Source organism: Panthera pardus, unplaced genomic scaffold, assembly GCF_024362965.1.
Source record: "Panthera pardus isolate Hobbes unplaced genomic scaffold, ASM2436296v1 HiC_scaffold_10, whole genome shotgun sequence".
NCBI lineage: Eukaryota > Metazoa > Chordata > Mammalia > Carnivora > Felidae > Panthera > Panthera pardus.
The window spans coordinates 95877495-96021673 of NW_026526655.1; the positions used below are offsets into that span (position 1 = coordinate 95877495).

The 144179-nt window shown below is 41.2% G+C and overlaps 4 long non-coding RNA genes across 4 annotated transcripts in view; 1 reads left to right on the forward strand and 3 right to left on the reverse strand.

The window, feature by feature from the left end:
- Positions 1 to 22783: 22783 nt before the first annotated feature.
- On the reverse strand, positions 22784 to 79816 carry LOC128778879 (uncharacterized). Its single transcript, XR_008424735.1, has 5 exons — positions 79718 to 79816; positions 72932 to 73105; positions 72282 to 72400; positions 65071 to 65230; positions 22784 to 24037 (listed from the first exon to the last, which is right to left on the reverse strand). It is a non-coding gene; the product is annotated as an uncharacterized LOC128778879 (long non-coding RNA).
- LOC109270072 (uncharacterized) lies at positions 40943 to 66266 on the forward strand. The gene is made up of 7 exons (XR_008424741.1): positions 40943 to 41059; positions 41511 to 41567; positions 42965 to 43059; positions 44255 to 44336; positions 45792 to 45944; positions 46534 to 46615; positions 65089 to 66266. It is a non-coding gene; the product is annotated as an uncharacterized LOC109270072 (long non-coding RNA).
- Positions 79817 to 96448: 16632 nt separating the features above from the next.
- LOC128777048 (uncharacterized) lies at positions 96449 to 99885 on the reverse strand. The gene is made up of 3 exons (XR_008422200.1): positions 99805 to 99885; positions 98138 to 98261; positions 96449 to 96561 (listed from the first exon to the last, which is right to left on the reverse strand). It is a non-coding gene; the product is annotated as an uncharacterized LOC128777048 (long non-coding RNA).
- Positions 99886 to 140419: 40534 nt separating this feature from the next.
- LOC109270045 (uncharacterized) overlaps positions 140420 to 144179 on the reverse strand; it is a 14107-nt gene continuing 10347 nt past the window's right edge. The window contains exon 10 of the long non-coding RNA XR_008424753.1: positions 140420 to 141559. This is a non-coding gene — a long non-coding RNA (uncharacterized LOC109270045). The remainder of the gene's footprint in view (positions 141560 to 144179) is intronic.

Sequence of the window (144179 nt, forward strand, 5' to 3'; positions counted from 1 at the left end):
CTTCATTTGTTGTTACAGTCTTTATTTTAAAGTCTAGATTGTCTGATATGAGTATGGCTACTCCGGCTTTCTTTTGGCGACCATTAGCATGATAGATGGTTTTCCATCCCCTTACTTTCAATCTGAAGGTGTCTTTCAGTCTAATGTGGGTCTCTTATAAACAGCATATAGATGGGTCTTGTTTTCTTTTCCATTCTATTACCTATGTCTTTTGATTGCAGCATTTAGTCCATTGATGTTTACAGTGAGTACTGAAAGATAGGAGTTTATTGCCATTATGTTTCTTTTAGAGTTGGAGTTTCTGGTGGTGTTTTCTGGTGCTTTCTAGTCTTTATTGCTTTTGGTCTTTTTTTTTCTTTTTTTCATCTTTTCTCCCCTCAGAGAGTCCCCCTGAAAATTTCTTGAGGGCTCGTTTAGTGGTCACGAACTCCTTTAAGTTTTGTTTGGGAAACTTTTAATCTCTCCTTCTATTTTGAATGACAGCCTTGGTGGATAAGGAATTCTTGGCTGCATATTTTTCTGATTCAGCACATTGCATGTATCTTGCCACTCCTTTCTGACCTGCCAAATTTCTTTGGATAGGTCTGCTGTGAACCTGTCCTGCCTTCCCTTGTAGGTTAAGGACTTTTTTCCCTTGTAGCTTTCATGATTCTTTCCTTGCCTGAGTATTTTGTGAATTTGACTATGATATTCCTTGTTGATGGTCGGTTTTTTGTTGAATCTTATGGGAGTCCTCTATGCTTCCTGGATTTTGATGTCTGTGTCTTTCCCCAGGTTAGGAAAGTTATCTGCAATGATTTGCTCACAGAACCCTACTACCCCTTTTCTCTTTCTTCATCTTCTGGGACCCCATAATTCTGATGTTGTTCCTTTTTAATGAGTCACTGATTTTTCTAATTCCTAAATTGTGCTCTTTTGCCTTACTCTCCCTCTTTTTTTCTGCTTCAGTATTCTCCATAAGTTTGTCCTCTCTATTGCTGATTTCCTGCTCTGCCTTATCCATGGCATCCATTCGAGATGCAGCTCAGTTATAGCATTTTTTATTTCATCCTGACTAGCTTTTTTCTTTTATCTCCACAGAGAGGGATTCTAACCTATTTTCAACACCAGCTAGTATTCTTATTATCGTGATTTTAAATTTTGGTTCAGACATCTTGCTTGTGTCTGTGTTGATTACATCCCTGACTGTTGTTTGTTCCTGCTGTTTCTTTTGGGGTGAATTCCTGTTTCATCATTTTTAAGGAAAAAAAGGTATTAATAAGGTAAAAAAAATTAAAATTAAAAAATTAAAAGCAACACACACACACAAATCAAATAAATGATTTTTAGATCCTGGTGTTTTGGTCTGGCTATTGAAAGGAGCTTGATAGATTAGATAAAAAAGGGGGGGAAAAGGAAAATGTTTGAAAATTTGAGAAAATGAATACAATGAAATAGAATAAAATGAAATAATGGAAGTAAAATAGAATTTGAAAACATTACAAAAAAGTAAAAAATGTAGAAGAAAAAATAAAGAAAAATATTTTTAATAAAAATTGACAGTAAAAATAGATTTTTCTCTTTCTGTATTCAAGAAAAAAAAAGAAATAAAAAAAAGAAAATTGAATACATGGACCAGCGAAGAGACTGAAATACGATTGAAATTACATTGCTTTCCCCTAGAAGTCAAACTATGAAGCACTTTGTAGTCTGTCAACTAAGCAGGCAGAGAGATTTGTGGTGTTCCTGAAGAGTGAGTTTGGCCCAGTCAGGTGGGGCTTAATGTAAGGGCTCTGTTCTCCACTAGATGGCGCTGCTTAGCTTACTAGGGTTGAATGTTGTGGCGCTTGTTGGTGTGTATGTGCATGCACGGGAATGGTGAAAATAGCATCACCCAGCCTCCCAGTCTCTGGTATAGGAACTCTGTGCTCTCCCGGATCAGCAATTGCACACCCATCCTTTGTCTCTGGTTTCTGTCCATTCCCCGCTTTAACACTGTCCATGACCAAGCCATCAAGTTGCCAGGCTCCACGTCCCTCCTGAGTTTTATCTCAGATGCGGCTGTGTTTCCCGACCCCTCACTTCTGAGGGACTGCAGCTTTGACCTGCTCAGATCCTCTGGGGTTGGGTCTCAATGAGCAGTGGCCGGGTGCCAGCCTCACCTAGGACCATGCTGCTGTTGATGCCCAGAGACTGCAGCTGCGTGCCACAGAAAAAGTTCACACAATCCTGTAGGAGCAGCATTTCAGGGATTATGGCAAATCACAACCCACATCTGGCACCAGACTTCACCTTCAATGACCCTATTCCAGCACCAGCGAATGTGGTTGTTCTCTGGGGTCTCCTGGGAACAGGTGGCCGTACAGCCTCTACCAAATGTCCTTCTAATAGTGAAACTGCTTCTCCCTGGGTGGCCCGAGGACCTTCCGGACCCCACTCTGCTCCTGGGGATTCGCCCTTCCCACCAGAGCACCACCAGGTATTGAGCATTGGAGTTTCAGACTCTGCACTCCCCCTGTTTATAGAGTCTTAATGGAATTTAAACCCTCTCCTTTCTCCCTTTTTAGTTCAGTCCCTGCGACTATTTCCACTATTCCACTTTCTTTCTGGCTGCTTTTGAGGGGGCTGCTTTTCCCATACTCTCCTCCCCGTCTCTGTCCTCTCTCTGCAAGCAAAAACAGCTCCCAGCCCTCTGCAGCTTCTGTCCCCTGTTTACCTCTTTGCGCTGTGTACCTGCTGAGTTCTGTGGTTCAGGTTATGCAGATTGTTGTGTTAATCTTCAAATAAGTTTTCTAGATGTACAGGATGGTTTAGTGTTGATCTCGCTGTATTTCATGGATGTGAGATGCAAAAACAACTTCCATGCTGTTCCACCATCTTGGCTCCCCCACCTACTGGGTTAGTTTTATAGAGCAAACTCTATTTTTTTTTTTTTTTTTTTTTGGTTATAAGAAGGAGTTTTAGATACCACAAAGACCATATCTCCACTAAAAACTTTTAGCCCATCATGTTCTTGCTGACCAGAATTTTCTCTCTGGCAAGCCCACTTAAATTATGCCATTGCCCTGCTTGACAAGCAGGATTAGCTTCCCTTTATCTTGTAGGTTGGAGTATAAAATCCTTAATAGGGTTTTTATACTGTTTACCAAACCCTCCAACTCTTCACTCTCACCTCTTCTGTATCTCCCTTTTCCAGCTGCTTGGTCTTATTGAAATTCCTAAGTGCTAATATTAAACGGGTGGTAGTGCCATCCTGCCATCCCACTGCGTTTCTCTGGTCCACTCACCTACCTGACTGCTCCATAACTTTCCTTCACTCCTCCAATCTCTAATACATGTCTTTTTTTTAAATTTTTTAAATGTTGATTTGTTATTTTTGAGAGAGAGAGAGAGCACAAGCAGGAGAGGGGCAGAGAGAGAGGAAGACACAGAATTTGAAGCAGGCTCCAGGCTCTGGGCTTGAACCCACAGACCATGAGCTCATGACTTAAGCCGAAGTCGGACGCTTAACCTACTGAGCCTCCCAGGCGCCCCTCTAATACATCAGTCTTGATCATTCATCGCAGCTGATTGCTTTGTTCTCTATTCCACTGAAAAAGCAGAATTAGTTAGGAGATATATCTTTCTGCTCCTAGAGAGGAATTGTCCATGCTCCTGCCTGAAGCCAGCCCCTCCAGCCTTACATTAGATCCAATTAGATTCACTACATTCAGTTCCTTTCCCCTTACTAGGATGTTGGCAACTCTCACCTCCTTGGCATGTCAATTTCCTCCTCTTGACTGCATCATCCCCCAAAGTATATAAACATGTTATTGCTTTCCCCTAAGAAAAATATTCCTCTCCTAATCCCATTGGTCAGTCTTAGATACCATTCTGTGTTTCTGTTCCCCTTTTGCTGCTGACACCAGAAATACATTAATTTTTTCCAGTTTCTCTCATCCATGACCTCTAGAAGCTGCTCAAATCAGGCTTCTTTATTTCAAGGTCACCAAAGACCTCCATACTGCTAAGTCCCTTGGGCAATACTAGACTTCTTTCTTTATTCTTAGTCTTCATATTACTTGACCTATCAATAATATTTAGATTAATGCAAATATTCACTGTTAGGGACTGAATGTTTATGTCCTACCCTAAATTTATATGTTAAAACTCTACTCCTCAATATGATGGTATTAGGAGGTGGGACATTCAAGAAGTAATTAGATTAGATGCAGTCATGAGGATGATGTCCTTAGGGAAGGGATTAGTGCCCTTGTAATGAGTCATGAGAGAGCCTGCCTCCTTTCTCTGCTTCTGCCACATGAGGATACAAAGAGAAATCTGCACCCCAGAAGAGAGCTCTCACCAGAACCTGACCATGATGCTCCTTGATCTTGGACTTCTAGACTCCAGAACTTTGAGAAATAAGTTTGTATTGTTTATAAGCCGCCCATGTGTGGTATTCTGTTATGTTAATCAGAACTAAGACACTCTCCTTGATATAGCTTCATCACTTGGCTTGCAATATACCACATTGCTCAAGTCTCTTCTTCCTCAGTGTTTGCTGGTTCCTGTTGTCTCCCCAAACCCTAAATATTGGAGGCTCCACATCTCAATCCTTACATCTCTTCCTTTCACTGTTATCACTCTCCTAAATACCCTGATGATCCTCAAATTTAAATCACCAGCCCAGACCTCCCACAAACTCCCATCTCCTATTTCTCCACTTGATGCCCTTGCTTGTATGTCTAACAAACGTCTCAAACACATTATATTCAAAACTAAAATTGTGACCCTCTTACAACCTTCTCATTCTACAGTCCGCTTCCCATAGTAAATATAAATTCTGGGGTACCTGAGTGGCTCACTTGGTTAGGCATCCGACTTCAGCTCAGGTCATGATCTCGTAGTCCGTGAGTTCAAGCCCCACATTGGGCTCTGTGCTGACAGCTCAGAGCCTGGAACCTGCTTTGGAGTCTGTGTCTCCATCTCTCTGCATCTCCCCCACTTGCACTCTGTCTCTCTTTCTGTCTCTCTCTCAAAAATAAATAAATATTAAATTTTTAAAAAATATATAATTTCTATTTTTCTAGGTGTTGGGTTTTAATTTCTTGGAGTTTTTTTTTGACTCCCCACTTTATTTTATACCCTACCCTCATATCCAGTCTGTCAGCAGGTACTGTTGGCCTTACCTTTAAATATATCTAAATCAGACTCCTTTTCATCCTCTCTGATATTACCACCCTGGTCCAAGCTACCATGATTCTTCATCTAGAACATTGTAGCCGCCTTCTCATTGGTATCCTGCTTTCTCCCTCTTTGACTCATAATTTTATTATTATTTTTTTAACACAGAAGCCAAAATGGTCCTTTAAAAACTGAAGTGTGACTATATGACTCTTCCACTCACAATTCTGCATTATCTTCCAGCTCTCTCAGAGTAAAACCCAGAGTCATTACCCTGTGGCTTACGAGATCTTATATTATCTGCCCCCATCCTTGCTAGTGTTTGACCTTATCTTCTACCAGTCTCTCCTCCCCTTACTCTGCTCCACCTATATTGACCTCTTTGCTGTTTTTCAAACACACCAAGCTTTTATCTCAGAAACTTTGCAAGAAACGTGGAAAGGATTTCCTCAACTATACACATGGATTGCAGTCTTCCCTCCTTCTGGCCCTAAAGCAAATGCTATCTTGTCAATAAAGCTTTCCCAACCACCCTAACTAAATTACACCATCTTTCCCAACTTTGAATTCTCATACCCATTTATTTTTTTCCATAATACTCATCCTGAGCTCATATATTATATCATTTTGCCTATGTTTTTGGTAAATTATCTGTTCCCCAACCCCCCCATTGAGTATTAGCTCCATGAGGACAGAGAGTGGGGTCTTTTTTGTGAATGCCTATATCACTGGTGCTTTGAACAGGGCTTCAATAAATACATGTTCAAAGATCAAATACCTTCATATCTTTATATGAACTCTTTCCTCTGAGATGTCCTGAATGCTGTTTATTTGGCAGTTTTTAAATCTTTTTGTAATACAGCATCCTCTCAGATTTTCCTCTCTCATGAAAACAGTTTCTAGTTGCAATTACTAAAATAATAATAATCACTAGTGTTTATATTATGCTGACTCTGATCTAAATGCTTTATCTATTTTATAGGTACCATAACAACCCCATGAAGTAGGAGCTATTGTAATGTCTATTTTACAAATGAGTTGACACAAGACATTTAAATTTACACAGGTAGTAAGTAGTGGAGCCAGGATATTTTAAACTCAAGGAATATGGCTCTAAAGGCTGTGCTTTCAACCATTGTGTTATGCTGCTTACAGATAGAAGTTGTTTTAAGGAGGCCTGCAGAAAAGGTGAATAGAGACTTTCATTTGACTTATGGAAGCCAGCTAGTTCCTCTTAGTGATGGCATCTGAGTGTTCTCGAAAAGGATTGGATAAATTTGCATAAAGGAGTCTGTTGATATTTTAGGAAGAAAGGTTGAGTTATGACTTCATTTCTGGTACGTTACAGTGTTAGAGAAGGTGACAACTCTTATCATGGTGAGACATGGGATCAGAAATAGTTCTGAGTTGTGGCAAGAAGCAAAGAGAGTACTCTGTTTCTATGATGTGGCAAACCCTGGAACTAGTCCTAACCCAGCCAGCTAGCTCTCCTGTAAGCAACTGGGCAGGTGAACTGAAAAACTGACTCAGGGAAGCCTTGAAAACTGGGCCCATTAGGGCAAGCCATCATCTCAACCAAACCCTATAGCTGTCCTCATAGGGCCTTTGGGAAAAGCTTCCTCTGCAGGAGCACAGCCCCCTACAGTCTTCTGCTCAGTTCTTGCCATTATTCCTAAAAAAAAGTTCGTCTCACAGCCTGAACTCCATAATCACTAACCCTTGAGGTGACAGGCACTCTGTAATCACCTGACTTGACCTCACCACTCTGGGGCTGCCTTATGCCTTGCAAATATGCGTAGGTGAGGGAATGACAGAGCATTGATCCTCAGAGTCCTGGCCCCTTCTCTGAGCATAATGCTGGGGAGTGTGTTCTTCCATCCTCAGAATCTTTATGGCTGTGAATAGATGCTGCCTTACTCCTTGAGATAACTTCTGAACCCCCAGTACCATGCTTCCAACACAGCTTGCTGATGCCAGGTTTTAAATCTCCACTTAGCAAACTGGGTTAGGGCAAAACTGAATCCCACTGCTGTTTTGATGTATGAAAGAGAAGAGAATTTGAGAGATTCCGAATGAGTGAACTTTCTGTTACAGTACGTGATGGTTGGTAACTCCGAGCATAGCAGAGTAGCATCCCATTAATTGCACTCAGACCTTAAAGAAAGATGACCAGGTGTACTTCCAAATCCATCCCAAATGGATTGACTTCCTTATTGACTTCCTTCAAGCTAAATGTTAAACTGCTGTTTCAGCATTTCCTTGCCTTAGTCATAATGCTATTAGTTATTAGTTGATATTTCTGTCTCTCCCCACTAGCCAGTAAATTCCTCAAGGGTAGGAACCATGTCTGGTTGATCTACTTACCCTTAGACTTAGTTGTGCCTGACATGGTAAGACTCTTACTATATCCTTGATAATTGACTGGACAAATGAATGAGTCATGGGTGGACAAAGAATTTCTCTTTTCAGATTGTTATTGTATACAGGGTATACATTTTGTTTTAACCAAAACTTTATCAAGAGACCATGTCATAGCGAAGGAGGGATTTGTGGCAGATATTTTGGGACAGCTGTGTTTTTACAAACATTATGCTTCAAAAGATGTTTCCTTTATACAAAGTTGGTATCTAATATACATATGTTAAATCACCTGAACTGAATTTATGGAACAGTAGAAAGAGCAGATCTGGTTATAGTCCCATTTTTGCCACTGACCTTGAACAAGGAGGTTGACTTCTTAAGTCCCTTCTGGCTCTTTTGTTCTACAGCTTTGTGAATTTATATGTGGAAGTAAACTATGCATTTGTTTCCTAGTAAAATTAGTGAAAAGGCAGATAAAAAACACCCAGCCCCTGTCAAAGCAGAGCCTACTTCTCTGATAAGAAAAGAATGTAAGGAATTCTCTCTGTTAGGCTCCATTAGGTATGGATTATTTTGCATTTGTGGCACTAATCTCAGAAAAAGCTATTGTTTGAACATTTGACTCATGATAGATACAAATATAAACCCATATACTTTCTGTTGTTCAAATGGATGTAATTCTAACACCTTCAGAAAACCTCATAGATTGTTGGAAAAGTTCCATGAGACCAACAATGAAATTATAACATAATCTGTTGTGTGATTTGGAGGGCTTTATAGCTCCATTGCTAAGAGAATAGAATAATGTCTTGGTAAACTGGCATCTATGAGGATCACTGATTGTTAATTAACCTCTACATTGTTATAAATTTACTGAAAATACCATAATAATATTGCTTTGATTGATCAGAAAAATTCTACCACATATGTTCAATAGGTACTGCATATAACTTACTACCACAAAATCTTATATTGATTCACTTACCGATATTAATGACCATATAATCACATATATGTATATTTTCTGCAGCTCTGCTGTTAGGTTTAAACAGATTCAAGCCCATAGACCTGTGCTCTGAAGCAAATTGGATACTGCTAGTGCAGAGGGAAGAGGACAGGTGTGATGTAATCAGAAGGGCTTAGAGTCTTAATCAAATAAACCAGTGAATGTTTGGGTTATCTCCACTTTGAAGTGATTTTCAAAGCAAAAATATGCTTTGCAATAATAAGATTTGGGGTTAAAAAGTCATGTATAATTGGGCCATTAGGTTTGCGTCAGAGAAAAAATCTCCAGTTCTAAGAACTGTCAGGAAAGAGGGGAAGATAGCCCCAGCCCCCAGGAGTAAAATCTGGGACTTTGACAATAAAGCGGGGGTAGAGAAGCCATGGTCAAACGTCAGGAAACATCTGGGAACCTTGCAAAAGTTGCACCTGCTTAGAGACTCAGATTTTAATTTTTTTTTTTTTCAACGTTTTTTATTTATTTTTGGGACAGAGAGAGACCGAGCATGAACGGGGGAGGGGCAGAGAGAGAGGGAGACACAGAATCGGAAACAGGCTCCAGGCTCCGAGCCATCAGCCCAGAGCCCGACGCGGGGCTCGAACTCACGGGCCGCGAGATCGTGACCTGGCTGAAGTCGGACGCTTAACCGACTGCGCCACCCAGGCGCCCCGAGACTCAGATTTAATAGGGCTTGTTTGGCATGGGCTTTAGGAATCTGAGTTTTTAACAAGCACCCTACCAAATAGAAAGTTCCTTACAAGTGAGGAGTATTCTCATGTAAAACATATCAGTCATTTGCGTAAAGAGTTATTTTTCCCAGAAGAATAAACGGATTTTTTTTTTATTGTGTTCATTGCCTCAGACTTTAGGGCATAATGTATGTAGGCATAGCGACCTCAGGATATGTTACAACCTCTTGTTTCCCTCTTGGTTTTTAAAAAAGTTATACCTTGTCAGCTCAAATAGAATTAAATTTTTTTTTTAATGTTTACTTATTTTTGAGACACAGAGCACAAGCAGGGGAGGGGCAGGGAGAGAGAGGGAGACACAGAATCTGAAGCAGGCTCCAGGCTCTGAGCTGTCAGCACAGAGCCCCACACAGGGCTCGGTCCAAGAACCGCGAGATCACCACGCAAGCCGAAGTTGGACGCCTAACCGACAGAGCCACCCAGGCGCCCCTCAAATAGAATTTTTAAAGCATGCTTGAGAAGTTTTTTTTTTTTTCTTTTTCCTTCCAGTGTCAGTTTTTTTTTTTAATATATGAAATTTATTGTCAAATTGGTTTCCATACAACACCCAGTGCTCATCCCAAAAGGTGCCCTCCTCAATACCCATCACCCACCCTCCCCTCCCTCCCACCCCCCATCAACCCTCAGTTTGTTCTCAGTTTTTAACAGTCTCTTATGCTTTGGCTCTCTCCCACTCTAACCTCTTTTTTTTTTTTTTTTCCTTCCCCTCCCCCATGGGTTTCTGTTAAGTTTCTCAGGATCCACATAAGAGTGAAACCATATGGCATCTGTCTTTCTCTGTATGGCTTATTTCACTTAGCATCACACTCTCCAGTTCCATCCACGTTGCTACAAAAGGCCATATTTCATTTTTTCTCATTGCCACGTAGTATTCCATTGTGTATATAAACCACAATTTCTTTATCCATTCATCAGTTGATGGACATTTAGGCTCTTTCCATAATTTGGCTATTATTGAGAGTGCTGCTGTAAACATTGGGGTACAAGTGCCCCTATGCATCAGTACTCCTGTATCCCTTGGATAAATTCCTAGCAGGGCTATTGCTGGGTCATAGGGTAGGTCTATTTTTAATTTTCTGAGGAACCTCCACACTGCTTTCCAGAGCGGCTGCACCAATTTGCATTCCCACCAACAGTGCAAGAGGGTTCTCGTTTCTCCACATCCTCTCTAGCATCTATAGTCTCCTGATTTGTTCATTTTGGCCACTCTGACTGGCGTGAGGTGATATCTGAGTGTGGTTTTGATTTGTATTTCCCTGATAAGGAGTGACGTTGAACATCTTTTCATGTGCCTGTTGGCCATCTGGATGTCTTCTTTAGAGAAGTGTCTATTCATGTTTTCTGCCCATTTCTTCACTGGGTTATTTGTTTTTCGGGTGTGGAGTTTGGTGAGCTCTTTATAGATTTTGGATACTAGCCCTTTGTCCGATATGTCATTTGCAAATATCTTTTCCCATTCTGTTGGTTGCCTTTTAGTTTTGTTGGTTGTTTCCTTTGCTGTGCAGAAGCTTTTTATCTTCATAAGGTCCGAGAAGTTTGAGCCAAATTTCCCACATCTGTTTTTTTCCAGTTTGAATTTTTATTGGAGAAGCAAAGTTTATTTATTAATTTCCCATTGATAATTTAATTTTTCCCATTTATAATCTAATTATGTCAAGCTATATTTTAGTCATGAAAGGTATAAAGATGAATAAAATTGTCCCTGTCCTCCAAGAGCTTATAATCTTTTAGTGGGTTATAGGCATATAGGTAAATTAAGTGTAATAAAATGTGATTAGTGTTATTATCAGAACATATTCCATAGTATGGTTGGAACAGAAGAACTGAGTCAACTCTCACTAGATGGGAAAAGGGTCCCAGAAAGGCTGTGTAAGGAAGTAGATGCTTGACCTGATTTTTTTTCTTGCTTTATTGAGATATAATTAACAAATAACATTATGTAAGTTCAAGATGTACAATGTGATGATTTGGTACACATGTATATTGTGAAATTATTACCACAGTAAGGTTGGTCAACACATCCAACACCTCACATTGTTACCTGTTTGTGTATGTGGGGTTGGGGGTGGCAAAAATACTTACTCTGTTAGCAACTCTCAAGTACACAATACATTAAGTATTGTTAACCATTGTCACCATGCTGCACAATCCCCAGAACTTATTTATCTTATACTTGAAGGTTTGTGTACTTTGACCAACATCTTTCCATCCCTAACCCTTGGCAATCACCAATTTGCTCTTGGTTTCTATGAGTGAATTTGACTTTCTTAGATTCATAAATAAGTGGTATTATGTAAGATTTGTCTTTCTCTTTCTGACTTATTTCACTTAGCATAATCCTCTCAAGGTCCATCCATGTTGTCACATATGGGAGGATTTCCTTTGTTATGGCTGAATAATATTTCATTATGTGTATTATATTCATATGATGTATCATATATCCATCTATATCTATATATATAAATCACATCTTCTTTATCCATTTATTTGTCAGTGGATACTTTGGTTGTTTCCATGTCTTGGCTATTTTGAATAATGCTGCAATGAACATGTAGGGGCAGATATCTCTTTGAGGTAGTAATTTGGTTTCCTTTGGTTGTATATCCAGAGTGGGTTTGCTGGATCATATGGTAGTTCTATTTTTTTTAAGTTTGTTTGTTTGTTTGTTTGTTTGTTTGTTACACCCAGTGTGGGACTCAAACTCATGACCCTGAGATCAAGAGTTGGATGCTCCACTGGCCTAGTCAGCCAAGTGCCCTGGTAGTTCTATTTTCAATATTTTGAGGATCATCCATACTGTTTGCCATAGTAGGCATACTAATTTATATTCTTACCAGCAGTGCACAAAGATTCCCTTTTCTGTACATTCTCACCAACACTTGTTATCACTTGTCTTTTTTATAATAAGAATTCTAACAGGTGTGAGACAGTTATCTCATTATGATTTTGATTTGCACTTCCCTGGTGTTAGTGATACTAAGCACCTTTCGTGTACCTGTAGGCCATTGTGTGTCTTTGGAAAAATCTTTGGGAAAATGTCTATTTAAGTTCTTTGCCCATTTTTAAATTGGATTCTTTGTGGGTTCTGCTATTGAGTGATATGAGTTCTTTAAATATTTTGGATATTAACCCCATATCGGATATATGATTTGCAAATATTTTCTCTCGTTCTGTAGGTTCACATTTGATTTTATTGACAATTTCCTTTGCTGTGAGATGCTTCTTAGTTTCATGTAGTTCCACTTGTTTATTTAATTTTTATTGCTTGTGCTTTTAGTATCACATCCAAAAAATGTTGTCAAGACCAATATTAAGGGGCTTTTCCTGTTGGTTTTCTTCTGGGAGTTTTACAGTTTCATGTACAACATTTAAGTATGTTGAGTTAATTTGTGTGACTAGTATAAAATATGATTTCAATTTCATTCTTCTGCATGTAGCTACTCAGTTTTTCCAGCACCATTTATGGAAGAGACTGTCCTTTACCCATTGTATATTCTTGCCTTCTTGGTTATAAATTAATTGACCACATATGTATGGGTTTATTTTTGGGATCTTTATTCTATTGGCCTATGTGTCTTTTTTTATGCCAGTACCATAATGTTTTGATTGTTGTAACCTTGTGATGCAGTTTCAGTCAGGAAGTATGATGCCTCTAGCTTTATATACTTCCTCAGATTGCTTTGGCTATTTGAAATCTTTTGTGGTTCCATACAAATTTTAGGGTTGTTTTTTTTTCCACTTCTGTGAAAATGCCATTGGAATCTTGATAGAGATTGCATTGACCTATAGATGGTTTTAGGTAATACGGACATTTCAATGGTATTAATTCTTGTAATCCATGAACATAGGATATCTTTTCATTTGTTTCTGTTTTAATTTTTCATATAAGCTTTATAATTTTCCATGTACAGCCCACTGTCTCCAGAAATGTAGGTGCTATTGGGTCCTATAGAATATGTAGATTCTTCAAATGCCCCCACTCTTATTCGTGTTGTGGCCTCTGTGGCCTATAGAGGAAATGGAAGAAATTCCCTCTGATGCCTAATATACAGACAGGTCTACTTGGGGAAACCCACACAGAGGAACTCAAGTTGCTATTCAACCCAATACTGACACCATCTGGGTGGAAACAGAAACAAGCTAACTGGTGAGCACTCATGAGCTATAGCCATTAACCCTTTGCACTGACAGGTGGGCTATTCTAAAGAGATAAGCCTAGAATTTAGACACTGGGAAGCCAAAGGGCAAATTATCATAACTAAGCCCTATGGTATCAGGACATTTGGCTCACCTGCAAGAGCCTGAGGTGATCCTCACTGTTTTCCATGTCCTGGCTCATAAAGCACTGGTTGGTAGAAAGGAAAAATGGAATATTAAAGCAGCAGATTGAATTATTAACAGGGAAAACCACCTTGGCCGAGTGACTAATGTGCTGTCACAGGCTTTAATGCATTTGAACGATCAAACAGTAGGGTCTGTGGCCCCATATGCCAGACTGGGGACCCCTGCTGAGGCACCCAACACTATAAAGGTATAGAAGTCTAGGGAGACAGTTACGGCCCCAACTCTCACTGTGGATTCATATGCTATGCTGCTGAGAACACCAAAAGGTGTTGTCTACTGGAATTTGCATTGGGATGTCCTATAGGTTAGGTGAGTTACTCTGTACCCCTGGGTGAGAGGATCTACTCAATCTCCATTGGGATTCTGTTGTTCTGCTGAAAGTATACCTGTGGAAATGCACTATACCTGGAATGGAGCACACCCCATCGAAAGAGGAGAGAACATGGGGGTCCTGGTATGGCATTCTGCCCCAATCTATCTCCTCATGCCTGACAGTGCTGCCTCCCCCTGCCAACATGCATGGCGTGCACAATCAGGTTAAGTTACTAAAGCTGCTGGTCTCCTTCTCCTTCAAGGCCATAAGGCACTGACACACCCCTGGCAATCAGGCTGATCCCTAGCCTGAGTATAAGCCCTAGCAACTGACTTTGCAGTACATACAGCAGATTAAGTACAGTTACTGTAGAGCCTTGGAATGGATGGAATGACATATTGCCAGGATTTGCCCTTAAAATACAGTGACTTGGTAAAGGTAGTGACAACATGTACTATGTTCGTTTGTTTGCTTCTTTCTTTCTTTCTTTTTTGGTGGAGGTTTTGGGTTTTCTCTATATAATAAGATCATGTTATTTGCAAATGGGTGATTTTACAACTTCCTTCCTGATTTGGAAGCTTTTTCTTTCTTTCTTTTTCTTGCCTGATTGCTGTGGTAGGACTTCCAATACTACGTTGAATAGAAGTTGAGAGAGTGGACACCCTTGTCTTGCTCTGGATATTATAGCGAAAACTTTCAACTTTGACTACTGAATGTGATATTCACTGTGGGCTTGTCATATATGGCCTTTATTATGTTGAAGTAAATTCCTTTTATACCAAATTTATTGAGAGTTTTGAATTTTAAGTTCTTTTCCATCTAAGTCCTCCAAATCCCTGCGTAAGTGCTCAAATGTGGCCTGGGCAAGGAAACACTGACAGCAGCAGCTAAGGTGACCTCGTGTTGTGCTTTTATTCTGTGAATGAACTGGAATTAAATGCTGTCCCTGCATAATTCTCCCCAAGTCCCATAAGAGAAGTTTCCAGGGCTAGATTCTCCCTCCTGGTTCCAGGGGCCCTGGGTGACTCCTTATGCCCGTTCAACAACTAGGACACAGAGGTCAGGGGGACACTCCTGTGGCCTCAGGTGTCCGTCTCTGCCTGGCTTGCCCATGCCCTGCTGGAGGTGATGCCAGGGCCAGAGCTAGTGAGGTGTCTGGGGAAGGGAGAAGGGGCCGAGGGCAGCCCAGCGTGGTGACTCCACTTGCTTGTAAAACCATGGCTCACTGCTCCATCCACCATCCCATGGATCTGCTGCCTCTGCTGCCTCTGAATGCTGCTGCTGCTTCCCAGCCCCAGCCTGTGCCAGCACAGGTGAGTGAGGGATCTGCCCCTTGGGGACTCATGAGTCCTGCAGGACTCCTCCAGCTCTTTCCCGGGGTGCCCAATCCTGCATTCCTTCCGTGGGTCCCAGGAGCTCTGTTTCCCCAGCCCTCCCTTGGGGCCTCCATTCACTCACCCTTCCCAGGGTCCAGGAATAGTATTCTCAGCCTCACCAGGGGCCCAGAGCCCCCACCCCACCACACTTTATCACCTCCTCCTGCCATCTGCAGCTCTCCCAGCTGCTGGCCTGTGATCCTGAGCTGATCCTTCACTCTGTCCATCCTTGGGGACTAAGATGGCACCACAAGGGTGGGGGGTGAGGGGAACACCAGAGGATGAGAGAAAAACGGGCAGAGGGAGCTGAGCCTGAGGGTGGGGAAAGCACATATTGTCTCTTGCTCATCCACCCCAGGAGTCACCCTTGAAGGGCCCCCTCTGCAGCTGCTTACTTCCGAGCTGCACAGACACACATGAGCAGAGGAAGAAACAGACACCACAAACACAGAGACACACAGGCATGGAACCACCCACAGCCTCATCTGGGGACTCAGGTATGGGGCTCATGGACAGGCTCACACACAGACCCACACAGCAGATTTAGACACCCTGAGGGGAACACACACACAGACTCTCTCTCTCTCTCTCTCTCTCTCTCTCTCTCTCTCTCTCTCTCTCTCTCTCTCACACACACACACACACACACACACACACACACACACACACACACACCAGACATAGCCAATGACATCCTGAGGGGAATACACACACATACACACACACACACTCAGGGCTACATGAATCAGCCCCATAAAGCAAACTCTACACATACTAGACATACACACAGAAAACACACACACATACCCACAGATATGTTCAAGAACACTCAAAGGGGCCTCAAATTCACACATACGACCAGTACACACACAGACATGAAAGAGATACACACAGATACTCCCACAGGGACACACATACCCGAGAGATACAGATAATACAGTCACGGACACAGAGATTTGCACAGTGGATATATGCTCATTCACAGACAGACACAGATACACATGCACACAGATAAACATGAGTAAAACATGAAAACAACCAAAAAGAGGAAACTCATGTCCATAGTCAATATACTCACAGAAACAGAACTCAGGTTCACAGGTGCATACTGTAGATTTACACACACACACACACACACACACACACACACACACCACATTCCACATAACTCTGGCACTCCACTGAAGGCCAGCACGAGCAGATGGAATGCACAGACCCTGGCATGACCTGTTCTATCTAAGTTGTCATGGAAGAAGGCATTTTCCTGGTTCCAACCCTGTGCTGGGCATCTGTCCCATGCCAGTGGCTTATGGAGGGTTTTGCCCAGACCTGGATTCCAGAAAGGGTAGAATGGCCATGAGGACAGGAGTACAGGGTAGGGACAGGGTACACTTAGAGCGGGGGTGTTTCACAGGGCCAGGTCAAGTGCGGGAGACAGGCGAGCCTCCCCAGGATTCCTCCTCCTGTTTCTCTACCACCTGGGGTGCGGCCTCCATATTAGGCTCACATACCATCCTCGGTGCCTCTGGCAGCACTGGCTTCTTCTATCCTCGTCGTCAAGGAGCAAAGAATACCCCCTTGGACTTACACCACTTACTTCAGATTTGCAGCTGTGGCCCCAGGTAAAAATTGACCATGGGGAACAAACTGATTGACTTTTTAGTGGCCCCAGGTGGAATATATATGGTATTTAAGCTACGTTTGTTGGTTTAATGAAGATGGACGTGTCTTTGGAGTTGTCAGCATTACATATAAAACTTTTATTCTACCAAGGTGTGCAGAAAGTCAAATAAGCTTGTGTTATTTCTGTTGCAGTTTGTTAGCAAAAAGATGACTTAAAATGATTCTTAATTTTGTCTGTCTCAGAGTTTTCTTGGATAATTAAGATAGCTTTCAAAGTCTTTAACTTGAAAGTTTCGCTTGAATGATGAATAGAATTGAATTCATTGGCCATCTATGCCTTTTCCAAATAGGACTGAGTGCTGTAGCATTGATTACTGAACATAGATTTGTGCTTTTGGCTTCTTACTGCAGAGAAGCTGAGGGTATTTGGGTCTGTTGGTAAATATGTGTTGTGATTTATTAAAAGATTGTACTATGGAAAAATATGTTTTTTTTAATTATAAGATGTAATTATAAATTTTAGATCTAGAAAACTTCTGGTATAACAGACAGTTCACAATTGATTACTACTTAGTTTTCACTGGAGACGTAGGTTTCTAAGAGTTAAAATTTTTCTGCTAAATGTAATTAGGACTGACGGAAATAAGGAAAGTAACTGCATGTAAAAAAGGAAGAGATGTGTAAGAAAGATGTGAGGAATAAGAATACATTCTGTTGAGGTAGAAGAAAGTAATTTTCTCCTAAAATGAGATTGGTTGTTTGGAAAGAAAGGGCTTGGGAGAAAATCTGAATGCTAAAGAAAGTTGTAGAAGGTTTGTGAAGGAAAGACTTTGGACAGCAATTTTATATGTGGTCAAGACAGAATAAGATTGAAATGAATGGATTTTATTTATTTTGTATTTGAGTGTGTGTGTGTGTGTGTGTGTGTGTGTGTGTGTGTGTGTGTTTACATGTGGGGAGGGGCAGAGAGAGAGAATCTCAAGCAGGCTCCACGCCCAGTGCATAGCCTGACTTAGGGTTTGATTCCATGACCTGAGCCAAAATCAAGAGTGGGACGCTCAACCAAGTGAGCTACCCAGGCACCCCCAAGTGAATGGATTTTAAAAGTTCACTGTTAGAAGATTGAAATTCTGCTCTCTCTCTTCTAAAAAAAGACAAAGTTTTCTTGGATTGCTAGTTTGCACTTGATAAGAAAATGTAAACAAAGTTTTTTTCTCTTTTCTTTTCCTTGCCCAGAAAAATCAGTTTCTGTGTTTTGTCTTTATCAGGTCTTTGGTTTGTTAAGAAAGTTAAAACTTCTCAATGTTAAAGGAGCTAAGTTTTACTAGCAAGTATATTACCCTATCTATTCACCTTTGTAACGTTGGTTAAATAAATAATTAAATTTCAAGTTTTATAATGATCCATAATCCTTTTTAGGCATGAACTTTAAAATTTTACCACGATTTGAATTGTAAATGAAGTCTTTTTGACCAACCAGGCTTGTTTATTTGGTATGTTAAGTTACATGGAAAGTACAAACAAATAATGATAAACCTTAGGTTGTATTGCTTGGGTAAATGCTAGAACTGTTCATATAAGGAGAAAGATAGATATAGATATGGATATAGATAGATATGAAATTCCTGACATTTTAATATCATTTGATATTCTGATTATTGAAGTGTTCTGTGTCACAGAAATAACTGAATTTTCTTATCAATTGGATTATGTGGTCTTTTGTCATTTACAAAATGAGTTTCATCTTAAACCGGATTCATAAAAAGGACTTTTTTTTTTTTTTTAACAAATGCAGGTTTTTGATATCTTTAAAATCATAAAACTGGGGTGTCTAGGTGACTCAGTCAATTAAGCATCTGATTCTTGGTTTGACTCAGGTCGCGATCTGATGCTTCATGAGATTGAACCCTGTGTGGGGCTCTGCACTGACAGTGTGGAGTCTGCTTGGGATTCTTCCTTTCCCTCTCTCTGCCCCTTCCCCACTCGTGCTTTCTCTATCTCTCTCAAACAAATAAACTTAAAAAAAACATAAAGCTGAAATGGGGAAGAATTTCCAGAACTAACGAAAGGCTACATTCAAACTGAACAAGAATTAGTAACATGGAACTAAATGAACTGAAGAAGATGATTATAGTTTTTGTGACTCTTATTTGAAACACTGCTTGTTCTCTGATATTTGCTTTTCCAGATTAAGAAACTTTCTCTTAAGATGACTCTCTCTGACTTACAGAAACATGGTAAAATATTCATTTGTGAACAAATTGAAGCATCTAACTTTCCTCCCTAGCTGAACCCTTTGAAATTCAAAAGCTCTCAGTGAATATCCTTTCTTTCAAGGCAGTTACAGTTGTTTGCATAAGTTCAATAAGAATCTGTTCTCAGGGGTGCCTGGGTGGCTCAGTCAGTTGAGCATCCGACTTCAGCCCAGGTCATGGTCTCACGGTTCGTGGGTTCGAGCCCCGTGTCGGGCTCTGTGCTGACAGCTCAGAGTCTGGAGCCTGCTTCTGATTCTGTGTCTCCTCCTCTCTCTGCTCCTCCCCTGCTCACGCTCTATTTCTCTCTCTCCTTCAAAAATAAATAAAAACATTTTAAAAAATTAAAAAAAAGAATCTGTTCTCCTTGTAACAGGACACCATTGGAAATATTGGTTATTTTACCAAAGCTTTGACTGGAATGTCATATTTCAGAGAGACATACATAGATGTCAGATATGACCATACAGCTTTAAGGAACCAAGGTTGCTTTTATGAAACAAAAAGCCAATGGACCCCCGGGTGGCTCAGTCAGTTAAGCATCCAACTTCAGCTCAGGTCATGATCTCACAGTTTGTGAGTTCGAGCCCCACATCAGACTCTGCACTGTCAGTACAGAGCCTTCAAGGATCTTCCTTCTCCCTCTCTCTCTGACCCTCTCCTACTCATCCCCCACCTTTCTCTCAAAAATAAACATTTTAAAAAATGAAACTTAAGCCAGCAAAGCCCCTTTGAACTGTTGGCCTGATACCTTGCTTACAGATTTCCCAGCAGCCTTACCAGGTGAGTAAAGAATATCACTTCCTGGCTGGTGTAGGAACCTCAGGATATTTGGGGAACCTTAAGAAGAGGAATTCACCCACATCTACAGGTACTGCAGGCATGTCTGATGGCAAGTATTTGGCTTGGACTTTGGCTTAGAGCAGCTACTAAAAGTTCAATCAACATTCTTTATAAAAAGTTCCGGCAAAGCAAATTTGTCTAGCAAAGATCTGTATGACCAGTCACTATTCTTGCTAAGCCTATGTAAATAATTTGGCCAAGTTTGTTAAAACTAAACTTGTTTTTCAAATGAATTAGTTTTGATTTGGCTACCTCTGGAAATAGGGTGATTTTGGAGAGAAAATTATGTTTCAGTAACATATCTTTGCAGGTGTTAAACTCTAGTTCTGATTGTCTTTGAATGTCTGTTGTTTGCCTAAGCTAGACAACTTGAGGTAAACTTCAGAGAAATTGCCATAGTAGCTCATGTATAGAGAATCTTCTTGCTTGTTATTATCTGGGCATAATAATAGGACTCCATGGGCATATGATTATTTGAACAGCTGGAAAATGGGATGGATTCCCGCAGTGGTAAACTCAGCTATCACCTTGACCAATTCTGTGTGGCTGGGATGACAAAACCAGAGTGTGTCCCAGTCCTTGGGGTCAACCATGCTTGTGGATATAATGGATGGCCCCACTTCCTTATACCTGGATTGGATGATACACTTGGGGATGCCCTTATCTCCTGGGGCAAGTTTTCTCCCACTTGCCAGTGATTCCTCATAATTAGGATATTGTTAAATTTAGACATCAAACAAAGAGGACTTCTTGGTGGTTTTATCCCTTAGCCATATTCACCCCAGGGGCCACCTCTTTTGATGTAAAATTGCAAATAGAGGCTTTAGCCAAGCATACAGTAGCCATCTTAAAAGACCCAGCTCAGTTTAAAAACTGGCCCTCCAGAACTGAATGGCCCTTGATATCCTGACTGCAACCCAAGGAGGCACCTATGCTTCATTAAAGCAAAGTGGTAGGTTTGTACTCCACAAAAATAAGACAGGATTACCACCTGACACTTATGCTCAAATAAAGGGTCTAGAAAATTCTTCCCTCTCTTTCAAGGACTGGTTAAGTTCCTGGTTCACAGGAGGACTATGGTCAACTATTATGGGTCTCTTTGTTGGACTTCTCACTCTTATAGCCATACTAATCCTCATATGTTGCCTTTTCCAAAGTTTCTCTGCTTAGTGCCAAGACTCCATCACTACAATAACTTCAGGTTGACAGATGGTCCTTACCACCCACAGAGATACTTCTTTGATGTCCACATTGGACTTGTCTGCCTCCACTTTTCCTAATTCCCCTATACGTTCCTGACTAATCAATGTTGACCCATTAGGTAGGGACATCTCTAGGTCTCTATTCAGCAGGAAGATGCTACAGAAGATGAGGCCTTCCACCTGCCTTCAACAGTCTTAAAGATTTAAGGGTCAGAATTGTCCAGAGGACAGGGGGGCACCTTGGTGGCTCAGTCAGTTAAGGCTCTGATTCTTGATTTCAGCTTGGGCCATGATCTCATGGTGTGAGTTCAACCCTGCATTGGGCTCAGCAATATGAGAGCGGATGCTGCTTGGGATTCTCTCTCTCCCGCTCTCTCTGCCCGTCTCCTGCTCACTCTCTGTGTCTTTCTCTCAAAATAAAGAAACTTAAAAAATTGTTCGGGGTGGGGGAATGAGGAGAACAAAGAGAATAATAATCAAAATTATATTTTCTCACAACTTGCAGCCCACTGATAAATCCCTGAGACATGCAGAGTGTGACCCTGCTCAAGGTGCTCATGTCTGCCTTAATGGTGATGTTTTGCTAGAGACTGAAAGCAATCCTGTCTTCACAACAGCCAGAAGTCCAGGATCCCATGACTCTTCTTTAACATGCACAAATCGCTTTAGAGACTTAGATTATCTTTACCCTCCACACACCCCCAAACTTAAAAGTATACAATCATTCCTCACCTTTCAAGTACAACTCTTTCTGCCAATGGGTCCTGTCCCTGTGGTATAATTAAAACACCTTTTTGCACGATACAATATCTCAATTCATTCATGACCATTGGGCTTGATGATCCTGCATCACATGGAGATGGTGATGCTAATGTGCACAGGTGCTCAAGATGTGGTTTCCTCCTGTCCACAGCACAGTTATAGACACAGGCATGGACACGGAAGGACACCATTTTACTGAAAGAAACCAGCCCAGGGTCACACAGCTGGTAAGCAGCACAGCTGGATCTCAAACTCTAGGCTCCTGGCCCTGTCCCCAGGGGCCACAAAGGGCTCTCCAGATGGGAAGCTGATACTGGCTTTGGGGACACTACTTTACCTCCATGAATGATCTCACCTGTTTGAGGCCCCCAGTCTCTGTTCACTGCTGCTTCTTTCCCTGATCCCTGCTCCAGTTATAATTGGGGTGACCCTGGCCACCTGCTAGGCCCTCCCTGCCTAGCACACCTAGTGCTGCCAACAATATGGGTGTTGTCCCAGGGCTCCCAGGAGATAAGCTGATGAAGTATTTCTCTTAAAATGCTCTCATTCCTGCAGATCCCAGGAGATCCCATGAGAGTCAGCTTGGATTATTCCTCCTCTGGGATTCATAATGTAAAGTCCATCCTAATGGGTAGGAGGGTCATATAGACAAGTGACAGATCGACCACTATTTAGGGTATTAAAAGGTCTAGGTCAATTAGAGATGATTTGGGGACTAGACAATCTTCTCACATCAATATTTCAGGATATTCCAGGTCTGGAGACATATTTGATTATAATTTTATCATGCTCATACCATTCAGTCAAATATAGCTCTTTTTCTTTGGGATTTCTTTATTCATATTTATGAAGGTACTTCTCAATTACTAAACATACGGGAATTTCTAGTTAGGTTTTTAGCAGCTATTTCTAGCACATTAAATTACCAAAAGATATTCTGTGTGTTTCATTCCTCTGGAATATATTGAAATTTCACGGATGGCCAAAATAGTGTGAATTTTTGTATCTGCATCCTATGTGCTTAAAGTTAATGTGTCCTCAACAGTGTTATATGTAGATGTGGACACATAAATGGATATTGCTGTAGGATTCAGATGGTTGCTATCAAGATCTGTATCTTATGTATGTTCTATCTTCTTTGGGTTATTTAGAGAGGGTTGAAAATGCTCACTCTGCTTATGTATTTCATTGGAGTTCTGAAAGGAAGGAGAGAGCTCCAAGAAGAGGGGAAAGGGACCTGGGTTGGGAGGGACCAGAAACCAGAAGGTCTGCCAGTGTTCCAGAGAGCAACAGTCATTGGGATGGCACATGGTGATGTGGCAGGTGAGAAGTGGCTTTTTAAAAAATTAAGTCACGCTGGGTGTCTGTGTTGATCTACCAGGGTTGAAGGCAGCTGATTGGTCGAGAGAGAGAGAGAGAGAGAGAGAGAGAGAGAGAGAGAATAAATGTTACAGGCTGTTAAAGCAATGCTCAGAGAGTTGAAGGCTTGAAGATAGATGGATCCTCCTCTGCTCCAGCTGCTACTTGTGTCCTGCTCACCTAGTGATTTGTTGACCTGCTGACCAACTAACCTGTCTGAACCCCCCTTCCTCCACTCAAGAACTTGATCTGATCTTGGTACTGTCCCTCACCCTCTTCTTCTCCTGACACCCACCCTCCCCAATCCCACCCTTACTGAAACACCACCTCCAGCCCCAATTATCACCCCACTCCATTCCCACCCCCACCTCCTCCCTGGTGCCCCGGTGCCCCCTGATAACAACCAGGACACGAAGGTGCAGAGGGTGTTTTTCTGTCTACTCATGCTATGGTGTCCCAGTTACTCAAACCCAAATGTGAGTAAACATGGGACATAGGTGGATTCTTCCTTCCTATTGGGTTCATTCATACTGTGGTTAAACAACAGCTTTTTCATGGGGTTCTTGATGGGAACTTCAGAAGAACTTCAGTTCTTCCTGAAGACTGAAGACCACAGGCCAGGTTTCTCCACAGCTGTCCACATCCAGTTCTGGGTTCAGTTTGTGCTGCTTGGTCCAAAAAGATCAGCATTGACAGGATGGAAACCTAAAAACAGTATATTTATAGTGTCAACAAGGAAGGATTTATGAAGATACTAAAAGCCACTGAGATCTTAGTCTTCAATAGTGGCTTATATGATATGTGAATTATATCTCATTAAAATTGTTTTCAAAAATGTAAGAAACTCTTATTTAATAGCATCTATGGATATTAGATTGACTCCTGGAAGCCCTGTCAAGATCCTGATTCAAGCCTTGTAAGTTTAGGGTCCATCTTAGATGTGATTTGTTTTCCTATCAGCACACTGTTCATATTTGTGAAGTTTGCTAGCCCTGGGAACAGTGGTATCTGAAGCATTGGTGTTCACACTAGAGGGTTAAAAAGTGAAATGTCCTTTGTGCTCTTTGCTTCCTTGTTTTTTGACTTTTAAGAACTTCTGATCAGCCCATTCTTTGTGGTTTTGGAGGCTGCCCCTAGGGACTCTGTCCCATAACATTGATGGGAGTTCTGAGCAGCCCAGCAGAAACTAGCTGCATCCTGCTGGGACATGTACAATAGGAAAATCACTAGGAGCCACATGAGCAGGAAGTGAAGGAGTTTGTCCTTTCTTTAACCATGTATGTGCAGAGTGTTGATTTACCCAAAGCAAAAAGTTCCCAAATGTCTTTAGGATTATTCGAATATAAAGATATACCTAGATCCCGATGTGAATGTTTCACTTACTCATGAAAAGGCAAACCTATAGGGTACCTGGGTGGCTCAATCAGTTAAGTGTGTGACTCTTGATTTTGGCTCATGTCATGATCTCACGATTTGTGAGATTGAGCCCCATGTTGGGCTTTTCACTGACAGAGCCTGCTTGGGACTCTTTATGTCCCTTTCTCTCTGCTCCTCCCCCACTTGCATGTTCCCTCTTTCTCAAAAAATACATAAACATTTTTAAACATCAAAATCTGTACCCCCAGGGGAGAGAGACAGGGAATACCCATAGAAATAAGTAGATTTCTTTAGATTGGCAGGCACCAGATTCATAGAGCTGGATCTGGAAAGCCCCAGTAGTCTGGAACAACCCTTGTATTGAGGCAGAATCATCCCCCATGAATAACTCTAGTCAAAATAGAATCTATTCTGTTTCTTTTGAGACTACAAAGGAGGAAATTTCTTGGTCGTCTATATTAGAATTTTCCTCCTCTACCTGGGTTGCATCTCATAGATCAGTTCAGCTCTCTCTCCTACCTCATCTCTGAGTTTTGCATAAACTAACTTTTGTTGTATTTCCCACCTGCCCCTGTTAATGGTCATTGTCTGTGAGAACGTAGTGAAGAGACTGTACAGCAACATGCAGAAGAATGAAACTGGACCACTTTCTTACACCATACACAAAAATAACCTCAAAATGAATGAAATACCTAAATGTGAGACAGGAAACCATCAAAACCGTAGAGGAGAAAACAGGCAACAACCTCTTTGACCTCAGCCACAGCAACTTCTTGCTCCACACATCTCTGAAGGCAAGGGAAATAGGAGCAAAAATGAACAATTGGGAACTCATGAAGATAAAAAGCTTCTGCACTGCAAAGGAAACAATCAACAAAACTAAAAGGCAACTGACACAATGGGAGAAGATATTTGCAAATGACAGATAAAGGGTTAGTATCCAAAATCTATAAAAGACTTACCAAACTCAACACCCAAAAAGAAATAATCTATTGAAGAAATGGGCAGAAGACATGAATAGACACTTTTCCAAAGAAGACATCTGGATGGCTGACAGACACTGCTCAACATCACTCATCATCAGGGAAATACAAATCAAAACCACACTGAGATACCACCCACCAGTCAGTGGCTAAAACTAACAACTCAGGAAACAGATGTTGGCGAGAATGTGGAGAAACAGGAACCCTCTTGCATTGTCAGTGGGAATGCAAACTGATGAAGCCACTCTGGAAGACAGTGTGGAGGTTCCTCAAAAAATTAAAAATAGAACCACCCTATGACCCAGCAATAGCGCTACTAGGAATTTATCCAAATGATACAGGAGAGCTGATTCATAGGGGCACATATACCCTTTATACCATTTATAGCAATGCTTTCAACAATAGCCAAATTATGGAAAGAGCCCAAATGTCCATCAACTGATGAATGCATAAAGATGTGGATTATACATACAAGAGAAAACTACTTGGCAATGAGAAAGAATGAAATCCTGCCATTTGCAACAACATGGATGGAATTGGAGGGTACAGTCAGAGACAGATTATCATGTTTTCAATCACATGTGGAACTTGAGAAACTTAATGGAAGACCATGGGGTAAGAGAAGAGGAAAAAATAGTTTCAGAGAGGGAGGCAAACCATAAGAGATTCTTGAATATGAAAAACAAACTGAGGGTTGATGGGGGGGGGGGGGATGGGAGAGGGAGGAAATGGATGATGGGCATTGAAGAGGGCACTTGTTGGGATGAGCACTGGGTATTGTATATATGCTATGAATCACGGAATCTACCCCCAAAACCAAGAGCACACTGTATATACTGTATGTTAGCTAACTTGACAATAATTTTTTTTTTAAAAAAAGGAGTCAATTACTAATATTAGCAGCTAGACAGCTGCCAGGTGTTTCAAGAGTACCCAAGACTGAGGATGGTTTACATTCATATCAATATGGCCCATTTTTGGTGCATTTGGTCCCCATGATAATTGTGCTGACAGCCCCTGCTCTCTTTCAGACAGTGGCCACTCAAAGACGGTGTACATTTCCAACCAGCACACATTTTAGTGACCTCAGTTCTGAGAGCTGAAGAAACAAATGGTACACATTGTGGAGGCTACTTTCTAGAAAGGTTCAGTTGCACAAAATTACAGCTTCGTATGTGAATTCGTGTGAATTGTATTGTGTGTGTGTTTGCTCCTAAAATACTGGTAAGTCTAGTTTTTGTAAAATGATATGTGTTCTTTTGTTTTGATGACCATATCCAGGACTTTTGTATTCTTTTAGAAATTAATTTTCATAGTTGTTATTGATTGATTTAGGTACAATACTGTGAAATAGGAATGTGAATTCCTTTCATTGGCTATTTGATGGGTGTATTCAGAGGAACTTAAAATCTCATAGATATCATCAGAATATACAAGATCATCTGATTATGCAAATCTTTATTTACTTCAGAAATCTGACATTTTGGGCTATGATTTGGTATCAAACATTAAAAGAAAATGTCAATGTGTTTAGGAAGTGAAAAAGAAGTATAATTTGCTTGGAATAATAATCTCATATTTATAGTAGCAACTACCCATCTCACTCAGTTATATCCCTATCTGTAAACATCTATCTATCTAACATTCTCATTTGTATCTCTAGTACATTTTTTATTGTTACTTTCTCCCATTCTTCCAAAAATTTGGGGCATATTTTTGGAGATATTTCAAAGGAGTTTATTTAGGTACTTTAAGAATGTACAATAGAAGTCATTGACTTATCTACCATATGTTTGCATTACATATTTTTCTATTTTAAGTTTGTTTATAAATTCTTAAGTTAACTATTTAGAAAGTATTTGGAATGTGTTTGTCAGCAAAATAAAATCCCTAAGTGTTGCCTGTTATAGTTTTCCTATAGCTTCAGTGTGGTGTAATTTATGTATAGTAACACCTTTTTAAAGGAAATGATTTGTTGATATTTGACATATGTAAGGAGTAATGAAGCTATCACCACAGTAAGAGAGTAAACACACTCCATCACTCCCAAAAGTTTGCTCCTGCTGCTTTCTAAGCCGTCTGTCCTCCTCCTTTGAGGAGGCATTTGAAAGTCTCCTGGAGATTGGTTGAGAGTTTGTAAAGATGATTCTTTGTGACAGATATATTGTAAATGTCTTTGATGGATTCCTTGTTGTCTCCAATATTATTTCAGCTTCTCCATATTTTAGCATACCATTTCTCTCTCGGCTCTGATGTGTTTGGAATTCTGTGGAATCATAACATTATTACTGCCTCCCTGGGAATTTGTGCATTTCTAATTTACCTCTTCAGAACTGTACTTGCTGTGAGTATACTAAAGTACCTTATATTTTTTAAATCATAAATAAGCAGAAAAATTTTATACTCACTGTGCCTTTATATGCACTCAGTATTACAAATTTCCCTCTAATCTGTTCAATTGTCACTATCATTTAGATTGAACTATTTAAAAATTTCTGTAGAAATGTCTTCTTTTACACATATATATTTTTTTAAGTTCAAGTATAATATACATACAATGTAATATTAGATTCAGGTGTACATTATGATTCTTCAATTCTTTACATTTCTCAGTGCTCATTACCATAAATGTACTCTTGATCCCCTTGACTCTTTTGCCCATCCCCCCACAAACCTCCCCTCTAACAGACCATGTGTTCTTTTAGAAGCTTATTTAATCTACAATGTTTTTGTCCTTTTCCAGATATCTTTCTGTTCGTGAGGTCTAATTTCACTCATTTGTGGTCTGAGAACATACTTCCTATGATTTCTGTTATTGTGGCTGTTCAGATGTATCTTATGGCCGCAAATATGGCCTATCTCAGTGAATGTTCTGTGAGCTTGACAGGAATATATAATTTTCTGTTGGATGAAGTGTTCTACAGATGGTAATGGATCCAGTTGATTGGTGATACTGTTCAGGTCATCTGTGATCTTACTGAATATCTGTATGCTGGATCTGTCAGTGACTGATAGAGGGTATTGAATTCTCCAGCTGTAGTAGTGGATTCAGCTCTTTCTACCAGCAGTTCTGTCAATGTTGGCCTTATGTATCTTGACACATCTCTTGTTAATGCATGCACATTAGAAACTGTTGTGCCTTTTTGGAGAACTGACTTCTTTACCATTGAAGTAATGCCAGTCATTATCCCTGACAATTTTCCTTACTCTGTAGTGTGTTTGAAGGATAATTTCACTGGTTAGATAGTTTGATGTTTCTTTTAACACTTGAAATATTCCATTCTTCTTGATTGCATGGTTTATGAAAAGAAATCTCAGGTATTTCTTATCCTTGTTCCTCTTGGGTAAGGTGTTCTTACCCCTCTCTCCTCACACCCCCAACCCCTGCTCCAGATTTCCAAGGCTGTTTTAATTATCCATAGTTGAATATATTAAGCATAGTTGGTGGGTTTTTTGTTCTTGTTATTAGTCATTTGTATGTTTTTCTTGGGTATTTGTCCTGCTTTTGATTTTTTGAGCATCCTGGATCTGTGATTTGGTGACTATTTATTTGGGAAAATCCTCAGTCATTATTGCTTCAAATAACTCTCTTCTCCATTGTCCTGGTATTCCTAACATGTGTATTACACATTTTGCAATTGTCCCACTGGTCTTGGGTTTTCTGTGCCATATTTTTAATTTTTTTTCTTTGTGTTTCCTTTTTGGAAGGTGCTACTGGCATTTCTTTAGGCTCAATGATTCTTTCCTCAGCTATGTTGAGTCTGTTAACCCATCAAAGGCATTTTTTATTTCTGTTATGGTGCTCTTGATATCTCGAATCACTTTAAAATCTTAGGGGTTCATGGTTACTAAGATTATTATGGTAATTAGGAATATAAGGAGATATTTAAAAAATCGGTTAATGTATGGATCTGCGTGTATGTATCATATTGAAAATTCTACAATTGATCATGTAACGAAGAGTGCTACAGGTACAAAAATAATTGAGAAAGAGTCTAGTTTAAAGCTTAGTGATAGTTTAAGAGTTTGGATCGATAGTCAATGTCAGTTTGAGATGATTGTTTCTTGTCTGGAGGAAATAAATATTATGGTTGGGACCATGCTAATAGCAAAGGCATAGGAAATTGTGGTTTTTACATAGTGTGGATATAGATTATTTTTGTATAGCTGAGTATTAGATATGATAATGGGTAGTAGTATGATGAATATTGCAGTTAGTATAGATGAGGCAAATAAGTTTATTACTTTTATTTGGAGTTGCACCAATTTTTTGGTTCCTAAGACCAATGGTTATTTCTATCCTATAAAAGTTGAAAAAGCCACGTTTTTATATGCAGAGGCATGAATTAGCAGTTCTTGTATACTTTTTCAGTAAATAGGAAGGTTTACACTTCTATTATTAGATTCACAATCTAATGTTTTTGTTAAACTATATATACAGTAAATAGGACCCAGTACGATTTTAGGATTAAGCGATAGGAGAAAGAGTGGGAGTAGGTGGAAAGTTATTAGAGCATTTTCTCGTGTAAATGATGGGTTGTTTTTAATATGGTGTGTATACTTACCTCGTTGGGTTGTAATAAGTATGTAAGGAGAGTATAGGGCTGTGATGATAATATTTGTACCTATGAGAATAATGGTAATGTTAGATCATGAGAAGGAGGCTATTACTACAAATAGCTCTCCGATTAAGTTAATTGTAGGGGGCAGGGCTAGGTTTGCAAGACTAGCTAGTAGTCATCAGACAGCTATTAGGGGAAGAATAGTTTGTAAGCCTCATGCTAGGATTATTGTTCGGCTATATACTCGTTCATAGTTTGAGTTTGCGAGGCAGAATAGTATTGATGAAGTTAGTCTGTGGGCGATTATGAGAGCTGTTGCTCCTATATAGCTTCATGGTGTTTGGATTAGTACTGCTACAATTACTAGAGCTATGTGACTTACAGATGAGTATGCAATTAGAGATTTTAGGTCTGTTTGGCATAGGCAGATAGAGCTTGTTATAACTATTCCTCATAGGGATAGTATTATGAAGGGGTATGCTATTTGGTTTGTTACAGGGTTAAGTAAGACTGTAATATGTATCATTCCATATCTGCCTAGTTTCAATAATATGGCGGCAAGAACTATTGATCCGGCAATAGGAGCTTCAACGTGTGCTTTTGGTAGTCAGAGATGGAGTCCGTACAGAGGTATTTTTACTATAAATGCTATTATGCATGCTAATCAGAGAAAAATATTGGATCAAGTGGTTGAAATTGGCTTGGCTCAGTATTGAATAATTAGGAAAATTAATGATCCTGTTGTATTTTGGATATATAATAGTGCGACCAGTAGAGGTAGTGAGCCTATTAGGGTGTAGAATAAGAAATATAGGCCGGCATTTAATCGTTCTGTTTGGTTACTCCATCGGGTAATGATGATTAGCGTAGGGATTAATGTGGCTTCAAATAGAATGTAGAATATAATTAATTCTGTGGCAGTAAATGTTATAATTAAGAGAAGCTGCAGGAGAATGAGTATTGTAATATATAGTTTTTTTCGGGTTAGGGTTTTTTTTGATAGGTGTGATTGGCTGGCTATAAGTATTAATTGTAGGAGTCATGTTGTTAGTACCAATAGGGGTGCAGAGAGTGAGTCTGAGAAAAATAATAGTGAGAAGTTAAGACTGTTCTTGCCTAGTTGGTTGAGGTAAGTAAGGCTAATGAGGCTAACTAACAGGCTGTAGGCTGTTGAGTTGATTCAGATTATGTTGGGTTTTGATAGTCATGTTAGTGGTATGAGTATTGCGGTAGGGATAATAATTTTTAGCATTGTAGGAGGTTTGAGTTTTGTACGTAGTCAGTACCGTATGTGTTTGATACTATTACTAGTAAGGATAGGCCCAATGCTGCTTCGCAGGCTGCGAATACTAGTAAGATAATAGGGGTTATGCTAGCTAGTGTGAAATGGCTATTTAGGATTGCTATGGTTATTATAATGAATAGAGATAGCATTATACCTTCTAGGCATAAGAGGGAGGATATTAGATGGGACTGATATATTAGTCGTATAAATAACATAATGAAAGCTAGAAAGATATTAATATAGACTATAGACATTTGATAATTATAAGGCAAACTACAATCTAATGAGTCAAAATCATTTGTTTTAATTTAAACTTATTCACGCTAGTCCTTTTTGGGTTCATTCATAGGCTAGGCTTGCGGCTAATAGTGAGATTAGTAGAAGAGCCATGGTGAGCATAGTTGATAGGTTATTTGTTTGTGAGGCTCAAGGGAGGGGTAGTAACAATGCAATTTCTAGGTCGAACAACAGAAATGTGATGGCTACTAAGAAAAATTTCATGGAGGAGGGTAAACGAGCAGACCCTATAGGGTCAGATCCACACTCATATGGGCTTGCTTTTTCTGCTTAGATATTTAGTTGAGGTCATCAGAATGCGATCAATACAAGTAGTGTGGATAGGAGTGTGTTGGTGAGTAGAGTAAGTATTACGTTTATTATTCCTTTTCGGACTATACCAAAACTGGTTGATTGGAAGTCAACTGTACTTGTTAATACTAAAGGAATAGGATCCTCATCAATAAACAGAAATGTATAGGAATAGTCAGACCATGTCTACGAAATGTCAGTATCAAGCAGTGGCTTCAAATCTGAAGTGATGATTTGATGTGAAATGATATTTCAGTTGATGCAAGAAGCATACAATTAGGAAAGTAGAGCCAATGATTACATGTAGTCCGTAGAATCCTGTGGCTATAAAGAAAGTGGATCCATAAACTCCATCTGAGATTGTGAATGATGTTTCATAGTATTCTGAGGCTTGAAGGAGTGTGAAGCACACTCCCAGGGAAATTGTAATAAATAGGGCCTGGAGTATGTGTTTTCGATTACCTTCTATTAGGCTATGGTTAGCTCAAGTAATTGATACTCTGGAGGCTAGAAGTACTGAGGTATTAAGTAATGGGACCTCTAGGGGGTTAAGAGGGGTAATACCTGTAGGTGGTCAGCAGCCTCCTAATTCGGGAGTTGGGGCTAGGCTTGAGTGGTAGAAAGCTCAGAAGAAGCCTGCAAAAAAGAACACTTCTGAGACAATGAAGAGAATTATTCTGTATCGCAGACCTTTTTGAACAATAGGTGTGTGGTGACCTTGGAATGTATTCTCGGATAATGTCTCGCCATCATTGGTATATGGTTAATATGTTGGTAGTTATTCCTAAAGTTAGTAGTAATGTTGAGTTATAGTGAAATCATATGGCTAGACCTTTAAGTTATTAGGAGGGCTGAAAGGGCTCCTGTAAGTGGTCATGGGCTAGGGTTGACTATGTGATATGCACGTGTTTGGTGGGTTATTAGGTATTTTCATGTAGGTATAGGCTTACTAGTAGGGTAAAAACATAAGCTTGAATTAGGGCTAGGGCAAATTCAAGGATTGTTAGTAAAATAAGAATAATAAAGGTAACTAGAGCAACAGAGGTGCTAATGTTTGTTAGCTTACATTCACCATCTCTTTTTGCATGTTGTTCACTTTTTTCATTGTCTGCATTATCATAGGAACGGAAGTGGTTTTAAGTTCCCAGACTGATAATCCCTACATCTCTGCCATAGGAAGTGTGATTCTAATGCTTCCTGTCTGTGTTCAAACTGTGTGGTTTTTACTTTACTATGCCTTGTAAGTTGTGTTGAAAGGTAAATGTTATGTGCTGGTAAAGAAACTGAGGTAAATAGGACATGAGTGTGAGGTTTTTATATTTATCTGGCTAGGAGTTAGGCTGAATTTACTACCAGGTGAGACAGGAAGGAGAGAGCCCTGGAGTTGAGTATTTTCCCTCACCTGTATTGCTTACTCTTTGGGAAATCCCCAGTTAGGCTCTTAGTTCCTTTTGAGGGCAGATCTTTTCTGGAAGAACAGAATACTTTGGAATTTATTTCTAAATGAGTATTTCCCCCTCTCCCTGCCACTGTAGAAAACTTGCCTTCACAAAGAAACACACATATTAAGTATTTGATGTGTTCATATTCCTTTTCATTTCCCCTGCCCATGGGGCTGGGTGACACAGGGAAGCTCTGAGTTTCCTAAGTGGCTTTTTGATAGCATGATATTCCAACATCCTGGCAGGAGTTTAGGGCTGGCCTCAGCCTTTCATCATCCTTTAAAACTTTAGAATGGGGAAATATGTTAATGGTGTCAAAACTGGGTCATGCCTAGATTTGATTGAGCTAGAATTTGTCAGGGGTGACTGACGTCTGAGAGCACTTTTTGCTATTTTTTTAAACATCAGCTATCAGGAAGAGAGAGATCGTGGAAGATGGTGGTGTAGGAGGACACTGGGCTCACTGTGTCCTGCTGATTGCTTAGATTCCACCCACATCTGCCTAAATAACCCAGAAAAATGCCAGGAGACTAGCAGAACAGATTCTCCAGACCCAAGTGTAGACAAGAGGCCCACAGAAGAGGGTAGGAAGGGCAGAGAGGTCGTGCGTGCTACACAGACTGGCGGGAGGGAGCCGGGGCGGTGGAGGGGCAGGCTGCCTGGCAAGGCAGAGCCCCCGAGTCTGGCTTGCAAAAGTGGAGGGGCCAGACTGCATGAGTTCTGACAGCCAGCGGGACTTAACATCTGGAATGTTGTAAGTCAGCAGCTCTGCTCGAAGAGCAGAAGGGCTAACGGACAATGGAAGGGAGAGTTGTTGAGCCCCAGAGGCCAGAGCTCAGCTTGGTGGGGAACAAAGGCGCTAGCCAGCGCCATCTCCCTCGCCCATCCCCTAGCCAAAATCCCAAAGGGAACCAGTTCCCATCATGGAACTTACTTGCACTGCGCAAACACCCAACACTGTGCTTCTTGTGGATCCATCCCTCCGATGGGTCTCCCTCCCTCCTGGTGCCACAGGGCCCCTCCAGAAGCAGACCACCAAAGGCAAAGCGAGCTGAGTCTGCCCCTCCCGGCCCTGTGCACCTTGTGGATCCACCCCGGCTAAAATGCCAGATCCCATCGAAGCAGCACCACAAGCCTGGCAGTGTGCAAGTAGCCCAGACAGGGGCCACACCACTCCACAGTGAGTCCTGCCCCTGGGAGAGGGGAAGATAAGGTACACACCAGTCTGACTGTGGCCCCAGTGGTGAGCTGGGGGCAGACATCAGGTCTGACTGCGGTTCCGCCCATCAACACAAGCTACTCCGGACAACACAGGGGAAGTGCCCTGCAGTTTGGAGCCATCGCAGGGACTATTCAAAATGACGAAACAGAAGAATTCTCAAAAGAAACTCCAGGAAGTAGCAACAGCTAATGAATTTATCAAAAACGATTTAAGCAATATAACAGAACAAGAATTTAGAATAATAGTCATAAAATTAATCGCTGGGCTTGGAAAAAGCATAGGGGACAGCAGAGAAAGACCCTGAATAGCCAAAGTAATGTTGAAAAAGAAAAACAAAGCTGGAGACATCACAATTCTGGACTTCATGGTATATTACAAAGCTGCAATCATCAAGACAGTGTGGTATGGGCACAAAAACAGACACATGGATCAGTGGAACAGAATAGGGAACCCAGAAGCGGACCCTCAAACATATGGTGGACTAATCTTTGACAAAGCAAGAAAGAATATCCAATGGAAAAAAAAGTCTCTTCAGCAAGTGGTACTGGGAAAACTGGTCAGTGAGAAGAATGAACGTGGACCATGTTCTGAAACACACACACACACACACACACACACACACACTCAAAATGGATGAAAGATCTAATGTAAGACAGGAAACCATCAAAATCCTAGAGGAGAAAACAGGCAACCTACCTCTTTGATCCTGGCTGCAGCAACTTCTTGCTGTAAATTATTTATGCAAAATAAAATTATTGTAATTTCATTGGATTACTTACTATTTTACTATTTATCAGGAACTATAAGTTTTTACTAATAATATGTTTTGACAACAAATTTAATTTTGTTTTTTCCCCTCTTAGAGCCTCAAGAATATCACGGTAAGAATTTAAGCTTTAGTTTTCTTTGCAATATTTTCTCAGAACTGGTGTTTGATGGGTTTTTTTTTTTTTTAATGTTTGAGTGAGAGAGACAGAGTGTGAGTGGGGGAGGGAGACACAGAGTCCAAAGTGGGCTCCAGGCTCCTATTTATCACCACAGAGGCCAATGGGATGGTAGAACCCATGAACCGTGAGATCATGACCTGAGCCAAGGTCAGACATGCAACCAACTGAGCCACCCAGGTGCCCCTTGATGTGTGTTTTAATTCACCTAAGGATAAATATGGTGACTTCTGATGTCTAATTGACTTGTTAACTCTTGAAATTCATCTTTCTCTTCCCTGTTTGGAGCCTATGTGATAATGTGGAGGGAGTTGCCATCTCTTAAGACATCAGGAGGAGGAACATGTCACCAGAGTAGAGGGAACGAAATGAGTGTAATCTTACATAGAAATGGTTAGGAAACAAGTGATGATATGAGCCTGAGGTTTGGAGTGAGTACTTTGCTATGACCTGGTTCTTGGTGAAATGTGAGAATGAGAAAACACTCTATCTACAAGCCTATCAAGAAGCCTAAGCTTAGAGACGAAGCCAGATATTGCCAGGCAGGGTGTGTGTCACAAGAGAGGTTTAAACTATGGTTTTGAGTCTGAGGTGGAGGGAGCCATTCATGCCAGGGGAGAATGAGTGGAAATGAATTTGTTGCAAATGGGGGTAATGTATTCTGCATGGGCTTAATAGACTGTGGTGATTCTGTGGTGCTGTCTGTTGACAGCCAGGGTGGATGCCTGACACTTAGCAAGCCCTCAAAGGCTGGTGTTCATCCCTTTGAATGCAGCAGTGGTGGCAGGGAAGAGTGATCTCAGAGCATGAGAGCTCTCACACTGAGCCAACAGAAGAGAAGTTTGCACTTTATGGTCAGATGACAGAAATAATCCCTGTTAGAGGAGTCTGTTCTAGAGCTTACATGTGTTGCCTGTAATTGGGTCCTTATTAAAGAATAATATTCCTGTAAGGTTGGAGCGTAACGTTCTCACGTTGGGATGAAAAAAGTTTGTCTTCTAGGAATTGCCATTAATCCAGATCCTCCAGCCACTAAGTGTAAAGCTGAGATGGTACCCGTATGTTTGATTCCAAAGACCTTGTCCTCCAGGGCCCCCAGCCTCGGGTTCATGAATGGCAATCTGTGAGCAGCAGGAAGTCATCCAAGGCCTTTGAGTAGTCGATCAGTCAGCGGTTTGAGCTTTCCTTGTGTGGAATTCCAAATAGCACCTGGGGGTGTAAGTGGCTCAAATCAAGACTAAATGATGGTTTTTTGTTTTTGTTTGTTCCTTTATTTGCAGGGACCTATCTATGTACCTTAATACTTGGAAGAGAGAAATGTAAGTTGATAGGATTTGATTTTTTTGTTTCATCTCTGGTGGTGACATAAGTATTTGAAGTGATTGAATTTTCCAAGAAGGATGCTTCCAGATGGGAGAGAAATTAGAAGATATTTTATTGTGTTTCTCCATTTTGGACAATATTTTAAATAGGAATCTCATTGAAATAAGGTTTTCTTAGGTTTAGAATGTGCTAAAACTTGATTTCTTCAGGCACAACAGGAAAGCTAAAATGTTAGTTACACCCACCCGTCAGATCATGTATCTATGCTGCTAATACACTGGGATTATTCGATGTCACTGGTTTGGTAACAACCTTAAAAAATGTGTTATCTCCTTTTAGTTAGTTTACAGAGAATAACTGAGAAGGTCAATACTTTTAAGAAAGAAAACAGAGAACTTCACTTGCTGAAAAAATATCCATTTGGGAACAGCAGGTAGCATTGCCCTTTCAAATATTTTTTTGTGATTTCATTGTGGTTACTTCCACTCTGGTAGATCATCCTACTGACCTATTTCATGTGTTCTATACACAGTACCAGTTCAAGACAAGCTTCACAAATGTAAAGAGCTACCTCTTTATTTGTGAAAGGAGTCACACATTAGAAGATAGGTTTATCTAGCATTATGCTTTTTTTTTTTTTAATTCTGATTCCTTTTTCGTGTTTTACACAACAATGAATTAAGGAAGTGTCTTCAGGAAACTAAGAGAGAAAGTAAATTTCTCTCTGATGAAGCTCTTAAATTGATGGTAAGAATCCCTTCTTTGCCTGGATTGCATTCTAAAAACACAAGTAAAAGTAACGAACTATTATTACTCATTCAACGTGTTTTGTTGAAGGAGAACATCAAAATAGTGGAGCACTTTAATGAAATTTTTAAAAAATAGTGTTTATTAATTTTTTGAGAGATAGAGACAGAGCACAAGCAGGGGAGGGTGTAGAGAGAGAGGGAAACACAGAATCCAAAACAGGCTCCAGGCTCTGAATTGTCAGCACAGAGTCTGACACAGGGCTCAAACTCCCAAACCATGAGATGACAACCTGAGCTGAAGTCAGATGCTTAACTGACTGAGCCACCCAGGGACCCACCTTAATGAAAATTTAAATGATACCCTTCAAAGTGCACTTGCTACCTTGCAAACTCAGAGAGAGAGAGGAATGTGAAGAATCAGGAAGTGGTAAGAGTTGGCTGCTGAGTTTTACTGTAATTTTGCTTTGGAGGCTTTTTGTTCATTGGGTGAAGTGAGCACAGCATATTTGCTTGCCGTTTACCACAGTAGAGAGTGGGCCTCTGGGAGCCAAACCTCTTTCTGAACAATGAGCTGGAATTTCACTAGGACCACCAAGATGAGTTTTGCTATTTCAAGGAATAGGTGTTATCTTTTATTTTCACAACTAGGTAATTATCACATCATTCAATTCTGCCCTCCAAGATATGTAGAAAATACCCAAATATAGTTGGGAGAGAAAGGGTGATAGCCACAGTGTATAATCCTTTCCTTTAAAAAAATATTTTTAAATAATTCTTTATGAATTTTTTTTTAAATTTTAGTGAAAGAGGGCATGTGAGTTGGGGAGAGAGGCAGAGGGAAAGAGAGAATCTTAAGCAGGATCCACACTCAGTGTGTGTGCAGCCCAACACAGGTCTGGATTGCATGATCCTAGAATCATGACCTGACCCAAAATCGAGTCTTATGCTCAGCTGACTGAGCCACCCAGGTGCTCCATAGTCTCTTTCTCTCTTAATGTTGAACAGTGAATTTTCAACATGAATGGGGGAGGGGGATACACACACGTGTGTGTGTGTGTGTGTGTGTGTGTGTGTGTGTGTATACACACACACACATTTGTATACCACTAAGAAAGCCATTTATGAGTTTTTAGACATGAACTATTTTCCACCATCTTTGTCTTCTAGTTATATTTATGCCTCAAGGTCTTTGTTTATTGTAATGCACAATCCTGCTGTGTGAGGTACACTCAAATTGTGCAGTTTTCCATGAAAGTCTTTTCTCATATCTGTCTTAACTACAAGATGCAAATGTTGAATTCGAGGATGTAGAGCTAAGAGCCTTGAGGTCCAATAACTGTCAACTGGAAGGTATATTTTCTGTTGGGGAGAAATCCCCATATGGTGGCAATGACTTTGCATTGGAAAGGGAAAGAATACCTTCATACCTTCATGGTTCTTGCCCTTTTTCTGTCTCACCAAAATCAAGACTCAGGTCATGTGCACATTTATAAAGAAAACACCTTTTTGTTTGTTTGTTTGTTTGTTTACAGAAAATAAAAAGACCCTGGAAGACAAGTGTAATGCATTGAGGTCTGTGAAAGCCACAAAGGAAGCAAAAGTCAAACAGCTGAAGGAAAAAGCACATAACCTGGAAGAATTCTATGAACAAAGAAAAGTGGCTACAGAAAAGTAAGATGTTCATGTGAGAACTGTCACAAGGACTGCATTGTATGAAAGAATGTGGCAGCCAGTAGAGATAATTCTATTTCTTTTGGAACTGGGTCCAGAGTATTTTTGCCAAATGCACTCAGTAGAATTGGGCCTGCCCTTCCTACCTTGCTTTCTGTAACATAACCTGCATTTTCCTTTCTGTCCTAAGTGCCTGTCACACATTGTGTCATGTATTTGGGGGTGGAAGAGGGAAGGTACCATCATTAATTACGTTGATACCTGGATCCACTCTGGATTGTCCTATAGGTTTCAATCCCATCACACTGTTTTGTCATCCAGAAATTAGGTCATTTTTGTTCAGGACCAGACATGGGTCAAATATGTGTGGGGAAAAAACTGAATTATCTTGCTGCAGAAACAGTAGATGTTGCTTTCTGGAAAGTGGGTAGGGATGCCAGCAATACTGGATCCCTGCATCCATTCTGCCAGTGAGATTATTCACTGTAGGCCCAATCCCTAAGAAAGTGAAGTTGTTTCCTGTCCCCTGAGTTTTTAAGTGTAACTCTTCTGAGTCTTGATCAAAGTCTGCAGCTTCACCAGGGCTCATCTTTGCTGGCCGCCCCTGAACTACACTTGTTAACTTCTAAGTCTGTGCCCATAAAGTTGTTCAGCTTCTTTGCCGTTCAGATGTATGCCCCCCCCCACCCCCCAAATCAATGATGAGTCCTAGGGAGATTGGATCCAACTGCCAGGCTGGCTTTGTCCTGGGCTTCCTTCTTCTCCTTCTTGGTCTTGTGTGTGTTTGTGGAGTTGTTAGATATTTGGTGCATTCACTCACATGCTTCCTCCTTTGTACAGATTTCCTTTTGTTCTCAAGAGGAGATCAGGGACTTTAGAGTCCCTCATTCATGTTGGAAAGTGAAGTCTTCCTTCTCTTCCCTGGAGACTCAGCTTTATGTTAGTCCTTCCCACACCTGGGGTTAGGGCCTGCTCTGTGTCGCATCTTGTTTTTGTTAATTCATAAGCTCTTTCTGTGAGTGGGTGCAGCACCCTGACCACCTCTCTCTCTCCAGCCCCTTACAACAGAGCCACTACATGACAACCACTCCAGAAAACATTTGCTAAAGGACTCCCTGAGAGGCCAGAAGTAAATGCATGTGCCTTTCTCTGTCTAGTGCTTTTGTGTCCGTTTCTAAGAGATTTTCAATTTTGCATGTGATTCTTGAGTACATCAAGTGTCAAGTTGAAACCAGATCAACACCACAAACAAAATAGTCTGAGGGCAACACAGCAAACCAGCCTTGCCAAGCATTGCCTGTTGCTGTTTTCACTATCAATGGAATCAGTCTTTTTAAAGTAGATTTGGTTCTATGAAGTTGAGAGTTTTCCATCTGAAATCTGTTTCCAGGAAGTAAACCCACACTGTGTGACCATTCATATCAGGTTGTACTTCAGGAGATGTTACTGCTCTAAGATTGGCCTTTTTCTCCACCAGGATAGGTGAAGGTGGAGGCAGGGATTGTAGTCCTGAACTCTAGTGATGTCTGGGAGTGAGCTGCAATGTTGGTGAAGCCATATCCTGGAAGGTCATCTTTCAGGGTGATTGTGTCACGGTACAACTTTTGGACTGAGAATCAGGTCTCCCCATGGAGATGTAAGACTAGTGATGATCCCCTGCTTCATCCTAATCGGTACAGTTGGTCAGACATGGTTTTTCACATTGATGAAATGAGTCTTCACCATCTCAAACAAAAGACCAACTCTGAGAAGGCACAAAGTGCAATGTTATTTGATGACTTTATGATAAAGGAGAGGAAACAGAACTAGAAAGACAGTTCTGATAGCAGAGTCGTGGCAGCAGACAGGAGTTGAATTTTCTTTAACTTAAATGGGGTGTTCACTTCATTTCTCTGATTGTGTTGTCAGTCTGTGCATTTATGGGAGATGTGGGGGAAGGGATATTTGCATAGGCCTTCAAGAGTGCTGGGAGGTACAAAGGGAGAATTTCTGGACGTTGGTCCTGACTGTGTATATATCTTTCCCATCTTAGGAAGCTGAAAATGACACTGTGAACTGGTGGCAAAGAAGAATCAGCTGGCAGCTGCAGGTAAAATTTGAAAATAGCTACAGAAGGGGTGCCTGGGTGGCTCAGTCGTTTAAGTGTCCAACTTTAGCTCAGGTCATAATTTCACAGTCCATGAGTTCGAGCCCTGTGTCAGGCTCTGTGCTGACAGCTCAGAGCCTGGAGCCTGCTTTTGATTCTGTTACCTCTCTCTCTGTCCCTCCCCCGCTCATGGACGCGCTCACTCTCTCACTCTCTCTGTCTCAAAAATAAACAAACATTAAAAAAAAGAAAATAGCTACAGAAGAAATAAACAAGTACAAGTGAGTTCAGCTACTGATTACCAGCAGCTCATGAAACCTCTGTTCATTTTTTTGTTTTTAACCTTTTTACAGTGTTTAGACTCAACATAGTAATATAAGCAAAAATTCAGAGGACATGTGCATAGAGTATTAACAGATAAAAAAAAGGTAAGTTTTAGAACAAAACAATTAAGTTTCTAAACATTTGCGGATCTCAAGCAATGGCCAGACTGTGTGGAAACTTCGTCCATGCCAACATTCCTTGGGGGTGGTGTCAATTGTCCTAATCTATAGGAGAGCAGTGTGTCATATGATGAATCATACCCATCAACATGGTAGTGCCATTTCATGGCCCTTGTTTTTGCAACCCTGGGAAACATGGTGAGGATATAAGTTAAAGGAGAATAGAGCTTTATGATGAAAGACACTTGTCACATGATGAATTAGGTCAAGATTGAAAATGGGAAGGAATTCTATGAACTCTGAACCCTACAAGCATGGAATAATAAGGAAAGGATGTAATAGCTTTGATCCTACAGTACATTTATAATCATGTAAGAATAAATTGTATCGGGGACAGATACGAGGTTGATGGGAATGTGGGCAGATTATTTAAAATCATACCCAGTATTGGGCCTTATCTGACAAAAGCAATTGTGACTCACAGGCAACAAACTGAACAAACACAAGAACAGCTACAGCAGGCAGAGCTCACCTTCAGACACCAGGTAATCTGAGTTCCTGCCTGACATACTGAACCCTAAGCACCTCATGCAGGTGAGTGTAGTGGCCCTTGGAATCCCTAAACATGGGCTTTTCATTATTGGCTTTTTCAGATTGCAGTTCATGAGAAGAATGCTCAGCACAACTTGGTGCTTTCTTGTTTCCTCCTCTTTCTTTGGTGCACCATCTGGCAAGACTGAAGGTGGATGTGTTTTTTCTCCCCCAGATCAAGACTCAGATCTGGGACAGGGAGATGGCAGAGCAGAGCAGGGAGGTCGCCTACTTGAAATACGGGTGTGGCCATTTGACTGGCATTTTTATGGATGTTTCGAGGGATGACACCTGCACTGTTTGTTGTCTAGTAGAGGACGTGGTATTGCAACTCTTACAGAAGTCCATTCTTTTTCTGTATCCAAGACTGGATTGGATGGAAGGAAAGAGGCTGCCTGAGGGATACATGAGGCAGAAACCAATGCCTGGAAGACCAGAGATGCAGAACCCACCAAGGAGAGGTAAGAAGCACGTTGTGACATGCAGTGGCCTAATTTCTGCTGTGCAGCCTGTTCCTGTGGGTGATGATCGTGTGGTCTGGAAAGAATCACGGGCACTAAGGACAGCAGGTGGTCTGAAGGGGTGATAGGAGGGTGTTCTCCTCTGGTGCCGCAGGCAGTGGGGCACTTGTCCCTGTGACTGGTGGACACATGCCCCTCCTCTGACTGTGACCCTCCCACCTCCTCTAGCATCCCCCTGCCTGAAGAGCCTGGAAAGGATGACAGGACATGGGCCTCATCCTTCTTCCCACCTGGACTCAATGTGAAGACTTTAGTTTATTTGAGGAGAAGGTCATTTATTTACTATTTTTAATGTTCTTTATTTTTGTTTGGTTTTGTGAACTGTAGCCCTACATGCCTAAATTCAAGTTCCATATAGCTTAGTCCTCTGATGTTATCAGTTCAACTCTGCAGTTTAACTGCTAAATTCTCATAGTTTTCATTTTCTCAATACTGTAAAATTAGTCTTATATAATAACTTCTCACATGTGGAAGGCAGCTTATAGATAAGCTGAAAGATTGAACAATTCACCTTAAGTCTGAAGAAACGCACCCTTCTTGAGGATTCATCGAGGATATACACCAAACCAGTATTCTCAATTTTATTCTTTTTTTAAAGTTTATTTTGAGAGAGACAGAGTATGTCTGGGAGGCATAGAGTGAGAGGCAGAGACAGAATCCCCATCAGGCTCCACACTGTCATTGAGGACCCAATGCTGGGCTCGAATTCACAAGCTGTGAGATCATGACCTGAGCCAAAATCAAGAGTCAGATGCTTAACCCAAGTGTTAGCATTGAGCCACCCAAGCGTCCTCATATTTATTCTTAATCTGTAATGAAATGGTGATTTCCCATGATGTATACTGAGAAACCTCTGTTTTATTGATGAATTCTAAATTGCTAGTTGAGCCTGACCTGTCCACAGTTATTTAATTATGAAACAACATGAACTAGGGCACCATGAGGTCTTTATCAAGGTGAGGGGATGGTTCTCCCCCTTATCCTTGGGGGTCACCTGAGGCATGTGGGATACCCTCTGCCTCTGGTCAGGGACCTGAGTGTAGGGAAAAGTTTAAGATACTTGAGCAATCAGAAGAGGGATTGTTTTCATTCCGCACAGTCCTCTAAAAGCAGAATAAACCTCTGTCCCTTCTAGGGTCTTTAGTAGATCCAGAAACTCCGAAACCTCTGTGAGTTACAGCAGCTCTGACTGTACCAAGAATGCAGACAATGACAAGGTAAATGCTGGGGCCATTCTCAGTTATAAGTCTTTCGGGAAAACCTCCTCTTTCTGTACAGCACACTCTCCTGGTCTTGTCTCATTTTGCATGTTGTGTGGTATGTCTGTTTAATTCTTTGTTTTCCAAACGCACACTCATTACCCAGGAGCCCACAGGCTTGTCAGTTTTTAGTGTGTCAGCTTTCTGTGGTAAGTTTAGAAGCCAAAAGTGCTTAGAGACTGAGTACCTTAAGGTCTTTCCATGTGTTTCAGGAAATAACGAGAGGAGGATGACCCCACACTCCAAACATAAGTCTCCTGGCCTGGGTGACCCCTTCCAACCTCACCTCTGTGGGAACAGTGTGGCTGCTCTGTCTTCCTTTCTTGATTCTGGCTAGGAGATTAACCTGTTAGAAAGTCTGCAATATTGTTTAAAATTCAAAAGTGCAAAAAGACATCATGACTCCAACTTTATATGTTGTGCCCTGTGCTATTTAGAGTGGTCTTTGATAAAGTCAATGTCATCACTCATCACCTTCCCGTCTTTGTTGGTAAATGAGTTGTCTGGAATCCTTCCAGCTATACCTGAGGTATAAATAGTTTGAATACCATGTCCTTCAGTTAGGTTTACATGAGCAGTTTCTGGTTGTGTCCCCAGTCACTGTTAGAGCTGATACAGTCTCATGACACATACCAGGAGTTTTATACCAAAACACTTGCATTAAATCTGTTATGTGAATTTCTACCTCTTTTTTCTGTTGGACATAATTACTGTGTCCTGTAATATGCTTAAAGTCAGAATTCCCTATGAATTAAGATGAACACATCTGAGCTTTGTAGGCTTTTACAAGTAACTTGTTCTTCACAGAAGACTCTCATTCCCCTGCAAGATTCCAGGCATCCTCCACTCTCCAGAGGTCTCAGAGGCCTTTGACAACACTTCAAGAGGGAAGACTCCTTTGTAAGGGAGAGGAGCAGAGGAGGCAAAGTGAGGGTCCGGCTGCAGAACTTTTCGCCAGGAGTAACTGTGATTCCATGAGCAGAATATGAGCTGTTTATTCCCATTTTTTTTGTGTGTGTTCTTAACATACCAAAAACAGAACATCTGGAGTCGGTGTAGAGGAGAGATGCAGGGTGAACCTGGACATCGATGTCTGCCTGTCTGGGGAATGCTACTTCATTAGTCTGTAATTACTTCTGTTAACCCTGTAGGACAGTACCCTTGTCATTTTACTTCTGCAGACATGGGCAGTGATGTGTGATGACAGTAGTTTAACCTCTGACATCTACTACCCCAAGCTGTAGGTGGTATCCAGTGGCAGGGACAGAGTTTTCAGGTACTGATGCTACTCTCTTGGATCCTGGTGGCAGAGAAGGTGGCAGGTGCTGACATGTTCTTCTCTGAGTTACAGCTGCTTTTGGTATTGGTTCTCTTGTCTGGCATATGAATGTAGCTGTCACTTCTGTTCTGCAGGGCAGTCTGGATTCTGGGGACCTCCTCCATTAATGGACGATTCTGCATGCCCTACCCTAGAGGCACCCCGCCCCCATGGACTATTAGACACATCCACCTCCTGAATCTTGGTGGCCCTGGGGCCACCCCGAACCCCTCCACCTGCAACACTTGGTAAGATGATGTGAGCACTAGAAGTTGACTTGTAAAACACACTCATCTTATTTTTGTTGCTGTTAGGTCTTTGGCCAAGGTGCAGAGGCAGTACCACAGACCATTGTGATGCAAGGGGAATGTGTCTGCTGCCATTACCACATTCCTCAAGTTTCTCATGATCTCATCTTTGTCATTTCCCCCACCATGTGTTGGTACAGGTGTCTCTTGTGGAAAAGGAATGGGGCTGTGTGCAGAAAAGCAGACATCGCGCTTCAGCAGAAATGCCCTGTACATATTCCACATGCTGGGATCTGTGAGGCATGAGGCACAGCCTAATGTATGTCCATCTAGTCGGGCCCCAGCCATCCATAGTTGTTCGATGAGCGATAAATAGATCTGAATCAGGGCTTTTAGGAGTCTTCATCAAGTTATAAGGGATGGTTCTTCAAGTTCTTCTCGGGGATCACCTGGGGCATGTGGGATACCCTCTGCACGTGATTTGGGATCTGAGTGGGCAAATAGTTGTTGGAAGAATGAGGGGAGGGTGTTTTTGTTTTTGATCTCCAAACAGTCTACTCAAATCAGAATAAACCTCCATCCCTTCTAGGGCTCTTTGCAGATCCAGAAGCAGGTGTCACTCCCAAGAGTGACATCAACCTGGCTCTGCCAAAACTGCCAAGAAGCACAAGGTAAATGCTGTGGCCATTTTCAGTTCTAAGTCTTTATGGACAGCCGCATCTTTCTGTACAGCACACTCTCCTGCCATCATCTCTGGTTTGTGTGTCTTATGGTATGCCTGCTGTTCTTGTTTGTTTGTTTGTTTTTTTCCAAATGCAAAACCTTTACCCCCGAGTCTACAGGCTTCCCTGTTTTCCACCTGGCATCTCTTTGTGGTAACTTTAGAAGCTAAGCGTGCTTAAGGGTGAGGACCATAGGGCTTTTCCAATGTGTTCCTGGAGTAAATCAAGGAGGATGACACCACACTCCACTTGGAAGTCTCCTACCTTGCCTCATTCTTCCTGGATCTCCTCAGTGTGTAATCGTTGCTCTTGCTGTTTCTTCCTCTCCTATTTCTTTCTATCAAGGGTTTTAATGTGTTCAGAAAAATCTGTGGGTATCCTTACAATTTGAAAATGCAAAATGCCTTCACTCCAACTTCTATTTTTGTATGTGTCATTTAGAATGGTCTTAGACAAAGTAAATTTCATACCCATCAGCATTTTGGTAAACTTGCTGTCCGGAATCCCTTTAGATGTGCCCTGGGTGTAAATACTCTGAACTAGAAGAGGTGACATATTTGTCATAGAAAACATGCACTGAAATTTAAGTTGTGAAGAGAAAAAAATCCAAGATTACCTGTGTGGCAAGTCCCCACCGTGTCCTTCACTTGTGTTCACATGAGCACGTTCTCTTGCATCCTGTGTCACAGGTACAGCTAAAACATGGAAACTTACACCAGAAATCAAAGTGCATTTGTGTTAATTTTGTCTGTTAGAATTTCAGCTCATTTTTCCAGAGGACACAATTACCTTGCAAATTGTACTGTACTTAAACTGAGAAGTACCTCTGAATTAAAATAAATTAGCTGAACCCAACTAACATGTATAGGTTACCTGTTTTTCTAAGAGCATGCTTTTCCAGGTCCTCTGCAGGACCTCAGGATCCCCATCTCCCCATTGTCGGGAGAGAAGTAGATTGGGCACAGGCAGGGGCTTAGAGGCAGAGCTTTGAGCCACGAGGGCTATGATTCCATGTGTGGACACTGGCATTGTCATTCCTTCTCATTCTATAGTTCTTCACATACACATAAGCAGCCTCTGTGGTGGAGGGGGATGAAGGATGGAGGTTGATTCTGGACATAGATACCTTCCTATCTGAAATATGCTACTTTGCTAATTTGGTATTCAGTCTATAAATCTTCTAGGAAAAGAGCCCTTGCTGTTTCTACATTTCCAGACACGTGGAGATGCTAGTTTATCCCAGTAACATCCATTCCCCACCCAAAGCTGTAAGTGGAACCCAAAGTATGGGTAGAGTTCTTTTGATGTCGATGTTGCCTGCTTGGAACCCGGTGGTAGGAAACCTAGTAGGATATGAGCACTACTTCTTTAGGTTTTCGCTTTTTGCCAGTGTCGGTGCTTGGTTCTGTCCTATGAACACAGCTTTTGTTTCTGTTCCACAGGCCATTATGTATGCAAGAGGGCCTGGCCCTTTCCTAGGTTCGCCTTGCAGGCTGTACCCCATGGATCACCCTTCATAACCAGTCATGGGCTATGGGCCACTTCCCCCTCCTCCACCAGCTCCTCCACATACTCAGTTTGGTAAGACGACCTGAACGGGATGAGTGACTGATAAAGCGTATTCATCTTCTTCATGATTGACTTTGTGGGAATGATGTCGAGATGATTGTGAGTTTTGGCAATCCAACTGCAACCTGCCTGAGGACACGGTAGCATATCTCAAGTTTCTCAGGACATACATACAGTGGGCAGTGTCATTTCCCTGTAATACAGTGAGCTATAGGTTTCTCTTGTCAAAATGAAAGAGGATTTTTTTTTACACAAAAGCAGACATATCAGCAGTACTGTTGTGTATTTTGGAGACACAATGTTTTGGGTTCTGTGAAGAATGAGGCTCACCCCTAACTTTTAGAGCATCAGGTGTCCTGTGTGAAAGAGGGACATGCATTAAATGACACAGACCTTGTGATCACCATAATGGAAACACCAGTGAAGGATCTGGTGCAGAAACGGGGGAAACTTGAACCACACAGGCATAGAAGGGAAGTTGAGGATGGTACACAGAGTTTGAGGAGGTGCAGAGGGGAGGGTGTTGGGATCAGTGAGATGCAGTTGGAGATCATTCCTGGCCACAGCCTGAGCAGGGAGTGTGAAGTCCACACAGAGCTGCTATGTGGGATCACTCTCAGTGCACAATCCAGTGTTCATCTCCAAAATGTCAGTGTGTTGCCAAAGTGCACGTAGGTAATCATCTAAAAGGATTATTGTCTCCCTGGGTTTTCTTGAAGGTTCTGGAAATTTGTGGGGGGGAAAATGCCCTGGATATAGGGGGAATTTAACTTGGTCTTATGGAAATGCTTGCATGCCCAAGTTCATATCCCTCAGTGAGACTAAAAGTGGAGACAGGATCTAGATCAGCTGAGTGCCTACATTGGCCTTCAGCCTAAGTCAGACTCAGACCCACTTAGTGGGTCAACCTACAATCTAGGGTTGGCCAGAAGCCGCCCCCACTGGACCCCTGTCATCACCCTGACTACCGCTTTGCATCTCCTCAAACTTCTCTCACAATATCCTGAGGCTTTGCCTGTGTTCCTGCTGTCTCAGCCCTAATACCAGTTCTCAGTGGGACCTACACGGAGCCTCAGCTGTGTTATTGGTGAAAACAGGGGTAATATTTGTTTCCAAGAACATTATAAGAAGAAGACATTAAATACATAAAGCATCTGCAAAATCTCTGGGAAGTGTCCACTCACTCTTCTCACAGTTTCAATTAAGATATCTCCACACAATGATCATCCAAAAAAGATGGTCACAGGAATTCATTAAACTAAGACCGTTAACAACTCAGCCCAGGGATTGGGAGTCACTGTTTTAAACAGTAAGACAGGGTCCCTCATTTTTCTATTAAAATTCGGGCCCTACCAGACAAAGAAAGAAAAGATAATTATGAGAATGTGTACCTTCAGAGATCTAGATCTGAAGACAATAATTTTCCATTACATATAGACTCACAGATGCAGCCACACACTAAAGTGTTCATCTGTGGCCACAGCCACAGATAAACTACAGAAGACAGAATGCATGTAGGAAAACATAAGATCAGAGGGAAATAAACCAAAATCTCTTTGCATTATAGGACAACTATTTTGAAATTTGAAGAGGACTGTGCGTGGTGACAGACTATGGTGATTATATATATATATTTTTTAAGAAGGTGTCGGATCTGCCAGAATGCTTTCCCTGGCCATCCTGTCCCCTCCACTTTGTCTTTCCTACTCTCCCCTAATACACCTTTCATCGTTCTGTCTCCGTGTCAGTGTCTGCTTCTAGGACCATCTACCCTCACTCCCCATTGAGTGTACACAGTGGGGTTCCTGTACACACAGGTAACAAACTGGCAGAAATGGTGGTGATGGAAGAGAGAAGCCCGAGGGAGTTTTCCGGGGTGATGGTAACTTCCTATATCTAGATTTATGGGGTGCTTGTTTTAGAAATATTCACTAACTCCCTGGTGCCTTGGGTCAGATAGACAGGTATCTGTCCCTAGGAAATGGCTGAGTTCTAATGGTGGGGAAGGATGAGGGACCAGCAGTGACTGCGGGAGAGGAGTGAGGAGGCCACACATGGAGTCAGACCCTCGCCCAGGATGCCAGGTCTCCACAGACAGCACCATGTGTAGGAGGTCTCTGAGGAGCAGAGATTTCTTGATCAGACCTGTGAACTACAGAATCCTCCTTCAGTTTCCTCACTGAGGGATGGCCAGAGCAGAGGCCAGCAGCTAGCAGACACCTTGATCATGGCTGGAGTGGAGCAGTGGACCTGGAGGATTGAGTCAGAGAAAGGGACAGGCAGAAGGTAGCGACAGGGAGTTTGAGAGACAAAGGGAAGAGAAGAGAAGGGACCTTTCTCTGCTGACTTCACCTACATTTCTGTGTGAACAAAAGGAGATTCTTGTCTCTAAGGGTAGGGAAGAGGGCTGGCAAAAAGCCAGAGTGACATTCTCAGCTCAAGTGCCCAGGATATCTACCTTGCTCTTGAATACTTAACACAGGAAGTCTGTGCTTTCTGTCATAATTGGAACTGCAGCTCATACCATTTAGTGAAAATCAATCCAATTATGAATCCCTCAACATTAAAGTACTGCAACAAAATTAAGTGAACAGACTGAAAGATACAACACGGATAAAGTCCAAAGGTAGACCCACTGCAATACTTATGGGAATACAGTCTATCAGAAAAGGAAGTACCCCAGTGCAGGCATTCAGACACCTGGGAAATATCCGAAAACGTGTAAAAAAAAAATGTAGTCCTTACTTCAAAAGCAACATTAGTACTAGACACAAAGGGATTGTGGTGTAAGGTTTAGAGAGAAACCATGTGACTTCATGGTGCTATACCCATGAGATCAAGTCTCATCAAATTATACCCTTTAACTTGAGGCTATTTGTTATATGTAAATTGCACCTCATTAAAGAGAGTTTCAAACATAAAATACTGAAGAAAATGTTGGAAAGTTCCTTTCTACTCCTGAAGTGCATGGGTGATAGGAGTCTGACCATATCTCAACAATCCAAAAGATGAAGACATTTAAAAAATTAATAATAGCAGAGTTAGGAGGACCCTGAGCTCATCCTGTCCCATGTTTTCAACTATATAACATCCACATCCAAGTCCATAAACCACAGAGTGATCCAAAGAGTGGCAGAACAAACTCCACAACTAAATAGAAGCTGTATCTGAAAGGTGAGGAAGGTCAGAAAGGTGGAGGGCGGTTGCCTGCAGAAAGGGCAGAGAAAGTGAGCCCTCACACCAGGGAGCTCACACAGGGAAGACTAATCCCCAGAACATTTGGCTTTAAAACCAGAGGGGCTGAATTCCCTTGAATTTGGATCCTGGAGCTTTGGAGGTCAGTTGGCCCAGTACTGGGTGATCCAGGAGGATGAGAGATAATCAGGTCCCTGCCTGTGTAGAGAGGCAATGTAAACATGGCATTTTACACAATGCCAAGGCAACAGGAGACAGATCTGTTCATGCTGACTTCTGGATGGTTGGGAGACTTTTCCAACAATGAGGGAGCTCACAGTCACCATTTTTCTCCCCCACCCCGAGATTAAGCACGGAGGCACCTACCAGGGAGTGGACCTGCAAAGACACTTGCTACCTAACATGCTAGCTGTGTGCCAGTCCCAAGAGTTCTCTGGGGGACTCACCCACTCCAAGCCTGCTGGCCTCAGGGCAAACTTTGTTAAAACTGCATGGACACCCTGTCTGGCCAGCTGCAGGCAAAGCTGCCACTGCACACTGTGCCCATCTGCACCGCACCCAGCTGTGCACCCCCAGCTACCCTCATCTGTCTCACCCAGCCACGTGTCCCCAGCCACTGACATACTCTGTGCACAGCCTTGAGCCCCTGGTTGCCCTGGTACATAGCCCCCAGTCACCAAAGGACAGCTACAGATTTGTCAACAGAATCTTGGCAAGCCAGAAGGAAGTGACATGACATATTCAAAGTGCTGAATGGAAAAATCAGCAGCCAAGAATACTCTATCCAGTAAGGCTGTCATTCAGAATAGAAGGGAGACATAGAGCTTCCCAAACAAAAACTAAAGGAGTTTGCACCACTAAATCAGTCCAGCAAGAAATACTAAGAGGGACTCTTTGAGTGGAAAGGAGAGACCAAAAGTGACAATAGAGAGGTAGAAAACACAAATCCAGTAGAAATGAATATTTCTGTAAAAAAATCAATTGAGGAACTCACAAAAATGGATATAAAATATAATAACATGTACCAAAACATAGGGAGGAGAAAATAATGGGTTCAAAGGTAAATGACCATCAACTTAATACAAATGGCTAAAAGGAAAGAAATTCTGTAAAAACCTAATGGTCACAATATATCAAAAACCACTTATAAATATGCAAAGAATAAGGAGAAAGAAATCAAAATATATCACTAAAGTAAATCAGCAAAACATGAGAGAAAGACAAGAAAGGATTGAGAAAATCATTAGACACCACAACAAAACAGGTAATAAAATGGCAATACATACATACAAATCAATAATTACTTTGAAGGTAAATGGAATGAATGCTCCAATAAAAAGACATAGGGTGTAAAAATGGATGAAAAAACAAAACAGATTTATATGCTGTCTACAAGTGACCCGTTTTAGACCTCAAGCCACCTACAGAATGAAAATCAGAGGATGTTGAGAAACATCACGTAAATGAATGTCAAAAGAAAGCCAGGGTAGCAATGCTTGTATCAGATAGAAAAAAAAGAGAAAGGACTCAAAATCACAAATTAGGAGAAATCACAACCAACACCTCAGAAATACAAAGAATCATAAGATAGTATTATGAAAACTTGTAAGTCAAAAATTTGGACGATTTACAAGAAACAGATAAATTCCTAGAAACATATAAGTTACATAAACTGAAACAGAGAGAAAACATGAACAGAACAATAGCCAGCAAACAAATTGAGTCAGTAATCAAAAAACTCTCAACAATCAAAAGTCTAGGACCAGATGACTTCACAAGTGAATTCCACCAAACAGTTAAAACAGGGTTAAGACCTCATATTCTTAAGCTATTACAAAATATGAAAAATGATGGAAAACTTCCAAATTCATTCTACGAGGCCAGCATTACCCTGATACCAAAACCAGATAAAGAGTCCACTAAAAAAGAGAACCCCAGGCCAATATCCCTGATGAACATGGATGCAAAAAATTCTCAATCAAATACTACCAACCAAATTCAAAAATACCTTAAAAAATCATTCACCACAATTAAGTGGATTTGTTCCAAAGCTGCAAGGTGGTTACATATTCACAAATCAATCACTGTGATGCATTACATCACTGGGAAAAGGGGTAAGAACCATATGATTGGGGCTCCTGGGTGGCTCATTCCTTCAAGCATCCAACCTTGGCTCAAGTCATGACCATATGGTTCATGACTCAAGCCCTTCATTGGGCTCTCTGCTGACAGCTCAGAGCCTGGAGCCTGCTTCAAATTCTGTGTCTCCCTCTCTCTCTGCCCCTATCCCACTCACCTTCTGTCTCTGTGTTTCAAAAATGAATGTTTCAAAAAAAAAAAAAAAACACAGTCATATCAATACATGCAGAAAAAAGCATTTGACAAAGAACAACATCCATTCATAATTATAACCCCCTAAAGTAGGTTTATAGGGAACAAACATCAATATAATGAAGGTTATCTGTGAAAACCCTGCAGTTAGCATAATCCTTAGTGGGGAAAACCTGAGAACTTTTCCTCTAAGGTCAGGAAGAAGACAAGGATATTTACTCTCACCACTTTTAATAAACATAGTACTGAAAGTCCAAGCCAGAGCAATCAGACAAAACATAACAAATCCAAATCTGGAAGAAGTGAAACTTTCCTACTTTGCAGATTACATGACAGTATATATAGAAAACCCTAAAGAGTCCACCCAATAACTGCTAGAACTGATAAATGATTCAAAAATGTCACAGGATACAAAATCATACAGAAATCTGTAGCATTTCTAGACAACAATAATGAAGCAGTAGAAAGAAATTAAGAAAACCGTCCCATTTACAGTTGCACACCAAATAAGATATCTATGAATAAATCTGAACAAAGTGGTGAGTGACCTATACTCTGAAAACTATAAAACAGTGATGAAAGAAATTCAAGATGACACTAAGAAATGGAAGGACATTCCATGCTCATGGATCGGAAGTAGAAATATTGTGAAAATGTCTATACTTCCCAAAGCAATTGACACAATTAATGCAATCTCCATCAAAATACCAACAGCATTTTTCACAGAACTAGAACAGCCCTAAAATTTGTAGTGGAACCACAAAAGACCCCAGTCTTCAGAGTAAACATCCTTTATGTGAAGTGATAATTATGGATGGCATGATGCCTCTGGATCTTCTGCTCCAAAACACATTAACTCTGGCCTAAGCATATGAACAAACGTTAGACATATCCCAACCAAGGATCATTCTACAAAATACATTCTACAAATGTACCCTCAAAACTTTGCAGATTATGAAAAATATGGCAAATCTAAAAATAGTCATAACCAGGTGGAGCCTAAGGAGACAGGATGATTGAATGTAATGTGCCAGCTGGGATGAGTCTAGAACAGAAGAGGTTAAAACCGAAGAAATCTGAGTAAACATATAAACTTTAGTTAATAATACCGTATCTCTTTGGGATATTGATTGTGATAATGTACCAACTCATATAACATCAATAGTCAGAAAACAGTCTGATGTATGTGGAGATCTCAGTACTATCTTCCCAATTTTTTTGGTAACTAGAAACCCATCATGAATGAAAAGATTATTAGTAATCATGGTTTTACTTTTTCAACACATAATATAACTAGTTCTAGTATTGGTTGCTAGTGATTGACATTCACCTATTCTTGTTGTTCTTACTATTGTTTAATTTAAGTAATAGCATTCATGTTACGGAAAACCGAATGCACAATGAGATACAATTCATAGAAACATCTACTTTACATATTTTAAGGTAATAACATATGTATATACCACTGTATTATGTGGTATGTAAATTGTTTTTTCTGATCTTGAATGAGCATGTCATTGAATGGCTTTCTGTAAAGGTGGTTATCCTAGATAATGAATGATACCCAGATTTTACAGGATGTACTTCACATCATGCCTGAACATTTTCAAAAAAAAAAAAATGTACAAACGGCCAGATGAATCATTGTGACTGGCTCACTTATTCTAAAGAATTCTTGCTTTAATATTTTCATGCATATTTTTATCAGGAATACAACAGAATCAAATATTTCCAAATCAAAGAGATATTCAAAGATTGGAAGAATGATAGGAAGTTCAAGGGGTTTCAGAAGGAAAAGATGTGACCATGAAGTGGCAGTCACAGGCAAGCAGCTTTCTCTGGGCCACTTTGACAGGTTTGCATGAGGATATGTGACTTGCCAAAGGGTAAGACCCAGAAGTACAAGAGGGAAAGGCAATGCTTCAGGGAGAAGTGACATGGAAAGGGTGCTTCTGTGCCTAAGTGATGGCTCAGCAACCTGGCTGTGGTCCCTGTGTCAAAGATTTCAAAAGTCCATCAGTAACTTAGACTCACAAAGATCTTAGTAACATAGATCAAAGTAACTTAGACCCACAAAGATCTTGGAGCCACAGAGTTGATCTTCATCTGTGATTAGGAAATGGTCACAGTTTCACAGGATATGAAAATCGGGCTGGCAGTAGATGGCTAAAATATTATTTAGGGCTATCTTTCTAATAAAAAATGGATGTGTAAAAATTTGGGTTTGGAATGTTAAGAAAAATCACAGGCCCATCATGGAGTTACTTACGTTAAGGTTCTATGTCACCAAACCTAGTTTCATTCCTGCAGGAATGTAACCTTTAACCAGTCAACAAAGAATTTCCTAGTCAGTGTTGGAAATTTAACTGATAGACCCCTGCCATTCCCCTCAGGGAAGCAATCTTGCCTAAATAAGTATTTTGTACCACTAATTTTTTTTAAGTTTATTTATTTTGAGAGAGACAGAAAGAGAGCACATGCAAGGGATGGGCAGGAAGAGAGGGAGAGAGAGAACCCCACGACCACGAGGTCATGATCTGAGCCAGGATCAAGAGTCAGACACTTAACCAAGCCATCCAGGCACCCCAAGAATGTGGAGTTTCAAAGGTTAGCAGGCATGGCTGGGATACAGCACTGAGGGCACTGGCCTACTTCTGGAGAGAAGGCAGCAAACTACTTGCAGACACATGGCATGAAAACAGTGATCTGTACAATGGCTGGTGCACACAGTGGGGAGATTATATGCTCATCTTGGAGAGCATCCCTGAGAGGCAGTGTTCACAAAGAGGGGACGAAGGAGCTGGGACAGAGGAGCCTGGGTGGTGCCATTTCCCTCCTCTGCCCCCCAGTGTACACACAGAGCCACCTGCTGGAAACAAGGCAATTCCCACACTGGCTGCCACCAGGCCCTGGACACTAGATGACCTCCTCTTCATAAAGCCATTCATCTCACAGGCAGGTAACATAATGAGCTTTTGTAACACAGAGAAAGCAAATACTCAGCCAAAATGCCAAGACAAGAGGAATGCATCCCAAATGAAAGAACAAGATAAGGTCATGGCCAGAGAAATGGAAGGAACACTTCCAAACTCATTCTATGAAGCCAGCATGGCCTTGAGTCCAAACTGGACAAAGACCCCACTAAAAAGGAAAACTACAGACCAATTTCCCTGATGAAACTGGATGCAAAAATTCTCAACAAAAATTAGCAAACCGGATCCAACAATACATAAAAAGAATTAATCCCCACAATGAGGTGGGGTTTATTCCTGGGATGCACAACTGATTCAATGTCTGCAAATCAACGGATGTGATACATCACATTGATAAAAGAATGGATAAGAACCACATGATCCTCTCAATAGATGAAGAAAAAGCATTTGACAAAATACAGCATCCTTTCTTGATGAAAAAAACCCTCATGAAAGGAGGGATAGAATGATTGTGCCTCAACATCATAATGTCCAGATATGAAAGTCCCACAGCTAATATCATCTTCAATGGGGAAAAACTGAGAGCTTTCCCCCTAAGGTTAGGAACACGACAGGGATGTCCACTCTCACCACTGTTATTCAACATACTGTTGGAAGTCCTAGCCTCAGCAATCAGACAACAAAAAGAAACACAAGGTGTCCAAATTGGCAAGGAGGAGTCAAACTTTCCCTCCTCACAGACATGAACTCTCCGTGGAAAATCCAAAAGACTCCACCAAAAAACTTCTAGGACTCATAAAGGAATTCAGGAAAGCCTCAGGATATAAAATCAATATACAGAATTTGATTGCATTTCTATATGCCAATAATGAGGCAGCAGAAAGAGAAATCAAGGAATTGATCTCATTTACAGTTGCACTGAAAACCATAAAATACCTAGGGATAAACCTAACCAAAGAGGTAAAAGACAGTACACTGAAAAAAACAGGGGGCGCCTGGGTGGCTCAGTCAGTTAAGCGCCAACTTTGGCTCAGGTCATGATCCCCCAGTTTGTGGGTTCTAGCCCCGCACCGGGCTTTGTGCTGACAGCTCAGAGCCTGGAGCCTGTTTCAGGTTCTGTGTCTCCCTCTCTCTCTGCCCCTCCCCTGCTCATGCACGCGCGCTCTCTCTCTCTCTCTCAAAAATAAACATTAAAAAAATTAAAACAACAGAACATCTATGAAAGAAAGTGAAGAAGACCCAAAGAAATGGAAAAACATCCCATGCTCATGGATTGGAAGAACAAATATTGATGAAATGTCAATGCTACCCAAAGCAATCAACACATTCAATGCAATCCCTATGAAAATAATACCAGCAATCTTCACAGAGCTAGAACAAACAATCCTAAAATTTGTATGGAACCAGAAAAGACCCCAAATAGCCAAAGTAATGTTGAAAAAGAAAAACAAAGCTGGAGACATCACAATTCTGGACTTCATGGTGTATTACAAAGCTGCAATCATCAAGACAGTGTGGTATGGGCACAAAAACAGACACATGGATCAATGGAACAGAATAGGGAACCCAGAAGCAGACCCTCAAACATATGGCCAACTAATCTTTGACAAAGCAGGAAAGAATATCCAATGGAAAAAAAGAGTCTCTTCAGCAAGTGGTACTGGGAAAACTGAACAGTGAGAAAAATGAACGTGGACCATGTTCTGAAACCATACACACACACACACACACACACACACACACACACACTCTCAAAAAGGATGAAAGATCTAATGTAAGACAGGAAACCATCAAATCCTAGAGGAGAAGACAGGCAACCTACCTCTTTGATCCTGGCTGCAGCAACTTCTTGCTTGTCATGTCTCCAGAAACAAGGGAAACAAAAACAAAAATGAACTATTGGGACCTCAAGATAAAAAGCTTCTGCACAGCAGAGGACACAATCAGCAAAACTAAAAGGCAACTGAATGGAATGGGATAAGATATTTGCAAGTGACATATCAGATAAAGGGTTAGTATCCAAAATCTATAAAGAACTTGTCAAACTCAACACCTAAAAACCAAATAATCCAGTGAAGAATTGGGCAAAAGACATGAAGAGACACTTTAACAAAGATAACATCCAGATTGGTCACACATGAAAAAATGCTCAACCTCACTTGTCATCACTGGCCACAATGAGATCATCAAAACCACAATGAGATATCCCCTCACACCTATCAGAATGGCTAAAATTAACATCTCAGGAAAAAACAGGTGTTGGCAAGGATGCAGAGAAAGGGAACCCTTTTGCAATGCTGGTGGGAATGCAAACTGGTGTAGCCACTCTGGAAAATAGTATGGAGATTTATCACAAAGACTAAAAATAGAACTACACAATGACCCAGCAATTGCACTACCAGGTATTTATCCAAAGGATACACAAATGCTGACTCGAAGTGGCACATGCACTCCAATGTTTAAAGCAGCATTATCAAAAATAGCTAAGTTATGCAAAGAGCCCAAATGACCATTGACTGATGAATGGATAAAGAAGATGAGGTATATTTATACAATGGAATATTACTTGGCGATCAAAAAGAATGAACTCTTGCTATTTGCAACAACGTGGATGGAACCGGATTCTATTATGCTAACTAAGCAAAGTATGTCAGAGAAAGACACACATCATATGATTTCTCTTGTCTGTGGAATTTAAGAAATAAAACTGATGAACATAGTGAAAGGAAAGCAAAAATAAGATACAAACAGAGAGGGAGTCAAACAATAAGAGACTCTTAAATACAGAGAACAAACTCCAGGGGTTCCTGGAGGGTTACTGAATAGGGGAATGGGTTAAATGGGTGATGGGCACTGGCTGGGGGGGTGGGGTACTTGGGATGAGTACTGGGTATTTTTTGTACTTGATGGATCACTAAGTTCTTCTCTGGAAACTGTATTCCACTATAAGATAACTAACTTGAGCTTAAATTAAAAAAAAAAAAATATTAAAAATAAATAAGTGTAATACCAGTCAAAAGAAAAGAATATTTAAATCGGACTCTTTGAGTGGAAATGAAAGACCAAAAGTGATACAGACAACAAAGGATCAGAAAAAACATCAAGAAACAATGGCAAAACAACTAATAAAATGGCATTAAGTGTGTATCTATAAATAGTTACTCTGAATGTAAATGGACTAAATGCTCCAATCAAAAGACATTGGGTAGGGTGTCAGAATGGACAAAAGAAAAAAAAGAAAAACAAACAAACCAACAAAGCAAGACCCATCTAGATGCTGTGTACAAAGCCTTATTTGGACCTAAAGTCACCTGCAGATTTAAAGTGAGGGAATGAAGAAACATTTCTCATGCCAATAATGTCAAAAGAAAGCCAGGAGGGGCGCCTGGGTGGCTTGGTCGGTTAAGCGTCCGACTTGGGCTCAGGTCATGATCTCGCGGCCCGTGAGTTCAAGCCCCGCGTCGGGCTCTGTGCTGACCGCTCAGAGCCCGGAGCCTGTTTCGGATTCTGTGTCTCCCTCTCTCTCTGCCCCTCCCCTGTTCATGCTCTGTCTCTCTCTGTCTCAAAAATAAATAAACGTTAAAAAAAAAAAAAAATTAAAAAAAAAAAAGAAAGCCAGGAGCAATACTTATATCAGGCAAAATAAACTTTAAAACCAAGACTGTATTTTTGTACCCTTTGGGTAAATACCTAATAGTGAAATTACATGCACCCAATATTTATACCAGCATTATCAACAATTGCCAAACTATGGAGAAAGCCCAAATATCCATCAACTGATGAAGGTATAAAGAAAGTGTGGGGTATGTGTGTGTGTGTATGTATACACATACATACATATATATGTATATACATACATAAAATGGATTACTGAGCCATCAAAAAGAATGAAATCTTGCCAATTGCAGTGGTGTGGATAGAGCTAGAATGTATTATGCTAAGTGAAATATGTCAATCAGAGAAAGAAAAATATATTATTTCACTCATGTGGAATTTAAGAAACAAAATAGATGAAAACATGGGAAGAGGGCAGGAAAAGAGAAGAGTGGTAACAAACCATATGAGTCTCTTAATTATAGAGAAAAAACAGGGTTGATGGAGGGAGATGGGTGGGGGATGGGTATTAAGGAGGGCACTTGTGATGAGCACTGGGTGTTGTATGTACCTCACGAATCCCTGAATTCTGCTCCCGAACCCAATAATGCACTGTATGTCAACTAAAACTTAAATTAAAAAAAAGAAATAAACCTGTAATAAGAGATGAAGATGGACATGATCTCATAATAAAGGGGACAACCAAACAAGAAGATCCAACGATTGTAAATTTTTATGCACCCAACATGGCAATCACCAAATATATAAAACAATTAACAACATAAAGGAACTCATTTCTAATAATGTAAGGATAGTAGAGGACTTTAACACATCACTCACATCAATGGAAAGAACCTCTGAACAGAAAATCAATAAGAAAACAATGGCTTTGAATGACACACTGGACCAGATAGGTTTAACAGATATATTCAGAACACTCCATACTAAAATGACAGAATGCACATTCTTTTCAAGTGCACATGGGACATTCTCCAGAATCAATCACATTCTAGGTCACAAATCAGGCCTCAACAGGTACCCAAAGACAGAGATTAGACCAGGCATCTTTTCTGACCACAAATCTAGGAAACTGGAAGTCAACCACAGAAAGAAAGAAAGAAAGAAAGAAAGAAAGAAAGAAAGAAAGAAAGAAAGAAAAAGAAAGAAAGGCTACAAATAAAGGGAGGTTAAACAACATGCTACTAAATGAATGGGTCAACCAGGAAATCAATGAGAAAATACACTGAAACAAATAAAAATGAAAACCAAAACTGAAACGAAGATACATAAAATCTGAAACCAGAAAGAAATTGAATCAGTAATAAAAAAATATCTCCCCAACACAAGAAGAGTTCAGGGCCAGCTGGCTTCACTGATGAATTCTACCAAACATTTAAATAAGAGGTGATATCTATTCTTCTCGAATTATTATGAAAAATAAAAAAGAAGGAAAACTTACAAATTCATGCTATCAGGCCATCATTACCCTGACACCAAAACCAGATAAAGACTCCACTAAAACTGAAAACTGCAGGGGCGCCTGGGTGGCTCAGTCAGTTGACTGTCCAACTCTTAGCTTCGGATTAGGTCATTATCCTGGGTCCAAGCCCCACATTGGACCCTGTGCTGACAGTGTGGAGCATGCTCAGGATTCTCTCTCTCCCATCCCTTTGCCCTCCCTCACCTTTATGTACTCTAAGTAAATGAATAAACATTTAAAAATATATTAAAAAAATTTTTTTTAAATAAAACTGCAGACCAATAGCTCGATGACTATGTATGTAGAAATTCTCATTAAAATACATTCAAATTAAAGTCAACAATACATTAATAGAATCATTTACCATAATCAAGTGGAATATATTCCTGGGCTGCAAGGGTGGTTCCACATTCACAGATCAATCAACATGATGCACCACAGTAATAGAAGAAAGGATAAGAACAATATGATGCTTTCAACAGATGCAGGAAAAGCATTTGACAAAATGTCACATTCATTCATGATAAAAACCCTCAGCAAAGTAGATTGAGACTCAACATACCTGCACATAATAAAGGCCATCTATGAAAAACCCACAGCTAATCTCATCTTCAATGGGGAAAAACTGAAAGCTTTTCCTCTAAGGTCAGGAACAAGGCAGCGATGACCCCTCTCACCACTGTTACTCCACACAGTACTGGAATTCCTAGCCACAGCAATCAGACAACAAAAAGAAATAAGAGGCATCCAAATCAGCAAGGAAGAAGTAGAACTCTCGCTATTAGTAACTGACATGATTCTCTCTATAGAAAACATGAAAGATTCCCATAAAAATCGCTAGAAGTGATACATGAACTCGACAAGTCACTATATACAGAAATCAATGTACAGAAATTGATTGTGTTTCTATAGATGAATCATGAATTAAAAGAAAGTAAGGAATCAATCCCATTGACAGGTGCACCAAATACCACAACCTACCAGGAAGAAACCTAACCAAAGAGGTGAAAGACCTATACTCTAAAGGCTATGAAACACTGATGAAAGAAATGGAAGAGGACACAAATGAAAATACATTTCATGTTCATGGATGGGAAGAACAAATACTGTTAAAATGTCTACACTCCTCAAAACAATCTACACATGTAATGAAATCCCTATCACACTAATAAAACATTTGTCACAGAACTAGAACAAGTAATCCCAAAATTTATATGGAACGACAAAAGACCCCAAACAGCCAAAACAAACTTGAAGAAGAAAAGCAAAGCTGGAGACATCACAATTCCAGACTTTACATTATATTATTATAAAGCTGTAGTGATCAGAACAGTATGGTACTGGCAAAAAAAAAAAGAAAAAGAAAAAAACACACAGACACACTGATGAATAGAATGGAAACCCAGAAATGAACTCATACCTATATGGTCAATTAATCCTCAACAAAGCAGGAAAGAATATCCAATGGAAAAAAAGATAGTCTTGGGGCACATGGGTGTCTCAGTCACTGAAGCATCTAATCGTGGATTCAGCTCAGGTCATGATCTCAGGGTTCATCAGTTTGAAACCCGTGTAGGCCTCTGCACTGACAATGTAGAGCCTGCGTGGGATTCTCTCTCTCCATTTCTCTCTGCCCCTCTTCTGCATGCTCTGTCTCTCTCTCAAAAATAAATAAATACACTTAAAGTCTCCTCAATATATGGTTTTGGAAAAACTAGACAGCAACCTGCAAAACAAAACAAAACAACAACAGACCACTTTCTTACAACATACACAAAAATAAATCCAACATGGATAAAGACCTATGTGGGAAACCTGAAACCATAAAAGTCCCAGAGGATAACACAGGCAGTATCTTATTTGACATTGGCTGTACAAACATCTTTGTAGATCTATCTCCTGAGGTAAGGGAAACACAAGCAAAAATAACGGGACTTCGTAAAAATAAAAAGCTTCTGTCACCAAAGAAATAATCAACAAAACTAAAACACAACCTACAGCATGATGATATTTGCAAATGACATCTGATAAAGGGTTAGTGTCCAAAATATATAGTTATACACACCCCAAAAATGAGACATTAAATTAAAAATGGGCAGAGGACACGAATAGATATTTTCCCAAAGAAGACATACAGATAGCCAAGAGACACATGAAAAGATGCTCAGCAATACTGATCTTCAGGGAAATACAATTCAAAAGTACAATAAGATAACTCATCACATCTGTCAGAATGACTCAAATCAACGGATGATGAAACAGCAGGTGTTGCCAAGGATGTGGGGAAAAAGGAAACCTCCTGCACTATTGGTAGGAATGCAAACTGGTGCAGCCACTCTGGAAAACATCATGGAGATTCCTAAAAAAATTGAAAATAGAACTACCTTATGATCCAGCAATTTCACTACAAGGTATTTACACAGAGAATACAAAAATAATACTTCAAAGGGATACATGCACCCTGATGTTTACAGCATCATTTTCTACAACAGCCAAGTTACGGAAACTGCCTAAGTTTCCATCAACTGATGAATAAACTGAGATGTAGTATATGGAATGGAATATTATTTGGCCATAAAAACATGAAATCTTGTCATTTGCCATGAGGTGGATGGAGCGAGAGAATGTTATGCTGGGTGAAATAAGCCTGTCAGAGAAAGACAAATACCAGATGATTTCACTAACACATGGAAATGAAACAAAACAAGGGGGCGGGGGAGGGAAAGGAGACACTGACAAACAGACTTTTTTTTTTTAAACTGAGTTGAATCCTCAGCAGCTTTTTTTTTTTTTTAAGTTTATTTATTTTTGAGACAGAGAGAGACAGAGCATGAACGGGGGAGGGGCAGAGAGAGAGGGAGACACAGAATCTGAAGCAGGCTCCAGGCTCTGGGCCATCAGCCCAGAGCCCGACGCAGGGCTCGAACTCACGGACTGCGAGATCGTGACCTGAGCTGAAGTCCGACGCTTAACCGACTGAGCCACCCAGGCGCCCCAAACAGACTCTGAACTAGGAAACAAACTGAGGGTTTCCACAGTGGGGTGGGGGATGGGTGAAACAGGTGATGGGGATTAAGACATGCACTTGGGGTAAGTATGGGTGATGTGTGAAACTGTTGCTCTATGTTGTACACCTGAAACTAATATTACACTCTATCTTTACTAACCGGAATTTAAATTAAAAAATAACATAAGGTGAATGACACCTACCTACCAGGTTTTCTGTAGTTTCCAATCACTTCACTAGGTTGGGGAAAAAAACATGAAATTTTTTAAAAGCATGTATGATTTTGTGCCCTTACCTCGGTCTCTGGTTCCAGCAGGACTCGGAAAGTGGCTACCAGCTCATTCTTCTAGAAGGTCCTGAGACAAACGGGCATTTCATGTCTTCACGTCCTAACTGAATGCAGCTCCGTTCTTCTGAATTTCTGTCAGGATTTCTCCCCGGAAACAAGCCTGAATCTGGAACAAACCATCCACGGCATCTATGATGTGATTTCATGAGACCCCTCAATCCACGGGTCCTTTAGTAAAATACGTCTTGCTCAAACACTGTCTGGGAAAGTGAGGAATGAAACACGGGAACAGCCCAGAAAATGCAAGGGCCTGTGCTGCTGACTGACCAGCGCACCCAGGGAAGCCACCCAGCGCCCCCTCCTCAACACTCAGTGCAACAAGGCAGCTTCTCTCTGGCGACTCAGGAGACACCAAGTTGCTGCAAGGCTCCCAAGGTCTCCCCTGGGGCGGGTTTCAGAACCTGCTGGAAACGCAGCTCTGGTCTCTGTCCTGAGGCAGCGGCAGAGGCCCTGAGTCCTCTGGGGGCGACAGAAGCCCTTCCTGCTCTGAGGTGCCCTGGGTCAGAAAAAGCTGATGGGGCGCCCTCTGCTGGCCATCACCGCACACCCAGAGGAACCCGCCCCTCCTAGTTTGTGGTGCTGGAGCACTCTCTGCTGGCCACCATGGGAATTCCTGCAATGTTGAGGCCCTGGTCGCTCAGCTGAGAGATAGAAGGTGTTCTGGGCAACTAAGCCTGTTCTCCACGTTGGGAAGGGTCTTGGTGACAGGGCCTGGGAAACTAGGAAATCTTTTCCTTCTTTCTAGTGAGTGAAAAATGAAACCACATTTATTTATGTAATGACATCATTTGTAATGCTTTAAGCAATGTTCACAGAAAAATAGCCTGCCAATTTACACATACTGAACAAGAGGTAATTGTGTTTACCACCAAAATACTTAGGTTAGATAAAGAATTGACACCTTTGAGAGAGAGATACCGGCTTCCAGCTATGGAGTGAATAAGTCCAAGGGATACAAGGTACTGCCAATGGAATAGAGTCAATCCTGTAATAATAATGTTGCATGCTTTCACATGATAGCTACACTTGTGGTTAGGTACAACATAATTTATAGACATATGGAATAATACGATGTATGCCTAAAACTAATACAACAAATGTGTGAACAATATTTCAATTAAAAATCGACATCCTTTACACTATTTTTAGTTTCTCCTTCTTTGCCATTAAAAAATCATTCCTGGGGTGCCTGGGTGGCTTAGTCGGTTAAGTGTCCAACCTCGACTCAGGTCATGGACTTGCAATCCATGAGTTTGAGCCCCACGTCCCGCTCTGTGCTGACAGCTCAGAGCCTGGAGCCTGCCTCAGATTCAGTGTCTCCCTCTCTCTCCCCGCTCCTCAGCTCGGGCTCTCTCGAAAAAAGAAAAAAATAAACATTAAAAATTAAAAAAAAAATCATTCTGGAGCGCCTGGGTGGCTCAGTTGGGTGAGCGTCTGACTTCAGCTCGGGTTGTGATCTCACAGTTCGTGAGTTCTGGCCCTGCATTGGGCTCCATGCTGTCAGTTCAGAGCCTGGAGCCTGCTTTGGATTCTGTGTCACCCTCTCTCTGCCCCTCCCTCACTCGTGCTCTCTCTCTGCCTCTCAAAAATAAGTAAAACTAATAAAAAAAAATTCCTTATTTAGAATCTATGAAATTCCATTTATACCAGATTCTCTAACATCACCATCTTGATGTTGAGAGCTTGTCTGAAAAGTCACTAATAATGTCTTTGATGGACACATAGATGACAAGGTCAGAATGCAACTTACAGGGAGCTATACATCTGTTATGAACTTACTGTAAGTATCCTTGGCTAATATTTTCAATGAAATGGGCTTTAGGGATGTAGATGAATCAAACAATGTCCATCAGTCATATAGGTCAATTTCCTGTAGGACCATTATGCCTTCAATTACTAATCGCCATCTCTTCAGAATTAAAAAGCTAGGGGAGGGGCGCCTGGGTGGCTCCGTTGGTTAAGCGTCCGACTTCGGCTCAGGTCACAGACCTCACAGTTTGTGAGTTCGAGCCCCGCGTCGGGCTCTGTGCTGACAGCTCAGAGCCTGGAGCCTGCTTCACATTCTGTGTCTCCCTCTCTCTCTGCCCCTTCCCTGCTCATGCTGTGTCTCTCTCTGTCTCAAAAATAAATAAACATTAAAAAAAATTAAAAAAAAAAAAGCTAGGGGAAGAAAATGTCTTTGAATTTGATGTAAGAGAAGACTATGGTGTTTTGAAGGGTTCACCTACCATCTGGCATCCTCAGATTGGCAGTGGACAGGAGGATAGCAACCCACTATCTTGATGCATGTCGCTAGTTCCAGAGGGAGAATATGGACCTTATTGTCAAATACTTTTTATCAATATCAGCTGTCCACCTCTGCCAGGTCCAGCCTGCCGGACTTGGGGGCAACACAATGCCTGATGCCTGGATTCAGAACATGAGGAAGGCCAGCTGGGGGGTGGGGGGGGGACTGCAGCAGGGCCTGGGGCAGTGAGGGAGATGGCTCAGGGTCACCTCCCCACAGGGCAGGCTCTGGAGTTTACCTGCCAAAGAGTAGCACACTCTCCCTCAAGACATCCCTCTCCATGATGGAACATAAGGCTGAGCCCCAAAATTCCAGGAGAAATGAGGGACACCCATCTTTTCAAATGCAATGGCCTCTGCAGAGCTTGGCCCCAGAGAAGTTGGAGTCTTGGAGTCACAGAACTCTGATGCCCATGATACCAGCCTTTTCTGACCCAGCACTCAGAGCCACTTCATACATCCCCTCTCCCCTGGCCCATGTCACCCTGTCCACATACCTGGACCAGGTCCCTAATTTCCTCCTTGTACTTCCTCTTTGTTTCTCTCTAACCCCGTCTCTCTCTGTTTCTTCCTTTCACTCCCTAGGACTTGCCCAATTCCCCCACTACTCATCCAGTGTCTCTCTCCTTGCCTATCTCTTTCTCCACCTCTCCCCAGGCTTCAGGCTATCTGCTCTGTGCATGCAGCCCTGTGCAGGAGCATAGGGCACTCCTGTCTCTCCCTCTCTCCTGTCATGTTTGGTCCCAGGCCCTGATCACAATAGAGGAGAATCTCCCCCCACCCCCCATACAGCAGCTGCTTATGTTGACATTTGCTATAGCAATGCTGGCAGCATGTGGACAACCAGACATCTACCCTTGGTGGCCCAGCCACGACCCAAAAGCTGCTGGAGGTCTGGCTGCTTCCCTAAGCTGGGAGGAGAAAGGGGCTCACAGGGTTCAAGGTCCCTGGGGGCAAAGTGGATTGGATTGGCCGATGCAGAAGGAGCCATATCTTACACCCAACTCTCCTGGGTTGTGTTGAAGGAACCTATCTAATACCATTGACCTCTGCCCTCCCCATGCCTCAATAAGGCAACAGGGGGAGGTTTATGGGATATCCTGTGACTCACCACAAAAATTGCTGCCATTTGCCCCTTGGAGGCCACCTGGATTAGTGCTACTGGGGGCAGCTGTTAAGGTGCACAAGGGCATAAGAGCTGGATTAATGCAGGGCTTCCTTACTGGTCTCCTGAATCCATTCCTCACCATCAGAATAGACCCTTTCCTGGAAACAGATACCTGCCCTGCTCATCAGCACAAACCCCATAAACTAGCAGGTGCCATATGCTCATGAGTATGTATCTACAAAATTAACCACCACCACCAGAGCTCCCTAAAGTATGTGTCCAACTCCTCAGATGGAACTATAGGTCCCTTCCAGGCAATACAACCCCAAAGAACGGCCTGTCTTCTTCCACCAATACTATACATTCTACCTGTTGGTTAACTGTGTGTAAAAGAACCCCAAAGGGTACACCTGATGGGGAATGAGTGTCGATTTTCCTGGAAGCAGACGCTGACACAGAGACACAACTGTGTCGAGTATATTAGGAGACACTAGGAAGGACAAAGTGGAGGGGATGGGGTAGGAAGGGAAAGCATTCAGACCAAGGGGCAGATTAGATACCTTCTCTAAATATATAATAACCACAGCTGGTTTTATAATGGTTCACTGTCCATTTCAAATTTCAGACTGATTGTCCTTTATGTCAAAGTGATTTTGAGTTACTGCAATGGGATCTTCTGTTCTCCTCTATGCATTTTGTCTTCTATGATATATGTGTGGCCTGGAATGAGCACTTAATTGTGTGGCTGCATTTGTGTGTCTACCTGTAATGGAAGATTACCTTCAGATCTTAGAGGTAGATCCCTGGATGTACACATTCTCATACTTTTCCTTCTTTGTAAAGTAGGACCCAAATTTTCATAGAAAACACACAGGCATCTTTGTTGGATCTTTTGAAACAGGAATTGCCAATCTCCCAGCCTCAGGCATTATACCCTTAGTTTCATGAAAGTGAATGAACATCTGTTGATGATCTTCTGTGTGCAGATACATTCACTTCCACCCTGAGAAGGGTGAGTGCCCATTCGTCCCATACATTGTACAAATTCCTTATGTGCTTAACCACCTCTTCATCACACTGACCTCAGAGACCAACACTGTCCCTGCTTCTCAGATTACAAAGCTGAGGCTCTGAGATGGCCCCACTGAGAGTGGGTATTAGGGCTGAGACAGCAGGAACACAGGCAAAGTCTCAGGAAATTGTGAGGGAAGTTTCGGAGATGCAAACCTTCAGGCAGGGTAGTGACAGCAGCGCAGGGGTGCGATGACAGAAGTCTAGCAGGAGCTGTTCCTTGGTCAACCCTGAATTTCCCGCTAACAGTCTGACTCAGGCTGAAGGCCAAGGAAGCCGCACAGCTGATCTACAACCTTCCGTTGCATTTAGTCTCACAGAGGCACACAAACTTAGGCAGACAAGCATCCCATAAGAACCAATTTAAACTACAAATCTCCAGGGCATTCTTTCACACAGAACCAAGGGAAACAACAGTCTTTATTTAGATAATGAGCTAGGTGCACTTTGGCCACAATGACATTTCAGAGATGACACCTGCATGAACTGTGCTTGAATCCATGCAGCAGCTCTGTGTGGACCTCACGCTGCACTCACTCTCCCTGCCCAGGTTGGGGCCCTGCCAGAAATGGCCTCCAGATCCATCTCACTGAGTCCATCACCCTCCCCTCTGCAGCACCTCAGCTCTTCCTTCTCGCCCACAGCCTCCAATTCATTCTCATGAGATTCACGTCTCTGTCTCTTGTACTTGAGGACCCATTACTGGAGCTTCCACTATTGTAGATCAGAAGCTCCATGTCATTTAATGCATGTGACTCTCTCCCCGTTAGGACACCTGAAGCCCTTGATGGTAGGGGTGTGCCTCATCTCTCACAGAGCCAGGAACATGGACTCTGTACGAGGCACATCAGCAGAACTGATATGCCTGCTTTTCTATGAAAAGACTCTTTCCTTCTCCACAAGAGACACCTGCAGCCAAGCTCAGTAAGGGAAAATGACATAGCCTAACATACGTATGTCCCGAGAAACCTGAGGAATCTTAACAGTGTCCTCAGCCAGCAGCACCCTTGCATTGCAAAGCCTGTGAGGCCATCTCTACGTCTTCTCAAAGACTCAACAAGGCAGAAGCTGAATGTGCTGAACAGGTCCACTCATACTGTTCAGATTATCTTACAAATAGTCGAGGTGAAGGTGGTGGGTCCTGTCCCTGAGGACATCCAGGAGCTGGAGGCAGCTCATAGAGCCTATGAACAGTGATAAAAGGGGGTCTGTGGGGAAGGGCCTTTAGGGTGGACCTGGTAAAGGAGGAGGTCTTCTTGCATCCACAGGGACCTATACAACAGAAGTGATGGGTATGTTGGTATGACACACAGAAGCACAATGCCCACAGGAGCTGAAACCCAATGGAAGCAGGTGTCAGCACCTGGCCTCTTGTTCATTCACAGGTTCTAGAACAGAGCATCAGTTGCAGAAAACTCTACCTTCCCACAAGATCCCATCTACAGCCTGAAGGTACCAGATGCTACAAGGAGAAACTACTGTTGCCACACGTCACTGCCCGTGTTTATAAATGCAGAAAGCCAAGGCTTCCTATTCTAGAAGATTGATGGCACTAATGCCAGTCTAATAAAGGAGAATATTCCAGAGAGGCAGACATCTGTGTCCAGGGCCCCTCTGGTGTCCTCTTCCACCGCATCTGCAGGCTTTTTATGTGCACTTTGAGGACAGAACATGAAGGAATGAAAGAAAAGCCCAGCACCACACAGAGATTCAGGGCCACCCCAGGGTCAAAGCTCAGCCGGCCAGCCTGTGCCTGTCCTCACTCTGCTTCCCTCCCTGACCAAAGCATCTTCTCTGCACGGCCACAGAGACCTACGAGGAGATGGGGATTCCTGGAGTCATGCAGGGGGCCTGAAAATGTGTTTTCTGAGAGAAACACGTTACCTGTGCACATTCATTGGTCTCAGATATGTTTATCTTAATCCACAGATAATTCAGCTTTTAAGTACAATATGAGGTGCAGAGCTATTTTGTCCCATTGTAAAAGGGAGGTAGAAATTCTACATAAAAGAATGAAGAGAAACAGGTCTCAATTTCGGCTGTGAAACTCCCATAAGGTATCATGAGACAAAGTACCAGTTACAACTGCTCCTGGGACACAAGAGAACCTGCTCATATAAACACAACTGAAGGTTTTTCCTCATATAAACACAACTGAAGAGTATTTCCACCTAGGGGACAACTGGAGAAATTCTCTATCGCACACTTACCAACACAGAAGGATCAGTAATGAATTCTGAAATTTATCTAAGAACACTCAGGACTGCACAAAGCACAGAATATAAAGTTGGAAAGAGTTTTCATCTTTTCCAGTCATGAGGCTCATCACAGACATTCTGAACAAGTTCATCACCTACCCTGAAATAGGAAAAAATGAAAATAATAACAAAATCCCATGTAAAGATGGTGCGGAAGGAGTCAGCTGCTCCAGAAGACTTGAGGGTGTGGTGAAGTGTCATCCTCCTCAAGCTATTTCCACAAACCCAAAGTGAGAGCCACGTGGTCCTCAGCCTCCACTCACTTGTGGCTTCCAGAGGCGCCAGCTAACATGAAAATCTTAAACTGGAGAAGCCTGGAGGCTTGTGAGGAAGTAAATAAAGACAGTAAAGACACCAGAGGACACAGAAAACCAGACAAGGCCAGACAAAAGTTTCCAGAAATCATTGCAACTGAAATGGACAACAGAATTTACCTTGTCTTACTCTGCATCCTTGGTAGAGACACAACTGATGTTCCCCCATCGAAGCTGCGCCACATCCTGGGTCTCATAAAGGCTGGAGGTGGATGGAAGTTGATTCTGACTTGCATAGACTGTGCAGAAGAAAAACAAACCCTCCGCACCATGTCTCATTATATTCAACTCTTTCCCACTCTCTGGTCCTTTACAAGGGGCAGTGGGTTTTTCAGGTGCCTTGGGTGACCATTGAGAACAAGAGGGAAATCTGATCCTGTCCCTAGAGGATGGTTCACAGGGCCCTGGTTCAGGTGTTTTTATAACTGATCAAGCAGCTGTGAGCAGCTCAGGTCTCAAGTAGCTAGAAATAAAGTTAAGGTGTGTCTCATCCTTTGGAGAGCCCAGCACATGGTCTCTGTACAAGCTACATCCTAAGGAGTGCTATGTCTGTCGGCCTATATAAGGCCTCTTTCCTTCTCTGTAAGAGACATGTGTTGCCCAGCTCACTATGTGGAAATGACAGCCTGTTTCATGCATGTCCTGAGAAACTTGAAGAACTTTTTAACATCCTCAGCCAGACCGACCTGAAAGCCCTGTGGTGCCATCACTGCGTCTTTTCCAAACACACAAGAAAAAAGACAAAACGTGTTTTATAAGTCAACTCATACTGTTCAGATCATCTTTCCAGATGGTGGAGGTGGAGGGTGAGGTCCCAGAGGCCACCAGGTTGGAGAAGGTGGGGGTGGCCCAAAGCCCATGGATGGTGATAAAGAGCAGCCCACGGGGTACGACATGGAGGGCACTTCTGGGAAAGGAGGAAACGCTCTGGCAGCCACGTTGACCTGTAGGATAGAAATTAAACTTTTGAGCTGTGTTAGGGTAAAAGGTGAAAAATCCAACAACAACACCAACACTAACATAGCTGAACTGCAGTGAAGCAGGAACAGTGCCTGTCTCCTTCCCCTCCACCTGGTTTCAACAGGGCAGCAGCAGTGCCACAAAACTCCACCCTTCCCACCAGGTCCCACCTAGAGCTTCTAGGAGTTTGAGGAGACAATGCAGTGCATTGCTTGCAGCATGCATGGTACTAGCTGTGTCTGCAAATGTAGGGAAGGAAGTGGCTAGTCTTAAAGGATCAGAGGGATAATTCCAGACTACTAAACAAAGTCTGTTCCACACACACAGAGGCTTCTATTTCCAGGACTACTCTCCACCCAGCCCTTCACCACCTCAACAGCTCCGTCTTGGCATAATAAGAGCTGAAATGATGAGGAAGAATTATGTTTTCATATCATACATTTACATCTTTAATGCATTTCAAGTTCATACTTGTCAGTGGTGTAACATAAGGATGTAAGCTTTATTCTTATGCATGTAAATATCCAATTTTCCCAGCACCAGTTATTCAAGAGACTACTTTTCTCCACTGTGTATTCTGGACACCCCTGTCAAATACTAGTTGACTGTGCATGCATGGGTTTAGTTTGGGCTCTCAATTTCTGTTCCATTGTCTTGTGTGTGTGCTTATGCCAGTGACATAACTGATTTCTTTCGTGTCAGAATGCAGCTTGAAATCAAGAAATGTGATGCCTCCTATCTTGTTCTTTCTTGCTTTGGCTACTTGGGGTGTTTTTGTGGTTCCAAATATATTTTAGGATATGTTTTTCTAATTGCGTAAAAATTGCATTGGAGTATTGATAGAGATTGCATTGAGTCTCTAGATGGCTTTGGGTAGTATGGATATTGTATCTATATTAATTCCTCCAAAAGATGGACATGGATGGCTTTTCACTGACTTGTGTGTTCTTCATTTCTTTCATCCAAATTGAATTTCTTCCATTTCTCCACACAGGTTTTATAGTTTTCTGTAGAGAGATCTTTCACTTCCTTGGCTAAATTTATTCCTATATATTTTATTGTTTTTGATGCTATTGTAAATGGGATTCTTTTCTTTATTTCTTTTTAGATAATGTGGTTAATGGATAGGAATGCTACAGAATTTGGTATGGTGACTTTCTATTTTGCAACTTTACTGCATTTCTTGATTAGATATTAACAGGCTCTTTTACATTAAACTTTTTATTTCATTCCTTCACCTTACTTAAAAAAATCATTTTATTTGGGAATAGCTGACACACTATGTTACATTAGTTTCAGAGGAACAACATAGTGATTGGGCAAGTGTATACATTCTGCTACACTAACACAGGTGTAGCTATCATGTGTCACCATGCATCTATTCCAGTACCATTCAGTATGTTCCCTATGCTGTATCTTCTATCTATGATTTATTCATTACATAACCAGAAGCCTGCATCACCCAATCCCCTTCACATATCTAGGGCATCCTTGTCTTGTGCCTTATCTTAAAGGAAAATCTTTCACAATATCACTATTGAGTATGATGTTAGCTGCGGACTTCACATACATGGCCTTTCTTATGTTGAGATATGTTCCTTCTACACTGAATTTTTAAAGAGTTTTTTAGCACAAATGGATACCAAATTTTCTCAAATCTTTTTTCTGTGTCTATTGACATGGTCATATGAGTTTTCTTTTTAATTTTTAAAATTTATTTATTTTTACTTTAAATTTTTAACAATTTATTTATTTATGTATTTATTATGTATTTTTCAAGTTTTTACTTAAATTCCAGTTGGTTAACATACAGTGCAATACTAGTTTTGGGTATAGAATTTAGTCATCCATCTGGCCAACAGGCACATGAAAAGATGCTCAACGTCGCTCCTCATCAGGGAAATACAAATCAAAACCACTCTCAGATATCACCTCACGCCAGTAAGAGTGGCCAAAATGAACAAATCAAGAGACTATAGATGCTGGAGAGGATGTCGAGAAACGGGAACCCTCTTGCACTGTTGATGGGAATGCAAATTGGTGCAGCCACTCTGGAAAACAGTGTGGAGGTTCCTCAAAAAATTAAAAACAGACCTACCCTATGACCCAGCAATAGCACTGCTAGGAATTTACCCAAGGGATACAGGAGTACTGATGCACAGGGGCACTTGTACCCCAATGTTTATAGCAGCACTCTCAACAATAGCCAAATTATGGAAAGAGCCTAAATGTCCATCAACTGATGAATGGATAAAGAAATTGTGGTTTATATACACAATGGAGTACTACGTGGCAATGAGAAAGAATGAAATATGGCCCTTTGTAGCAACATGGATGGAACTGGAGAGTGTTATGCTAAGTGAAATAAGCCATACAGAGAAAGACAGATACCATATGGTTTCACTCTTATGTGGATCCTGAGAAACTTAACAGAAACCCATGGGGGGGGGGGGGAAGGAAAAAAAAAAAGAGGTTAGAGTGGAAGAGAGCCAAAGCATAAGAGACTGTTAAAAACTGAGAACAAACTGAGGGTTGATGGGGGGTGGGAGGGAGGGGAGGGTGGGTGATGGGTATTGAGGAGGGAACCTTTTGGGATGAGCACTGGGTGTTGTATGGAAACCAATTTGGCAATAAACTTCATTTATTGAAAAAAAAGAATTTAGTCATCCATCACTTATGTACAACACCCAGTGTTCCTCAATACTTGTGTCCTCCTTAGCCCATCACCCATTTAACCCATCCCCCTGCCCACCTCCCTTCTAGCAACCGTCAGTTTGCTATTTATAGTTAAGAGTCTGATTTCTGCTTGATTTTTCTTTCATTCAAGTATGTGAGGGGTCACATTTATTGATTTGCATTGCTTAACATCCTTCCTTTACAGGGAAAAAAAGACCCTTCATCACGGTCAATGATCCTTTTAATGTGCTGCTGAATTTGGTTTGCCTGTGTATTATTGGAAATTTTTCATCTATATTCATCACGGGGATACTGGCCTATAGTCTTCTGTTCAGGTAGTATCCTTTTCTGGCTTCCTAACAGGGTAATTCCAATCTCATGAAATGAGTTTGGTGGTGTTCATTCCTCTTTAATCAGTGAGAGGGCTGCTGTTAGATTTCTTCTACAAACTTTTGCTCAAATTCACCAGTGAATCCGCCTGGTCCTGGGCTTTTCTTCACTGGAAGATTTTCAATTACTGATTCAAATTACTTGCATTGGTTATCTTCTGGTATTGATACAGTCTTCCTTTAATTGGTCTGTAAAAACCTTCTATTCCTTCCTGATACAGTCTTGGTAGGTTGTGTGTTTCTCAGAACCTATCCATTTCTTCTAGGTAGTCAGTTTGTTGGCATCTAATTTGGCCATAGTTGCCTCTTTGTCTCCTCTATGTTTCTGTGCTATCAGATGTAATGTCTTCTCTCTTACTTATAATTCTTTTGATTTGGGTCCTCTCTCTGTCTTAGCATAGTCTATGTACAGGCTTGTCAATTTTGTTTAACTTTTCAGAAAACCGACTGTTGGTCTTCTTCATATTTTCTACTGATTTCATGGTCTCAGTTTCATTTGTTTCCATTCTCATATGTATTACTTTCTCCCTTCTGAGAACATTGGACTTAGATTGTTGTTTTCTTCTAGTTCTTTGAAGTTAGTTACGTTGTTCATTTGAGTCCCAAATCTATCCTCCATGCATGCAAATCCAGTGACTCATCAGAGAACCTTCAACAGGTCTTTCCTGTCCTATCTCTGATTCTCAGAACTCTGAGAAAAACAACCAGAAAATTTACTTGAAAACACAACAGATGGAAAACTTCCCTATGCGGGGAAGGAAACAGATCCAGAAGCAGGAGGCACAAAGAACCCCCAATATATTCAACAGAAGCAGATCCACACCAAGTCATATAATAATTAAAACCCAAAATGTCATTATAAAGAAAAATTTTAAAACAAAAGATGACAGTTACCTATAAGGGAAACCCTATAAGATTATCACTGGATTTTTTTCAGAAGAAACTTTGAAACCGTAAGTGAGCAGCATGGTATGTTAAAGGTGCTGAATGGAAAACACCTGCAGCCAAAAAGAGTCTATCCAGCACACTATCATTCAGATGGAAGGAGAGATCAAGAGATACCCAAATAAAAACTAAGCGAGTTCACTACCAACAAACCACCCTGGCAAGAAATGTTAAAGGGGAATCTTTGAGTGGAAAAGAAACACCTAAAGTGACAGTATTAAAGTGCAAAACGCTAAAGCAATAAAAACAAGTATTTCTGTAAAACATCAGTCAAGGTATTCACGATATAAAAGGTTTTGAAATGTGACACTACATATTTACAACACGGGGAGGAAAGGAGTAAAGAACTGGTTCAAACTTAAACAGCTATCAACTGAATATAGACCTCTATATGCAGAAGTGGTTAGGTACAAACCTAATAATAACCACAAACCAAACACCAGTAATACATATGGAGAGAATAAAGACAAGCAATTTCAAATGTGCTACTAAAGAAACCCAGCAAACCGTAAAAAAGAGAAAAAGAAAGGATCAGAAAGATTCAGAAACAACCAAAATCAAGTAATAAAATGACAACAAGTACATGTCTATCAATTACTTTGAATGGAAACAGAATAAATGCTCAAATCAAAGGCAGTGGGTGACAGATAGGGGCACCTGGATGGCTCAATTGCTTGAGATTTCGCCTCTTGATTTGGGCTCAGGCTATGATCCCAGGATCATGGGACTGAGCCCCATGTTGGGTTCTGCACTGAGCATGGAACTTGCTTAAGATTCATTCTCATTCTCTCTCTCTCTCTCTCTCTCTCTCTCTCTCTCCCCACTTCCCCCACCCCACCCTCCCACGCCTGTGCTCTCTCTCTCTTAATAATAAAAGGCACTGGGTGATAGAATGGATAAAAATATAGGACCTATCTATCTTCTACCTACAAGAGACTAATTATAGAACTAAATATCAAAAGAAAACTGCAGTAGCAATACCTATATCAGACAAAATAGATTTAAAAATAAAACAGTAACAAGAGACAAAGGACACTTAATAATAAAAAGTACAATCCAACAAAAAGAACAATTGTAAACATATATGCACTCAACCTGAGAGCATCCAAATACACAAAACAGTCAAAAACAAAAGTAAAGGAATTGATAGTCATACAATCCTAGTAGGGCACTTTTACACCCCAATGGCATCAGTAGAGAGATCATTCAATCATAAAATCAACAAGGAAGTGGTGATGTTGAGTGATAGAGTAGACCAGATGGACTTAACTGATATATTTAGGACATTCCATCCTAAAACAGCACAATACACTTTCTTTTCAGGTGCACATGGAACATTCTCCACACTAGATAAAATATTAGGTCATAAAACAAGCCAAAACAAAATCAAACAGATCGAAGTCATACCATGTGTCTTTTCAGACCACAGTGCTATGAAAGTAGAAGTCTACAACAAGAAAAAAATCTGGAAAAAGCACAAAAACATGGAAGTTAAATAACATGCTCCTAAACAATCAATGGGTCAGCCAAGAAATCAAAGAAGAAATCCAAAAGGACATGGAAACAAATGAAGATGAAAACACAACAATCCAAACTTTTGTAAAGCAGGAAAAGTGGTTCTAACAGGGAAGTTTATAGCAATATAGGTCTGCCGCAGGGGGAAAACAACAACAACAAAAACCTGAAGTAAATTCCAAAACCTTATGACAATAAAAGCTAGACAAAGGACAACAAACAAAACCCCCAAATAGCAGAATGAAGAAAATAATTAAAAGCAGAGGAGAAATAAATGATACAGAAATTAAAACTACAGTAGAACAAGGTAAATGAAATTAGGAGATGCTTCCATGAAAAGATCAATAAAATTGATAACCCTTAGCCGCACTAATCAGAAAACAGAAACAACACATATAAATAACAATGACGGAGAAGAACAACCAACACCAGAGAAATACAAAGAAATGTAACAGAATATTATGAAAAACTATATGCCAACAAATTGGAATATACGGATCAATTCCTAGAAACATGGAACCTACCAAAACTGAAGCAGGATGAAATAGAAAATTTGAACAGATTGTTTACTAGCAAGAAGACAGACTCAGTAATCAAAAATCACCTAACAGACAACAGTCCAGGACCAGAGGACTTCACAAGCACATTCTACCAAACATCTGAAGAAAAGTTGATGCCTGTACTTGTCAAACTATACCAGAAAACAGAACAGGAAACAAAATACCCAAATTACTTATATGAGACCAGCATTACCCTGATACCAAAACCAAATAAAGACACCATGGAAAAACAAAACTACAGGTCCATATCGTTCATGCACACAGATGCAGAAGTCCTCAACCAAGATTTAGCAAACAGAATCCAACAACACATTCAAAAAATAGTCCACCAGCATAAAGTGGGATATCTTCCAGAATGCAAGGGTAGTTCCATATTCAAATATCAATCAACCTGCAATATCACAAAGGATAAAATATATATCATTTCTACAGACACAGAAAAATTATTTGACAAAGTAAAACTCTCATCCATGATAAAAACCCTCTAAAAACAGGTTTAGAGGGAACATACCTCAGCTTAATATAGTCTATCTATGTAAGCCCACAGCAGACATCATACTCAGTGGAGAAAACAGAAAGCTTTCCTCCAAGGTCAGTAAAAAGTAAAGATCTCCACTCTTACCACTTATGTTCAACATAGTACTGGCAGTCCTAGTCACAGCACTTAGCCAACAAAAAGAAATGAAAGGCATTCACATTGGGAAGGAAGAAGTACAATTTCACTATGTGCACATGATGTGATACTCTATATAGAAAATCCAATAGACTCCACCAAAAATCTACCAGAACTGAAACTTGAATTTAGTAATGTCACAGGATGGAAAATCAATGTGCAGAAATCAGTAGCATTTCTATTATAATAAAGCAATAAAAGGGAAATTAAGGAAACAATCCCAATTATATTTACACACACACACACACACACACACACACACACACACAATAATAAGATACCTAGGAATAAACCTAAGCAAATAAGTACAAGACCTTTACTCTGACCACTGTGAAACACTGATGAAAGAAATTGAAGACAACACAAATAAATGGAAAGGCATTCCATGCTCATGCACAGAAAGAACCAGGGGTGCCTGGGTGTCTCAGTCGATTAAGCGTCCGACTCCAGCTCAGTTCATGATCTCATGTTTGTGGGTTTGAGGTCTGCATTGGGCTCTGTACGGATAGCTCAGAACCTGGAATCTGCTTGGGATTCTGTGTCTCCCTCTCTCTCTGCCCCTCCCCCACTCATGCTCTGTCTCAGTCTCTCTAAAATAAATAAAACATTTAAAAAAATTTTTTTAGGGGCACCTGGGTGGCTCAGTCGGTTAAGCGTCCGACTTTGGCTGAGGTCATGATCTTGCAGTCTGTGAGTTCGAGCCCCGCATCAGGCTCTGTGCTGACAGCTCAGACCCTGGAGCCTGTTTCAGATTCTGTCTCTCTCTCTCTCTCTCTCTCTGACCCTCCCCTGTTCATGCTCTGTCTCTCTCTGTCTCAAAAATAAAAATAAATGTTAAAAAGAAATTTTTTTTAAAAGAAAAGCACCTGGCTGGCTCAGTTGGTTAAGTGTCCGACTTCAGTTTGGGTCATGATCTCACAGTTCGTGCATTTGAGCCCCACGTTGGGCCATGTGCTGAATGACAGCCCAGAGTGTGGAGGCTGGAGGATTCTATGCCTCCATCTCTTCCTGCCCCTCCCCCACTCACGCTCTATTTCTCTCTCTCTCTCAAAAATAAATAAACATAAAAAAATTTTTCAGTAAATAAATAAAAAAGAACCAATATTTTTGAAATGTCTACACTACCAAAGCAATCCACAGATTTAATGTAATCTCTATCAAAGTACCAACAGCATTTTTTCACACAACTAAAACAAAAATCCTAAATATATATGGAACCAGTAAAGACCCCAAATTACCAAAGAAGCTTTGGAAAACAAAAGCAAAGCTGGAGGGATCACAATTCACGACTTCAAGTTCTAGTCCAAGGCAGTAGGCAGTAAAACAGTATGGTCCTGGCACAAAAATAAATACATACATTGAGGGGACAGAATAAAATATTCAGAAATAAACCTACAATTTTATGTTCAATTAATCCTCAACAAAGCAGGAAGGAATATCCAATGGGAAAAATCAGGCTCTTCAACAAATGGTGCTGGAAAAACTGGTCAGCTATAAGCAAAAGAATAAAATTGGACCACTTTCTTATACTATACACAAAAATAAATTCAAAATGGATTAAGGACCTAATGTGAGATATGAATCCATAAACATCCCAGAACAGAGAACAGGCAGTAATGTCTCCAGTAACTACCATAGCAACATTTTTCTAGAAATGTCCCCTGAGGCAAGGGAAATAAAAGCAAAAATAAATTATTGGGACTTCATCAAAATAAAAAGCCTCTGCATAGCAAAAGAAACAATCAGCAAAGCTAAAAGGCAACCTACTGAACAGAGAAGATATTTGCAAATGACATATCCAAAACAGGGTTAGTATCCCAAATATATAAAGAATTTGTGCAAATAAACCCACACAAAAATATCCAATTAAAAAATGAGCAGAAGAAATGAACAGATCTCTCTCCAAAGAAGATACAGAGATGGCCAACACACACATGAAAAGATGCTCAACATCTCCCCTCAGCAGGGAAATGCAAATCAGAAGTACAAGGAGACATCAATTCATACCTGTCAGAATGGCTACAATGAACAACAGAAGAAACAAGGGTAGAATGGGTTGCGCAGGAAAAGGAGCTCTTGTGCACTGTTGGTGGGAATGCCAACTGCTGCCACACTGTGGAAACAGTATGGAGGTTCCTCAACAAGGGTAAAAATGGAACTACCCGATGATCCAGCAATAGCACTACTGAGTACCCCTAAAATACAAAAACACTCTTTCAAAGGGATACATGCACCCCATGTTTAGGCAGCAATATTTACAAGACAAATTATGGAAGAGCACAAGTGTCCCTAGATAGATGAATACATACAGACCTGGAAAACACACACACACACACACACACACACACACACACACACGTATACATGTATGTATATATGTGCAGACATACATACATGTATATATATATATATACATACATATATATATATACACACACACAATGGAATCATATCAGCCATAAAAAAGAATGAAATATTCCCATTTGCAATAACATGGATGGAGCTACAGAGTATACTTCTACGTGAAATAAATCAGTCAGAGAAAGACAAATACCCTATGACTTCACTCACATGTGGCATTTAAGAAACAAACGACCAAAGGACAAAGAGAGAGAGAAGAGAGATGAGCCATGAAACAGACTCTTAACTATTGAGAACTGACGGTTACCAGAGGGGGTGGGGTGGGGTGGGGGATGGGTGGAATCACTGATGGGGATTAAGGAGTAGACTTACTGTGATGTGCATTGGTGATGCAGAAAATTGTTGAAACTAACAGAATACTGCATGTTAACTATTCAGCAAATAAAATATACTAAAATAAATAATAGCTTTGAATATAAGTGGACTAAATGCTCCAATCAAAACACACAGGGTGCCTTAATGGATAAAAAAGCAAGACCCACCTATGTGCTACCTATAAGAGTCTCATTCCAGAACTAGAGACACATGTAGATCAAAAGTGAAAAGATGGAAACACATTTATCAGGCAAATGGAAGTGAAAAGAAACGTGGGGTAGCAATACTCCAATCAGGCAAAACAGACTTTCAAACAAAGACTATATCAGGAGACCAAGAACGCTACATAGTGATAATGGGAACAACCTACAAGAATACATACCAATTGTGAATATTCATGCAACCAACATGGAAGCACTGAAATATATAACACAGCTAACAACAGACCTAAAAGAAGAAATTCAGAGCAATACAATATTAGTATAGGATTTTAACACCACCTTACAACAATGGACAGATCATCCAATCAGAAAATCAAAAAGAAAACAGTGGCTTTGAATGACACACTGGACCAGATGGATCTAATAAATATATTTCAAACATTCCATCCCCAAACAGCACAATACACATTCTTGTCAAATGCACATGGAACATTCTCCAGAGGAGATCACATGTCAGGCTACAAAACAAGTCTCAACAAATTCAAAAAGATGAATGCATCTCATGCATCTTTTCTGACCACAATGGTAGGAAACCGGAAATCAATCACAGGAAAAGAATCAGGAAATGCAAGATAAATAACATGCTCCTAAGCAATGAATGCGTCAACCAAGAAATCAAAGAGGAAATCCAAAAATATAGAGAGACAAATGAAAAAGGAAACACCAGGGTCAAAAATCCTTGGGATGCTATGAATGATCTAAGAGGGATGATTACAACAAACCAGGCCTCCCTCAAGAGGAAAAATCTCAAATAAACTACCTAAACTTACACATAAAGCAGTTAGAAAAAAGAATAAACCCCAAAGATAGCAGAAGGCTTCAACGAAACCAGAAGCTCATAGTTTCAAAGAATAAACAAAATTGATGCACCTTTAGCTACACTCATCCCCCTCCCCCCAAAAAGAGGACTAAACTAAAAGCAGAAATGAAAGAGGATAAATAATGACAGACATCACAGAAATACACAGATATTATAACAGAATATCATGAAAAATCATAGACCAACCAAATGGACAACCTAGAAGAAATGCATCAATTCCTAGAAACATCACATCTGAAACTGAACCTGAAAGAAATAGAAAATTTGAACAGACTGATGAATAGCAATCAAATTCAACCAGTAATCCAAAAACTCCCAACAAACAAAAGGCCAGGATCCAATGGCTTCAGAGCTGCATCCTTTCAACCATTTAAAGAGTTAACACCTGAGGGGAGGGGCCAACATGGCGGAGAAGTAGTGGTATCCAAACTTCCCTCTTCTCCCAGACAAAGAAGTATTGAAGCCAAAGGACTTTGAATCCCAAGAGTCCGGGTGGAAAAGAGACAGTCGTGCTTCCAGGGACCCATGGGACAACCTGATGGGCCACAGGTGCGTGATTGTGATGTGGGAGAGATGAAATGAACAGAGGGAGGGATCCGCTTCTTCCGAGAGACAAAGGGAAGAGAAAGAGTGGCTGGGGAAGCACAGCACTGTATCTGGACAAGAGAAAAACCTCAGGCCAGGACAGAGAAAGATCCAGCCTCTAACTGTGGGGCTTTCTGTGGACTGGGGCCAGCTGCCCGGATCATGAACCTGGGGAGGAGGGGAGCCAGCCCCAGTCTCGGGGGCTAGGTCAGGAGTGCAGTCCACACTAGGGAAAAATGATCCCCTCCCTGGAGTTATCCCCCTCCCTGTGGGACAGGACAAAGCCTGCCGTACCTGCCAGTCAGGGACCACATATCAGGTGGTGGGGAGAGATGCTTCCCGGGGCCGGGGAGCAAGAGTTTGAATCCCAGCCAAATGCCAGGCACGGGAGTCGGCGGAGCGAGACAAACAGTTTCATTTGTATCCACGGCACAGTGAGGACAGATAGCTCAAACAGAGTGGTCTGCGGAGGAGAGACTGGGGGCGGGGGGGGGGGGGGGGCGCTGCCATTTTTCTCCCCACAACCACCAAGATGGGGCCTCAGGGATTGGACAGCAGGACCCACAGTGGACGCCCCCTTCTCCAGACCTGCACTGCTGCATTGCCTGGTTTAATTCTCAAACAATTCTAATTACACAGATACATTCTTCCTTCCTCCTTCTCATCTCTTCCCCCCTCTAGTCTGGTTACTCTGGTTGTTGGTTTGTTTAAGCAGACATATTTAATCCATTCTCTTGATATATGTTCCAAACCTCCTTCTTTATTCTCCATTTTCTCTCTCTGGATTAAGCCCTATAGTTTCTCTGTCTGGACAACTTTATCTTCCTTCATTCTTGCCCACCTCCTTCTTCAGTTTCCTTTCTCTCTCTCTGGATTAAGCCAAAAAGTTTCTCTGGTCCATTTTTACTCTTTCTTTTCCCCACCCCTGTCATGTCTCTCTTTGTATGGGATAAGGCCTCTTCCATCAGCACTACCTCCACCCTGTGATTTACTTGTAGCTGGTGTTTCTGGTTTTTTGTTCTAGGTTTTTTTGGTTTGTTTGCTTGTTTGTGTGTTTGCGTGTTTTTGTTTTCTGTTTATTTTTTGTTTGTCTGTTTTCCTTTCCAGAGCTACTTCAATGAACAAGTCAAAGCACACCTGGTGGAGGGTCTAAAACATCACTACCAGTTGGGAGATAAAGTACCCAAGGTCATAACAACAGAGAGCAAGTAACACTCTCCAAAAAAACATCTCCTGAAGGGCCAGGCTCTGGATAGGGTATGGCCCGTCTTTAATATATAAGTGCTCACAGGTGCAGGGCACATAACAAGCTTTTAAAACACATCACTATCCAAAATGATGAAACAGTAGAGTTCTCCTCAAAAGAAATTCCAGGATGAAATGACAGCTAAAGAATTGATCAAAATGGATATGCACAATATAACTGCACAAGAATTTAGAATAACAGTCATAAGATTAATCGCTGGGTTTGAGAAAAGCACGGAAGAAAGCAGAGAATCTATTGCTGCAGAGATCAAGGAACTAAAAAATAGTAATGATGAATTTAAAAATGCTATAAATGAGTTGCAAAATAAAATAGAGGTGGTCACAGCGAAGACTGAAGAGGCAGAGGGAAGAATAGGTGAATTAGAAGATAATTATGGAAAAAGAGGAAGCTAAGGAAAAGAGAGATAAAAAAAATTCCGGATCATGAGGGTAGATTTAGAGAACTAAGTGATGCAATCAAACAGAACAGTATCCATATCATAGGAGTTCCAGAAGAAGAGAGAAAAAGGGGCCGATGGTGTACTTGAACAAAACATAGCTGAGAACTTCCCTAACCTGGAGAAGGAAACAAACATTGAAATCCAGGAGGCACAGAGAATCCCCTTCAGATGTAACTTGCATCGATATTCTGCATGACATATCATACTGAAACTGTCAAAGTACAAAGATAAATGGAGAATTCTGAAAGCAGCTAGGGATAAACAGGGCTTAACATATAAGGTAGACACATAAAGGTAGTAGCTGACCTATCTACTAAAACTTGGCAGGCCAGAAAGGAGTGGCAGGAAATTGTCAATGTGGTGAACAGGAAAAATATGCAGCCAAGAATCCTTTATCCAGCAAGCCTGTCATTCAGAATAGAAGGAGGGAGAGATCAAGGTTTTCCCAAACAAACAAACAAAAACTGAAGGAATTCATCACCAATAAACCATCCCTACAAGAGATCCTAAGGGAGACTCTCTGAGTAAAATGATGCAAGGACCACTAAAGGACAAGAGACATCACCATGAGCATGAAACCTACATATAATATAATGACTCTAAAGCCATATATTTCAATAACAACACTGAATGCAAATGAAGTAAATGCTCCAATCAAAAGACATAGGGTATCAGAATGGATTTTAAAAAAAAACAATACCCATCTATTTGTTATCTTCAAGAAACCCATTTTAGACCTGAGGACATCTTCAGACTGAAACTGAGGGGATAGAGAACATCTACCATGCTATTGGAAGTCAAAAGAAAGCTGGAGTAGCCATACTTCTATCAGGCAAAATAGATTTTAAAGTAAAGGCTGTAACAAGAGATGAAGAAGGGCATTATATAATAATTACAATGTCTATCCATCAAGAAGAGCTAACAATTATAAATGTTTATGCACTGAATTCAGAAGCACCCAAATATATAAAACAATTAATCACAAATATAAACAACCTTATTGATAAGAATGTGGTAACTGCAGGGGCTTTAACACTCCACTTACAACAATGGACAGGTCATCTAGACAGAAAATCAATAAAGAAACAATGGCCCTGAAAGATACACTGGACCAGATGGACTTGACAGATATATTTAGAACTTTTCATCCTACAGCAGCGGAATATACATTCTTCTCGAGTGCATAGGGAACATCCTCCAAGATAGATCACATACTGGGTCACAAAACAGCCCTCAATAAATATGAAAGAACTGAGATCATACCATGCACACTTTCAGATCACAATGCTATGAAACTTGAAATTAATCACAGGATAAAGTTTGGAAAACTTCCAAATGCATGGAGGTTAAAGAACATTCTACTAAAGAAAGAATGGGTCAACCAGGCAATTAAAGAAGAAATTTAAAAAACATGGAAACAAATGAAAATGAAAACACAACAATCCAAACCCTTTGGGATGCAGCAAAGGCAGTCCTAAGAGGAAAATACATTGCAATCCAGCCTATCTCAAGAAACAAGAAAAATCCCAAATATAAAATCTAACAGCACATCTAAAGGAACTAGAAGCAAAACAGCAAAGAAACCCCAAACCCAGCAGAAGAAGAGAATTAATAAATATCAGAGCACAAACAATACAGAACCCCCCCCCCCCAAAAATAGAACAGATCAATGAAACCAAGAGGTGGTTTTTTGAAAAAATAAACAAAATTGATAAACCTCTAGCCAGGCTTCTCAAAAAGAAAAGAGAGAGGACCCAAGTAGATAAAATCACGAATGAAAAGGGATTTCTTGCAGCCAATCCCTCAGAAATACAAACAATTATCCGAGAATACTATGAAAAATTCTATGCCAACAAACTGGACAACCAGGAGGAAATGGATAAAGTCCTAAACACCCACACACTATCAAAACTCAAACGGGAAGAAATAGAAAATTTGAACAGATCCATATCTAGTAAAGAAGTTGAATCAGTTATCAAAAATCTCTCAACAAGTAAGAGTCCTGGACAAACATGGCTTCCCTGGGGAATTCTACCAGACATTTAAAGCAGAGTTCATATCAATCCTTCTCAAGATGTCCCAAAAATATAGAAATGCAAGGAAAACTTCAGGACTCATCCTATGAAGCCAGCATTACCTTGATTCACAAACCAGACAGGGTCCCCACAAAAAAGGAGAACTACAGGCCAATATCCCTGATGAACATGGATGCAAAAATTCTCAAAGAGATACTAGCAAATCGAATTCAATGACATATACAAAGAATTATTCACCATCATCAAGTGGGATTCATTCCTGGGCTGCAGGGCTGGTTCAATATTCACAAATCAATCAATGTGATTCATCACATTAATACAAGAAAGAAGAACCATATGATCCTCTCAATAGATGAAGAAAAAGCATTTGACAAAATACAGCATCCTTTCTAAATAAAAACCCGCAAGAAAGTCGGGATGGAAGGAACATACTTAAAGATCATAAGAGCCATAGATGAAAAGCCCACAACTAATATCATCCTCAATGGGGAAAAATGGAGAGCTTTCCCCCTGAGATCAGGAACATGACAGGGATGTCCACTCTCACCACTGTTGTTTAGCATAGTGTTGGAAGTCCTAGCATCAGCAGCCAGACAACAAAATGAAATAAAAGAAATCAAAATTGGCAAAGAAAAAGTCAAACTTTCACTTTTCGCAGACAACATGATACCCTACATGGAAAACCTGAAAGACTCCACCAAAAGACTGCTAGAACTGATACATGAATTCAGCAAGTCACAGGGTACAAAATCAATGTACAGAAATTGGTTGCATTTTTATACACCAATAGTGAAGCAACAGAAAGAGAAATAAAGAAACGGATCCCATTTACAATTGCACCAAGAACCATAAAATGCCTAGGAATAAACCTAACCAAAAAGATGTAAAAGATCTGTATGCTGAAAACTATAGAAAGCTTATGAAAGAAACTGAAGAAGACACAAAGAAATGGAAAAATATTCCATGCTCATGGATTGGAAGAATATTGTTAAAATGTCAATACTACCCAAAGCAATCTACACATTCAATGCAATCCCAATCAAAATTGCACCAGCATTCTTCTCCAAGCTAGAAGAAACAATGCTAAAATTTGTATGGAGCCACAAAAGACCCCGAATAGCCAAAGTAATACTGAAGAAGAAAACCAAAGCGGGAGGCGTCACAATCCCAGATGTTAGCCTCTACTACAGGGCTGTAATCATTAAGACAGTATGGTATTGGCACAAAAACAGAGACATAGACCAATGGAATAGAATAGAGAACCCAGAAGTGGACCCACAAATGGATGGCCAACAAATCTTTGACAAAGCAGGAAAGAGTATCCAATGGGAAAAAAAAAAAGACAGGCTCCTTAGCAAATGGTGCTGGGAGAACTGGACAGCAACATGTAGAAGAATAAAACTAGACCACTTTCTTACACCGCACAAAAGAGAACCCAGAAGTCGACCCACAAATGGATGGCCAACAAATCTGTGACAAAGCAGGAAAGAGTATCCAATGGGAAAAAAAAAAGACAGGCTCCTTAGCAAATGGTGCTGGGAGAACTGGACAGCAACATGTAGAAGAATAAAACTAGACCACTTTCTTACACCGCACAAAAAATAAACTCAAAATGGATGAAAGACCTAAATGTGAGACAGGAAGTCATCAAAATCCTAGAGGAAAAAGCAAGCAACAACCTCTTTGACCTTGGTTGTGGCAACTTCTTACTCGACACATGTCCAAAGACAAGGGAATGAAAAGCAAAAATGAACTATTGGGACCTCATGAAGATAAAAACCTTCTGCGCTGCAAAGGAAACAATCAACAAAACTAATAGGCAACTGATGGAATAGGAAAAGGTATTTGCAAATGACATATCGGATAAAGGGCTAGTATCCGAAACCTATAAAGAACTCACCAAGCTCCATACTTCAAAAACAGATAATCCAGTGAAGAAATGGGCAGAAGATACGAATAAACACTTTTCCAAAGAAGACATCCAGATGGCCAACAGACACATGAAATGATGCTCAATGTCACTCCTCATCAGGGAAATACAACTCAAAGCCACACTCAGATATCACCTCACACCGGTCAGAGTGGCTAAAATGAACAAATCAGGAAATTATAGATGCTGGCGAGGTTGTAGAGAAATGGGAACCCTCTTGCACTGTTGGTGGGAATGCAAACTGGTGCAGCTGCTCTGGACAACAGAGTGGAGCTTCCTCAAAAAATTAAAACTACAACTACCCTATGACCCAGCAAGAGCACTGCTAGGAATTTACCCAAGGGATATAGGAGTGCTGATGCATAGGGACACATGTACCCCTATGGTTACAGCAGTGCTTTCAACAGTGGCCAAATTATGGAAAGAGCCTAAATGTCCATCAACTGATGAATGGACAGGAAAAGGAGGTCTGTATTTGAGTCACAAACTGTGAGATTCTGACCTGAGCTGAGGAGGTCTTGTGCACTGTTGGTGGGAATGCCAACTGCTGCTACACTGTGGAAACAGTATGGAGGTTCCTCAACAAGGTTAAAAATGGAACTACCCAATGATCCAGCAATAGCACCACTGAGTATTTGAGGGTGGATGGGGATGGAGGAGAGGGGAAAGTGGGTGATAGGCACTGAGGAGGGCACTTGTTGGGATGAGCAGTGGGTGTTGAATATAAGCCAATTTGAAAATAAATTATATTAAAAAATAAAGAGTTAATACCTATTCTTAAAATATTCTAAAATATGAAAGTGGAAGGCAAGTTTCCAAGTTCATTTTATGAGGCCATCAGTACCCTGATACCAAACCAGATAAAGACATTACAAACAATAGCAAAACAACAGGCCAATATCACCAATGAACATAGATATAGTAATTGTCGAGAAAATATTTGCAACCCAAATCCAACAATGCATTTAAAAAGTCATTCACCTTAGGTGCCTGAGGGGCTAAGTCAGTTAAGCGTCTGACTCTTGGATTGGGCTCAGGTCATGCTCTCGCAGTGCAGGAGTTCAAGCCCCCCATGAGGCTGTGAGCTGAAAGAAAAACACCATATGACATCACTTTACGTGGAATTTGGGAAACAAAACAAAGAAACAAAGAAACAAAGAAAATGGAGAAAAGAAGACAGACCGAAAAAACAAAAAACAAAAAAACAAAAACAGACTCTTAAATTTAGAGAGGAAATGGTGCTTGCCAGAGGGCAGGTGGGTGGGGGGTGGGTGAAATAGGGGAAGGAGATGAAGAATACACCCATGGTGAGGAGCATGGAGTCATATGAGAAGTGTTAAATCATTATACTGTACACCGTGAAGCAAACATAACCCAATGTTAATTACACTTGAATTTTAAAAATTAATACAAAATGGAAATACTCTCATAGCAACAGAAGATAAAAGTTTTAATTTTATAATCTTGGAATGAAAAGTGATATACGTAGCTTATGAAATCATTAATGAATTGGAAAAATGGGACACTGTCATAAAATTGCTCATAAACACATATGTAATTGAGTAACTCCTGCAGACATGTGAAAACTACACCCCATTTTTCCCCCCAAAATGGTTATTCTCCCCTTGTATCTTTCTCAGAAAATAACCCTAATTTCACTTGCAAAAATTCTACATTTATGAATTTAATATGCAAATCTTCTAATTTTCTGTATAGGATATACATTTTTCTTTCAAATTCAACTACGTGTGGGATTTTCTCAGGACTAAGCCATCTAATGTATACACATACATAAAATATCCAGTGAAGAAATCCAGTATAACGAAATGAAATCATACTGGTGCACATAGACTACATTTTTTATGGAACCACACAAGGTGGAATGATATTTTCAACTGGGTGGGAAAAGTTAAGAGACCTACACAACAAATCTTGAAGTTACAGAAACTTGCATGTGCATCAGGTCTGTCTTCTCTCTCACAGTGACAGAAAGGAGCCTTGCAAGTATGTGTGGTGAATGTAAAACTCGGGCAGGTCTACGAATCTCTGAATGAGAAAATGAGCAAAAAAGAAAAATTAAAATTAACAGTGGAAATGTATCGAACAGGGGATCTGAGCATCAAGTTTCATAAAGACAGAATACCATGAGGCTTTTTCTTTTTTAATTTTTTTTTTCAACTTTTTTTATTTTTATTTTTGGGACAGAGAGAGACAGAGCATGAACAGGGGAGGGGCAGAGAGAGAGGGAGACACAGAATCGGAAATAGGCTCCAGGCTCCGAGCCATCAGCCCAGAGCCTGACGCGGGGCTCGAACTCACGGACCGCGAGATCGTGACCTGGCTGAAGTCGGACGCTTAACCGACTGCCCCACCCAGGCGCCCCGAGGCTTTTTCTTCTAAAATTGATTCACAATGTTTGCTTGCTACAGTCCTACCCACACTGAGAAGTGGCCTTGGTATGTCCTTTGACCAGCAGCAATCACAGAGGGATCCCATGAATGAGCTTTTAGTAAAATCTGCAATCAATTTAAAAGTATTTCGGATGTTCACGAGTTCATGAGAAATTAGAAAACATGCCAAATCTCAACTAAAAAGGAGATAAGGTAACGAGTATGTTTTGAAGGTATTATTGAGGAGATTCCTTCCAACAAAGGCAAGAAAGGATAACTGTAAGGAATTCTGTTGCAGGAATAATATTGAACATTCGAATAACGGGAGGTTCCTGGCACAACGTACCTGTCAGGTTTTCAGTTGTTTTCAACGACGAGAACATTCTTGGGAAAAAATCCCCACTGAAAGTTAATAAAAGCATGTATGATGTGGAGGGCACATTGTGTTTTTACCTCGGGCTCTGGTTGCGGCAGGACTGGGAGAGTGGGTCCCAGCTCATTCTTCTAGAAGGTCCTGAGAGTCAACATTCGGCGTCTTCACTTCCCAACTGAATGCGGCTCCTGTTCCTCCGAATTTGTGTCAGGATTTCTCCCCCAAACAAGCCTGAACCTGACACAAGCCAACCCCAGCCTCTCTGACGCGGCGTGGCAGGACCCCCTGAATCCTTGGATCCTTGAGTGAAATACATCTTGTTCACAAAGCGGCAGGGGAAATGAGGAATAAGCCACGGAACAGCCCAGAAAATGTAAGGGACTGTGCCACTCACTGACCATCTGGCCTTTCTGGGGAAGCTGCCCAGCACCCCTGCTCCCCCCCCCCCCCCCCAGGGGCGGAACCTGCTGGACATGCAGCTCTGGCTCTTTGCCCACACTCAGAGGCACTGGGTCCTCAGAAGCAAGGAAGCCTTTCCAGCTCTGAGGCGCCCTGAATCAGAAAAGCCTAACGGGCGCCTTCTCTGGCCATCACTGCGCACGCAGACGCCCGGCCCCTCCCTGGGCGTGGTGCGTGCGCGCCCCCTGCCGGCCTCCGTGGGAATTCCTGCAATGCTCAAGGCCATGGCTGCTCAGCTGGAAGTACTGAGAGTGCAGCTGGTCCAGTGAAGCCTGTTCTCCAGATTGGGAAGGGTCTTAGTGAAGGGCCTGCGACACAAAGAAATCTTTTCCTTCTCCTTTTTACTGACTGAAGAACGAAACCGAATTTATTGATGTCATGATATCATTTGTAATGCTTTAAGCAGCATTCCCAGAAATACAGACGACAAATTGACACATGCTGAATGAACCACAGGCAGTGGTGTTTACCACGAAAATACTTGGGTTGAATAAAAAATTGACACCCTTGAGAAAGACATACAGGCTTTCAGCTATGGAATGAATACGTCATTGGGATACCAGGTACAGCCTATGGAATATAGTCAATCCTGTAAGAAAGTGTTGCATGTTTTCACATGATACCTACACTTGTATAGGTATCTGGAGAGCATAACGTATACACACGGAATCACTATTATATATGCCTGAAACTAATACAACATGGTGTGTCTACTACATTTCAATAAAATTGGACAATACTTTAAATTTTTCCTTCACCATTAAAAAATTATTTCTAATTGAGAACATATGAAATTCCATTTATACCACATTCTCCAATGTCACCATCTTGATGTTGAGAGCTTATTTTCACGTTGTCAATAATGTGTTTGATGACACAAATGTGACAAGCCCAGAATGCACATCTAAAGGAAGCTACACATGCCTGTATATGGGTAATATTTTCAATGAAAAGTGCTTTAGGGATGAAGATGAGTGAAATAATTTCCATCAGACCCATAGGTAGATAATTGTGCCTTCAATAATAATTGCCATGTCTTGGGGCACCTGGGTGGCTCAGTTGGTTAAGCGTCCGACTTCAGCTCGGGTCAGAATCTCACAGTTTGTGGGTTCAAGCCCGCATCAGACTCTGTCCTGACAGCTCGGAGCCTGGAGCCTGCTTTGGATTCTGTCACCTCTCTCTCTGCCCCTCCCCACTTGTGTTCTCTCTGCCTCTTGAGATTAAATAAATGAAAAAAAAAATTTAAAAAAATAATTGCCATGTCTTCACAATTAGAGGAAGGCTGGGTGAAGACAGGTTTCTCCTTTCATGTAAGAGAAGGCTATGATGTTTTAAACTGCTCACTTACAATCCAGAATCCAGAGATCAGCAGTAGATGTAAGAATAACAATGCACTATCATGTTGCACATAACTAGTTCCAGAAGGAGAATATGGACCTTATTCTCAAATACTTTTGGTTGAGATCAATAATCCATCATTGCAAGTTCCAGACTGCTGGCTCTGGGGGCAGCACAATGCCTGACACCTGGTTTTGGAACATAAGGAAGGTCGTGCTCAAGCATGGGGGAATGGAGCAGGGACTGAGGGCAGTGGGGGAGGATGATGGTTACCTCCCCAAGGGGCACACTCTGGACTTTACCTGCTAATGAGCTGCACACTCTGCCTCAAGCCATCTGTCTCCATGACCGATCCTGAGACTGGGCCCCCACACGCCAGGCAAAATGAGGGGGACCCATCTTCCCAGGGGCAATGGCCTCTACAGAGCTTGCCCCAGTGAGGTTGGAGCTTTGCACTCAGGGAACTTTCATGCCCAGGTTTCCTACCCTTTCTGCCTCCAACACTAAGAGCATCTTCACAGAGCCCCTCCTGCATGGCCCATTGCCCCCTCCACACACTGTAACCAGCTCCATCCTTTCCTCCTTGCCTCCTCTTTGCCTCTGCTTCTCTCTCCTCCTGTCTCCCCCTGTTTCTTCCTCTCACTCTCTCGGACATGCCCAATTCCCCCATCACTGACTCAGTGTCTCTCTCCCTGCCTGTCTTTGTCTGCCTCTCCCCAGGCCCTCGGCCTTATACTCTGTGCAGCCCTGTCCAGGAGGCAGGGCACTACATGTCCCGTGTCCCCCTCTCTCCTGTCATGTTTTAGCCCAGGCCCTGATCGCAGTGGATGAGAATCCTGTTTACAGAAGCTGCTCATGCTGACCTTTCCTGCAGCATTGCTGTTCCAAGCTACTCCTGGGAAGCATGTGGACAGCCAGACCTTGAGCCCTTGGTGGCCCAGCCATGACCTCAAAGTTGCTGGAGGTCTGGTTGCCTCCACAAACGGGGAGGAAGGAGGGCCCTGCAGGCATCAGGGGATCGGGGACAGAATGCATGGCCTTTGAGGACCTGGAAAGAGCCAGATGCTTACAACCAATCCTGCCTTGGTGGTGAGGGAGGAGAGGGTATCATGTCATCGACCTCTGCCCTGCCCATCCCTCACTAAGGATAGTGGGAAGAGGTGCGCCTGGGTGGCTCAGTCAGTTAAGTGTCTGACTTCGGCTCAGGTCGTGATCTCATGGATTGTAAGTTTGAACCTCTTGTCAGGTTCTAGGCTGACAGCTCAGAGGCTGGAGACTGCTTGGGATTCTGTGTCTCCCTCTCTCTCTCCCTGCCCCTCTCTCGCTTGTGTTCTGTCTCTCTCTCTCTCTCTCCCGCTCAAAAAATAAACAAACATTGCAAAAAATTAAGGGAAAAAAAAGAAAACACTGGGAGGAATATGGGACATCAAAGTCTCACCCCAAAAACTACCACCATGAGTCTACCTCAGCTCCCACCTGGATTGGTGCTATTGTGAGGTAGCTGGTAGGTGGGAAGAGTCCACAACATCTGGATTAATGCAGGGTTTCCTCACTGTTCTGCCAGAGACACTGCTGACCCCTCATCCATTTCTTGCAATCAGGAATTAGCCACTTCCTGGGGACTGATAGCTGCCCTGCTGATCACCACACACCACTGTGACTAGCAGGCGCTGTGTGCTTGCGAGTACCTATTGAGGAGTGAGCACCACCATCACAAGATCTAGAGGAAGGTTGTGTCCACCACCCCAGAAGGAACCAGGGGGACATGTGCAGTCAATACAATTCAAATAGGGACTTATCTTCTGCCCCTATTACTGTAGATTCTACCGGTTTGTGACCATGTATACAGGAGTCACACTGTGTACATCAAAATAGAATGACCATAGGTCCTCCTGGAAGCAGATACTGACACAGAGTCAGAACTGTGATGGGTTTATCAGGGGAAATGAGGAAAGACAAAATAGAGGGGACAGGATTGGTCAGGGAAAGAATTTAGTCAAATACGCATATCAGACAACTTTTCTAAATATATTACATCACCCAGCCCATTTGTCACAGTTCAGGGTCCTCTTCAAACTTCAAATTCTCCTGTAAGGCAAAGAGATTGTGGGTTATTGCAATGGGATCTTCTGTTGTCCTCTATGCATTTTGTCTTCAACAATATATCTGTGGCCTTGGATGAACACTTAATTGTGTGGCCGCATCTGTGTGTCTACCTACAAGGGAAGATGACTGTCTTCAAATCTTAGATATAGATCCCTGAATGTACACAGTATCATAGTTATCTTTTTCTTCTTTGTAAAGTAGGACCTGAATTTTCATAGAAAAAACACTGGAGTCCTTGCCGTATCTTTTGAAATTGTGATTGCCAAAATAGTGATTGCCAATCTCTCAGCCTCAGGCATTATACTCTTAGTTGCATGAAATTGAATGAACATCTGTTGATGATCTTCTGTGTGCAGATACATTCATTTCCACCCTGAGAAGGGTGAGTGCCCATGCATCCCATACATTTTACAAATTCCTTATTGCATATCCCCTGTTCATCATACTGATCTCAGAAACCAACATTGTCCCTGTTTCTCAGATTACAAACCTGAGGCTCTGAGATGGCCCCACTGAGAGTGGGTATTAGGGCTGAGACAGCAGGAACACAGGCAAAGCCTCAGGAAATTGTGAGGGAAGTTCCGGAGATTCAAAGCCACAGGCAGGGTGGTGACAGCAGATGCAGGGGTGTGGTGACTGGAGTTCAGCAGGGGTGGCTCCTCTTCAACCCTGGATTCCCCACCAAGAGTCTGACTCAGGCTGAAGGCCAAGGAAGCCGCTCAGCTGATCAACAACCTGTCTTCACATGTAGTATCACTGAGATACACAAACTTAGGCAGACAAGCATTTCCTAAGACCAAGTTTAAATTACCAAATCTCCAGGACATTCTTTCATACATGTGCAGACCCTTCAGAAAACCAAGGGAAACAACAATCCTTTTTTTAGATTATGAACTTGGTGCACTGTGGTAACCTTGACATTCCAGAGATGATGACTAAATTGTACACTGTGCTTGAACCCATGAAGCAGTTCCTTACATATATCCTCATGCTTCCTGCCTAGGCTGTGGGCCCTGTCATGAAAGGCCTCCAAATCCATCCTACTCACCCCAACACCCTCCCCTCTGCACCTCTTCAAACTCTGATTGCCGTCCACAACTTTCCTTCTATTCCTGTGTGATTCAAGTTTCCCCCATTCCTTCACTGCTGCTTCCATTATGGTGACCACAAGTACTGTGTCATATAATGCATGTGCCCCATTTCACTCAGGACACCTGAAGCACCTAAAGTTAAGGGTGTGTCTCATCTGTCACAGAACCCACAACATTGTGTCTGTAAAATACGCACCAGTACTCCTGATATGTCTGCTTTTGTGTAAAAAATCCTCTTTCATTTTGACAAGAGAAATGTATAGCTCACCGCATTACAGGGAAATGACACTGCCCACTGTATGTATGTCCTGAGAAACTTGAGATATGCTACAGCGTCCTCAAGCAGGTCGCAGTTGGATTGCTAACACTCACAACCATCTCGACATCATTCCCACAAAGTCAATCATGAAGAAGATGAATACACTTTATCAGTGTATCAGTGTATCAACCCGTTCAGGTCGTCTTACCAAATTGAGTATGTGGAGGAGCTGGTGGAGGAGGGGTAAGAGCTGGTGATGAAGGGCCATCCATGGGGTACAGCCTGCAAGGCGAACCTAGGAAAGGACCAGGCCCTCTTGCATACATAATGGCCTGTGGAACAGAAATGAAAGCTGTGTTCATAGGACAGAACCAAGCACCAACACTGGCAAAAAGCAAAAACCTAAAGAAGTCGTGCTCATCTCCTACTAGCTTCCCCACAACTGGGTTCCAAGTGGGCAACATCGGCATCAAAAGAACTCTACCCATACTTTGGGTTCCGCTGAGAGCTTTGGGGATGGGGAACAGAGGCTATGGGAAGAAACTAGTGTCCCCACATGTCTGCAAAGGTAGAACAGCAAGGGCTCTTGTCCTAGAGAATTCATGGAGTGAATATGGAGTAAATGAAGAAAATAGCATATTCCTGATATGAAGGCATCTAAGTCCAGGATCAACCACCACCCCTTATCCCCCTCCACCACAGAGGCTGCCTATTTGTATGTGAAGAACTATAAAATAAGAAGGAATGACAAGGCCAGTGTCCACACATGGAATCATAGCCCTCAGGGCTCAAAGCTCTTCCTCTAAGCCCCCTCCTGTGCCCGATCTGCTTCTCTCCTGACAATGGGGTCTTCTCCTCTCTGGAAGTGCTATCCATGGGCACAGAGACACATGGGGTGATGGGGATCCTGAGGTCATGCAGAGAACCTGGAAAAGCATGTTTTAGAGAAACATGTTACCTATTCATTTTAGTTAGGCTTAGGTAATTTATTTTAATTCAGTGGTACTTCTCAGTTTAAGCACAGTACAATTTGCAGGGTAATCGTGTCCTCTGGAAAAATGAGCTGAAGATCTAAATAACAGAATTAACACAAATACACTTTCGTTTCTGCTGTACATTTCCATGTTTCACCTGTAACCATGACACAGGACACAAGACAACGTACTCAGGTGAACACAAATGAAGGACACAGTGGGGAATTACAATGCAGGTAATTGTACGGATTTTCTCTCTTCACCACTCATGTTCCAATGCATGTTTTCTAGAACAAATATCTCATCTCTTATACTTCAGATATTTATACCCAGGGCACATATGAAGGGATTCCAGACAGCACATTTACCAAAAAAAAAAAAGGGCTTAATGTTGATGGGTATGAAATTTGCTTTGTCTAAGACCACTCTAAATGACACATACAAAAATAAAATTGGAGTGAAGGCATTTTGCATTTTCCTCCCATAACGATAACTGCAGATTTTCTGAGCACGTTAATCCCCTAGACAGAAACAGAACAGAAAGTAACAACAAGAGCAATGATTCCACTTTGAGGAGGTCCAGAAAAAATGAGGCATGCCGGAAGACTTCCAGGTGGAGTGTGGTGTCATCCTCCTTGGGTTATTTCCAGGAACATACTGGAAAAGCCCTCAGGTCCTCATCCCTGACCATGTTTGACTTCTAAACTCACCACAAAGAGTTGACAGGATGAAAATAGACAAGCCCAGAGACACTCGAGTTAAGATTGTGCATTTACAAAATAAGAAAAACAAGTAGACATATCATACAACACACAAAACAGACACAATGCCAGGAGAGAGTGCTGAAGGAAAATGAGGGTTTCCCAAAAGAGTTACAACTGAAAATGTCCATAGCACTTACCTTATCCTTCTTGGTCCTTTTGGTAGAGTCAGTGTTATTGTCAATCATGGGAGCAAAATCTGGATCTGCAAAAGACCCTAGAAGGGATGGATGTTTATTTTGATTAGAGTAGATTGTTCAGAGACAAGACAAAAAAAATCACCTCATTCCTCAAACAACTTAAACTCTTTGGCCCAGTCATATCCCCAATCACATGCGGAGGGTATCCCACATGCTTCAGGTGATCCCAAGGTGAAGGGGAGAACCATCCCTTAAACTTTGATGAAGACCTGTTATAGCCCTGGTTCAGATGTTTTCATGACTCATCAAACAACTGTGGATGTCTGGGGGCTCAACTGGATGGATATACGTTAGGTTGAACCTCATGCCTCCCACCGCCCAGCACATGGACTGTGTATGGCACACATGTGCTGACGTGCTATGCCTGCTTTTCTGTATACAGCCCCATTCCATCTCCACAAGAGACACCTGTACCAACACAGCGTGGGGGAAATGACACAAAGATGATCTGTGGGTCATGAGACACTCGAGGAATGTGGTAATGGTGGCAGACACATTTCTCTTGCATTATAATGCCCTGTGGTAACACCTCTGCACCTTGTCCAAGAATCAACAACAACAAAAATTAGATGAATGTGCTTTGCAAGTCAACTCATACTGCTCAGATCATCTTACCAAGTGGTGCAGGCGGAGGGGTTTAGGGTGGTCCCCAGGGCCACCAAGGTTCAGGAGGTAGATGTGCCCAGGAGCCCATAGGGTGGCCTCTAGGGTAGGGTGTGCAGAATATTCCAGTTAAGGGAGGAAGTCCCCATGGATCCACACTTCCCTGCAGTACAGAAGTGACAGCTACATTCATATGCCAGACAAGAGAACCAATACCAAAAGTAGCTGAAACCCAGAGAAGTACATGTCAGCACCTGGCATCTTCTCTGCCACTATGATCCAAGAGAGCAGCATCACTACCTGACAACTCTATCCCTCCCACTGGGTACCACCTACAGCCTAGGCAAATAAATGCAGGAGGTTGAACTACTGTCACCACATGTCCCTGCCGATGTCTGAGAATGTAGAACAAAGTGATCCCATCTTAGAGGATTAAAAGAAGTAACTCCAAACGAATGACGTAGCATATTCCAGAAGGCCGACGTCTATGTCCAGGATCACCCTGCATCCCTCCACTGTAGAAGCTCTGTTTTTGGCATCTTCAAGAATAAACACACACACACACACACACACACACACACACACACACACACAGACAACTGAGTGCAAATAAACAGCGCATTATCTGCACAAAAAAGCCACAGCTACTACTGGGAAAAAGTTCTGCCTGTCAGCCCCTCACTTTGCCCCCTCTGCTTCCCTCCCTGATAAAGGGGTCTTCCCCATCTCTGGAAGTGCTGTCAGAGGCCTAAGAGGCCACTGGGGAGTTCGGGATGCCTGGAGTCTTGCAGGGGAAGTGAGAAAGTGTTCGCTGTGACAAAAATATTACTTGTCAATGTCTACTAAGCCCAAATGTGTTTATCCGAATTCATCAGGAATTGATTTTGAGCACACTACAAGACACAGCGGAATACATCATATGGGAAAAAAGAGGAAGAAATTTATGTAACCGAAATAATGTGAATGTGTTTTGATTTTGGTATCAATTCCCAGGGATGTGTCATGAGTGATGGTATCAGCTCTAACACTGATTGGAGACACATTAGAACCTGCTTGTATGAACACAACTGAAGGATTTTGTGTTCTGAATATTTTTACCTAAGATACAGCTTGAAGGATTCTAAACAGCTCATTTATCAATGAAGATGTGAAGGTGGTGAGTTATGACAGTGACTTTGTCTAAGACCACTCTAAATTGTACAAGGCACACGATATAAAAATAGAGGGGCGTCTTTTCACATTTCCAATTAACAGATAGCGTTAATACATCATCGCATGACCAGAAAGAGGAAAATAACAACACTGATCCCACAGAGAGGCAGTATGGTTGGAGTCAACAAACCTAGAGACTTTAGTATGGAGTGCAGTGTATCTTCCTGGTGTATTTCCAGAACACATGGGAAAAGCCAAAATGTCCTCAATCTCTAAGCTCCTTTGGCTACTAAACTTACCAGAAAAAGGTGACAGGCTGAAAAGAGAGAAGCCTGTACACTCTTGGGTTAAGGCTGTGCATTTGGCAAATAGAAACAGGCAGACATATCACACAACACACAAAACAGGGAAAAGGCTGGAGAGCATGCTGAATCACAAATGAGGGTGTCCTGACAGACGTACAACTGAAAATGACCCAACATTTACCTTGTCCTTCTTGGCATTTTTGGTAGAGTGCTTGTTGTTGTGACTCACGAGAGTGACACCAGCTTCTGGATTGGCTAAAGGCTCTAGAAGGGATGGAGGTGTGTTCTGATTTTAGTAGACTGTGCAGAATTCAAACAAACACCACATCTTGTGACATCTTAAACTCTTCCTCACACTCAGGACCATGAAGAGAGGCAGAGAGTAACCCACAAGCCTCAGGTGACCCCAGCAAGATGGGGGAGATCCATCCCATCATCTTAATGAAGAAACCATAGGGCCCTGGCTCTTGTTCTTCATAATTAGTCAAATAACTTTCAACAGGTCAACTCAAATAGAAATCTGGAAACCGTCACTAATACAGCCATTTCTTAATATACATTAGGGGTAATAAATCACCATCTAATTACAGATAAGAATTAAAATGAGAGTGTCAATTGGTAGATAACATCAATAAATCCTCAACAGAAGAGCATGGGTGTGTTTCTTCTGGCTCCAGGAGAACTGTTCAATCTTTCAGCTTATCTATAAGCTGCCTTCCACATGTGAGCAGGTATTATATAACTATTTCTGAATAGAAATGTCCTTAGACTAATACTATAGTCAAGAGAAAAGATCTGACCCTGACCCTTGAGGAAGATTCCACAGGGCCCTGGTTCAGGTGTTTTCATAACTAATCAAGCAACTGTGAACAGCTCAGGTCTCAACTAGCTAGAAATAAATTTAGGGGTGTGTCTCATCCTTCAGAGAGTCCAACATGTGGTCTCTGTAACAAGCTACATTCTAAGGAGTGCTATGCCTATCAACCTGTATAAGGCCTGTTTCTTCTGTATAAGAGACACTTGCTGCCCAGCTCACCATGTGGAAATGACAGCCCATTTCATGCATGTCCTGAGAATGTTGCAATGCCCTCAGTCAGGTTGACCTGAAAGCTCTGTGATGCCATCCCTGCATATTCCCCAAAGACTAAATGAGAAAAAAAGATGAAATGTGTTTTACAAGTCAACTACTACTATTCAGATCATCTTACCAAATGGTAGAGGTGGAGGTGGAGGGTGAGGTCCCAGAGGCCACCAGGGTGGAGAAGATGGGGTGGCCCAGAGCCATGAATGGTGATAAAGGGCAGCCCATGGGATAGTTTCCCTTTCTGGGAAAGAAGGAAATGCTCTGGCAGCCATGTTGTCCTGCAGGACAGATACTAAACTTTTGAGATGTGTTAGGGTAAAAGGTGAAAAATCCAACACCAATACTAACATAGCTGAACCGCAGTGAAGCAGGAACAGTGCCTGTCTCCTTCCCCTCCATCTGGTTTCAACAGGGCAGCATCAGTGCCACAAAACTCCACTCTTCCCACTGGGTCCCACCTAGACCTTCTAGGAGTTTGAGAAACCAAGACAGTAAATTTCTGGCAGCATACATGGTACTGGCTATGTCTGCAAATGTAGGAAGGAAGTGGCCGGTCCTAGAGAATCAGAGAGATAATTCCAGACTACTAAAGAATGTCTGTTCCACACACACAGGCATCTATTTCCAGGACTACTCTCCATGCAGCCCTTCACCACCTCAACAGCTCTGTCTTGGCATATTAAGAGCAGAAATAACAACGGGGAATTATGGTTTCATATCATTCACTGAAATCTTGAGTCTGTCTCCAGTTAATTCTTACGAGTTGTTTCATTCCAGAGACTCATGAGAGAACCTTCTACAGGCCTTTCATGCCCGAGCTCTGATTCTCAGAACTCTGCGAGATAAGGATGACCTCTAAATATAAGGAAACAGGCTCTAAGAGGAATGAGGGTAAACGGCTTGCAAAAGGTGAAGCAGGAATTGATACCAGCTCTGCCTGCAAGGTCCTGCTGGCAGCCTCTGCTTACCTGGCTTCCTCTCTGGACCTGCTGTCCTAAGGACAAAGATCTATGGGCAGATGACATCCCTAGAGCCCTATAGGGGAATTGGGAAAGTGTTTTCTGCAGGAACAGTGCCACCTACAGGACTTAGTTAGGAAAAGTTATAGATAATATGTGAATTCACAGGTAATGCCGAATTTTTACGTACACTGTGACACACAGATTAATTTTGTCCCGTGGAAAAATACGTTTGGAATTTTAAATGACAGAATTAAAATGAATATGTTCTGATATCAAAGTGGAAAAGACAGTTAAGATATGAATAGAAGATACCAGCTATTACAGCTACAGAGGCCATAAAAGAACCTGGTTAAATGAATATGGCATCAGCTCTTTTCCAGAAACTGGCACATCAGACCTGACTTTCACTCTCTATTCCTTCAGCTCCAGTGTATGTTTTCTACTGCAAATATGTCTTCCCTGAGAATTCATAATATTTTTACTACTTGAACAGCTGCAGTGACTCTGCAAAAGCACATTTCCCAAAAGAGATGGGAAAACTGATGAATTATGAAATTTAGAAAAAAACAACCTTTGAATAAGAGCATTCAAAATTGCCAAGCACCTCTCAGAAAGTTGGGCTTTTCATGTTTTTCAGTTAGTGAGGATTACAATTGATGTTCTAAACAGGTTAATGACTAACTCTGGACAGAAAAGGAGTAAAATAATAACAACAATTCTGTTTCAGTTTTCAGTAACATTCCCATGAAAGGAGGTCTGGAAGAAGTGAGCCAGGCCAGGAGACATCAGTGTGGAGGGAAATGTCATATTCCTCATGTTATTTCCACAAACACAGTGACTGCCCTGTGGTCCTCAGCCTCTAAACGCTTATGGCTGCTGGAGGCACGACCAAAGATGACAAACAAGCTAAGAACAGAGAGGCCTGTAGGCTCTTGGGAAAGAGTTTTACTCTTTGTAAAGTAAATAACACCGTAGATATATCTCAGAACACACAACCTTGAGACAAGACCAGGAGACAGTGCTGTATAAAGAGACAAAAGATCTGAGAGAGTTACAACTGAAAATGGTCACATCATTTCCCTTGCCCTTCTCCGTGTTCATAGTAGGGACAGAATTCTTGTTCCTCATAGAAGCTGCACCAGGTTCTGTATTTGATAGAGGCCAAAGAAGGGATGGAGGTTTATTTTGACTTGCATAGACTGGGTGGAAAAAACAAAAAACAAAAAAACCTCCATGCCTTCTTCCACCGTCTTACACTGCTTCCTACAATCAGGTCCCTTACCAGAAACAGAGGGTTTTCCAAATGGCAAAGGTGACCCCTTGGGACTCAGGGGAGCCTTGAGGAAGGTACCAGAAGGCTTTGGTTGGATATTTGATAATCAACCAACTGTGGACAGGTCAGGGCTCAATTCAGTGGAAATCAACACTAAAAGAAGGGTTTCCTAATACAACACATCATGGGAAATGACAATTTATCACAGATTAAAAATTAAAATAAGTTGGGGCGCCTGGGTGGCTCAGTCGGTTAAGCATCCAACTTCAGCTCAGGTCATGATCTTGTGGTCCATGAGTTCGAGCCCCGCGTCAGGCTCTGTGCTGACAGCTCAGAGCCTGGAGCCTGTTTCGGATTCTGTGTCTCCCTCTCTCTCTGACCCTCCCCTGTTCATGCTCTGTCTCTCCCTGTCTCAAAAATAAATAAACATTAAAAAAATTTTAAAATAAGAGTGGCTTAGTTAGCATAATGTCAGTAAACATCAGCATGAACAGCACACTGTCCTTTTCTATAAGGCATTGGTGGGATTTTTCAAGTGTTTTACTGTATATATCATCTGCCTTATGTATCTGACAAGGGATTATGTAAGTATTCATGAACATAAATGGCCTTGAAAAGACTAATACTATAGTAATGAAGTAGGGAAAGGTTAATTCTGTGTGGAATGACCTGAAGTTTTAGAGTTACACTAATAAAATAACATTAGAGGAGTGACATTTCACAAAGATTTACTTTACTAATGGAGTACTATAGTTCATAATACAAAAAAAAATTTTTAAAGAATAAAGGCACCTCCAAACAGAGGAAAGAAATGTCTGCTTTCTTTATAGAAAGCATATTTTCTGTGGAGGTTTTATCCAAAAGCCAAATCAAGAAAGCTCTTTGGGACATACAGCCTCCAATTCATGCTGTTGTTCATGTTATTCATGTGAAACAAAAGAAAAAGCCTTCAACACTGTCTCAAGGTGGAAGGGGGACTGACCCACATCTGTTCTAGCATCCACTCTCCAGTTAAGTGTAACCGGGAGGTTGCAGGGGGGCCCACAGTCAGTGGAGGGGCGTGAGCTCCACCACTCACAAGGGACAGACCCAAAGAGCCCTGCTGGCTGGGGGCAACTGAGGGAACCAGTGCCATGTTACCACTGTGAGACAACCTATGTAACAGGTCACAACCTCTAGTAACCACCTGGGACTGTTTGCAGGAGACCAAACAATTACACCCACTGGAACAAGAAGCCGATTGTGCAGATGTTGCCGCCGAAGTTAAGCTACTGCATTTCACAATATGCTCTGTACCTCTCCATGGAGGGATCGCCCTGTCAGGTCCTCTTGCCATTGGTTTGTGCCTCCTGAATTCCTCTGGAAGCCTCTGTCTTTGGATGACTTCCAGTCTTGAAGATTGAGATGAATCAGTTTCACTAAGAGTTACCACACCCAGGCCTCCACTGGGCACCAAATAGTTAAAAACCTCACAGCGCCCTTAAAAGAAATATGTCAAAATCATGTACCTGTGTTTCAAGTAGGCTACCTCCCTGCTCTGCTCTGCCACTGCCCTCTCCAGATCACGAGCCCTGAGCTGGGAGAGAGAAACACATCCACATTCAGCTGTGGCAGGGTGTGCACAAGAGGAGGAGAGAAAAACATTCTTACCCAGTTGTCCTGGGTTGCCTTCTCACAAAGAGCAATCTGAAAGGGTCAGCACATCAGTAAAAACCCATGTGGAGAGATTCAGTGGCCCGTTATGATCATCTGCGTTAGGTGCTGAAGCACTCAGGAACTACTGGGCAGAGTGCAGCCTACAGGTGTCCGAAGGTGAGCTCTGACTGCTGCAGCTGCTCTTGTGTTTCTTCTACTCTTCTCCTGGGAGTGCAATTGCTTTAATCAGATGAAGCACAATGTTGAGGGTGATGTTAATTGGCCCAGGTTCCCATTATAAGAACTGAACTCTCATACATACGACCCAATCATATAAGACACATTTCACATGAGGAGGAGAGTACAGAAAGCTCAAAGCTATCACTACATCATCTTGGATTTATTATTTAATGCCTGTGGGGTCCACGTTGACACGGTCTCCTTACCTGTGGTGACAGCTCCCTAATCCTGCAACGAGTATCTTTCATCATAAAGTTCAAATCTTCTTTTCCGTGTATCCTTGTCATATTTCTCATGGTTACAACAAGTGGGTCTCTAAAATGGGATGGTCCTACTTGTCGATGTGATTTGTCCTCCACCAAACTGCTTCCTGAGGTTTGTAATCATTCCAGAACCTCCAGAAACATGTTCAGGAACCACATTTCCACATAGTCTGGCCAGCATTGGGATCAGGAAATCTTTAGTGACTTAACTTGTTTAGATTAATATCTTTTTTAATTTTATTTTTTTAATTTACATCCAAATTAGCATATAGTGCAACAATGATTTCAGTAGTAGATTCCTTAGTGCCCCGTACCCATTTAGCCCATCCCCCCTCCCACACCCCCTCCAGTAAGCCTCTGTTTGTTCTCCATATTTATGAGTCTCTTATGTTTTGTCCTGCTCTGTTTTTATATTATTTTTGTTTCCCTTCCCTTATGTTCATCTGTTTTGTCTCTTAAAGTCCTCATATGAGTGAAGTCATATGATACTTGTCTTTGTCTGACTGACTAGTTTCACTTAGCATAATACTCTCCAGTTCCATCCACGTAGTTGTTAATGGCAAGATTTCATTCTTTTTGATTGCCGTGTAATGCTCCATTGTGTGTGTGTGTATAGATATAGATATAGATATAGATATAGATATAGATATATAGATATATAGATATCTCCTTTATTCCATTCATCCATCATTGGACATTTGGGCTCTTTCCATACTTTGGCTATTGTCAATAGTGCTGCTGTAAACATTGGGGTGCATGTGTCCCTTTGAAACAGCACACCTGTATCCCTTGGATAAATACCTAGTAGTGCAGTTGCTGGGTCATAGGATAGTTCTATTTGTAGTTTTTTGAGGAACCTCCATACTGTTTTCCAGAGTGGCTGCAGCAGCTTGTATTCTCATAGATTAATATTTTTAACTTAACATCTGGAAAATGTCACATTTATCTTGAAGTCTCTGTAGAAATAAATGTTCCCTGAATGCTTGTGTATATTTGTGTGCTACTTGGGTCTAAACACTGTACAAAGTTTCAAAGTAATACAATGGGTGTGTGTGAGCTGCTGGTAGGAAATGAACTCACTTGTAGTTCCGTAGCTCTTCTGCAGCTAATTTCAGTTTCTCTTCTGCAGCTGACAGCTGCTTCTCCCCTTCCACCTGCCCCCATTCTTTCAGTCCCAGCTTCCTACAGGGGAAAGAAACATAGATTACCTGGTATCCCATGTGAAATTCTGCCTTTCTTCCCTCCCTGAAATCTGAAAGCAGGACTCAAATGTCCCCACTCCTGTTCCCCGTAAATGCACAGATCTACAAACACAACCAGCGGGAAGCATTGGCACCCACCATTAAGGGACTAAACAAACTCAACTCCAGTGTGCTGGCAAGTCTTTGGCAACTCTGAGCTTCTCTTCACAGCTCTCTATTCCTACTCATCTATACATCACATAAATATAAAAAGCCCATATGAGATACACTAAGTGCCCTCCCAGGATCAGGCTCTTGTGATTGGGACTCCATAAGCATTATTTCTTTTCAATGTACAAAACTAAGCCTGGTAAACTCATCACAACTAAACACATAAGGATGACGCAGGGGTTCCTGACTTGTCTGATTTCTCCCAAGAGCCCTGAACTTTCAATCAAGGCTGGGGCCATGACACTGCCACAGAGACATCTTTCTTGGACATGGTGTCATTAACATTGTGCAATGATCTACTGGACATTTCTACAGTTCATGAGGGAACTCCTGCCACCTGCCTCAAAGGCACCAGTTGAGAAGAAGACAAAATACACTGACAAAAAAAAATGATGTAAATTGCCTACCTTCAGAATACTGTCTCCTGGAAAAGGAATGCGGGGAAGGGAAGGGAAGGGAAGGGAAGGGAAGGGAAGGGAAGGGAAGGGAAGGGAAGGGAAGGGAAGGGAAGGGAAGGGAAGGGAAGGGAAGGGAAAGAAAGGGAAGGAAAGGAAAAAGAAAGAGGGAAAGGAAGGAAAACTGAGTTCACAGGATTCACTAATGCCGGCACCCCTGATCTCCCACCAGACATAAACTCCCATCTCATCTGCAGCAAGATACCATCACAGTACAGCTGAATTTTCCTCCCAATATTTCCTACCCAATGTCTAGATTATAGCAAAAAAATATAGACATATGGCAGTTATGTCGCTATGATGGGACTGAAATGTAAAGAACAATGAAAATGAACCTTGAGGTTTCCACAAAGTGAAGGAAGGTGCAGATCACAGAAATCAAGGCAGAAGGGAGAAACACAGTTCTTTACTGATTACTATGGTAAAAGTATGGTTGGTGTTAAATGTGCTCAAAGAAAGTATAATTATCCCCACTGTCTGACACATTCATTCTTACAACAGTATTTGTAACAACTCCTGAAAGTCTTACTCTTCTGTGAGCTTCTGTCTTTGTCCACACAGTCCATCACGAACGTCTACATTCTTCAATGTTTCCCATTTGGCTTCCTTTGACCCTTTCACACACACACCTCAGTGCATCACAGTTGTCCCCAGTTCCCTTTTGCTGCCTGTCAAGCATAAAACAGTTTAGTTGAATGTGCGCACCTGTTCCCACGAGTGTGGCCATGAGGAGGGAGAGGGGAAAGGACAGGATTCCCAAGGCAGGAAGCCACTTTTTACCTTCCCAGAGCAAACTCATTCTACCAAGGGCGGTTTTCTTCCCTCCAAGCAACACCTCTTCCAGGTTACATTTATGAGACATCAAGACTCCCTGCATCGAATCCTTGATGTGTGCACTACTATCTCCTGACTTTAAGACAGATTTGAGAAAAGTGGAATGACTATAGAAGAACGTGAATGCATTTAGCACTACTAAAATGTACACTTAAATGTTCATGATGGGAAGCTTTCTAATGCATGTATTTTACCACAGTTAAAGAAGAGAAACTTAAAAAGGAATTAATGATGTTCATTTCTGATTTATATAACATTTGATAGTAAATCTTTTAACCTGATTCTTTAAAAAAATTTTTTTAATGTTTATTTATTTTTGAGAGAGAGACAGAGACAGAGTGTGAGAAGGGAGGGGTAAAGAGAGAAGGAGACACAGGATCTGAAGCAGGCTCCAGGCTCTGAGCTGTTGGCACAGAGCCCGATGTGGGGCTCGAACTCACAAACTGTGATATCATGACCTGAGCCAAAGTCGGATGCTTAACCGACTGAGCCACCCAGGCTCCCGTTTTTACCTGATTCTTGTGGATCTTAAGCTGAGCATTTTCTTTCTGCACAGGCTGTTCTTCAGACTTCGATTTCACTTTGCTGGTATGAACTTCATTAAGGGAGAAATGAACCTGAGCAAAACTTTCTCTCTAGTGACTTACGTCCCAAGAAGAAAATCACCCAGTAGATAACATATAAATCTAATGTTCTAAGACAAAGATAAGTTCTTCTTCAAAGCTGAAGTGAACAATGGAAATCCTGCAGGAAATAGAGGGAATTTACTTCTGAAACTTCTGAAGTGTTTACTAAAATAGCACCTTTGAAGCTCTTTGTAGATTTTTCCTTTCCCTGATTTGCAAGTAGGATAGAAACAAAATGTGTACTATGCTTACCAAACAAACACTGGACACGGTGTCACAAAGAAGCATTGTCAATAGAACATACCCCACAGCCAGTCCCTGTATCATTTAAAACATTCGATCCAGTTTGGGCCAAAGAGAAAAGCCAGACACATAAAGAAATGAAGGATGAAGAGAACAGTGGAAGGTGTAAATGTTTCAGAGCAACCGTCTTGGTTTTGAGACAGTGGAACTGTGACTGGATGACAAAGAAAAAATGAAGAAAGTGTAAAATCTTTCAAGCCAGACAGCTCCAATGAATGACTTTTCTTAATGGAAGAGAAATATTGTCACCAGATTCACTTTCAAAATTCTCTGCTCTGCATTAAGAGGAACAGAACTGTTCAAGATGGCGAGAAACCTCTAGTGCTCTCTCCCAGCAGCACTGAATGATATAAAAGTTAAGCCAGGGTTATGAAAACAAATTCTGCCTAACTCCTAAATAAAAGAGGTACTGTGGTGTTACTGCTTGAAACAGCAGTGAATGGCATGCAAGGTTGAGGGCCTTAATTTATCCAATGACCAAAAGGGCTCAAACATCAAAATATGGTAACTCAGGAAGCCCCGATTCTTGACATTCTGATTTCTCTGATTGCAACAAAGCCTGCGCGCTTGGAATGATGTCATTAAAAATTCATTAATGTGCTCAAGTGTCTCATTGTTATTCTTCAACAAAACATATAGTCATCAGGAATACTTACTCATTACTTTTACTTCCATTTTTAAAGGACAAAGAAGGGATTTTAACACCTTTTTTAAATTTATTTTTCGAGAGAGACAGAGTGAGCCAGCAGGGGAAGGGCAGATAGAGACAGAGGGAAAGAATCCCCACCATAAGCACATAGCCTGATGAAGAGCTCAAACTCATGAACCATGAGATCATGACCTGAGCTGAAACCAAGAGTTGGATGTTTAACCAACTGAGTCACCCAGGTGCCCAGGACAAAGAAGGATTTTTATCTTACATCTATGTGCTTCATAAGAGGGAAGCTTATTTTGCCACATGATTTCTTGAGCACATTTCTTTGCTCCATTGATCCACACAAATATATAATAAAGGATTCAGAATTCAAAAATATTAATTATGCTGACATAAAAACCTATCTCTGGTGGGTAAGCCACTACAAAAATAAAGAATGTGATATTTTACATATGTGATGATTGCTTTGAATTTACCCTGGTATAGAATGGAATGAAATGGGACATCATGATGAAAGGAGATGGCAAAATCAGTGAACCAGAAGTGAACACAATTCCAGGTGAAATCATGAAAATGAAAAAAAGGGGGGGATGGTTATACCTTCTGTTCACAAATGGATATTTTCTCTGCACGTTTTGCATTTTTCTTCATGTAGTACTTAATCTTCTCAGAAATTTGATCTAAATTAACCAAAAAGGTAAAACAGAAATCTCTTAAGATTAGTACCAAAACCAGTAAAATCAAATCACCCATTGTGTCAACAGCAAAGGCACAAGATCTGACACTGTGGTCACATATAACATTTTGGCATTACTATGGTCCCTGAAGAAAGCAAGTTTTAGTTAGTGGCATTTTATTTTATTTTTTCTCTCATTCTCTCCTTCTTCCTATCTCTCTCTCCTCTTTCTTTTTCTTTTAGAGAGAGAGAACACATGAGTGGGTGAAGGGTAGGGAGAGAGAGAGAATCTTAACCATATTTCAGGCTCAACACAGAGTCCGAGGCAGGGCTCGATCCCATGACCCTGAGATCACTTCCTGAGCCAAAATCGAAAGTCAGATACCCAACCAGCTGAGCCACCCAGGTGTCCCCTAATATCCCATCATTAAGCAACATCCTTCTTAGAATATATGAACAGTTCAAATTGCTCTGACATCACCAGATGAGAAATGGAGAAAAAATCAAGTATCCTACATACTTATATTCTGTCCTTCATGATCAAATCAACAAATCAGTGCAATTACTTTAAAAACAAAAGTCAAAAAGAAAAAATAACCCACCTAATTTCTTCAAGGTTTTCCCCCACTTTCACCCACCCTTTAAAAATAATGAAAGGGGCACCTGGGTGACTCAGTCAGTTGAGATCCAACTTCAGCTCACGCCATCATCTTACCACTCATGAGTTCGAGCCCCATATCGGGCTTACTGCTGTCAACACAGAGCCTGGTTCAGATCTCCTGTCCTCCTCTCCCTCTGTCCCCTCCTCACTTGCACTCCCACTCTCTCTCAAAAATAAATAAATCTTTTAAATAGATAGATAGATAGATAGATAGATAACAATAACAATGACAATAACAAGAGAGGCGGGTGCTGGGTTCCTAATCAGTTGATTTTGGCTCAGGTCATGATCTGACAGTTGGTGAGATTGAGCCCCATGTGAAGGTCTATGCTGAAAGTGTCGAGGCTGCTTGGGATCCTCTCTCTCCCTCTCTCTCTGCCCCTCCACCACTTGTGCACACATTCTCTCTCCATCTCAAATAAGTAAATAAACATTTAAACAAGTACTGAGAGACAAATTATTCTAAATGTCAGTTGTTTGGCACTCAGAGGCCTCCAATCTCTTTCTGCTGCTCCACAGGGTCCCGTCCATGAGAACCAGGGAGGGATGCTCAGGTGGATATGGTCTTGGAATCAAACACACTTGGGTAAAATCTCAGCTTTACTACTTAGTGGCTAGGACCCTGGATAACTCCTCACCTCCCCAAATCACAAGATGGTGAAAGCCCAACATGCATCACTGGTAAACACCATGCAGGAAACACTCACCTTACATGTGGATAGCACATGGACAGCACCTAGAACAGGTCCCAGTACTCCAGAATCTTCTGATAGGCATTGAATTCTATTGTTTGGTCCCAGACTGCAAACTTACCTTTGTACAATGTGAGAGCTCTGCTGCCCTGAGGTCACCCTTCTCTATGCGAGCAGTGCTGTATTCCCCACAGTAACACCAGCATTTGAGGACCCACTATCTGTAGGTTACTTAATCGGGACAGTCCGTGAAGCTCATACACAATCCATTAGCCCCATTTTGCATCTTGTTCACTTCCACTTACTCTCCACTGGCATGAGAGTGTCCCTCTACCCAGGACTCATAACATGTGTTTTAAACCTCTCTAGTGACACACTTGGCCTGGCAATATCTAACTTCTTCTCTAAGTCTTGAGCTTCTTGACAGCCTCAGATAATGCCTTAATCTGTACATTTCCCCCAGTAGGCAGGTCATGCCAAAATACTCCTACCACTGGATTCTTAAAAATTTCTGACCAGAGTTAACTCATCTGCTTCTCTCCAATTGTCTGATTTTTTTCCTCTACTTGGTCACCTGTCTCAGTTGGTGGCAACTCAATCTGTGTTGTCACTTAGGATGCAAACAAGGAGGCTAAGGGGCTAACTAGTTAAGGAGCTAACTAGACCTGATAAGTCAATGTCTTTACTTCTAGCTGAATTAGAAACCACATTGAACAGCTGTATTAAGAAAAGAGTACAGGTCACTGGGTGGCTCAGTCAGTTGAGCATCCGACTCTTGATTTTGGCTTAGGTCATGATCTCATGGTTTGTGAGATCGAGCCCTGTGTCGGGTTTTGAATCTTTTAAAAAGAGATTTAAAAAGAAAAGTTTACAAGGAAAATAGAAGCCTGAAATCTTACCTTCATATACTCTACTCTTTACCTAGAAGAGGGATAAAGAAAGTTAAATTTGATGTAGAAATTGTATTTTTTATAAAAGTATAGTTCGTGACAAAAAGTCAAAATCATAATCCAATGTGGTATTATAATAAAGGTGTGGTTGAGCAAAATAAATAATTTTTCTAAGTGGTGCAATGTAGTATAGTTAATATACAGTGTTATATTCGATTCGGGTGCACATATCAGGATTCAACAATGTTGTACATTACTCAGGGTTCATCATGGTAAGTGTACTCTTTAATCACCATCACCTATTTCTCCCATCCCCCCACCCACTCCCCTCTGGTAACCATCACTTTGTTCTCTAAATTTAGGAATCTGTTTCTTGGTTCATCTCTTTTTTCCCCCTTTGCTCATTTGTTTTGTTTCTTAAATTCCACATATGAGTGAAATTATATGGTATTTATCCTTCACTTAGCATTATATCCTCTATATCAATCCATGTTGTTGCACATGGCAAGATTTCACTCCTTTTTATGGCTGAATAATAATTGTGTGTGTGTGTGTGTGTGTGTGTGTGTGTGTGTGTGTGTGTATGTATGTATATATCACCTCTTCTTTATCCATTCATCTATGGATGGATACTTGGGCTGCTTCCACAATTTGGCTACTGTAATTAATGATGGAGTAAACATAGGGGTGCATATATCCTTTAGAAGTAGTTTTTTTTTTCTTTTGTATTTTTTTGGTAAACACCCAGTAGGGCAATTACTGCATCATAAATTAGTTCTATTTTCAATTAGCTGAGGAAATTCCATATTGTTTTTCAAAATGGCTGCAGCAATTTGCATTCCCAGCAAAAGTGCATAAGGGTTCCTTTTTCTCCACATCCTCGCCAACACTATTTTTTTTCTTGTCTTATTGATTTCAACTGTTCTGACAGGTGTAAGGTGATATCACATGGTAGCTTTGATTTGCATTTCCCTGACCATGAATGATGCTGAGCATCTTTTCATGTGTCTGTCGGCCATCTGAATGTCTTCTTCACAGAAATGTCTGTTTGTGACTTTGGCCCACTTGTAAATTGTATTATTTGTTTTCTGGCTGTTGAGTTGTATAATTTCTTCGTACATTTTGGGTCCTAACCCTTTATCAGCTATGTTCTTTCCAAATATCTTCTCCCATTTACTAAGTTGCCTTTCAGTTTTGTTGATTGTTTCCATCGCTGAACGGGAGCAATTTATTTTGATGTAGCCCCAATAGTTTAATTTTGTTTTTATTTCCTCTGCCTCAGGAGACACTCTAGAACAATGTAGCCATGGCCTAGCATAATAAAAACTTAGAAGTAGAATAAGCTATAGAAAGAATTTGCTTTCTACTTGGTGATATTTCAACCACCATTTCTAAGGAAGAGAATTAAGGTAGATATGTTATTTTTCACCAAACGCTCTGTTTCCATTCTATTAAAGAGATACCAAACTACTAATCTTCAATAATGGAAATGGCAGACTTATTTTAAATTAATAACCAATGCACCATTTACTACCAATTATTTTTTGTCAAGTCCAATAGCCATAATAAAGCCCAGAACCACAAATTGTTTCAGAGTTTCAAAGAAAACAAAAGTAAAGATAAAATCTTTGGACTAAAAGATGCCTCTGACCCAACAGACACACCCAGCTTATGCAGTTGGCTATTTCCTGAACTGACAAACAATTCTATCAAATCAGGTCCTATGATTTTTCCCACATCACCAACAATAAAGGTTTTCAAATCAGAAAGGAAGTGGGAGATGGCTAAAAAAAAACCACACACAAGCAACAACAGAAATGACAACAAACGTTTCCACAAACTGCAAACAGTGCTTCTTTGACCAGAGTCATTCCCTGAAGACATTATAAAATTAGAGCAGGTACTTGAGACGTCACAGAGAGATGTGAACAAAGTAAATGAAATCTTAGGAAGTATGCTCTCAGATCACAAATGACTCAAACTAGACATCAAGAACAAAAAGTTCTTAGTTGGGGAATGACAAAAAAATGAGATTAAATAACAAGCTTCTCAAAAAGACATGGATTAAAGGGGAGTTGGGTGGGGGGATGGGTGAAAGAGGTGAAGTAGATCAAGAGTACACGTGTGATGAGCACTGAGAAATGCATGAAATCACTGAATCATATGGAACACCTGAAACTGATATTACACTGTATGTTAAGTACAGTTGAATTTAAAAAAAAGTCCATGTAGGTCAAAGAAGACATTTCTACAGAAATTTTAACATATTTCTATCTAAATGATAATGAAAATTGAACATATTAGTGGGAAATTTGAAATACTGAGTGCATATCAAAGGTCCAGTGACTATAAAATTTTCTGCTTCCTTATGATGGCAAGTCTATCTATAAGGTACTTTAGTATACTCACAGCGAAAACAATTCTCCAGAGGTAAATTAGACAAGCACAAGTTCCCATGGAGGCAGTAATAATGTTATGTTTCCACAGAATTTCAAACACATCAGAGCCAAGAGGGAAATGGTCAGGCAAATATGGACAGGCTGAAATAATATTGGAGAGGAATATGATGAGGAATCTTAAAGATGTTTACAATATATCTGTCACAAAGAATCATCTTTATAAACCCTCTACCAGCCTCCAGAAGGTTATAAGCACACCTCTCAAATGTCTCCTCATGGAAGAGCAAGAGGACAGACGGCTTACAAAGGAGCAGGAACAAACTTGTGGAGGTGAAGACTGTTTGCTATCTTACTGTGGTGATGGTTTCATTGCTGCTTACATATGTCAAATATCAACAAACTATGTTCTTTAAAAAGGTGTTGGTTTTATATACAAATTATATGACACTGAAGCTGTAGGAAAGATGTAATGGGCAACACTTAGAAATTTTATTTTGCTGACAAACACATTGCAACTGTGTTTTAATAGTAAGAATTTATAAGCCAATGTAAAATAGAAAAATTAAGAAAATGCAAATTTATAGTAGATAAGAAGTCAATAACTTCTATTGTACATTTGTAAAGTACCTGGATAAAATCCTTTGGAATATCTCCAAACATGCCCCAAATTCATGGAAGAATGGAAGAAAGTAAAAACACAAAATATACTAGAGATACAAATGAGATTGTTCTAGAAAAAGATGTTTACAGATACAGATATATCTGAGAGAGATGGGCAACTGCTGTTATAATAATACGGGATTATTATTCCAAAAAAATAAATTACACCTTATGGTTCATTTTTTGGTGTTTTCTTTCAATGTTCATTTTGATTCTGAATCACAGCTCAAAATGTCAGATTTCTGAGGTACATAAAGATTTGCATAATCAGGTGATATCTTGTATATTTTGATAACATCTGTGGGATTTTAAGTTACCTGAACACACATCTCCAAATAGACAATGAAAGGAATTCCTGTTTCTATTTCATGGTATTGTCCAAATCAATGAATGGCAACCCTGAAAATTAATTTCTAAAAGAATACAAAATTCCTGTATATGGTCACCAAAACAACAGAACACATATCATTCTACAAAAACTGGACTTAGAAGTATTTTAGGAGCAAAACACTCACAATGCAATTCACACTAATTTACATACCAAGCTTAATTTTGTGCAAATGAACCTGTCTAGAAAGTAGCCTCTGAAACCTATAACATTTTCATCTTCAGCTCTCAGAGATGAGGTCAAAAAAATGTGTAATGGTGGGAAATAGACACTGTCTTTGACTAGCCACTGTCTGAAAGAAAGCAGTAGCTGTCAGCACAATGGTTGGTCATGGGTCTCAAGTGCACCAAAGACAGAGGCCATCTTATCATGAAGGTAAAACATCTTCAGCTGTGGGCACTCTTGGTGCCTCTGGCAGCTCTCTGGCTGCTGATATTGGTAGTTGACGCTGAATTAGATTAGGTCCAATGGGGCCAATAACACTAGGTTCTCACAGTCAATGGCCATGAGTAGGTGGAGGTGGGAAATGCAAGACAAGTTAGTTGATGGAAGAATTCAGAGATGAGGTAGGGAGAGAGAGCTGAACCAATCTGTGAGGCAGCCTAGGTACAGGGGGAAATTCTCATCAAGATGATCAAGAATTTTCCTCCTTCATAGTCTCAAAAGAAATAGAATTGATTCTATTTAGATGGGAGGCCTTTGTGTAGAATGATTCTGCCTCAATGCAAGGGTTATTCCTGACTCCTGGCACTTTCCAGATCCCACGCTAAGGATCTGGCACATGCCAACATAAGAAATCTACTTATCTCTATGGTGTTCCCTGTCTGTATGTCTGTCTGTCTGCCTCTCTCACTGTCCTAGGGGTACAAGTTTTGCTTTTCAATGATAGAGTGAAATAGTCACACTGGGAACCAGGTATTTCATTATATTTGGACAATCCTAAGGACATGCAGAACCCTTCTTGCTTTGAGTAAACCAACACTCTGCACATACTGAGCTAAAGAAAGGACAACAATTCATTCACTTCCTAATCATGTCATTTCTAGTGATTTTCCTATTGTAAATGTCCAAGAAGGATACAGCCACTGAGTTTCTGCTGGGCTTATGAGGCTCCCATCAACACAGTTGGACAATGAGTCCCTGGGGGCAGCCTCCAAGACCAGAGATAAAGGGATGCCTCAGAAGTTGCAAAAAGCCAACAAACCAGGAAGCACAGAGCCCAAAGACATTTCACTTTTTAACGCTCTAGTGCCAACACCAATGCTCCAGTTCCCACTGTTCCCAGGGCTACCAAACTTCACAAATATGAACAGTGTGCTGAGTGGAAAAGGAACTACATATAAGATGGACCCTAAGCTTACAAAGCTTGAAGCAGGATCTTAACAGGGCTTCCAGGAGCCAGTCTAATACCCAGAGTTCTTATTAAATAAGAGTTCTTGACATTTTTAAAAACAACTTTAATGAAATAATTCACACATCATAGAAACACCTGTTTAAGTCAGTCAGCTCAATAGCTTTTAGTATCTTCACAAATACTTCCTTCTTGACACTATAAACCTACTATGTTCGGGTTTACATCCTGTCAACACTGCTCTTTTTGGACCAAGCAGCACAGACAGGACCCAGAACATGATGTGGACAGCTGTGGCCACAACCACTTCAGGCTGGTGGAGAAACCTGCCCTGTGGTCCTCAGGAAGAAATGAAGTTCTTCTGAAGTTCCCATCAAAAGCCCCATGGAAAAGCTGTTGTTTAACCACAGTGTGAAAGAACCCAGTAGGAAGGAAGAATCCACCAATGTCCCATGTTTACTCACATTTGTGTTTGGTGTAATTGGGACACCCAAGCACAAGGAGCCAGAAAAACAGCCTCTGCACCTTCCTGTCCTGGTCCTTTAAGGGGACTCTAGGGTTCCAGGCAGGAGGTGGAGACAGGGATGGGGTATAGGTGGGCAAGGGAGAAGTGGGGAGGGGTGGTAATTGGAGATGGGGGAGGAGTATAAAAAAGGGGTGGGGTTAGGGAAGGGTGTGTCAGGAGAAGAAGGGGGTCAGGGACAGTACCAGGATCAGATCAAGTACAAGAGGGGAGGGAGGAGGGTTCAGACAGGTTAGTAGGCCAGCAGGTCAGTAAATCACTAGGTGAGCAAGACTGTTGCGACTGGAGCAACAAACACCGAGATCAGGGTCCTGAGGGTAGGGGAATGTAAGAAAAAAAGAGAGAAGAGAAGACAGTTTGGGAACAGGAGGGTCCCCTGGGCTGATAGCCCAAGTGACGGCTTTATTGTTGCTGCACACAATCTTTTATAATATAAGACTCTTATGGATCAGGTCATTCTAAGAATAATAAGGTTTCACATAATCGCTGCCAACCAAAACATTTAGTTCCGTGTTTCTTGTGAATTTTCTAGACGGGTCACAACAAGACCTTGTTGATAAGATTGCTAGCAAAACACAATTCCCATGTTTGTTTCTATTTGACTCGGGGTAGAAAAAGGGAGGTAGCATTACTGCCAACACCTGCAGACCACAGGCTTCAGGAATTAACTTTCTCAGCCTTGACAAGGCTTTCGTATGCCCTTGAAAGTGGGGGAATGGGAGGGGAAACCACCGGGTTGGCTGAGTCAACAGGGACCCGTTGCTCGACCCGGTCTCAGCCTGGCACCGGGGCCCGGCCTCCCATATAAGACACAAACAGCAAGTTAAGTGGACTCTCAGGAGCAGGTGGAGCAGAGGAAGATCCTTCTTCTTCCAAGCCCTCACCTGTCTGGGTGTTGCCTTAGCAACCTGGAACCTTTATACTCTCTCTCGACCAATCAGCTGCCTTCACCCCTGGTAGAGCAATATGGACACCCCATGTGACCTCATTTTTGAAAAGCTGCTTCCCACCTGGTGCACCACCAGGTGCCATCCCAATGACAGTTCCTCTCTGGAAATTTGGCCAACCTTTTGGTTTCTGGGCCTCTGAACCCAGCTCCCTGTCACCTCTTCTGAGTGCTCTCTCCTTCCTTTCTGAACTCCTATCTCCCATGGGCAATAGCTGAACAAAAGAGAAAGCAAAGGAGGACACAACTGCAAGAACAATCAAATACACAAGCAGACAGGAAGGTTTAACCCTCTCTCAGTAAGTCAAAGCAGAGAGAACATCCATAAGATAGAGATCTTGATAGCAAACCATCTAATCCTACAGCTATATCCATATATATGTCCACATGTACATAACACGGTAGAGGACACATTCACTTTAGGCACAGAGGATACAGTTACAAAAATTCACCTTATTTATTATGGACATAAGGGAAATTTCAAAGGAATGAAATGATTTCAGAGGAAGGAAATCACACAAAGCACGTTTTGGTAATAGAATGTGCTAGAAATCACTAATATAGAGATAACAAGAAATTCTCATACGTTTAGAAATTGAGAAGTTCCTCTAGAAGTAGAATATGAGTCAAGAAATCCCAAAGAAAAAGAACTGTATTTGAACTGAATGATAGGAGCATGATAAAATTGTAATAAAAAAATGTCTCCTGGACTGGAATATCCTGGAATATTGGTGTGAGAAGACTGTCTGGTCCCCAAATCATCTCTAATTGACCTAGACATTTTAACACAACCAGTGGTAGATCTGTCACTGACCTGTGTGACCCTCCTACCTATTGGCATGGGCTGTACATTATGAACCTTATGGGGGTGGCGGGAGATGGGAGGAAGGCAGGAAATCCAGCTGACTCACAGGGATCTCCTGCAATCTCCAGGAATGAGAGCATTTTAAGAAAAATAGTTCATCAGCTTCTCTCCTAGGGGACCCGGGACAACACCCAGACTGTTGGCAGCACCAGGCATGCTGGGAGGGGAGGGCCAAGCAGGTGGGCAGAGGCCAGGGGCCAGGGACCCAGGTGACTAGACAAACCTACTGTGATCATCTCTCCTGGGCTCTGTCCTGAGCTGAGCTTCCTAAATAGTTTCTCTACATGATTGACTCAATGATTCTCCAACTGAAAATCATTGCTCTAAATCCCTCACTTTTATTTTTATGTAAATTTATTATAACAGGAAACACTCTGGCACTGTTAAAATAGCAAAGCAAGGGCTCCAACTTAAATACAGAGAAACCATACAACACAAGCAAAACCAAAACAAAACAGGAGTGAAAAACCAATAGTGTTACATTCCCTTTAGATCCTGCTGCCTGCCTAAAGAGCCCCAGTATTGGGCTGTCCTGGTTATACAAGGAGAGACCAGCTACAGAAGGGGTGGAGTCCGACTGGCACAAAAGTGAATGGGATAGAGGCCCTGACTATAAGGGGGCCTAGGGAATTCCATGAAGGGTGGCCAGGGTCACCCTGATTATAACTGGAGCAGGGAAAGAAGAGGCAGTGAACAGAGTTTGGGGGGCCTTGAACAAGTGAGATCATTCATGGAGGTGAGGAAGGGTCTCCAAAGCCAATGTCAGCCTCCCACCTGGGAGCCCTTCGTGGACCGTGGGGGCAGGGCCAGGAGCCTAGAGTTTGAGATCCAGTGTGCTGCTTATCACCTGTGTGACACTGGGCTGGTTTCCTTCAGTAAACTGGGAGTGTCCATGCCTGTGTCCAGAACTGTGCTGAGGACAAGAGGAAGCTACGTGCTGAGCACTGGTGGATATCAGCGTCATCACCTCCCTGGGGCTTGTGTCTTCCCAGTCTGGTGCCTTAAAAGTTGCACAGCTGTTAAAGGCAACAAAGGTGAAAACCACAGTTCCCTCCAGTTTCAGGCCTGTGCCAAGACTTTGCCTTTGCAGACATCACCTCTCGGGACCCAGTGGCAGTACTGTGGGACCCAAGGAATTTAACAAAAATCCCCTACCCCTGGACAAGCAGAGCAAGACTAACTCCATTTTGTGCTACACCCACCATCTCATGTATAACCCCCACATGACCTACTTATTGCTTAAGACACTCCCCCACCCTAGTCAAGCCGCTGAGCACACCCTTACTGGAAACCAGCTCATATAGGAATGCGGAACCCCTAACTGTCAAAGAATGTAAACCCCGCCTTTTGCCTGCCAAACTTGCGCGCCAATTCTAACCACAGTGATAGGCTACTTCAAACAGTTACTATAGGGTAAATTGTAATTCAATTGGCCACCTGCGTGTGGACTGATGTGACTATGCAACTTTCTGTGTGTGTTACAATCTCATTGGCCACTGGCCCCCATAAAACTGCTACGCCTCTTAACCTAGGGGTCCAAGTCCCTGTTCCGCTGTGTCAGGTATACTTGGGCCCAAGCTCGAGCTTGCAAATAAACCCTCGTGCGTTTGCATTGGTATCGGCTCCTTGGTGGTCTCTCGGATTCGAAATCGGGGGCATTACGGTACCATCCCTAACCCCTTGCACAGATGGGGAACCAGGCTCAGAGCCCTCAAGGGGAGGGCTGGACCCAGGCTGAGAAAAGGCTCACTGCTGACTTGGGTCTGGGAGGGGATGTTGGGAGAGTGGGAAGCTGGGGCCTGGAGATTCCAGAAGGAGCAGGGGCCACAAAGATGCTTGGCCCCATAGCCCAGCTTTGCTTCAGGTCAGCCTGTACCGAAGCTGAGGCCAAACCAGGCAGCAAGGTCACAGGCCGGCTTCTGCACCTCAGGCCATTCATCTCTGTGGTGATGATAATGCTGTCATATACTAGTCCTGATGATGCCATCAGTGCTTTATTGTTGCGGGAGAGGGCACAGCCCACTTTGACACACCCCAAGGATCCTGGAGAGACTCAACTGTCTCCCTCACTTGACCTGGCCCCATGCAACACCTCAACTCTAAGTGGACCCTGTCTCTACCCTGTGCCCCTGTCCCTGTGGCCACCCTACCCTGGCCAGTCTCTGGAATCCAGGCCTAGGCACAACCCTCCATAAGTCACTGACATGGGGCACATGCCCAGCACAGGGTTGGAAACAGGAAAACACCCCCTTCCATGACAACTTAGATGGGACAGATCATACCAGGGTCTGTGAACCCCTTCTTCTTGTAGTGGCCTCCACTAGAGTGCCAGAGCTGTCCTGGAGTGTGTGTGTGTGTGTGTGTGTGTGTGTGTGTGTGTGTGTGTGTGTGTGTAATATGCATCATGTACCTGAGTCGGAGTTCTGTGTCTGTGGGTATATTGACTGTGGACATGAATTTCCTGTTATTTGGTTGTTTTCATGTTTTCTGATGAGGTTTGGGGGTGACAGTGGGGTTCGTGGGGAAAGAATTCTTGAAGTTGTCTTTGGTGCAAAAAGGTGATTTCATTAAAGCACGGGGACAGGACCAGTGGCCCTGGCTGAAGAGCTGCCCAGGCACCAGGAGGAGAGAATAGTTATATACTGTGGAGCTGGTGGGGAGGTCAAGTCCAGGTAGTTTCCAATGAGACTTTCATATGCTAAAGAAGACTCCCAGGATACTGGAGGCCTAGCTATTGTCAAACTAGGGTTGTTTGCCCTCTCGCAAAGCATTAGCATTAAGACAGAGGGAGTTCCTGGAGAAATGTTTCACTCTGCTGGCCTCAAGTATCTGTCAATGGGATGCAGGTTGTAAGGAAATTTAGTTCTATCTGCCATTTCCTTCTGCCTTAGTTTCCTATGGCATCACTATGGAGGGATGATGCCGGGGCTCTAGGAAACCAAGTCCATAGGTTTCCGGAGATTACTACTGCCTTTGCCTTTTTCTCATGATTTACTAAGATATTTGTAAATAGATGGAGACAAGCCCTGCAGGACTATGATCTCTATCAGGTAACCATTTGTTTTTTTTCCTTTTGCTTTGTTCTTGGGCAGCTAGGAGTGCCCAAGGGATATCACACATATCCCACCTTGGGGTGGGGACAGGGGTTTGAGGCCTGGCAGCTTGCCTTATGCTCTTTCATCATTTTCCTCGTGTTTATCTGTATGCATGTGTTATCTGTGTCTGTGTCTGTGTCTCTGAATGAGCATATATCTGCTGTGCAAATCTCTGTGTCTGTGACTGTATGTATTATCTGTATCTCTTGGGTACATGTGTCCCTGTGGGAGTATCTGTGTGTATCTGTGTTTCGTGTCTGTGTGTGTAATGGTTGTATGTGTGAATTTGCTGTCACTTTGGGTGTTTCTGATCACAACTGTGTGTGTATGTGTTTTCTGTGTGTGTCCAGTGTGTGTAGGGTTCCCTTCATGGGAGTGTTGCACATGTCCCTGAATGTATGTATCCCTGAGTGTATGTATCCGTGTGTGTGTGTGTGTGTGTGTGTGTGTGTGTGTGTGAGAGAGAGAGAGAGAGAGAGAGAGAGAGAGAGAGAGAGAGAGAGATCTTGCTCACTCTCCCTCTCTCCTCTCCCTCTCTCTTCCTCTCTTCCTCTGCTGTGTAGGTCTGTGTGTGAGCCTGTCCATGAGCCCCATACCTGAGTCCCCAGATGAGGCTGTGGGTGGTTCCATGCCTGTGTGTCTCTGTGTTTGTGGTGTCTGTTTCTTCCTCTGCACATGTTTGTCTGTGCAGCTCAGAAGTAAGCAGCTGCAGAGGGGGCCCTTCAAGGGTGACTCTTGGGGTAGGTGAGCAAGAGACAATATGTGCTTTCCCCACCCTCAGGCTCAGCTCCCTCTGCCCGTTTTTCTCTCATACTCTGGTGCCCCCCCCCGCCCACCCCCCGCCCTTGTGGTGCCATCTCAGGCCCCAAGGATGGACGGAGTGAAGGGTCAGCTCAGGATCACAGGCCAGCAGCTGGGAGAGCTGAAGATGGCAGGAGGAGGTGATAAAGTGGGGGTGGAGTGGGGGCTCTGGGCCCCTGGTGAGGCTGAGAATACTATTCCTGGACCCTGGGAAGGGTGAGTGAGTGAAGACCCCAAGGGAGGGCTGGGGAAACAGAGCTCCTGGGACCCATGGAAGGAATGCAGGATTGGGCACCCCGGGAAAGAGCTGGAGGAGTCCTGCAGGACTCATGAGTCCCCAAGGGGCAGATCCCTCACTCACCTGTGCTGGCACAGGCTGGGGCCGAGAAGCATCAGCAGCATTCAGAGGCAGCAGAGGCAGCAGATCCATGGGATGGTGGATGGAGCAGTGAGCCATGGTTTTACAAGCAAGTGGAGTCACCACGCTGGGCTGCCCTCGGCCCCTTCTCCCTTCCCCAGACACCTCACTAGCTCTGGCCCAGGCATCACCTCCAGCAGGGCATGGGCAAGCCAGGCAGAGACAGACACCTGAGGCCACAGGAGTGTCCCCCTGACCTCTGTGTCCTAGTTGTTGAACGGGCGTAAGGAGTCACCCAGGGCCCCTGGAACCAGGAGGGAGAATCTAGCCCTGGAAATTTCTCTTATGGGACTTGGACAGAATTATGCAGGGACAGCATTTAGTGCCAGTTCATTCACAGGATAAAACCACAACACAGGGTCACCTTGGCTGCTGATGTCAGTGTTCTCTTACCCAGGCCACATTTGAGCACTTACCCAGGGATTTGGAGGAAGGATAGGAACTGATATTAATTTAAAAGAACAAAAATGTTGGAATGTGGGCACTCTTGATGCAGTTACAGATCATTGCCCAACACTCCCTCCTCATCCTCTCCATTGTGGGGAAACTGAGGCAGTCAGGGATTGTCCATGATCATACAGTGGTTTCTGAGTGTTTTGCAGATTACATCTGACCAAACTCCTTTTTCCAAAGTTCACTTCTCTTAGTCTTGCCAGTGATGATTTTGGGCAGCTCTGGGACAAATTCCACCTAGTTGAGGAAGAACCCATCCTTAGTCCTGCTAACATTTCCTACCAATATTCCACACGTCCCTCCTTTGCCCCTGCACAGTCCCCCAGACAGGCTGGTACCTTGTGGTAGCCTCACTAGGCTCCACCAAGCATGCCACATTGTCCTCCTGGAAAGCTAGACACAGCCCTGTGATGTGCTCTGACTAGTGAAATGTGAGTGGGGGTGAATTGTGCCACCTCGAACACAATAGTTGGGAACAACTGTGTCTGGTCATCTCTCTGTCCATCTCTTATGGCACCTGGGAGTTACCTATGATGGGTGCTCTTTTATCCTGGTCTCAGGAGGACCATCGTGGACATGTGGCATGAGCAAGGAAGAGACTTCCCTTATTATAAGCCATTAAGACTTTGAGGCTATTTATTACCCACAATAACATCTAGTCCATACTAACTGGTATGCATCTTGCGTTCTCCTCTCTATGAGGCAGTACAGCCTAACACTCGAAGCATGATCTCTGTTGTTAGATACATGTAAGTCTGAGTTCCAGCTCCATCCTTTTATTTTTTTAATTTTTTTATTTTTTAAAATTTACATCCAACTTAGTTAGCATATAGTGAAACAATGATTTCAGGAGTAGATTCCTTAATGCCCCTTAACCATTTAGCCCATTCCCCCCTCCACAACCCCTCCAGTAACCCTCAGTTTGTTCTCCAGATTTATGAGTCTCCTTGGTTTTGTCCCCCTCCCTGTTTTTATATTATTTTTGTTTCCCTTCCCTTATGTTCATCTGTTTTGTCCCTTAAAGTCCTCATATGAATGAAGTCATAGGATTTTTGTCTTTCTCTGACTAATTTCACTTAGCATAATATCCCCCAGTTCCATCCACGTAGTTGCAAATGGCAAGATTTCATTCTTTTTGATTGCTGAGTAACACTCCATTGTATATATATACCACATCTTCCTTTTCCATTCATCCATCGATGGACATTTGGCTCCATACTTTGGCTCTTGTTGATAGTGCTGCTATAAACATGGGAGTGCATGTGTCCCTTTGAAACAGCACACCTGTATCCCATGGACAAATGCCTAGTAGTGCAATTGCTGGGTCATAGGGTAGTTCTATTTTTAGTTTTTTGAGGAAACTCCATACTGTTTTCCAGAGTGGCTGCACCAGCTTGCATTCCCACCAACAATGCAAAAGAGATCCTCTTTCTCTGCATCCTCACCAACATCTGTTGTTGCCTGAGTTGTTAATGTTAGCCATTCTGACAGGTGTAAGGTGGTATCTCATTGTGGTTTTGATTTGTATTTCCCTGATGATGAGTGATGTTGAGCATTTTTTCATGTGTTGGTTGGCCATCTGGATGTCTTCCTTGGAGAAGTGTCTATTCATGTCTTTTGTCCATTTCTTCACTGGATTATTTGTTTTTTGGGTGTTGAGTTGGATAAGTTCTTTATAGATTTTGGATACTAACTCTTTATCTGATATGTCATTTGCAAATATCTTCTCCCATCCTGTCAGTTGTCTTTTAGTTTTGCTGATTGTTTCCTTTGCTGTGCAGAAGCTTTTTATTTTGATGAGGTCCCAGTAGTTCATTTTTGCTTTTGTTACCCTTGCCTCCGGAGACATGTTGAGTAAGAAGTTGCTGCGGCCAACATCAAAGAGGTTTTTGCCTGCTTTCTCCTCAAGGATTTTGATGGCTTCCTGTCTTACACTTAAGTCTTTCATCCACGTTGAGTTTATTTTTGTGTATGGTGTGAGAAAGTGGTCCGGGTTCATTTTTCTGCATGTTGCTGTCCAGTTTTCTCAGCACCACTTGCTGAAAAGACTGTCTTTATTCCATTGGATATTCTTTCCTGCTTTGTCAAAGATTAGTTGGCCATACGTTTGTGGGTGCATTTCTGGGTTCTCTATTCTGTTCCATTGAACTGAGTGTCTGTTCTTGTGCCAATACCATACTGTCTTGATGAATACAGGTTTGTAGTATAGCTTGAAGTCGGGGATTGTGATGCCTCTTGCTTTGGTTTTCTTTTTCAAGATCGCTTTGGCTATATGGGGTCTTTTCTGGTTCCATACAAATTTTAGGATTATTTGTTCTAGCTCTGTGAAGAATGCTGGTGTTACTTTGATAGGGATTGCATTGAATATGTAGATTGCTTTGGGTAGTATCGACATTTTAACAGTATTTGTTCTTCCTATCCAGGAGCATGGAATCCTTTTCCATTTTTTTGTGTCTTCTTCAATTTCTTTTATAAGCTTTCTATAGTTTTCAGTGCATAGATTTTTCACCTCTTTGGTTAGATTTATTCCTAGGTATTTTATGGTTTTTGGTGCAACTGTAAATGGGATCGATTCCTTGATTTCTCTATCTGTTGCTTCATTCTTGGTGTATAGGAATGCAACCGATTTCTGTGCATTGATTTTATATCATGCAACTTTGCTGAATTCATGAATCCATTCTAGCAGTTTTGTGGTGGAATCTTTTGGATTTTCCACATAGAGTATCATGTCATCTGTGAAGAGTAAAAGTTTGACCTCCTCCTGGCTGATTTGGATGCCTTTTATCTCTGTGTTGTCTGATTGCAGAGGCTAAGACTTCCAATACTATGTTGAATACCAGTGGCTAGAGTGGACATCCCTGTCTTGTTCCTGACCTCAGGGGGAAAGCTCTCAGTTTTTCCCCATTGAGGATGATATTAGCATTGGGTCATTCATATATGGCTTTTATGATCTCAAGGTATGCTCCTTCTATCCCTACTTTCTTGAGGGTTTTTACCAAGAAAGGATGCTGTATTTTGTCAAATGCTTTCTCTGCATCTATTGAGAGGATCATATGGTTCTTGTCCTTTCTTTTATTGATGTGATGAATCCCATTGTTTTGCATATATTGAACCAGCCCTGCATCCCAGGTATAAATCCTGCTTGGTTGTGGTGAATAAGTTTTTTGATGTATTGTTGGATCCGGTTGGCTAATATCTTGTTGAGGATTTTTGCATCCATGTTCATCAGGGAAATTGGTCTATAGTTCTCCTTTTTAGTGTGGTCTCTGTCTGGTTTTGGAATCAAGGTAATGCTGGCTTCATAGAAAGAGTTTGGAAGTTTTCCTTCCATTTCTATTTTTTGGAACAGTTTCAAGAGAATAGGTGTTAACTCTTCCTTAAATGTTTGGTAGAATTCGCGTGGAAAGCCATCTGGCCCTGGACTCTTGTTTTTGGCAGATATTTGATTACTAATTCGATTTCCTTACTGGAAATCTGTCCAAATTTTCTATTTCTTCCTGTTTCAGTTTTGGTAGTGTATACGTTTTTAGGAATTTGTCCATTTCTTCCAGATTGTCCATTTTATTGGCATATAATTGCTCATAATATTCTCTTATTATTGTTTTTATTTCTGTGTTGTTGGTTGTGATTTCTCCTCTTTCATTCTTGATTTTATTTGGGTCCTTTCCTTTTTCTTTTTGATCAAACTGGCCAGTGGTTTATCAATTTTGTTAATTCTTTCAAAGAACCAGCTTCTGGTTTCATTGAGCTGTTCTACTGTTTTTTCGGGTTTTTTTTTTTTTTTTTTGCTTTCAATAGCATTAATTTCTCCTCTAATCTTTATTATTTCCTGTCTTCTGCTGGTTTTGGGTTTTATTTGCTGTTCTTTTTTCCAGCTCCTTAAGGCGTAAGGTTAGGTTGTGTATCTGAGACCTTTCTTCCTTCTTTCTGAAGACCTGGATTGCTATATACTTTCCTCTTATGACCACCTTTGCTGCGTCCCAGAGGTTTTGGGTTGTGGTGTTATCATTTTCATTGACTTCCATATACTTTTTAATTTCCTCTTTAACTGCTTGGTTAGCCCATTCATTCTTTAGGAGGATGTTCTTCAGTCTCCAAGTATTTGTTGCCTTTCCAAATTTTTTCTTGTGGTTGATTTCAAGTTTCATAGTGTTGTGGTCTGAAAATATGCACGGTATTATCTCGATCTTTTTGTACTTACTTAGGGCTGATTTGTGTCTCGGTATGTGATCTATTCTGCAGAATGTTCCATGTGCACTGGAGAAGAATGTATATTCTGCTGCTTTAGGATGAAATGTTTTGAATGTATCTGTTAAGTCCATCTGGTCCAGTGTGTCATTCAAAGCCATTGTTTCCTTGTTGATTTTTTGATTAGATGATCTGTCCATTGCTGTGAGTGGGGTGTTGACGTCTCCTACTATTATGGTATTACTATCAATGAGTTTCTTTATGTTTGTGATTGATTTAAATATTTGGGTGCTGCCACATTTGGTGCATAAATATTTACAACTGTTAGGTCTTCTTGGTGGATAGACCCCTTGATTATGATATAATGCCCTTCTGCATCTCTTGATACAGTCTTTATTTTAAAGTCTAGATTGTCTGATATAAGTATGGCTTCTCTGGCTTTCTTTTGTTGACTATTAGCATGATAGATGGTTCTCTATCCCCTTATTTTCAATCTGAAGGTGTCTTTAGGTCTAAAGTAGGTCTCTTGTAAACAGCATATAGATGGATCTTGTTTTCTTATCCATTCTGTTACCCTATGTCTTTTCATTGGAGCATTGAGTCCATTGACGTTTAGAGTGAATACTGAAAGATATGAATTTATTGCCATTATGATGCTTGTAGAGGTGGAGTTTCTGGTGGTGTTCTCTGGTCCTTTCTAATCTTTTACTGTTTTTGGTACACACACACACACACACACACACACACACACATCTATTTCCATCTTTTCTCCCCTCAGAAAGTCCCCCTTAAAATTTCTTGCAGGGTTAGTTTAGTGGTCACAAACTCCTTTAATTTTTGTTTGTCTGGGAAACTTTTTATCTCTTCTTCTATTTTGAATGACAGCCTTGCTGGATAAAGAATTCTTGGCTGCATATTTTTCTGATTCAGCACACTGAATATATCCCACCACTCCTTTCTGGCCTGCCAAGTTTCTGTGGATAGGTCTGCTGCAAACCTGTCCTGCCTTCCCTTGTAGGTTAAGGACTTTTTTCCCTTGCTGCTTTCAAGATTCTCTCCTTTCCTGAGTATTTTGTGAATTTGACTCTGATATGCCTTGTTAATGGTAGGCTTTTGTTGAATCTAATGGGGGTCCTCTGTGCTTAGATTTTGATGTCTCTGTCTTTCCCCAGGTTAGGAATGTTTTCCACCTTGATTTGCTCACATAACCCTTCTACCAGTATTTCTCTCTCTTCCTCTTCTGGGACCCCTATGATTCTGATGTTGTTCCTTTTTAATGAGTCACTGATTTCTCTAATTCTTAAATCGTGCTCTTTTGCCTTGATCTTCCTCTTTTTTTCTTCTTTGTTATTCTCTATAAGTTTGTCCTCTATATCGCTGATTCTCTGTTCTGCCTCATCCATCCTTGCCGCCGCGGCATCCATCCATGATTACAGCTCAGTTATAGCATTTTTAATTTAATTCTCATTATTTTTTACTTCTTTTATCTCTGCAGAATGGAATTCTAACCTATTTTGGACTCCGGCTAGTATTCTTATTATTGTGATTCTAAATTCTGGTTCAGACATCTTGCTTGTATCTTTGTTGGTCAAATCCCTGGCCGTCGCTTCTTCGTGCTCTTTCTTTTGGGGTGAATTCCTTCGTTTTGTCATTTTGAAGGGAGAAAAGGAATTAATGAGGTAGAAAAATTGAAATTAAAAAAATTAAAATAAAAAAGCATTAAAATTAAAAATTAAAAACTCACACACACACACAAAATTGAATAGATGATGCTAGATCCTAGGTGTGTTTAGGTCTGGATGTTGAAAGTGGTTTGACAGATTAGAGAAAAAAAGGGGGGGAGGAAAAAAAAAGAAATCATTTGAGAATTTGAAAAAATGAATGCACTGAAGTCGACCAAAATGAGATGATGGGGGCAAAATAGAATTTGAAAAAATATACACAAAAGTAAAGAATATAGTAGAAAAAAATTTAAAGAAAAATATTTGTAATAAAAATTAAAAGTATGATTTTTTTTATTTTCTGTATTTAAGAAAAAAGAAATGAAAAAGAGAAAAAAGAACAAAAAAGAAAGAAATCGTTTGAAAATTTGAAAAAAGTGAATACACTGTAGTAAACTAAAATAAAATGATGGAAGCAAAATAGAATTTGAAAAAATTTACATAAAAGCAAAAATATATAGTAATGAAAATTAAATAAGAATATTTTAATGGAAATTGAAAGTAAAAATGAAGTTTTTCTCTTTCTGCATTCAAGAAAAAGAAAAGAAACAAAAAAGAGAAAAAAGAAAGGAAAAAAAGGAAATTGCAAATTTGAAAAGGTGACTACACTGAAGTAGACTAAAATAAAATGATGGAAGCAAAGTAGAATTTGAAAAAAATTACACAAAATAAAAAATATAGTAATAAAAATTAAAGAAAGATATTTTTAATAAAAATTGAAAGTAAAAGTGAATTTTTTCTCTTTCTGTATTCAAGGAAAAGTGTAAAAGAGAAAAAAAAATGAAAGAAAATTGAATAGGTGGACCTAACAGATTGAAGTAGGACTGAAATCACTTTGTTAAAGTCAGTCTATGTAGCGCTTTATAGTCCCTAAACTAAGCTGATAGTGAAACTTGTGTTCTTGAAGGTCGAAGTTGGCCCAGTTGGGCTGGGCTCAGTGTAACAGCTCTGCTCTCCACTAGATGGCGCTGCTAGCCTACTGGGGTGGATTCTTGCAGTGCGCATCGGTGGGAGTGGTGAAAAATGGCGCCACCCAGCCACCCAGTCTGTTCTCCCAGATCAGCAATTGCACACCGGTCCTCCGTCTTCAGCTCTCATCCACTCCCTGCTTTTCCACTCTCCATCACCAGGCCCCAGGCAGTACCTCTCTCCCAAGTTTTGTCTCAGATGTGGCTGTTTTCCCCAGACCCTTACTTCTGAAGGACTGTGGCTTTGACCCGCTCCGCCCCTCTGTGGGAGGGTCTCACCGAGCAGTGGCTGAATCAGCAACGGCTGAATATCGGCTGCACCCAGTAACGCTTGCTGGACCCTGCTGTTGCTGGTGCCCCGAGACTGTGGCCAGGTGCCATCCCGCCCCCAAAAAAGATCGCGAGATAGTATAGCCTCAAGGTTTCAGGGAACAGGGAAAATCGCAACACACATCTGGCACCAGGCTTCACCCTCAACAACCTTGCCCCAGCACCAGTGAATGTGGCTGCCTTCCGGGGTCTGCTGGAACCAGCAGTGGCACCGCTTTTCCCTGTGTGGCCCGAGGACCTCCCAGACCCCACTCTTTTCCTGGGGATTCTCCCCTTCCCACCAGAGCACCGCCAGGTATCGAGCTGCATAATTGCAGCCTTTGCGTTCCCCTTGTTTACAGTCTTAATGGAATTTAAACCCTCTCCTTTCTCTTTTCTCCCTTTTTAGTTTAGTCCCTGTGGCTGTTTCCAATTTTCCACTTTCTCTCCAGCTCCTTTTGGGGAGGGGTGCTTTTCCCATATTCTCCCCCTCTCCCCAGTCTCCATCCTCTCTCCGCCCACAAAAGTGGTTCCCTACCTTTTGCCGCTTCTTGCTCCCAAGTTCAGCTCTCTGTGCCGTGTGTACCTGCTGAATCATGTGGTTCAGGTTGTGCAGATTGTTGTGTTAATCCTCCAATCAGTTTTCTAGGTGTGTAGGATGGTTTAGTGTTGGTCTGGCTGTATTTCATGAACATGAGACACACCTCCATCGTTTTATTAACCCCAACTGCAGGCAATTTACTTGGGAGTCTCTGAGCCTCCATTTTCATTCCATAAAATGGATGGTTACACCATCTTGAGTTTGAAGGGAATTAAATGAAATTATAAAACTCGTAAATCTTTGAGTCCAGAGCCTGGCACCCATAGTGAATGCTCAATAAATGTTAGCTGAATGGCTTTATGTCCTGATTGTAAACATTCAGAAAATGCAGCAATGTATGATTACAAAAGAAGGAAATGTTAAAATTTTGGCATATGTATCCTTTCAAACTGTGTTTCAATGGATAGGATATTATGTACATTCATTTACAGCCTGCTGTTTTTCTCTTAGTAAGATATTGTTGTGATATTTTGATGTTTCAAACTAGAGATCTGCATCATCTTTTTAAATTATAAGAACGTCAGGGGCGCCTTGGTGGTTCAGTCGGTTAAGCGGCCGACTTCAGCTCAGGTCATGATCTCGTAGTCTGTGAGTTTGAGCCTCGTGTTGGGCTCTGTGCTGACTGCTCAGAGCCCGGAGCCTGTTTCGGATTCTGTGTCTCCCTCTCTCTGACCCTCTCCCGTTCAGGCTCTGTCTCTCTCTGTCTCAAGAATAAATAAACATTAAAAAAAATTTTTTTAATTATAAGAACATCAAATACCATGAATAATTTAATCATTTCTCAACAGCTAGACATTTCCATAGGTTGAACAGGGCACTGAAAACAAATGAAGCAGAATAAAAACTATCAGAATGTATTGTATGTTAGAATAAATATTAGCTCATTAGCTTTTATCTGTTATGTATCTAAATGTGTATTGTGCTGCAATTTAGAATGTATTTCTTAATACAAATAATGTTTTTAAAACATGTGGCAGTCGTCTACTGGAATTTCTTTTTCAGTTTTTAAAGATTACAAATAACCTTCTTGGATATTTCTAGGCACTCGTGTGATTTTTTTCTTTTAGGTTGACCTGCCAGCCATGGATTCCTTTTGGTTATCTGACAAAAGATAAAGATTCCATCTGATTAAGTTGGTTCCCCCAAACCACTAAGTTAAATGCTTTTTCTGTAGAGAAAAATGCTCAATCTGTTGGCTACATAAGATTTCCATGGCCACGCTAGGGGATTTGGGGCAGCAGAGCCCCAGGAACCACTGGCGGGGACCAGATCCCATCCATCTGCCCTCAATCACCTTCCTCGGGTACTTATATGGGGCTGTCACTGACTTCACATGCTGCTGCAGCTCCTGGGTGAGCTGGTCCTGGTCATGGGAGAGGAATTCCAGGGTCAGGACAATAAATGCCTTCACCACTCGCAGTGCAGAACCAGAGTGGAGTCTCAGGGTGAGTGGCAACCAATTGTATAGTTTAAAAAGTAAATGTTTATTAAATAAATGGAAAAACAACACTTGATTCAGTATGTGTTTATGCCAGGAATGAGCACATAGTTGCAACTCTAGCTTCAATGTTATGAAATACAAAGTAAGCTTAAGTACACCAGATTTTTCCAGGGCAAATTCTCAAACAAGTTTAGGGTTTTTTTCCTCAAACCATACTGTTAAGTTTTGGAGTCCAATGATTCAAACCAAATATTAAAGAGTAAAAACAAATAAGAAGTCATTCTCATCAAAAGAACAAAATGAGAAGCCACAGACTGGGAGAAAATATTTGCAAAAGACACATCTGTAAAGGACTGTTATCAAAATACACAAAGAACTCTGTAAACTCAACAGTAAGAGAACAACCGAATTGAAAAATGGGGCAATGACCTTAAAAGACACCACACCAGAAAGACATACAGGTGGCAAATAAGTATATGAAAATGTGCTCTACATCATATGTCACGAGGGAAATGCAAATTAAAACAATAGAGAGGGAGCACCTGGGTGGCTCATTTGCTTGAGCATCTGACTTTGGCTCAGGTCATGATCTCATGGTTCATGAGTTCAATCCCCACATTGCTTGCTGTGAGCACAGAGCCTGCTTTGGAATCTCTGTCCCCACCACCCACCCCACACCTCTCCTGGTCTCTCTCTCACAAATAAACATTTAAAAAATAATAAAATAAGACAACAGTGAGATACCACTACACATCTGTTAGAATAGCGGCAATGCAAAATGGTATGGCCACTTTGCAGACAGTTCAGTTGTTCTTACAAAACTCTTCCCCTACAGTCCAACAATTGATTGTGCTCCTTAGTATTTATCCAAACAGCTGAGAACTTTTATCCACACAGACACCAACACATGGATGTTTAGAACAGTTTTATTCATAATTTCCAACAGTGGGATTTAACCAAGATGTCTGTCAATAGGTGAATGGTTAAGTAAACTGTAGTATAGCTAACAATGGAATATTATTCCTGTAAAGAATATTATTCCTGTAAAGTGCTGTAAAGAAATAAGCTATCAGGGCGCCTGGGTGGCTCAGTTGGTTAAGCGTCCGACTTCGGCTCAGGTCATGATCTCGCAGTCTGTGGGTTCGAGCCCCACGTCGGGCTCTGTGCTGACAGCTCAGAGCCTGGAACCTGTTTCAGATTCTGTGTCTCCCTCTTTCTCTGACCCTCCCCTGTTCATGCTGTCTCAAAAATAAATAAATGTTAAAAAAAAAATTTAAAAAGAAAGAAGCTATCAAGCTCTGAAAAGACATGGAAGAAAACCTAAAGAGATGTTATTAGGTGGAAGAAGCCAATCTGAAAAGGCTGCATACACTAGGATTCCAATTATATGACATTCTAGAAAAGGCATGATGATGGAGACAGTAAAAAGGTCAGTGACTATCAGGGCTTAGGGAAGAGGGAGGGGGAGGGATGAATAGGGGCAGCACAGAGGATGTTTAGAGCAGTGAAACTAGTGGGTATGAAACTATAATGGTGGATACATGTTATCAAAAATTTGTCCAATCGCACAGAATGAACAACCCAAGAATCAACCCTAATGAAATCTGTGGACTTTGGCTGGTAATGATGTGTCAATGTAGGTTCATTTATCTATTGTAATGAATGTACATCTCTGGTGGGAAACATGGATAGAGGGGGACCTATGCATGTAGAGGGCAGGAAGCACATGGGAAACTTCTGTACCTTCTGCTCAATGTTGCTGTAAACCTAAAACGGCTATTAAAAGAAAAAAAAGATATCCTCAGACTTCTACTTCTTGGAAATCTCTGTTCTTAATTCCATTTGTGTCTTCCCATGTTCTTTATGCACAATCAAGCAAATAAATATCTGTATCCCCTCTTATGCAAAGGTAGCCAATCTGTACGCTAATTTTCACCTTAAAACAAGGTGAAATTGTGGGGATATGGTATATGCATCTTTAATTTTATTAGACTGCCTTCCATACCTAAATTGTTTACTTGTTTGTACAGTTTATTCATTTTTAAGAATTTTTTTAACATTTATTCCTTTTTTGAGAGACAGAGACGGTGTGAGCAGGGGAAGGACAGAGAGCGAGGGAGACACAGAATCTGAAGCAGGCTCCAGGCTCTGAGCTATCAGCACAGAGCCTGACACAGAACTTGAACTCAGAATGGTGGGATCATGACCTGAGCCGAAGCTGGTGGCTCAACTGACTGAGCCACCCAGGCACCCCATGTACAGTTTATTCATTTTTGTATTGAAGTATAATCAACATACAGTGTTATGTTGTTTTCAGATGTACAGTATAATGATTCAAAAATTCTATATATTTCTCAGTGGTCCTCAAGATAAGTACACTCTCAATCCCCTGTATCTGTTTCACATGTCCCTCACCCACCTCCCCTCTGGCAACCACCATTTTGTTCTCTGTATTTCAGAGTCTGGTTTTTTTGTTTGTCTCTTTTTGGCTTGTACATTTGCTGTGTTTCTCCAATTGCACATGTCAGTGAAGTCATATGGTATTTGTCTTTCTCTGACTTATTTCACTTAGAATTATACCCTCTAGCTAATAAATTGTTGTTTCACCAATTTATATTCACACTCCCACCAGCAATGTCTAAGAATGCCTGTTTCCCCTAAGTCTTGCTGACAGTGTGATCAAACTTGTGCATTTTCTGTGTACCTAAGAGGTGAAAATGACATCTTAATTAGTTTTAATCTGTATGGAATCAAAACACCAAAGTGTTTCCCTTAGTAATTCCCACAAGGGGACAGAGTACACTGGGACCTGACCCCTCCATTCATTTTTGAGCTTGTCTTATACTTGCTACTGTCCTTTTTCAAACTGCAATGAGCTAAAGCCCATTCAAGGGACTTTTCAGGCAGGCAATTTCATCTAAATACAATTGAATATCATTGTTCCCTTCCCTGTTTTGGTTCCATTTTAGCTTAGGGTTTTGTTTTTGTTTTTGTTTTTTGGGGTTTTTTTTTTTGATGCTTTTTAATGGTTTCTTTTTATTTGCCTTTATATCAGTGATCCAAACTTTACATTTATAATAAATTTTCTGATTTTATTTATTGTATGCAAATTATATATACTTTAAGTTTTTAGTTTTAATTCCAGAATAGTTAACATGCAATGTTTTGTTAATTTCAGTTGTCCAATAGAGTGAATCAACAATGCTATACATTACTCAGTGCTTATCATGATAAGTGCACCTTTTAACCCCCATCACCTAATTTACCCATCCCCCAAGCAACTCCCTGTTGGTAACCATCAGCTTATTCTCTATAGTAAAAAAGTCTATTTCTTGGTTTGTTTCTCTCTCCTTTTGTTCCACCCTTTGTTTGTTTCTTAAATTCCACATGTGAATAAAACCATACTGTATTTATCTTTCTCTGACTGGCTTATTTCACTTAGCCTTATACTCTCTAGTTCCATCCATGTTGTTGAAAATGGCAAGATTTCATTCTTTTTCATGGCTGAATAATATTGCTGTGTGTGTGTAGGTATATATCACTTCTTTACCCATTCACACTAAAAGACAATCTACTGAATGGGAGAAGACATTTGCCAATGACAACTCTGATAAAGCAATCATATCCAAAATATATAAAGAACTTCCACAGCTCAATAGCCAAAAAACTATAACAAGTCTTAATTTTAAAAAGTGCTGAGGTTTAAAGCAATACTTTTTTAAAAAAAAATTTATACATTTATTTTTGATAGCAAGAGCATGTGTGCACAAGTTGGGGAGGGGCAGAGAGAGAAGGAGACACAGAATCTGAAGCAGGCTCCAGGCTCTGAGCTGTCAGCACAGATCCCAATGCCGGCTTCGAACTCACAGGGCGTGAGTCACCTATTAATTTGTCACCTGTCGTGAGCCAAAGTCGGATGCTCAACAGACCTAGCCACCCAGGCACCTGGGGATACATTATTTTTAAGCACACGTCATATGTTTACAAAAGTTTTTTTTTTTTCATTTAAATTTCAGTTAACATAAGGGTGCAATATTGTTTCCAGGAGTAGAATTCAGTGATTCACCACTTACACACAACACCCAGTGCTCATCACAAATGCCCCCCTTAATACCCATCACTCATCCAGTGCATCTCCCACCCGCCTCCCTCCATCAACCCTGTTTATTCTCTATTGTTAAGAGTCTCTTGTGGTTTGTTTCCCTCTCTCCTCTTTCCCATAGTTTGCCCATAAAGCAAGTCTAATATATTTCAAAAGAATGAAACCCACAGAGGATGTTCTTGGAACATAATTGCAAATGTGCAGAAACCAATAGATTATACATATATTTTATATATATACACATAGAAATTGATAGAGTATTTCTGTATATATTTCTCTCCCTATATTTACATTTATTTTGTGTATTTATACATCTATATATTAATTTATAATTAATTATATTTCTTATAATTATTATATTGATAATATATCACATTAAAATAATATATATTTATGATAAAAAACATACACAAAATACATAATTATATTAATAAGTATTAATATAAGTGTTATTATAAAGTATTAATTTTTATAAATAAAAATTCTGTATGTTAATATATTATGCATTAGATTTTAAAATTTATTTATAGTATTTGTAATATTCGTATTATTTACATTTAATTATATATACTATTAAAGTTTATATTTTGTATTCCCTAATATCTAATAGGAAAATATATTAAAGCATATTTTATTATATCTATTTTAACTACTTATTTAACATATGTTTATATATCCTATCTACATATATTTCTATATACGTCTATGTATATAATCTATATTAAGATGGCTTCCTGTTCAAATCTGCATCCTTACTGATTTGGGGTCTGCCCATTATCAGTTGCTGAGAGAGGGCTGTGAAAAAATCTCCCACTCTGCTTGAGGATTTGATTCTTCTTGCAGTTTTTGGCATACTTCCCTTTATATGGTTGGCAGCCATGTAATTGGGGATGCACAACTTTTCCTTTCTTGGTAAACTATACCTTTTATTACTTTGTACCAACTTTCTTTATATCTAGCAATGCTTTTTGCCTTCTGTATATTTTATCTGATATTACTATACCCAGAGCAGCTTTTCTTTGATTGGTGTTTGCATACTTTAGTTTTTTCCAGTGTCTTATTTTCAAAATGTCTATGACCTTGCATTTTAGATGAGTATCATGTCACCAGCTTATGGTTGTTGGTTGGTTGGTTGGTTTAGCTAGTTGTTGATTTTTAACAGGATCTTTTTATCCAGTAAATTCAATGTGACCTTCTCTTGGACTGTACATTCACCACCAATATGTGCATTCTATTTGTCTATACTTTTCTGTTTTTTCTTCTCTTTTCAAAATCTTTTACTGTCTGATATTGTGCCCTTCACACTGACCCTGCATCATGAGCCACATAACACAGCCTGGTTTCTTTGTATGTTAGTTATTAAGTTCACTGTGGTTCCCACAGTCCATTTCCTATGCCCCAACATTATTTCACCCAACAACTTTAGCATCTACTGATAATTGGTGGCAAAATTGTTAGAATGATGGTTTTTAAAAGGTGATTTCTTATCTCCATTTTCTATTTCTACCTTTATTTGTGTGTAATCTTTTGTAAAGGTATTTCTCTTTTCTCCAATCCCCATTTAAAAAATGTTTTTTAGGTATCACTGTAGACTCATGGATTGTTTATCATTCAGTATTGGGAAACCATTCCTGCCATGATTCATTTTGATGTTCAGGTTGTCTTGATCTGATCAGTGGCAATCCTTTCAGATGGTTCCTGTGTCTTTTTCATATGTCCCATCTACTGTTGAAGATTACCTTATTCTTGGGCACAGCCAGAAGTTCGGGCATGGAAACACAGAGACAGAGGAAGGATCCATCCATATCTGAATGATACAATAATTTCTCAGTCAAGTACCTCTAACTGACTAAGAGATTGTTATATCAATCAGAAATGGATCCTTCCTGTGGCTCCAAAACAGTATGATACTGAAGCAAAAACAGATACAGAGATCAATGGAACAGAATAGAAAACACAGGAATAATCCCACAATTATAGGATCAGTTAATCTTCAACAAAGCAGGAAAGATGATCCAATGGGAGAAAGTCTCTTCAACAAATGGTGTTGGGAAAACTGAACAACAACATGCGAAAGAATGAAACTGGACACTTTCTTACATCATACACATAAATAAATTCAAAATGAATTAAAACCCTAAATGTGAGACCTGAAACCATAAAAATCCTAGCAAAGAATATAGGTAGTAACTTCTTTGACATTGGACGTACCAACTTCATTCTAGATACACCTCCTTAGGCAAAGGAAAGTAAAGGAAAAATAAACTACTGAGACTACACCAAAATAAAAACCTTCTGCACAGCGAAGAAAACAATCAATAAAACTAAAGGGCAAGAGACACTGGGCAACATCTTCTCCAAAGAAGGCATCCAGATGGCCAACAGATACATAAAAAGATGCTCATCTTCACTTATCATCAGGGAAATACAAATCAAAGCTACAATGAGATATCATCTCCCACCTGTCAGAATGGGTAAAATCAACAACACAGAAACAACAGGTGTTGGCAAGGATATGAGGAAAGGGGAACCCCTGTGCACTGATTGGCGGGAAAGCAAACGTGGTGCAACCACTGTGGAAAAGAGTATGGAAGTTCCTCAAAAGGTTAAAAATAGAACTACCTTATGATCCAGCAATCACATTACTGGGTATTTACCCAAATAATACAAGAACACTAACTCAAAGGGATACACATACCCTTATGTGTTTAGCAACATTATTTACAACAGTCATATTATGGAAGCAGCTCAAGTGTTCATTATTGCTGAATGGATAAAGAATGTGTGGTATATATAGATATATGCGATGGAATAGTATCAGCCATAAAAAGAATGAAATCTTGCCATTTGCACCAACACGGATAGACCTACAGAGTATCATACTAAGTGAAATAAGTTAGAGAATGACAAATACCATATGATTTCACTCACATGTGGAATTTAAGAAACAAAACAAATGAACACAGGGAGGAGATGGGGTGGGGAGGAAAGAGAGAGAAACCAAGAAACAGACTAGAAACTATAGAGAAACAAATGGTTACCAGAAGGGAGGTGGGTGGGAGATGGGTAAAATAAGTGATGGGGATTAAGGATTGCATTTCTGGTGATGAGCACCACCAGGTGTCATATGCAAGTGTTGAATCACTATATTGTATACCTGGGGCTAATATTACACTGGATGTTAACTAACTGGAATTTGAATGAAAACTTTAAGTCTTGGATGTAGCAAAAGCTGATAGAAGAGGGTAGGTTATAGCAATCAGGCCTACCTGAAGAAGTAAGAAAAAATCTCAAAAAAAAAAAAAACCAAACAAACAAACAAACAACAACAACAAAAAAACAACTAACCTTAAGCCTAGAAGAACAAAGCCCAAATACAGAAGGGAGGAAATAATAAAAACTAAAGCAGAGATAAAGGAAATAAAACACACACAAGAAATAGAACACATCATGAAAACCAGAGCTGGTTGTTTGAAAAGATAAACCAAATTGATAAACTGTTATCCAGACTCATTAACAAAAGAAGAGAGGACAAAAATAAATAAAATTAGAAAAGAAAGAGGTAAAATAACAGCCAACACCCTAGGAATACAGTGTCTTAACATCAACTTCATATTATCCCCCACAGTAATCTATATCGCCCATGTTGGTACTATTCTTTTATTGTCATTTTTCTCTTTATGAATACTAATTAGCCAATGTCACGGTAGGCACAAACTTTATAGAAAGTGCATCAGTGACACACCCATTCTAGATCAGAAATCATTATATATCATATGTTGTATATGTTTTATTATCTTAACATAAACTATAGAAACTAGATGTTTCTGTTTCTGTGAATTACATAATACTGTGTATCATTCAGTTTTCTATAACATAAATGTTATTATTTAAATAAAACAATAGTAAGAACTATAAGAGTAGATACTAGTCACTCAGGGCAGGACTAATTATGCCATATTATGTGTTAAAAACATAAACCAAGACTACTAATAAACTTTTAATTTTACAATAGGTTTGATTTACTGAATAAAAATTGTGGGGATAGTACTGAGAGTTTTCACATACCTAAGACTCAGTTTGTTGATTATTAATGTCACATGAGTTGGTACAGTAATCAAAAACTGATATAATCGACCAATGTCTATTTTACTCAGATTTGGTGAGGTTTTAACTTTTCCTGTTCCAGACTCATCCCAGCTGGCACATTACATCCAGTCATCCTGTCTCCTTAGGCTCTACCTGCCTATAACAATTCTCAGACTTTCCATATTTTTCATGATCTGCAAAGTTTTGAGGGGTACTTTTGTAGAATGTATTTTGTGGGATGATCCTCAGTTGGTATACGTCTAATTTTTTTTTTAA